The sequence below is a fragment of the Pelophylax lessonae genome (genome assembly GCF_965119305.1).
Source record: "Pelophylax lessonae genome assembly, chromosome: 5".
NCBI classification, from domain to species: domain Eukaryota; kingdom Metazoa; phylum Chordata; class Amphibia; order Anura; family Ranidae; genus Pelophylax; species Pelophylax lessonae.
In genome coordinates, this window is record NC_138772.1 from 202,383,447 (window position 1) to 202,527,625 (window position 144,179).

The 144,179-nt window shown below is 44.2% G+C and overlaps 1 protein-coding gene across 1 annotated transcript; it reads left to right on the forward strand.

Annotated features, from left to right (window-relative positions):
- Window positions 1–37,093: 37,093 nt before the first annotated feature.
- Window positions 37,094–117,779, forward strand: CDK13 (cyclin dependent kinase 13). Its single transcript, XM_082259510.1, has 14 exons — window positions 37,094–38,575; window positions 56,408–56,986; window positions 67,405–67,569; window positions 77,024–77,163; window positions 89,379–89,549; window positions 97,950–98,139; window positions 103,541–103,597; window positions 104,625–104,726; window positions 106,043–106,120; window positions 106,381–106,497; window positions 109,155–109,286; window positions 113,043–113,248; window positions 113,356–113,808; window positions 116,327–117,779. The coding sequence occupies exons 1-14, from the start codon at window positions 37,641–37,643 to the stop codon at window positions 117,142–117,144; spliced, it is 4,143 nt and encodes a 1,380-aa protein (XP_082115636.1). The 5' UTR covers window positions 37,094–37,640; the 3' UTR covers window positions 117,145–117,779.
- The last annotated feature ends 26,400 nt before the right edge of the window (window positions 117,780–144,179 follow it).

A 144,179-nucleotide genomic window follows, 5' to 3' on the forward strand; every position in this document is an offset into this window, starting at 1 on the left:
TACCTCTTTTATGTGCCTTTTTCAATAACAATTTAACTTTGCTTCTATACTTATTTGTAGGGTTATTCTTTAATTTCTCATAAGTAGATATGTCCTGCACCAGTCTGTTTAATTCCTGCTTATACATTTCTTTACTTAGTATAACTATCCCCCATCCCTTGTCCGCAGGGCGGATGACTATGTTTTTCCTTTTTTTCTATTAGTTTGATGCCTTCCCATATATCTTTCTTTTGTCTTCCTTTGTTTGTGGTCACGTCCTTTAAATCTTGGGCTACCATATTTTTGAATGTATCCGTATAGTGATTATTTAGGGGTTTAGGGTTAAAGGTCGATTTATTTTTAAAATTACTATGTTTAAAATCATTAGAGGTGGCTGACGTTAGGTTTTTATCTAAAATTGCATCATTTTCTTTTTGGTGGTAGTGTTTTTTTATATTTATTTTTCTTATAAACTTTTGCAATTCTATAAAAGTTTGGAATTCATTAAATTTGTTGTCTGGGGCGAACTTAAGTCCTTGGTCCAGGACTATAAGTTCTTCCTCTGTAAAGGTTTCACTGGTCAGGTTATAAATCCCCTGGCCTAGTGATCTCTTTTTCTTTTTGAGGCGGTCCCCTCTACACCCTCTCCTTCTCTGTCCCCCCTTCCCTTCCATATTCTGGTTGTGGGGGTGGTGGAGGTGGTGGTGGGTGCTGGTAGGGGTATGGTTGGTACCAGGGTTTCCCCCTTCCCCCCTTCCCCTTCCACGGTTGTAAGGGTTCCATCCTCTGTTCCCCTGTAATATTGTGGGGGGTCCTGGTAGGTTGCCATATCCCCTGTGTTGAAAATCCCGTGGGTAGGATTGATTGGGGTAATTAGGTTGGTGGTGGTTCCCCTGTCCATTATCCCTATACTGAGAGCTATTGTAATAGGTGGTAGGTGGGTGTTTGAGTGTTCCTGCCGGGTGGGGACCTCCAGGTGTGTTGTTTTTCTTCTGAATACCTGGCTGTGTAGGCCTCAGCGGGGTATTAATTATTCCTTCGTGTTGGTCCTGCTGTTCTCTAGCTGGGGATGAATCCCTGGAGGTAACCTCTGGTGCCTCCTGTAATTCCTGCCACTTGTAAACCAATTTGTTTTCATAGTCCTTAATATCTCTTTGGTATTTTTTTCCCTTTTTGTTTTGTGTGTCCCTGTCCAGTTTGTCTAAAAATCCTTTAAGGTGTTTGTATCTCTCTTTGTATTCCATGGATTGCGCATAAGGTTCTAGTTTACTTTTTATGGTTTTTATTTTTTCTTTAATGCCTCCTAATTTTTTCTTTCGTCTGGTTACTATTAGTTCTAGAAGTTTGGTCTCGCTATCTTTAAAGAAGTTATACCATTCTTCTTCTAATTTTTTATCCTCTATACCATCGTTAGGGGCTAAATCCCACCTCAGTCTCCTGGGTGTGATATATTCCTTGATATACTTTTCTAAGGTGGTGATGTCCCACCAAGTGCGGATCTGTTTGTCCATATTGTTTTTCAATACTTTGAACAATTGTTCCAAGTTAGGTGTTTTGGTTTCTGTATGTCCTCCTGAAAATAGTAAGTCTACATCTATCTTTTTATTGTCAGCGTATTCGAATATATCATATAAATCCATGGCTGCGTGTAACAAATATCCACCGAAGTGGGCTATATGGCAATGATGAAACTGGTGAGTACTCGTGCCTAAGGTGCAATAGTGTATCCGGGAAGCAGCAAGTAGTCAAGTGCACTATATACAGTATATAGTGATCTATGCATGTGAAATAAGAAAAAAATACTGCGCTACCCTTGTGCAATATATGAAACAATATTCTGATGTGCGATGATTTGTGACATATATCAAATATGAATCCATAAGAATCCACAACTTCTGGTAAGTCAGCTACCTTACCTTGGGGCACAGAGCGGTGGAACGGAGGGTCACTGAAGTTTATCACCCATTGTATACCTCACTGAAGAGACTTTATTCAGCACTTTTGCACCTTTTCTTCATTAATTTATGGACAGTCACCCATTATAATTATATTTATTATTATTTATTCATTTATATATACGATATATAGCAATATACATTGTCGCATGTATACACGTTTGCATGTGCACCTTTTGCATTTTGTATATTGAATATGGTTTCTAGCATTTGATATATGTCACAAATCATCGCACATCAGAATATTGTTTCATATATTGCACAAGGGTAGCGCAGTATTTTTTTCTTATTTCACATCCTTTATTAATATTTAGGTATTATTTAGTTATTAAGTTTAAGGCCTCATTCACACTGCATTTTGCAAACTGTTATTTTATAGGCATTTAGTGTTTTTTCCTAAAGCCCCTGAACGCCCCCCTATATTACCCTATGTGTCCATGTATACACAGGTTTTTAGAGGCAGAAATCTGAATGCACCAAAACCGCGTTCAGAGGAGAAACTCTTGGGCATAAGAAAACATAAAACGCAGCTGTACAAATACACCGCCAAGTTTGAGACCAGTCTCATTCTAGATATGTGGACCACATAGCTAAAATGTATCTGGGACGAAATTGGACAGAGCCTGACTGAGGATTGGGATGGTCTTAAAGTGTTACTAAACCCACATCAGTAAAATCTGTCTGTATATGCAGTAAAGAATGCTTGTTATACTCACTATAGAACCTAAGGGGTAATCCTCCGCATGGTGTAATAAGGCTGTTTGAGTCTGTCCCTCTGATCATCTGCTGATAGCACAGAGCCCTAGGAGGCACTCTGCACATGTTCAGTTAGCTGTGTATTGCTAGAAAGTTTTTATTTTTTTTTATTTGGGAGGGTGCGTGTGATCAGCACAGGGCCAATCAGCACTGTCCAGGCAGAGGTCATGCAGCCTCATAGGACAGCCAAAGCAGAATGAAAGCTCCTCCTACAAGATTTAATCAGACACTTATAGAAGTCACAAGACTGCTATATACTGCTGATGAGAAAGGGTATTTAGGAGTTTATGTTTGCTAAAACAACTGCATTTCCTTGTTCTTTGTACTGTGGGAAACCAAATATAGTGAATGCAGGGTCCTGGGTTTAGTAACACTTTAAGAGCAGGCAGAAGAAGGATCTACGTAAGCGCATTTGTCGGCATGATTCTATGTTTATGTAAATTTTTTATAGTATGAATGCTTATGTACTCTTTTTTGTGTTTTTTTTTTCTGTTGACATCTTCCAGAATCAGCGGAAGTCCCTGCGTGACGGCATTCGTAGAGATTTAAATAAAGAAATGGAAGCACAGTGGGGTGGAGCCCCAAGCATACAAAGGCAACACCCTATGGCTGCGGAGCTTAGTTTCCTGAGGGAATGTTTTTTTGGTTTTTTTTACATTTTAATTCTTTGATTACCTTTTGATAAGAACAATTTATTTTTTTTCAAGAAATGTTTTTAATTTTACATTTTTGTTAAAAACCAATTAAAAAAACATTTACACTTTTTTTAAATTTTTTCTTTTTATCTATTTTTTGTAAATGTTTTTTTTTTTTCTTTTTATTTGTAATGTAATTTACTCTTTTTAGTACAACATCCAACTTGCCAGTACATCAGCCAAAGGCAGAGGAGAAAAATATGGAAGAGGAGGCTAGTGCCTTAAACCCAGCCACAACCACAACCACACCAATGTGGTTCATTGATGTACCGTAATAGCATCTATATTAATACACCAATGTGAATGATATTACACCGATGAACCACATATGTTGTACCATTGTTATTGTATATGAAAGTCACAGAGCCTGATCATGGGTTTGAATTTATCACTACTATCTATGATCATAGGATTGCACTTACACGTTGTGTTTTGGACTTTATTATTATTTTTTTCACATACTGTTAGGTTTTGAAAATTGTTTAATCTTTTTATTAAGTGTAAAGCACTGTGCCCCTTTGTTCTATCGGGGGCTTTATGATATTCAACATCTTTCAGAGGTTGTGGATGTGCTCATTGTTAGCATGAGCAAGGAAGGCATTACCACACAAGCAGAGGAGAGAATAATTGAGCTACTTAGGGCTATCAGGCAAGAGAGAAAATGATGTTTTCCTCGACCTGAATAATCCCTAAGTGACATTCTGCTGTAGCTTATATATGCTTCTTGGGGAGCTTGATGTGGGTCGGGAGAAGCAAAGCATAGAAAACATATATGCCTTTGTGCTGGCCTTCGGGGCAGCACAAGGGAGTGGTCTGCCACCACTACTGTATCCAGTTTCTCCTGTTGGAAACTGTGACAGACCCAACCAGGACAGGGGCTTTTGGAGGAGACTGCAGGGTAGCTTCTTGTCTACAGACTTTGGGCCCTGGCTTTTGAGGGGGCTCTATTCTTTGGGAGGTGTGTACCTAGGGAATATTTTGGGTGGTTTTTCTTCAGATTCGGGTTCATGTCTCCTCGAAAACATACAGACTCTGGGAACCTAGGACCTGGATACAGATTTGGGGCTTCTGTGCCCAAACCAGCATTACATGCTTCAACACCCCCTAGACCCAGAGCATCTAAGCAAAAGATTATAATCAGCTTCAAATAACCTGATGCTAGTGTCTCCTGCTGTTATGTGTAATCTGTTATTGAGATGTCTTTCTCTCATTTTATTATTCTCCATTGTGCCTCCTAGGAGGGAATCCCCATTGAATCACCTATTGTTTTTTCTATCTGCTAGTATTGTGTCCACTTCACCTCGTTACCAAACTATTGTTGGATGTTTATGTGTTTATGGTAGCTGTTCATTAGATGTACTGATGATATTACTGTTTAAAAGAGAAGTATGGGATTGTTTTTTCTTCCAGAATCATACTTACCTAGGTGGATGCAGCATCGGACAGATGCTGCATTGGTCCCCTGCCAGCTCTAAGATTGAGAACTGAGCGATCACACATCACCAGCACTCAGTTCTCAAAACTCCCTGAGCAGAGAGATGGTGACTGTCAGTCACTGCCTCTCTGTTCTGCCCCCTGGCACTCACTGAAGTCTATCGCTGTGAGCAGATCCCGACCATATGGTCGCAATCTTTCCTGAGCCTGGACCGGCTCTGTGACAAGCTTTGGCTGTACTTCTCCTTTGCTATGTTTAAGATAATGTGATCAAGCCAATCTGATTTTGTATGGTATATACTCCGTGTGAGTTTACAGTAAAGTCAGTTCCAGTTTGTACCTAAGCTAGTGTCATCTAGTTCTTTGGTGCAATATTCAGCTATATTACCTAGTTCCTGGTTCCAGAGTGGAGGAAGCTGTATCTTGACGTGGGTGCCAGGCGTCCGTCACAGAAGCTTTCTAGGCACTGCTCCTCCTAGTCCACACATGCACTAGTCTGCATCAGGCACTGCTCCTCCCTGTCCCTCCTTCCACCAACTTGCACCTCCTCCACGCCTGACCTCACCTTTATACCATCCCTATCCCACCATGGATCCCTCCCAATCCACATCTTCCTACCTTACTTACCACCAACTTTAATTTTATTTGTTATTTTTTTATGAAACCTTATTTTTTGTAAAAGGGTTTTTTTTTTTACTTGTTGGTTATTTGTTATGGCCTTTTCTTGTGGCCACAGTTTATATAAATGCATTTTTAAATTAAAAAAATCTTTTGCATTTTTTTTAAATTGAATAAAAGAAAAGGTTTTCAAAGGCATAGTGTTGTTGTCGATTTTTTTTAAGTTGCACATTACATCACACATGTTAATGTGTGGGGGGGTAATGTGTCCATTCTTTAATGGGGAATGGCTGCTTTACCTCACACAGATGGAAAACCACATCACACATTTTCATGCGTGTGGAGTATTGTGGATGCTTTACCTCACACAGCTGAAAAAGACACAACCTTGCTGTGAGAGACGAAAACCACAAAAAAGATAATTTAAATAACTTTATTCAAAAGGAAAAAAAATATTTATAGAAACACCCAGACCTTCAAGAACATTCAAATGTAACCAGTATCAGGAGAAATCCAACTAGACATATTAGCCTTACCAGGTCACATGACCATCTGGGGAAACTAAAAAATTAACAAGCTGATTTCTAATATTCATAACACTGACGTGGAGCGCAAGTCCATGAACTGAATATTTTGTGTAGGGGTTGGGGGGTGCAGGTTCAGTTGAGACTCTCTCCTTGTCCATTAGAATGTTATGTAGCATGCAGCAGGCCAGCACTACTTTTATAGCATTTTCCACATCCACTTGAATAGCAGAGAGGAGTACAGGCCACTATAGGTCCACATTAGGTTTTCTGCAAGCTCAAAAGCTTTGTTGGCTAGTGGAAGACTAGGCTCCATTGTGCAACAAAAGAGGCCTCCTTGTGGTTATTCTAAAATGTCCTTCATATAGCCGAATTCCAAACAGAATACTCTCAGAAGATTCTTGCATCCCCCGACTCCCTTAGGCTTCCCGTCTACATATAAAAAATAGCAATTGAAATAAAAAAGTGGAAAAAATATTAAAAAATAATTACAAAATTGAAATACTGCAACATTCAGAAAATTTATGAAAAAAAATTGTAAAAAATATTTTTTTTTTAAATGGACTCCTAGTCCAAACCCAGTTCTCACTTTTATCAAAGGGCTTGGGCCACAAAATCCACCAAGTCTTAGAACAAGCCTTCTTCACAATGAGGGGGCACCCCCATTTGTAAGAGCCAGCCAGATAAGTCATTGCTTACCTTCAACATAGGATGTCCTGGATTTCAAGAATGCCTGCTTACATATTTCCAGTATCCCACTTCATCAACACTACCTGCATTTTGCTCTGAATATGCACATTTATCAGTTTGTTGCCTTTCCCTTTAGCCTGTCCACGTTAGTTTGGATCATCACCAAGGTGCTCACCCCAGTCCCAGCTCTGATTCATCCTTAGGGAATCCACATAGTGGGCTATCTGGAAGCTCTCCTTTTAAAAGATCAGTCAGCCCATGTTCTGTCAGTAGATGTTCAGTGGACTGCAGAGATTTTAATGGATCATCCATCTTCAGGATTCATCACTGGATCCAAATTATCGCTTGGAGTATCTAGACATTCCTGTCTCTGCTCACATGTTCGGACTCCTTAATCCATAAGCTCCCCTCATTCATACCACACATGGACCTTTTGCCATCCATATACAACAACCTGGACAGTGTTGTTGCAAGGTTCAGGGGCCCTTGGGCTTTTGCAGTGGATGCTCTGGTGACTCAGTTGGATTAATTCAGCCTAAACTACACCTTTCCCCTCCAAAGCTTTACTCTCTCGCTTCAGATGATCAAGGATCAAGATAGAGGGTGTCCCAGGAGGACATGGTACTCGGACATACTCTCACTCTGAGCAGACTTTCCATTGGTCCTTCCGGATGGTCTAGATCTTCTGTCCCAAGGGCCTGTAAAGTATTCCGCTTTAACAGCCTGGCTGTTGAAGCCCAGGTCCCAAGGGGCAGGGGCCTATTTGACTCATCTAACTATGCTTCTGAAAACTAGTCTACCATCACCTTTAAACTCTTATCCAATCTCACTCACAAGATGGCCTTCCACATTGCTATCAGATCTGGGTCTCTGAAATAATTACATTATCCTATAAAGAACCTTTCCTAGTGTTATAGGATTAAAGCCTAGTACACAAGGGCCAAATGTCAGACGGCATCAGCGGGTTCAATAGAGATTGGCCGGCATTTGGCCCGTCTGTACTGCACCCGGTCTGACAGAAGCCGACCAAACAGGTCTGCTGATCAGCTCCCAATCAGTGCTCTCAGTGTGTTCTGGCGGGGGGGGGGGGGGGGGGTGCCCACTGCCCACCGCCAACCGCCAACCTGTCAAAATGCAATGGAACAGCAGGGGAGATCACTGTACTAACACTGCATAGTTAGTACAGCGGCTCCGACCTGAGCTGTCAGTTTTTTTCACTCAGCCTGTTAGGTTGAGCGAAGAAAAATAAAAAATAGTGGTGTGTACGAGGCTTTAGGTTGTCCTGAGGCCTAAGGCTGCCTTTCCCCCCAAGGTGGTTTCCTACTCCACCTTAATCAGAACTTTATTATTCTCTCTTTACGTCCTGCTCCAAAACATGGTAACCTGGTTCCCATACAGGGCTTCCTGCCTCTCACTCCACAACTGCAAGGTGGATTAGACATGTTATCATTCAAGCCTATAGTTTGAAGAATAGTATTCCCCCCTTCCCAATTAAGGCTCCATCTGTGAGTCCTTCATTGCAGACATCCCAAATCTCTCCGTGCTGTGCAATCTCCCGGCTGCCGCGACAGACTTAGGATGTCTGCAGTCAGTGACAGAGCCGCTGCTTCTTGTATAGTTCTGGCTCTGTCACAGGCAGGGTAATATGAAATGCACTCCGTCTGTGACAGCAGCCATACAGGAAGCAGCTACTCTGCTCTCTACTGCAGCTGCTGCTTCCTCCAGCAGTACCCGCATGACAAGAATTACCTGCCAGCATAACCCACCAGCATTACCCGCCAACAGTAACCACCAGCAGTAACCACCAGCATTACCCACCAGCATTACCAGCCAGCAGTAACCGCCAGAAGTACCCGCCAGCAGTACCCACCAGCAGTAACGGCCAGCATTACCCACCAGCATTACCTGCCAGCAGTAATCGCCAGCAGTAATCGCCATTATTACTCACCAGCAGTAACCGCCAGCAGTACCCGGCAGCACTACCTGCCAGCAGTAACCGCCAGCATTACGCACCAGCAGTACCCACCAGCAGTAACCGCCAGCATTACCCACCAGCAGTAACCGCCAGCAGTACCCGCCAGCAGTAACCGCACCCGCAGTAACCGCTAGCAGTCTGCAAAATAAGTAGAAAAGGTATGTGCATTAGCTTGTGTAAATTGTTGCAATATGTTTTTTAATAACTAGTTGTGTTTTGTCATAATATGTCATGTCCTTGTTCATACATGTATGAATAAGGACATAACATTTTCTGGCTGCCTAAGTCATATGTGCTAGGGGTGCAACTAGCCCCCAGCACATAACTGTAAATATCCCAGCACGTGCAGTTTTTCTGACTCCTACCACCAAGACCACTTCAAATCACTGAAGTGGTCATGGTGGTTAGAGAGTTCCTTTAATATCTTTTAGAAGAAGTAAACCTCTGTATACTGATTCCATTTCATTTTATCCTCCTCTAGTTGTGTTAAATTAGTGCGGGGAGTGGGGATGGGGGGGGGGGGGGGTAATGCGGCGCAGAGTGCCACCTCCCTGAAATGAGTTTTTGCAGGTTGGGATGCCTGTCATTGGCTTTTCAGCACCAGACATTTGTTTCTCGGATTTGCAAAAAGCATGTAAGCATGTAAAAGCTTTAGACACTGCATAACTCCTGTTACATCCATGTAACACTACAACACTGCAGAAATGTTGTACATATGTACAGAACACTCCCCAAAATGCAACTTTCTGCGCATGTGAATTTTTTTCAGCAGATTTTCTGTTAATAACAGTAAAGGGAGCAGAAAACAGCTGGCAGCAAATGCCCATGAGAGACTGTCTCAATAAAGTATTTAGAGATGGAGGATCTGTCAGGATTGTTTTAGGAGATTCTCTACCTCTACAGATCAGCTTATTGATTGTCAAAATGGAAAACTCAAAAAAAAACAAAAAAACTCCTCTGTCCAATCTATAGATTAAGTGACTCTTAGGCCTGGTTCACACCTATGCAAGTTTCAGCTGACAAACATCCCAACCTGCAAAAACTTATTTCAGGGAGGTGGCAAACTCATTTCAGGGAGGTGGCACTCCAAGCCCCCCCCCCTCCCCCCACCAATTTAACACAACTAGAGGATGATCAAATGACATGGAATCAGTATGCAGAGGTTTACTTCCTCTGAGAGATAATAAAGGAACACTCTAACCACCATGACCACTTCAGTGATTTGAAGTGGTAGGAGTCAGAAACACTGCACATGCTGGGATACTTACAATTATGTGCTGGGGACTAGTTGCACCCCTAGCACATGTGACGTAGGCAGCCAGAAAATGTCATGTCCTTGTTCATACATGTATGAACAAGGACATGACATTTTATTATGACAGAACACAACTAGTTATTAAAAAATATTGCAACACTTTACTCACACTAATGCACATACCTTTTCTACTTCTACAGGTACAACTAGTGGGTACTGCTGGTGGGTACTGCTGGCTGGTACTGCTGGTGGGTACTGCTGGCTGGTACTGCTGGTGGGTACTGCATGTGGTTAATGCTGGCTGGTACTGCTGGTGGGTACTGCTGGCTGGTACTGCTGGTTGGTACTGCTGGTGGGTATAGCTGGCTGGTTCTGCTGGTGGGTAATGCTAGCTGGTACTGTTGGTGGGTATAGCTGGCTGGTACTGCTGGTGTGAACTGCTGGCTGGCACTGTTGGTGGGTACTGCTGGCTGGTACTGTTGGCGGGTACTGTTGGTGGGTACTGCTGGCTGGTATGCTGGTGGGTACTGCTGGCTGGTACAGCTGGCTGGTACTGTTGGCAAGTACTGCTGGTTGGTACTGCTAGTGGGTACTACTGGCTGGTACTGTTGGTGGGTACTGCTGGCTGGTATTGCTGGTGGGTAAAGCTGGCTGGTACTGCTGGTGGGTACTGATGGCTAGTACGGTTGGTGGGTACAGCTGGTGGGTACTGTTGGTTAGGACTGCTGGCTGGTACTGCTGGCTGGTACTGCTGGCGGGAAATGCTGGCTCCTCTGAGACACATCAACGCCGTAGTGTGACAGAAGTGGTGCTGGAGGAAGCAAGCAGAGCCGATGCTTCCTGTATCTCTCCTCTCACAGGCGGAGTGCATTTAATATCACTCCGCCTGTGACACAACAGAGGCGGAACTATACAGGAAGCATCAGCTCCATTCTTCACACAGACTGATGCTCGGGGATATGCTGACAGGCACAGCTGACAGCCGGGATATCACAGGGCACTTGTGGGTGTCAGGGAGCCGCAGCCCAAATGCAGGAGACTACCGCACCTCGCGGGTGACTTGGGATGTCTAAGTTGATGCATATTCCAGGTGCATTTTGCGTTTTTAAATACATATTTTTTTGCTCCATTAAAGTCTATGGAACCAAAAACACAACCTACTGGTCCCTGGCCCTTTCCATAAAATGTTAATGTGAACCCGTAGGAAACCATTTTAAATGGACGGTAATGTGTTTCTGAATAAACTTAAAATGCACTAAAAAATGCATAGGTGTGAACCAGGCCTCAGAGTAGTTTACTTAACCATAATTAACACACAACATGACCCAGTCTGAACCAGTCTTCTCAAGCAATTTGTTCTTGCTAGGACCAGTGGCGTAGCGTGGGTTGTCAGCGCCCGGGGCAAGGTAAGTAATTTGCGCCCCCTACACAAAGACCACTACACTGACACCTACACTGACCTAGCTGACCACTACACAGACCTACCTTATACCTACACTGACCCCCCTTACACTGACAACTTCACTGACACCTACACTGACCCCCCATACACTGACCTAGCTGACCACTACAGAGACCTACCTTATACCTACACTGACACACCCCATACACGGACACCTACACTGACACCCCTTACACTACCAACTTCACGGACACGTACATTGACCCCCCTACACTGACCCCACACACTGACACCACACACTTACCCCTCTACACTGACCCCACACACTGACACCACACACTGACTCCCCTACACTGACCCCTACCCATACACTGACACCTACGCTGACCCCTACACTGACCCCCCCCCATACACTGACACCCCCTACACTGACCCCCACACTGACCCCCCATACACTGACACCCCCTACACTGACCCCCCATACACTGACTCCTACACTGACAACTTCACTGACACCTACACTGACTCCCCCATACACTGACCCCCACACTGACCCCCCATACACTGACACCTCCTACACTGACCCCCCATACACTGACACCTACACTGACCCCCCATACACTGACCCCCACACTGACACCTACACTGACCCCCCATACACTGACTCCTACACTGACCCCCCATACACTGACACCTACACTGACCTAGCTGACCTCTACAGAGACCTACCTTATACCTACACTGACCCCCCTTACACTAACAACTTCACTGACACCTACATTGACCCCCCTACAATGACCCCATACACTGACCCCCCTACACTGACCCCCCCCTACACTGACACCACACACTGACTCCCCTACACTGAGACCTACACTGACCCCCACCCATACACTGACACCTAAACTGACCCCCCCATACACTGACACCTACACTGACCCCCCATACACTGACACCCCCTACACTGACCCCCACCCATACACTGACACCTACACTGACCCCACACACTGACCCCCCCTACACTGACACCTACACTTACCCCACACACTGACACCTACACTGACCCCCCATACACTGACACCTACACTGACCCCCCCCCCATACACTGACACCTCCTACACTGACACCTACACTGACCCCCCCCATACACTGACCCCGCATACACTGACACCTACACTGACCCCCCCCCCCCCGATACACTGACCCCCCATACACTGACACCTACACTGACCCCCCCCATACACTGACCCCCCATACACTGACACCTACACTGACCCCCCCATACACTGACCCCCCATACACTGACACCTACACTGACCCCCCCATACATTGACCCCCCCTACACTGACACCTACAATGACAACCCCCTACACTGACCTATCCCCCTCCCATGTCCACTTCCCTGGGCTCCCGGAGCAGCACATCACTCACCTCTTTCTGTGTCCAGACACTGGGGACTTGAGGAGGCGATCTGGAGGGGAGGACAGACACAGCGTGCCAGCGTGGAGGCAGCCAGTGTGGACAGACAGGAGAGGCTCCAAAAGCGGTGCTGCCATCTTCACCTACGACCAGCCCCGCCCCCTGGCCGCACGTGACACCTTCAGTGTCCACCGCTCGTCCTGCACAAAGAGACAGAGCCAAATGCAGGAAACAGCGGGCGGGCCGCCGGACGGGGCATTGTCACAATAAAGAGAAGGGGGACACTATTATCCCGCAGATGGCGGGCGTAAGATGCGCCCCCCTAAATGTTGCGCCCGGTGCCAGTGGCCCCCTCTGCACCCCCCACGCTACGCCACTGCCTAGGACAAACATCAGGGATCAGGAATCAGGGAACCACAAGATCAGGAAGATTAGCAGCAAATAAAATTCAGCCAGCATCATTGTTTGACGTAGGTGCTATTGAAATTTTAATCTGAGCTATGTTAAAAGCCCTAGCAATGGATAAAAAGCCCCTAGCTGTGTCAGGGATAGACAGGCACCTCTTTTCTTTTACCGTAACTTTCTTCAGTCCAAAAGGGCAGAGAAGGTGATTAAGGACAAAACGTTTCAGCCAGTACAGAAATACTGCTTCAAAAAGAAAATAAGACCCGGTAAACACTGCAAGATTTTTTTTGTTCAACCCAGCGGGTTAATCGAAAAAGAAAAAAAAAAAAAAAAAAAACGGACAGATCGCCGTATCAACACAAATGATGTTGGTGTGGAGGTCTCCCAAGCTGTGCTATTGCTATTGTATTCTGATAGGAAGCCACCCCGCAACCCCCCCCCCCCCCCCCGGCAGAATACACTGATCAGTGATTAAAGCCATTGGCCGATTTTCAGACTACTGTATATACACTGACCAAAAGTAGGTCGGTTCCTGCTGAAGTGGCTTCTACCCAGCTTTAGGTTAGCTATAGATGCCTCCTTTTTTTTTCAATTAGCCATAGAGCTGATCAAAAAAAATGAACAGATTCCCCCATCCACACATTCAAGGGGGATGGAGGAGTCCTCTCCAGTGTGTCATTGTATTCTGACAGCAGAACTCCGCTGTCAGAATACACTAATCATCAGCTGTAGTCAGCTGATCAAGAAAAGTTGTCAAACTGTCCTGTTCAATAGCAGTTGATCATTGGATTAACTACTGTTGAGTGGGAACAGCCATAGATTGAACACAATTGTCCGTTCCCTGAAGAACCAGCTGACTTTCGATCCATCCATTGGCAGCTAAAGCTTTTTGTATCTGATTGATGATGCACTAGTCAAAAATATTTACTAAAGGTCTATACAGCCATTACCAGAGCAGTTACTAAGGCTATCTATAGGTTGTCTATCTGTGCTCCAGGCAAGACCAGAATGATAAATTGTGTCTCTCTAGGCCAGCCATCCTCAACCAGGGCAATGTGGAACCTTAGGGTTCCTCTGGAGATTGCTAGGGGTTTCTTGAGCTGTGGCTGATTGACTTCCTATCTGATGGTGCTTTGCATAGTTCCAAGGCCAACACCACTTGGCAGAGTCAGCGGTGCATTTTTCCTACTAACCCCTGATTAATTGATATTAGTGAGGATTCCCTGAGGCCTGAAAATCATTTCAAGGATTTCTCTGGGACACCTGAACTCAATATTTTGGAGGCTTGTCCATATACTTTTGCCATATAGTAGGTGTGATGGTCATGTGTAAATATAATATATACATGCACCTCTAGTTGACTGGTTTAGGTTGTTTGAACAGAATGCAGGGTCTGGAAGAGTTCTTGGTGAAACATTACCACTTATTTAGGGGTTTTCACCAAAACACGTACTGTATCAGTAAATACCCTTTTGAGCATCAGAGACAGTTTTTTTTATAAAGTATAAAAGGAACTCCTCCAGCAAAACACATATAGTATAAGAGCATTGCTTCAACTGCAAGGTTGGACAACCAATCTGCAAAAGGTGCAGTGGCAGCCTGCTTAAAAGTTTCCAATTTCCACCTTCATCCTTCTATTACAAGATAAACAGAGGGAGACTAGGTAGATGGCATTCTAAAACAACCCTAGGTGTTTATAGCCAGTTGTTATCAGGTGCTTATTCACAGCATCTGCGGTAGGGCTGGGCGATATGGCTGAAAACTGTATCACGATATCAGTGTTTCATATCGGTCGATATCGATAATTATTGATATTTTTTATTACCCATTTAAAATAAGGACTCTAGAGTGAGAATGCAGGGCGGCGGGCATGGTACAGGAGAATGCAGGGTGACTGGCATGGTGCAGGAGAATGCAGGGTACTGGCATGATGCAGGAGAATGCAGGGTACTGGCATGGTGCAGGAGAATGCAGGGCACTGGCATGGTGCAGGAGAATGCAGGGCACTGGCATGGTGCAGGAGAATGCAGGGTACTGGCATGGTGCAGGAGAATGCAGGGTACTGGCATGGTGCAGGAGAATGCAGGGTACTGGCATGGTGCAGGAGAATGCAGGGTACTGGCATGGTGCAGGAGAATGCAGGGCACTGGCATGGTGCAGGAGAATGCAGGGCACTGGCATGCTGCAGGAGAATGCAGGGTACTGGCATGCTGCAGGAGAATGCAGGGTACTGGCATGGTGCAGGAGAATGCAGGGCACTGGCATGGTGCAGGAGAATGCAGGATACTGGCATGGTGCAGGAGAATGCAGGGTACTGGCATGGTGCAGGAGAATGCAGGGTACTGGCATGGTACAGGAGAATGCAGGGTACTGGCATGGTACAGGAGAATGCAGGGTACTGGCATGGTACAAGAGGATCCGGGGTTGTGGGCATACTACAGGAGATGCAGTGCTGTGGGCATGGTACAGGTAGACCATGCCCGCAGCACTGCATCCCTTGTAGTGTGCCCGCAGCCCTGCATAATGGCAGGTAGTGAAGCTGTTTCACTTACCTGTTCCAGAGGCGCCTTCATTTTAAAAATGGCGCCGCCCGGCGCCGCCACGTCATTGCGCACGCGCCACCACCGCTCGTGTAATTTCGGCTATTCCCGGCCTCTCCCGAGCGGCGGCGGCGCGTGCGCGGTGACATGTATGCGACGGGCGGCGCCATTTTTAAAGCTTAAACCTGTCGGAGCGGACTTTTCGTTTTATCGTTCAAAGTCTTTTATTGCTATCGAAAATGTCACTATCGCGATACATATCGGTATCGTTTTATCGCCCAGCCCTAATCTGCGGTAGTTTGTCCATGTCAGATGCTATGTCAGGTTTTCCACCTAAATCAAGCTTTTTTCCAGGACTCAGATCAATAGATTGTGTCAGATTAGAGAATTTAGTTAAAAAAAATTATGACAAATGCCCTTCCATTGAAGATAGGCATTTATCAAGGACTATGACTTTCTTGGATACAAGTCAGGTCTTCCAACATTAGAGCCTTGATCACAGTCAATCATGCATTGTTGTATTGAAGTTGCAATGCTGGGGTGAAACTACTTTACATTTCTTTAGGGGTGATTGTAACCTTAATGGTCTTGTTCCTATTTGTAATTTCTGTCCTGCTACATTGGTAACTCATCATTCATTTTGAAATGTTTGAACAATTTTGATGTGAACAGAAGTTAAGAAATATCTTCTGCAACAAAGTTTGGTAAAAACCATTGAAGTGTATATAGTTAATCTACTACTTTATTTTTTAACAAAACTAAATTTTCCAGGCAGTTCAGCTATATTGTCTGCTACCTGCTTCAATTATTCATTACCATTACATATTTGGTTTTTGCTATAAAATGGTACACATCATTGTATATTCTGCTATATTATTATCGTACCTATAGGCTTTTGTAGTGCAGCTTTGAGCTTTTGATCACTCCTACAATTATAGTGCTCCATTCACACAGTGGTATGTTTCCCTTAAAAAAAAGCGATAAAATACCGCTCAGCATTTTTCAAAAAGTTTGTTGGCATTTACAAAAAACTGTACTAAAATACCACATGAGTTATTTTATGAAGTCTTGCGGTATTTTAGTAGTGAAAACATGCAGTAATTTAATGCCTGGCACTAGCCGGCATACTTATTTACATAATAATCGGGCGGACGGCTGCATCCTTAGCAACCAAAAATGTCCCCAGTGTAGATATGTCAACCACGATGCCCCCTGCCACCGCCGACCTGAAAAACGAATGGAAAAAAAAAAGGTCCGCTCGCACCAAAGGCTTTCGCCATCTGCCAGCTCATCCGTCTAACAGTTCTTAAATAACTAAGGGGCGGAGTCACCCGGTGACTCTGATGACTGAATTGTTTTTTTAAGGACAGCGGCAGCCGTTTGCTCCTTAACAATCAGTACACATTCCACAAATACCGCATGCCTGGACAACTACTTCATTTTCGCCATGCATTTAATTATCTATTTCCTTCTGTGAATAGATATTAATGCCTTTTCATGTGGTATTTACCGAGCGTTTTCAGCATTTCTCCGTAAATACTGCAAAATGGTCTATTGAATTGACAATTTCAGGATTGCATGTGATATTTATGCAAAATGTTTCCTGAACCTTAATATCTCATGCGAGTTCATTCTGTGAATGGAGCCCACAGTCAGTTATTCAGAATGTCCACCAAAGAGACAAATAGATCTCTCAGGTGGATGTAGGATTTAATGCCAATATTTGTCTATGGTTAAATCCACCGCAGTTGCTGTTCAGGCTGCCCTGTGTGCTGATAGCAAATGCCTAGTCAGGCAAAGCATAGTCAGGATAGAAGTCGTGGTCATACATGGAGAGGCACGCAAGACAGGGCTGAAGCATGGTCAGGATCACCAGCCAAGGTCAGACATGGGAATCAGGTGGAGCAGGCAGAAGAGTGGTCAGGTAACAGGCCAGTGTCACACACGGTAAGACAGGAGAGTAGTTATGGCAGAGTCATACATGGTAAGGCGGGAGAAGTAGAGTCCTTTAGAGCAAGCCGGAGTCAAAACCAGGAGTCAAGCAGCAGGAAAGTCCTGAGACAAGTCTGGTCGGTAACAGGAAGTCCAAGGAATACATGCGTGCATTTCTGTGAAAACAAGCATGGCCAGGTCTTTTCTTCAGCACATGCACTTTTTTGCTCTGCTCTTTTTCTCAGCAAATGCTAACTATTGTTCTGAATAGATCCCTGGCAATACCACTGGTGTAGTGCTCTTTCTCTTCTTAACCCCTTAGATTTCACCTGCATTACAGGCTTCTGCATATATGAGAGCTGCCTTACATGGGTTGCTGCACTATATTTAGTTTATACCTCACTGTGCACTGTGAGATCGAACGAAACTTCCAAGTCCATCACCTCCAGATATAGTATTATATTGCATGTGAGTGTTGCATTTGTTTTCTTCTTACAGGCTTTTTACATTTCTTTCGAATAACATGCTTCCTGTTCCTTTGTGGCTACAGCTACACTCATTTCTCCACTGTATTATTGGAAGGAACCATGGTTTTCACATGAGCTGGACTTCAACCATGTTTGCTTTTACTGATTTCTATTACCTGATGGATGGATTGATTGGGACTATTACTTTACACAAGAAAGATAAAGATGTTTGTCCTAGTTCTGTTCCCGCTACACGTTTTCCCTTTGTTTAGCTCAACATGCAGCTCCTATTCTGCAATAAGCCAGACTGGGTGTCATTTTGAAGCTTTATTAACAAAACAGGGTCGGGTGAAACTATTGAGAAAAAACAAATACAGATACATATAATCAGTATACGTAATGTACAGAAATACAATGAATAAGCTAGGTTGTAGATGGCAATAAGTAATTTTCACCAGCGATGCTGCGTTTAGGGAATGCAAGCGGATGCAAGTTTTAGTCCAACATGTGCTCTGATAGCTGATTCCTTCTTTCAGTCTCCAAAACAGAGTTTGAGTTCCCAAGATGCACCTGTTTCTTTTCCTTAGACTGAAGAATGATGGGAAAGGTAAACAGTTTCTAGTTTCTGCAAAAACAGTAAATTTACCAATAGCTCCATCTTGTGGTCAAATCTGATATTGCAGGCAAAACAACTTAATACTATCTTGCTGGCAGCAGAACAGTTCTTATTTTTTAACTCAGCGACAAGGATTTTGCATTTCTGGCAAGATCAACAGCTTTTTTCTCTACCTGCTGAAATGCTCTTAGTCTTAGAAAGAAAATGAATGAAGTCACCACATCTAGGGACTGGTAATCTGCAATACAATAGATCACATTTTTGTTTTTGATATGCTTTACCATATAGTGATGAATTCAAGGGATTTTACATGTGCCTGGAGTTCTTATATACAGTAAATTGTCATTGGGATGTGGGAATTTGTAATGCAAGAAAATAAAATGGTTTTGATCAGTAGTACAGATTCTCTTTGATGATTCAGAATCAAACATACATTTGAAAAGGAAAAAGAAATGAATTTAACTAAGCTTTTAAACCATGCCATTTTGTATTACATAATATACAATACTATATATAACACATAATATGGATTATATTATGAACAGTAAATATGCAATTTTCTTTTGACAGCTTGCAATTGTTCTTCTTTGGCTCGTTGAAGTGTCTCACATTTAAACTGATCATTTGGTTTATCCTTACATAATTTAAAGTGTAAGTTAACATTTCATATTTCTGATGTGTCTGTGTTATCAAGTAACTTGTATTAAAAAGTGTCCTGTTCTCTTGGCATCGCTTCTTTTGTGTGAATAACCTGGTGATCCCGCCATTCCCCCTCCTTTCCTACGGCATATTGACCATGCCAGGGCAAGTAAGCACAACCATCCCAGCATGGTTAGTTTGCTTCTTTGCAGCCTCCTATGGAGCACAGACTGCCTTTACTCGAGTGGTCAACCTTCTAATGACGTGCTCAAAGCATCACGACAGCTATTCACGGGGACGATTAGTGTACTGCCCCCTTGCCAAATAATTTATCAATAATTGATTATCTCTTCTAATATCAAGGTCCAGAGGCAACTGGTAGGGGCACCCCTTTCTCCTATTCTTTTTACCTCGCACTGGATCCTCTTCTTCGCCTGCTAGAATCCCAACACACATTTAAGGGCATAATTAAAGGCCACAAAACCATTAAATTACCATTTTTGCAGATGACTTTCTTCTATATATTTCCCACCCAGAATCTTCCCTGTCTAAAATGCTGTTCCTTTTAAAAATCCTTTAGTTCAATCTCAGGCTACTCCATTAATTTCTACAAATTAAAATCATCCTTGGAACAATCATTATCCCACATTTGGTGTAAGGAACAAATTTCATACATTGCAGTATACCTAAACCACCCCATATCTTATACAAGGTTAACATTCCTCCTTTGCTGTGCTCTATAAAAGTGTTTCTCGCTGCTTGGAAGCACTTTAACATTCCTTACATGGGCAGAATAACTTGGTTAAATTGGTATCCTTTCCTATGCTTTTTTTTTTTTTTTTTCTTTCGTAATTTTTTATTTAGTAAAAGGTCACATAACATGGTAGACTTTCCTATGCTTGTTTTTGTAATTCTTTATTTAGTAAAAGGTCACATAACATGGTAGACTTTCCTATGCTTTTTTACACCATTTAAGTTCTTCTCTTACGCCTTAAATACGCTGATCCCAAGCGTGTCTATAAAATGTTTTGGGGCCGCAGGACAGCAACCATAGGCCTACGCATCAGCAACAACCCTCCAGAAACGGGGGCCTCAATTTTCCTAACCTAAAAACGTATACCCTGGCATCTGTAAGGAACTGGATTTATGGCACCTAGTTGTGTACTGATACAGAACTTGATCAAAACAAAAACACAATACAAAAAATGGTCACTTCCCCCACCTATAACTGGTCTTAACAGCAAGTAGCACTGGAAGGGCAAACGCATGACAAAAAAGCCGAGGAGTTTCCAGTCACAACTTACTAAACCAGCCAGCGACCCGGTTGGTAAGTTGTGACTAGAAACTCCTTGGCTTTTTTTAACTTGATCAAAACACGGCCCCTTGAAAAAACTTGCTATATGTTCTTCACATACATAAAGAACACCTACCTGTCGAGGTGTCTTCGAACCCTCTCCTATACTCCACATGCTTAGTGTGGCATAAAATACACACGCACTGCATGCTAAATTGCCCCACATCTCTTTTATACCTTATGGAACAATGCAGACCTTCAGGAGGTCTCCAGTCATCCCATCTTTAAACAGTTGCATTATGGAAGCCTTTGCTACATTTACATTTTTAATAGATGTTGATAACAAGCATCTAGTTTCTTCTAGTGTAGTGCTAGAGAAATGTCCATACTTATCCAACAATCTGTTACTTCTTCTAAAAATCCTACATTACATTAATCATCAAAAAATTCTCTGAGAGAGACTGGAAGAATTAATAAGATATGCTTTTAGGATATCCTAACCCAAGTAAAAAAAGCAGTGTCCACTCTATATAATTTTTTTGGCCATTTTCTGGACTACACCGCCACAACGACTAGTCCTAATAAATGGGATTCCCCACATCTTTCTACTGACACTCTTAAGTGTCCAGTGGCGTCGGGAGGGGGGTCAGTAGAAAGACACTCTTAAGTTCACTAAGTTACCAAAAAAGAATTACTAAAAAAAAAGCATAGGAAAGGATACCATTTTAACCAAGTTATTCTGCCCATGTAAGGAATGTTAAAGTGCTTCCAAGCAGCGAGAAACACTTTTATAGAGCTCAGCAAAGGAGGAATGTTAACCTTGTATAAGATATGGGGTGGTTTAGGTATACTGCAAGGTATGAAATGTGTTCCTTACACCAAATGAGGGATAAGAGTTGTTCCACTCGTCAGAGATGTATAGTAACTAAGTAGAACTACTTCCCTACTGTACTTAAGTACCGAAAGGCGGTATCTGTAGTTTCCCGGAGTAGAATTTTTTTCTCCTACTTCCACTTTTACTTCACTACATTTTTTCGATGATTTCAATACTTCTACTCCGATATTTTTTTTTTGTGCTGCATAGTTACTCGTTACAATTATAAAAATTACCACTGCCAGAACAGTAGATGGCAGGTTTCATGAAGCTCAAAACATGTGTATTATCAGCGCATATGAAAATAAAAGCTACTGTATGTATAAATAAAAGCTGCATTTGAAATAATAAAAAACAATATGATGTTCAAACTTTTGACTTCTTTCTTTAATAACTACATAACACAGTACTTGTACTTTTACTTTCAGTACTTGAGTAGCATTTTTTTTTCAAAACTACTGGTACTTTTACTTTCAGTATGTAGCAAAATTTAAAAAAAAACTACTTGCAATACTTAAGTACAAAAAATGTTGAATACTTTAGTACTTCTACTCAAGTCACTTTTTGATTGAGCACTTCCACTTCTACTCTACTTGTACTTTTACTCAAGTATGGGTTTCGAGTACTTTATACAACTCTGCCACTCGTGGACATCACTGGACAAAGAGGGACCTCAGGTAAGTACTAGGGGGGCTGCTGCACACAGAAGGCTAAACCTTCTCCCTTTACAACTCCTTTAAATATATATAATAGTATTCTATTCAACTGTGTATTCTTAACTAAAAAAGCACATTCTAATGCTCTCAGTCTTCTCCAAAATCCCTTTTTTTTTTTTTTTTGCTGCTTTAGAGGGTGCCTACATTTGTTTTCCATGCTCCCACCAGTAAGAGGGTAGCCAACCTCTCTTTCTCACTCCTGAGATGAGCTAAGGACTATGGAATTTGTAGTGTGCATACAGCACTGAACATGACAACAACTAATGTGCATTGCTTGTTACAAATAAATGTATGTGAGGGGGGAAATTAGAGTTTGGGAAGCTCATGGAGTACATTACAAGAAAGCAGAAAAACACAGCAAGAAACAATTTAATGAAAAATAGATTACAGGGCCATTTAAGACTAAATAAACCCCACATTTTATAATCCTGATATGTGCCTGCTGTACCATGTACTTGTATGAGAAAGTATCCTGTTCTCTTTGTATTGCCTCCTTTGTGTGAAATACCCGGTGTTCCTGCCAGATCCTCTGCTTTGCTATTAAAGTGGTAGTAAACTCCGCATGTTTGATTTTTACCTACAGGTAAGCTCATAATTTAGAAGATATTCCAGACCAACAGCTGGTGACGTCACCAGCGCATTCGCTCTGAAGGTACAGCATAACCATGCCGTTTCTTCAGAGCTGTGTGCCATGGCCAAGACTCCCGCGTGTATGCGGGGGAGTGACGTCTTTGCAGTTTGGCCATTCAATGGGCTGCAGCCCGCGAACCGGGAAGGAAGACCGGATGAAGATGGAAGCCTCTGCAGCAGTGACAGTGCGCTGTTAGAGGGCTTAGTTTCAAGGTAAATCTTTCATAATGTGCTAGTATGCAATGCAAACTAACACATTGTGATATTGCCTTGCAAGAGGAAACTTTTTTTTTATTTCTATTTTACAAAATGTACTACCTCTTTAAAATTGACCTCACCAAGCAGGAGAACACATGGTCAGTTCTCTAAATATGCTTGGAACTCGGTGTGCTCTCCTTCAATGATCAGACTTGTCCTAATGGCTAGTATCTGGAGGCATCACTGTGTGCTTATACTCCTCATGTGGAATGGCTTAATTGCATTCACACACTACCTGGCTACTATGGACAAGGTGTTGGCTTCCCTCCAGCGTAACTGGAAATGAGTGAGTAGTGGTGCACAGTATTGTTGCAAGTGCACACCCAGGGTGTGAATTACCTGAAGATTTTGGTGTCTCATGGACTCCGCTTAGGATCATTCACATTTTTGGTCCTGCACTCCTCATTTATTACAGTCTGTGTATGCAATTGTCCTTGAATGATTGATCCTGTAACGACCAGCAAGTCGGTAAGCCTTGGACACTTTTGTATCATCTGATCACTTCAGACAGAGGAGGAGGGTTCACCTTATATCAGGTAGTGTGGGGAACTCTGATCATAGCACGGCCGGGTACTACTATGGCAGACAGACTCCGTCAAAACTTACCATCCTTTATGAACCTTTGATGGACGGTCTTGGTCGAGCCACATATCTGGAGTATATAATTTGGGGTGCTTGTCCTTTGAAGACTATACACGCAATCATCCTAGAACAGGCCCGGATTGGCTAATCGGGAGCACCGAGAGAATTCCAAGTGGGCTAGTTAGTTTTTTTGGCCGCGAGGGCCGTTGTCATGGCACTGGGTTGAAATATGGATGCTGTCACTAGGCTGCCTGCACTCACAGCCAGTGGCGTAGCGTGGGGGGTGCTGGGGGGGCCAGCCGCACCGGGCACAAAATCTGGGGGGGCGCATCCTGCGGCCGCGCCAGTGTCACTGTCACTTAAGCTTTAGTACAAGTCTTAAAAAAATATAATGTCCTCGGCTGGCCAAACGTGCTCCTGTGGTGCCTTAGGTTTAGAAATGGCACCGCCCGGCGCCCACATGTCACCGCGCTTGCGCCTCCGCTGCTTGGGAAAGGCCGTACGCATTCAGCTATTTCCGGGAATAGCCGAACTTATACAAGCTTTCCCGAGTGGAGGCTGGGCATGCGCAGTGACTTGTTGGCGCCAGGCGGCGCCATTTTTAAATCTGAGGCGCCTCAGGAACAGGTGAGACTCCTACACAGTAGGACAGAGGATGATGTCAGTAGAGCAGTTTAGGTGTCAGTGTAGGGGGGTCAGTGTAGGTGCCAGTGCCCAGTAGAGGTTTTAATTACATTATTTTAATATAGTCAGTCGTGAACTAAAGTGGGCCAGTCTAAGGCATGAAACTCCAGGGTTGAAAATAAGTCCCACTCCGGCCCTGTCCTAGACTGTCAGCCGGGCTAAGCTGTATAATATGTTACGGTGCCGCTTCAGAATAATATCACACTAGGTCCTTCATTTCATGATTACCTGGCACTTTTTGTAATCTTTTGGACATATTGCTCCCCATTCAGGGGTGTAGAGAGCCTTGATTGCAGTGCAACCGCATCCATTTCTTTGGGACATACCGCTGGGGTTTATCCCATGAGGATCACATACAGTATATATTGCCACTCAGAACTGTTAGTGTATGAGACTATGTGTATGAGTGTGTAGAGTGTATGTTAAAGCTATTCTAACAATACTAAGACAGATTATCTTTACTTTAGAAGCTATTCACATTCTATGATATATTTGGATTGTTTGACTGCTAATACCTATGTATGATTCATTATACTGCTTTCACTGCACATTGCCTACCCCCTTGGTTTAGGGTTAGCTGTGTGTTTTAATAGCTTGAGAATCTTATTCATTCATTTCCTGGGATTTTTTCCCGAGTGCCCTGGGATATATTTAGTTCTTCCAGAACAGTGGCAGAGCTAGACTTTTAAAACAGGGGTGGCAAAGGGGTGGCTAGGTATTATTTTGGGGGGTCAATATACAAAGTGTAATTTAGTGTCAGATTCGTCCACCGCAATGTCACAGTCCCTCTAATAATCGATGATCGCTGCCATTACTAGTAAAGACAGGATACAGGTGGTGGTGATCAGAGGATACAGACAGGATACAGGTGGTGATCAGAGGATACAGACAGGATACAGGTTTGCCCCCAATGATTATTGCAGAGTGCCACAGCAATGCCCCCAATGATTATTGCAGAGTGCCACAGCCTTGCCCCCAATGATTATTGCAGAGTGCCACAGCAATGCCCCCAATGATTATTGCAGAGTGCCACAGCAATGCCCCCAATGATTATTGCAGAGTGCCACAGCAATGCCCCCAATGATTATTGCAGAGTGCCACAGTCTTGCCCCCAATGATTATTGCAGAGTGCCACAGCCTTGCCCCCAATGATTATTGCAGAGTGCCACAGCCTTGCCCCCAATGATTATTGCAGAGTGCCACAGCCTTGCCCCCAATGATTATTGCAGAGTGCCACAGCCTTGCCCCCAATGATTATTGCAGAGTGCCACAGCAATGCCCCCAATGATTATTGCAGAGTGCCACAGCCTTGCCCCCAATGATTATTGCAGAGTGCCACAGCAATGCCCCCAATGATTATTGCAGAGTGCCACAGCCTTGCCCCCAATGATTATTGCAGAATGCCACAGCAATGCCCCCAATGATTGTTGCTGAGTGCCACAGTAATGCCCCCAATTATTATTGCAGAGTGCCACAGCCTTGTCCCCAATGATTATTGCAGAGTGAGACAGCCTTGCCCCCAATGATTATTGCAGAGTGCCACAGTAATGCCCCCAATGATTATTGCAGAGTGCCACAGTAATGCCCCCAATTATTATTGCAGAGTGCCACTGCCTTGCCCCCAATGATTATTGCAGAGTGCCACAGCCTTGCCCCCAATGATTATTGCAGAGTGCCACAGCCACAGCATTTGCCCGCAATCATTGCAGAGTGCCAGCGTCCGTCCCCCCCCCGTGAGACCGGCTTACTTACCTCACGGACGGACGGTCATCACAGCAGCTTCTCATCGGTCCGCGGCTCTTTGCATCTTCTCAGTCCTCCCGCCGGCGCCTCCTCGACCAATGGCACGGCGTTTGCCATTCGGCCAATCAGGAAGCGAGAGGACCCGCTCCCTGATTGGCCGGAGGAAGATCCATGTGACAATAGCGAATTTTCATTCGCTATTGTCACAGAATGGGCGGGCTCGGCCTCGGGACGCACTGCTCTGCTGCTCCCTGACCCTGGCCACCAGCTTAGAGGGATCAGCAGAACACCACTGCCTGTGATTCCTCCGCTGCCAGCCATGCACCTGTCCAGGATCGGGGTGGCAACAGGGGTGGCAGGGACTTTTTCTGGGGTGTCAATTGCCACCCCAGCTAACCCTCTGGCTCCGCCACTGTTCCAGAACGGTCTCCACTATAGTGGTGTGTACACACAGCGGTACTGCATTAGCCTACCACACGGGCCATGGAGGTTTAGATTTGGTCCTTTCATGCTCATTTTGTCGGTCCATGTGTGGAGGCTTATCCGATATCGTTATTCAGCCCTTTATTCTAGTCTGGGAGTCCTTCCTGCGTAATAGGCGTTCATTTGTCTGCCGGTTCCTGGATGTGTTCAGTCATAGACTTAGCACTGTGAGTCTCCGCTATGATCAGTATTCATTGATACAGTGTAACTGGTGATTACTTCATTTCTCCATAGTGTTTAAACTTTCCAGAATGCTTTGAGATCTATTGATTTCCTTGCAGTGTGTTTCAACCAGTGGTGGCTAGTGATTTGCATACACACCGGTATCGCATTGGCTTACCACACGGGCCCTGCGGCTTTTCGTGCTACTTCTGAGGGTTAACATTGAAGTTCATGGCCCCTAAGTTGCATGAAAGTTGAACCAAAGTAGTACATGAACTACTTTGAAGTTGCTGCAACTTTAAGTCACACATATATGAATGGTTATCATTGAAAAACATGGGGAATGACTTGTCATGCAACTTTGGTGTACAGTTAACAGCTCTCATTAAAAATCAATTTGAGAAACATTGTGAGATTTGGATGCCCCCTTAATGAGTAGGCCTCAAAAGCTGGGAAGTATGTCATCGTTGGAGGGAAGAGCTGGACCCTCCCTGCCCTTCCCTGCTCCCAGTTCGTCCCTTTCTTTCCCCTACATTCCTTCTTCTACACCCCCCATCCCCCTGTTCCCTAAATCACACTGCAATAGTGGCAAAACACACCACACGTGTCATTCATGACAACTAAACATGGGGCATTTTTGCCGCGATTGTCGTGTGATAAATTGCATGGCAAACCGCATCACATGAAGCTTGTTGCCAAGCATAGGTGTGCGCAGCCTATTGCATTAGGGTGTGCACCCCAAAGTTTAAATACACATGCATGTGTTTGCCTACATGTATATGGCCCCAGTACATTACTCTCCCTGCTGGCAAAGTGAAATAGAAGTGTGTGGCACTTCTCTTATGGCAGAGCAGGTCAGAGGGAGATCTTTCCCATCTCCTCACTGGCAAACAGAGCGATAATGCTAATGTGCCCTAGGTGATTAGGGTGTGCCCAGGCACACCCGTCTCACCCTGTGCGCACGCCTATGTTGCCAAGTATGAAGCAGGAGCTTCTTTTGGGCAAACAAGCTTTGTGTGATGCGGTTTGCCACTATTGCAGTGCCATTTGAAGTCACGAGCAGAATCCCATCAATTCTGCCAGAGATCATGAAACATGGGGCCTCAAGGGGGTGGATTTATTAAAGGCAAATAGACTGTGCACTTTGCAAGTGCAGTTGTGCTCATTTTCCCCAGAGCTTAGTAAATACAGTAAGGGCCAGTTCACACCATAGAAACGCAGTCCAGATGCGTTCCAGATGCTTTTCTACATGCGCGTTTTTGATGCGTTCCAGTGCGTATTTGGTGCATTTTTTGATGCAGTCCAGTGCATTTTCCCTACTTTTTTCTTAACCTTAAACACTTCCATACCACAGTACATCATATGATATCCTAGGCTTTGAGTGGGGATATCTGATTGATAGCTGCAGGCATCATTCAGATATAATTTTTTTCAGCCAGCGATTCCCTGCACAGTAAGAACAATCATGGCGGCCCTCCGGTGCTTCTATCAACTCGCCCGTGTGATCGTTGAGCCAGGGAAGGAATCTGGCGGCGGAAGTTCACTATAGAGAAAACCAAGGACCAGATGGTCCCCGGCAGTCTCTTTGACTCTCGTTATGATGTCACGACCGGCCTGGCAGTTGTAAATACTGCTGTGGTTTCGGCTGGAAAGTCAAGATCGTTTTTTTTTTATCTCAGGCTTTTCAGCCTGGAGGAGAGATGTGGGGTCTTATTGACCCCAGATCTCTCCATAAAGTAGATCTGTCATACCCTATTCCTATTACAAAGGATGTTTGAAATCCTTGTAATAAAAAAAAAAGGGATCAAAAAAAAAATTTAAAGGGAAAGTGTAAAAATAAAAGTAACAATTAAAAAAAAAAGTGCCCCTGTCCCCGCGTGCTCGCACGCAGAAGCAAACGCATAAGTACTTCGCTCCCACATATGTAAACGGCGTTCAATCCACACATGTGAGGTATTGCCACGAACGTTACAGTGAGAGCAATAATTCGGATCCAATAGCTCCTCTGTAACTTCAAACAGGAAACCTGTAACAATTTTTAAAATGTTTGCATTTGGAGATTTTTAAGTACCAAAGTTTGTCGCCATTCCACGAGTGTGGGCAATTTTAAAGTGTGACATGTTAGGTATCTATTTACTCAGTCTAACATCATCTTTCACATTATACAAACAAATTGAGCTAACTTTACTGTTTTTTTTTGTTTAATTCATGAAACTGTTTTTTTTTTCCAAAAAAAGTGTTTCAAAAATTGCTGCGCAAATACAGTGTGACATAAAAAGTTTCAAATGACTACCATTTTATTCCTTAGGGCAGGGGTGTCAAACTCCAATTTTATTGTGGGCCGCATCATCATTATGATTGCCCTCAAAAGGGCCAGTTGTATCTCTAATACTAGATGTCCAGAGCATCCCCTATACTTACATAAGACGTCAAGAGCCTCTCCACCATCAGAAGTTGAGTCCCCCACCCTTCCTTACATCACAGTGTACCCCCCTTACCTTGTGCTGCTGTAAGAATAAAGCTGGAGGCATTGCTGGAAAGCAGAAAGTACAGGAGGACCAGAGGAGGACTGGAGCTCTCCTGCAGCTACAGGAGAGGTGTGAGGGCCACAAAAAATGTCCGGGAGGGCCAGATTCGGCCTTGTGTTTGACACCTGTGCCTTAGGGTCTTTGCTAAAAAAAACATACAGTGGGTACGGAAAGTATTCAGACCCCCTTAAATTTTTCACTCTGTTATATTGCAGCCATTTGCTAAAATCATTTAAGTTCATTCTTCTTCCTCATAAATGTACACATAGTACCCCATACTGACAGAAAAACACAGAATTGTTGACATTGTTGCAGATTTATTAAAAAAGAAAAACTGAAATATCACATGGTCCTAAGTATTCAGACCCTTTGCTGTGACACTCATATATTTAACTCAGGTGCTTTCCATTTCTTCTGATCATCCTTGAGATGGTTCTACACCTTCATTTGAGTCCAGCTGTGTTTGATTATACTGATTGGACTTGATTAGGAAAGCCACACACCTGTCTATATAAGACCTTCCAGATCACAATGCATGTCAGAGCAAATGAGAATACTGAGGTCAAAGGAACTGCCTGAAGAGCTCAGAGACAGAATTGTGGCAAGGCACAGATCTGGCCAAGGTTACAAAAAGATTTCTGCTGCACTTAAGGTTCCTAAAAGCACAGTGGCCTCCGTAATCCTCAAATGGAAGACGTTTGGGACGACCAGAACCCTTCCTAGAGCTGGCCGTCCGGCCAAACTGAGCTTTCGGGGGAGAAGAGCCTTGGTGAGAGAGGTAAAGAAGAACCCAAAGATCACTGTGGCTGATCTCCAGAGATGCAGTCAGGAGATGGGAGAAAGTTGTAAAAGTCAACCATCACTGCCGCCCTCCACCAGTCGGGGCTTTATGGCAGAGTGGCCCGACGGAAGCCTCTCCTCAGTGTAAGACACATGAAAGCCCGCATGGAGTTTGCTAAAAAACACCTGAAGGACTCCAAGATGGTGAGAAATAAGATTCTCTGGTCTGATGAGACCAAAATAGAACTTTTTGGCCTTAATTCTAAGCGGTATGTGTGGAGAAAACCAGGCACTGCTCATCACCTGTCCAATACAGTCCCAACAGTGAAGCATGGTGGTGGCAGCATCATGCTGTGGGGGTGTTTTTCAGCTGCAGGGACAGGACGACTGGTTGCAATCGAGGGAAAGATGAATGCGGCCAAGTACAGGGATATCCTGGACAAAAACCTTCTCCAGAGTGCTCTGGACCTCAGACTGGGCCGAAGGTTTACCTTCCAACAAGACAATGACCCTAAGCACACAGCTAAAATAATGAAGGAGTGGCTTCACAACAACTCCGTGACTGTTCTTGAATGGCCCAGCCAGAGCCCTGACTTAAACCCAATTGAGCATCTCTGGAGGGACCTAAAAATGGCTGTCCACCAACGTTTACCATACAACCTGACAGAACTGGAGAGGATCTGCAAGGAGGAATGGCAGAGGATCCCCAAATCCAGGTGTGAAAGACTTGTTGCATCTTTCCCAAAAAGACTCCTGGCTGTATTAGATCAAAAGGGGGCTTCTACTAAATACTGAGCAAAGGGTCTGAATACTTAGGACCATGTGATATTTCAGTTTTTCTTTTTTTAATAAATCTGCAACAATGTCAACAATTCTTTGTTTTTCTGTCAGTATGGGGTGCTATGTGTACATTCATGAGGAAGAAGAATGAACTTAAATGATTTTAGCAAATGGCTGCAATATAACAAAGAGTGAAAAATGTAAGGGGGTCTGAATACTTTCTGTACCCACTGTATATAATGTTTGGGGGTTCTGAGTAATTTTCTAGCAAAAAAATTATGATTTTTACATTTAGGAGCAGACTGCCAGAATTGGCCCGGTATGGAAGTGGTTTCAGGACACGTGTGCACCAGTGTGTTTTTGGTGCGTTTTTGATGCGTTTTACCACGTTCCAGTACAGTCCAGTGCAGAAAAAAATGCAGCGTGTTCTACTTTTTTTCTGGAACTGAAACGCACTGGAACTGACCACACTGGTGTGAACTATGCCATTGAAAACCATATAACGTACTATTCATGCGTTTTTGATGCAGAAGAAAATGCACTGGACTGCATGTGGTGTGAACTGGTCCTAAACCTCTGCTGATTTCCATCATTCAATCAAATGCAGTTTTTATTTTCTTTGCACCTCATTGGGTAATCTTTACAAAGTGAAGCTTCACCATAAATATTGGGACATTGACACAATTCTAATCTTTTTGGCTCTATACACCACCACAATGGATTTGAAATGAAACAAACAAGATGTGCTTTAACTGCAGACTTTCCACTTTAATTTGAGGGTATTTACATCCAAATCAGGTGATTGGTGTAGGAATTACAACAGTTTGTATATGTGCCTCCCACTTTTTAAGGGACCAAAAGTAATGGGACAATTGGCTGCTCAGCTGTTCCATGGCCAGGTGTGTGTTATTCCCTCATTATCCCATTTACAAGGAGCAGATAAAAGGTCCAGCGTTCATTTCAAGTGTGCTATTTGCATTTGGAACCTGTTGCTGTCAGCTCTCAATATGAGATCCAAAGAGCTGTCACTATCAGTGAAGCAAGCCATCATTAGTCTGAAAAAACAAAACAAACCAATCAGAGAGATAGCAAAAACTTTAGGTGTGGCCAAATCAACTGTTTGGAACATCCTTAAAAAGAGAGAACGCACCGGTGAGCTCAGCAACACTAAAAGACCCGGAAGACCACGGAAAACAACTGTGGTGGATGACCGAAGAATTCTTTCCCTGGTGAAGAAAACACCCTTCACAACAGTTGGCCAGATCAAGAACACTCTCCAGGAGGTAGGTGTGTGTGTGTCAAAGTCAACAATCAAGAGAAGACTTCACCAGAGTGAATACAGAGGGTTCACCACAAGATGTAAACCATTGGTGAGCCTCAAAAACAGGAAGGTCAGATTAGAGTTTGCCAAACAACATCTAAAAAAGCCTTTACAGTTCTGGAACAATATCCTATGGACAGAGGAGACCAAGATCAACTTGTACCGGAGTGATGGGAAGAGAAGAGCATGGAGAAGGAAAGGAACTGCTCATGATCCAAAGCATACCACCTCATCAGTGAAGCATGGTGGTGGTAGTGTCATGGCTTGGGCATGTATGGCTGGCAATGGAACTGGTTCTCTTGTATTTATTGATGATGTGACTGCTGACAAAAGCAGCAGGATGAATTCTGAAGTGTTTTGGGCAATATTATCTGCTCATATTCAGCCAAATGCTTCAGAATTCATTGGACGGCGCTTAACAGTGGAGATGGACAATGACCAGAAGCATACTGCGAAAGCAACCAATGAGTTTTTTAAGGGAAAGGAGTGGAAAGTTATGCAATGGCCAAGTCAATCACCTGACCTGAATCCGATTGAGCATGTATTTCACTTGCTGAAGACAAAACTGAAGGGAAAATGCCCCAAGAAAAAGCAGGAACTGAAGACAGTTGCAGTAGAGGCCTGGCAGAGCATCACCAGGGATGAAACCCAGCGTCTGGTGATGTCTATGCTTTCCAGACTTCAGGCTGTAATTGACTGCAAAGGATTTGCAACCAAGTATTAAAAAGTTAAAGTTTGATTTATGATTGTTAATCTGTCCCATTACTTTTGGTCCCTTAAAAAGTTGGAGGCACATATACAAACTGTTGTAATTCCTACACCGTTCACCTGATTTGGGTGTAAATACCCTCAAATTAAAGCTGAAAGTCTGCAGTTAAAGCACATCTTGATTGTTTCATTTCAAATCCATTGTGGTGGTGTATAGAGCCAAAAAGAATGGAATTGTGTTGATGTCCCAATATTTCTGGACCTGACTGTATATTTACTAAGGAAAATGAGTGCAACTACACTTGCAAAGTAAACAGTCTATTTGCCTTCAGAACTACTTCACACTGGTGCCATCAATTTCTGATTTTACTTAAGTCACAGAGAATCGCATGACAAGGGAAATCATGTTGTGTTCAGTAGCGCCCATTCACATCAATGCAACTCTGTGCATGGGGCAATTATGGAAAAGGTTCCTGTGCTAATTTGGTGCGATTTAGCTCCATAGAATATGCTAACCACATCCAAAGTCGCATTGAAAATGACATTGCAGTAGCCTAATATGCATGGACAATTTTGGACACTTTATTATTTATTTTGTATGAATTGATAGACATTAATTTCTGTAAAAAAAATGATTGATATTTATTTACTTTTTAAGAATTTGTGGAGTTTTTTTATTTATTTATGTGACCCATTATTTTTACTAGATAGCATACTTAATATGCATGAATTTATTTTTGCGCTTGTTGTTTGTAATAAGGCATTAGGTATTATTGATTATTTTCAGCATGGTTGCACCTATTTATTCACTGTTTTACACACCTGGGAGGTTATGTGGGACTGCAGCTTGGTGATTATTGTGCAGACCATCTTGATTTTGTTTTTTTAAGTCTTCGTTCCTACTAAGCCCTCCTGCTCTATAGCTCTCATGCTTGCCTCCAGGACTTTTCCAGAGCCTCTGCCATCCTATGGAACTCCCTACCCCAATCTGTCACACTATCTCCTACTCTGTCTTACTTTAGCTGATCCCTGAAAACCCTTCTCTTCAGAGAAGCCTATTCTGTCCCCACCTAACAACTGTATTTCCACTATTTCCATCAGCTCATCCCCCACAGACATAACCTTTTGTATCACTTGACCCTCCTATTTAGATTGTAAGCTCTAACGAGCAGGGCCCTCTGATTCCTCCTGTATTAAATTGTATTGTAGTTGTACTGCCTGCCCTCACGTTGTAAAACGCTGGGCAATCTGTTGGCTCTATATAAATCCTGTATAATAATAATAATATTAATAATAATATTAATAATAATAAGCAAATCCACTCCAAGGATTCTCTCACTCTGGAGGGATTTTCTCTCACTTCTAGTGGTGCACCGAAATGAAAATTCTGGACCGAAACTGAAAATTCTGGATGCACTTAGCAACAAACCAAAATGGACAGTTTTAAAAATAAATATTTTATATATAATTGTATTACATTCTGCTTTTTAATTAATATAATGAATTTTAAATTAACATGAATTCATTTTCGGCCATTATCAACACCTTTTTTTCTATCAGCAAAACACAGATAACCCTATTTTTGGCCAAAAATTTTCACCGGCCAATATTCGCACTTTTTTTTCTATCAGCAAGACGCCGATAACTTTATATTTGGCTGACAATTTTCAGCAGTCAATATCAGCACCTTTTTTCCCCCATCAGTAAAACACTGATAACCCTTTATTTAGTGGCCAATATCAGCACCTTTTTTTTCTATCGGCAAACCGCCAATAGCCCTATTTTTAGATGATCATTTTCAGCAGCCAATATCGGCACTTTTTTCTATTGGCAAAATGTTGATAATTTTCAGAGGCCGATACTGTATATTGGTGAATCCCTACTCACTTACTGCTTTGGCTACAGGACGGGAAGCAAAGGGAAATCTCCTCAGTGGGAGACCTATGGGAAAAAAATAACCTTTCCTATGAAAAATAATAAAAATAAAGTGTTGCCTTTAGTTCAGGGGTCCTCAAACGTTCTAATCAAAGGGCCAGTTTAATGTTTTTCAGACTTTAGGGGGGCCAGACTAGGGTCAGTGGGAGCAGAAAATGTCCTGGCGTCCAGTGGGACTAAACAATGCTCTATCTTTGGTGTCAGTGGGAGGACTAGTGCTCTTTCCCTGGTGTCAGTAGAATGAATAGTGCACCATTGTTGGTGTCAGCTGAAGGAATAGTCCCCCATCCTTGGTGTCAACTGAAGAAATTCTGCCCCATTGTTGGTGTCAGTGGGAGAAATTCTGCCCCATGGTTGGTAACAAGGGGAGGATATGTGCCCTTTTGTTGGTGTCAGTGGGAGGATTGGTGCCCCATTTTTGGTGTCAGTGAGAAAAGTAGTGCCCCATTGTTGGTATCAATGGAAGGAATTCTGCCCTATCGTTGGTGTCAATGGAAGGAATTGTGCCCATTCGTTGGTGTCAGTGGCAGCAGTGCCAATTGTTAGTGTCAGTAGGAGGAATTGTGGCCCATTGTTGGTATCAATGAAAGGAATTATGCCCTATCGTTGGTGTCAATAGAAGGAGTTGTGCCCATTCGTTGGTGTCAGTGGGAGCAGTGCCAATTGTTAGTGTCAGTAGGAGGAATTGTGGCCCATTGTTGGTATCAATGAAAGGAATTATGCCCCATTGTTGGTGTCAATAGAAGGAATTGTGCCCTATTGTTAGTGTCAGTGGGAAGAATAGTGGCCCATTGTTGGTATCAATGAAAGCAAATATGCCCCATTGTCTGTGTCAATGGAAGAAATTGTGCCCTTTCATTTGTGTCAGTGGGAGTAGTGCCCAATTGTTGGTGTTAGTGGGAGGAGTAGTGGCCCATTGATGGTATCAATAAAAGGAATTATTCCCCAACTTCGTAGACAAAAGAAGGAATTGTGCCCTTTCGTTGGTGTCAGTGGGAGGAGTAGTGCCCAAATGTTGGTGTCAGTGGGAGGAGTAGTAGCCAATTGTTGGTATCGATAAAAGGAATTATGCCCAGTGTCAATGATAATGGAAGTAATTGTGCCCTTTCGTTGGTGTTAGTGGGAAGAGTAGTGCCCAATTGTTGGTGTTAGTGGGAGGAGTAGTAGCCAATTGTTGGTATCGATAAAAGGAATTATGCCCAGTGTCAATGATAATGGAAGTAATTGTGCCCTTTCGTTGGTGTTAGTGGGAAGAGTAGTGCCCAATTGTTGGTGTTAGTGGGAGGAGTAGTAGCCAATTGTTGGTATCGATAAAAGGAATTATGCCCAGTGTCAATGATAATGGAAGTAATTGTGCCCTTTCGTTGGTGTTAGTGGGAAGAGTAGTGCCCAATTGTTGGTGTTAGTGGGAGGAGTAGTGGCCCATTGTTGGTATCAATAAAAGGAATTATGACCCAGCGTCGGTGACAATGGAAGGAATTATGCCCCACCGTCGGTGACAATGGAAGGAATTGTGCCCTTTCCTTGGTGTCAGTGGGAGGAGTAGTGCCCAATTGTTGATGTCAGTGTAAGGAGTAGTGGACCATTGTTGGTAACAATAAAAGGAATTATGCCCCATCGTCGGTGACAATGGAAGGAATTGTGCCCTTTCTTTGGTGTCAGTGGGAGAAATAGTGCCCAATTGTTGGTGTCCGTAGGAGGAGTAGCGGCCCGTTGTTGGTATCAATGAAAAGAATTATGCCCCATCACCAGTGACAGTGGAAGGAAATGTGCCCCACAGTTGGTGTCGGTGGGAGAAATAATGCCCCATTGTTGGTGTCAGTGGATAGAATAGTACCCCAAGGGCCAGATAAAAGAAAGCAAGGAACCGCAGCGGGGTGGGGTACACAATATTAGAAAATCATTAACGCAATTTTTCCGATTCTCCTCAATGTTTCACAGCAAGTCGGAACCAAGGAAGAAAAAAATGTACGAAAATTCTTCGTACGACAAAGGCTTTTTGTTGTTATTTATTGTTTCTGATCATCTTTTATTACTTTTTTTTTTCTTGTACGAAAATGGTACGCATTAAATAAAAATAGTTAATTATGTTCCAATACGAGAAAACTTTTTCAGCTTGTTCCTTCAGAAAGTTTGGTTGGGAAGGTCGTAATCGGCTTTGGAAAGTTATTTACAAACGATCTGAAAATCGTATGTTGGCTCCTCGGATGCAAGGGTTCGTATAGTATGTACGAGCCTTTAGAAATAGAGGGCTGTCTCCGAAATTGGAAGGGGTGAGGTAAACAGAAAGTTCTGTCAAAGTGAATGAAAGTGAAAGCAGACATATATAATAGAGGAGGGGGGGTGGAGATGTGTGAGCCCCCACCTTGCAGTGGCCCCTCTCTGTCCTGTGTATGAGGTGACACCTCAGTAGCCCTGTCCTGCCATGCCAGTGACTTTCCTCCAGTGAGCGGCTCTCCCCTCCCTGCCATGTGCCGGAGTGGGAGGTGTGTGTGCAGATGATGGAGCCGGCTGGACTTCCTTGTTTAGCTTTGCCCAGTAGCAGGCCTGGTTCCTCACCATGAAGACTGTGGGCCCGGCCCGGCTGACATAGGAAGCGGTGGTGGTGTGTGTAAAGCGGGGTGCATACAGTGTTGGGATCTGCTGACTGACTGAGGGACCATGGGCTGAGTGCGGAGCGGACACGAGTGAGTCCCGGATGAAGAAGTTTCAGTCATGGCTGTGCTGAGCTCTGTCAGTGCGGATCGTTCTTAAGCATTGTGTACGGACATGAGCGGGCTCGGTGTGGAGTGAGGGGAGCCGTACAGCCGCAGAGAAGTGATTGGTCACTGTGAGGGGACTCCGGGGGACAAAGGCTCGGCATGTTCTCTCCTCTTTGCCCCCCTATACCCGGGGGCTCTTCTCTCAGCCAGCCCCCCGCCCCAGCCTTGTCCACCTCGTCTTCAGCCGCCTCCTCCGTGTCCGGACACCGTCACAGGCCCCGGGAGTCCTCCGGGAAGCGGAGGAAAGAGCGGCACGGGAAAAGGAGACGGAGGCCCGAAGAGGCCAACATGGGCCTGATGGAGGAGGGAGAAGTGCCAGCTGTCCCTCGGGGAGCCCGGCACCATAGAGACAGAAAGAAAAGGCAGAGGGAACGCAGGAACCTCCTCAGGAAGGTCGGCACTCTGCACAGCGCCCCGGTGGAATACGACGACGTCAGCTCGCTTTCCGAAGTCGAACAAGGCCAGGAGGCTTCCTTCACCCCGGCGCTAGGCCTCATCCCATCCCCGGCCTCCGATAGGTGCCCCTCGCCGCCTATGCTGCACCAAGCGCCGCTGCCGCTTCTACGCCAGGCCGGGGAGTCGGACAGGAGCGGCCGGAGGAAGAGGCGAAGGCAGGAGTCGGCTCAAAGGAACGATGGCCGGGGAGGGCGGACCGAGGACAGGAGAAATAGGCAGACCACGGGGAACCTGTTGCTCCCTGCCGAGTCTCTGCAGCACGCTCAGCCCTGGAGGCCTCAGGAGGAGTCCGCCAAGAGGACAGAAGTCAGGGCCGCGGCCTCACACAGGCCGAAGAGAGAGGAGGCCGCCGCCGCGGCCTCGTACAGTAAACAGACGCCTAAGGCCTACAGAGGGGACCGGAGCTCGTCCAGGGCCTCGCCCCAGGGGAACCATCGCAAGAAATCGGCCAGCCCGGCCCGATCACCCAGTCCTGGCTACAGCGGACATCGGCTAGGCCGCCGATCTCCCAACTATGAGAGGACGGACACTTCTCCGGGCCGCCGGAGATCTCGGAGCCCTTACAGCCCGGTCACTAGGTGAGCCCCGCTCCCTCCATTATTACAGGCCATGGCAGGTACTGGGGTCTGTCACGTTTGTCATGCTGTCACCTGCCCAGCTAGTAGCGCTGTCACTTGCTGGGAGTTTACACCAGGATCGGTGATACGTTGTATGTTAGGGCTCATTCACACAATGACATGGTGATTTCTTCTTATGCTCTATGTATTCAGTTCTCTAATAAGAAGTTGGGCATTTTTGCACAGTACAGGTCATTTGGATGCATGTTAAGCAAGCCATAGATTTGATTTTGTTTCCTTCCACTATGGGTTGAAGGAAAGAAAATAGCTAGATTCCCCCATCAACACAAACAGACTCCGTTCACACTGGTGCAACTTTGATCCGACTTTACACTCTCTGAATCAAAGTTGCATCAAAGGTCACATCAAAACAGTACAGGCAGCTTTTGAAAGTCACACCAATTTGAACAGATGCCATTGAAAGGAATGGGCTGTGACTTGTCATGTGACTTTGATGGCGTATGATAAGTCACACAAGTGTAAAGGGAGCCCCGTACACACGTAGCGATTGTCGGCCGTAAATATTTGGCCGCCGAACGATCGGTCTATTGTCGGCTTGTTAGTATGATGCTTCCGACAACCGACTCCGAGTTTTCAGCCGAACAGAATCGGGTGTGCAGGCATTAAAATTTTTGTTGGCCAACAAAGAACGGCCGATTGTTCGCCAGTCAGTACAGAATTCGGCCGACAAACAGCAGATTTGCAAGACTGGGCATGCTCAGAAAAGAAAAAAGACAGGGAAAGTTAACCATCACATGACATCACTTCTGCAGTCGGCTGTTGTTGGCCGACAAAATTCGTGTGCAGTCTTTAGCAGTTTTCAACAGACACGACAGCCCTGGACAAAAGACGGCCGATCAGTACGTGTGTATGGGGCTTAAGTCTTAATGGGGTTATCCCCCCCCCCCCCCCTGCAGCACTATTATGTCCTGCCGAAGGGGAGCCTTCCCAGCCGGCAGAACAAAATGAGAACTTAAGCCTCGTACACATGCAACGATTATCAGCCGACCGATCGGCCGTCTTTTGTCCAGAGCGGTGTTTTGTTGGTTGGAATGTGCCTAGACTGCACACAAATTTTCTCGGCCAACAAAAATCTACTTCAGAAGTGATGTCATGTGTTGGTTTACTTTCAGTGTGTTTTTTCTTCTCTGAGCATGCCCAGTCTTGCTCATCAGATTTTTGTCTGCCGAAATCTGTACTGACTGACGGAAATCAGCCGTTGTGTTGACGGCCAACAAAAATTTTATAGCATGCACACCAGATTTTTTTTCGACTGAAAAGTCGGAGTCGGTTGTCGGTAGCATCATACTAACAAGCCGAAAATTGGCAGATCGGACGTTGGCCGAAAATTCCGGCCAATAATCAATGCGTGTGTACGGGGCTTTAGTCTTAATGGGGTTATCCCCCCCCCCCCCCCCCCCCCGCAGCACTATTGTGTCCTGCCGAAGGGGAGCCTTCCCAGCCGGCAGAACAAAATGACAACTTGAAGTAGCTATAGCCACCAGCATCGTTCACATGTTAAAAAATCTAACAGGCTGGTTGTACTGAAGTCAATCGATGGGACAGACTTGGGTACAACCAGTCTGCCCAAAGATGGATCAAATCCCAGCCGGTTTCTGCTGAACCATCCAAGATTCGATCCATCTATAGCTGGATACACACTATCCAACTTTTGTGATTAGATTTCCTTCAGATTTACCTTTTCTATGTAGTGCAAGGGCCTGCCAGATTGCATACAAATTGAAAGTGTTTAGGTTTGACCTCAGATTATATGGTTTTGGTAAGTCCGAAGGAAAAAGTCTTCAGAAAATCTTATAGTGTGTATGGCCCATATGGCCGACTTTAGGGCTGATCCACACCAGCTGACGATCTTAGCGCATCACACTGTTCACTTTCTTTTTTTTAAACAGACTTTATTGAAATCTCACACAGACGTTTCATAAAGTTCAGTTGGCCGCCGCACAGTGCAAGGTGCTGGATTGCTTCGTGCTCTGCACGTTACCCCAATGCAGTGATGTAAACTGGGCATACATTTTGTCTTGTCATGCGATGGGACTGCGCTGAAGTAGCCACGCAATGCAGTCCCATCGCATTTGGTTTGAATATACCCTAATATACCACAATGCACTGTGGCACATAATGGCATATCGCTGTTAAAAAAAAAACAAAAAAACTTCAAAACCTTATCTTGCTGGTGTGAATATGCCCTCATTTCAAATGTTATTCTTAAAGGATAAATACATTTTAACACATTTGAGCTCCTCCTGGCCATCCTTTAAAGCCTAAGGCCTGTTTCACATGGGTTTTTGCTTGTAAAACAGACATTTGCAGAGCTTTCAGTTAGCTTTGTTGAAACTTTTAAAGTACCATTTAGCTCCAGTTTGTAAATGTTGAATGCAGATCCTAATGGGAGCGTTGATTGCTGCTTTAGGCAAGCTGCTAGCAGGCTTCAGCACTTCTTGAAGCTTGTTGAAAGCCTGCTGGCAGCTTGCCTAAAGTGTGAATGGCAATCAACACTCCTATTAGGATCTGTTGAACATTTAAAAACTGGAGCTGAATGGTAATTTGCTGTTTACGATGCTCTTATACAAGCTGAACTAACTCCAGCTTTGCTATCCTTTTAAATAGTTCATTTGGGCTAAGCTTGTCCAGTTGAACTATAAACTTTACTAATTGCTGCGGCTGCTGTCAGCGCTGTTTAAACTATATGCAGTGCCGTATTCCAGTAGCAATGGGGACTTGCCACCTTCTGTTGGAACAAAAGTGAGTTGGGTTGAGCCCTGCTCAGACATTCTCAGAAGCTTTGTATTTTATCCATAATTACAATGCTTTCTCTGAAGGGCTGAGGTGGACAGATGAAATCACGATCTCTACCTCAGCCAATCAGAGGAAGCCTTGTATTCATCACTTAAAGCGGAGTTCCAGCATTTTCTGTGTTTATTAAAAGTCAGCAGCTACAAAAAGTGTAGCTGCTGACTTTTTTAATAAACACACACTCCCCTCTCCCACGGTCCAGCGATGCGGCCGCCCGAAGCCTCGATCCTCTCCTTCTGGTCTCGGCGGCGCCGGCATCACTGGTGTGGGCACCCAGCTGTGACAGCTTACGGCTTCACAGCCGGGTACACACTGCGCATGCGCGAGTTGCGCTGCACGTCTTGATTGGCTGGCAATCTTCTGGGACCTCTGACATGTCCCAGAAGATTGCAGGGAGAGAGGAGAACTTCCGCTCAGGGCGCCGTGGCAATCCGAGCGGAAGTGGGAGCGGGTACCTGTCAAAACTAGGTAACCGCCCCCCCCCCCCCCCCCCAAAAAAAATGACATACCAAATGTGGCATGTCAGGGGGTTAGGACCACCTAAAGCGGAAGTTCCACTTTTGGGTGCAACTCCGCTTTAAATACAAGGCTACCTGTGAATGATAAAGCAGCACCCAGCTCAGTTTTGTTCTAATATTGAGAAGCCTCCATACCACTTCTGGAACACTGCACTGCAAACTGTATGTAGCTAATGCTCCATACAATTTAATAGTGCTGATAGGAGCCACAGCATTTATTTAAAGTCATAAAGCTGGAGTTGTGCTTTAAGTGGATTATTTTGCCAGGAGGTGGAACAGAGTTGTTGATCACATAATCACTGGGATTGGCGATCACATGATCGGAAGCCTGTCTTTGACAACTCTGTCACTGTGCGGCAGAGAAACCTCATTCCTCAGGGATGCATGTGTGGGCGTTAAAGCCCCCCTCCAGCTGCCACATATATGTATTTCATAGGCAGCAAGAGGTTAAGAAGGAACTTCACTCCCATTGCTTTTTTTTCCCCCTTTCCTTGTCTGCTGGTTGGTATGAAATCTTTACTCATACACCCAGGGAATCCAGCATTGTCTGGTATAATCCTCTGTCACACGCTGGGTCCTGCACTGTCTTTTTTTCCTCATGTAATTGGGGTGGACTGGCAGCTGTCTCTTTCTGGAACTTGTAGCCCCCTAATGACATGGTGCGCATGCATGTGCAGTGTGGTGGAGATTGCCCCAAAGTTCCCTGGGATACGTGACATGGTATATTACGAGGCAGCTGGCTAATGTCATTCCCACCTAGGTGAGAAAGCGGGAAGTGCAGGATTAGGTCTTGTAAAGAAAAATTATTTCAAAATAATAAAAAAAAGTCCAGCTGTGTAACAGGAAGGGAAAGGGGGAATTGATTTACAGTTGTTGAAGAGGGTGATGGTTTGCTTTAAAACAAGGTTCACTAAGCCTTGTTGTCCCTTTGTCCTGACCTAACCGACCCTAACCTCCCCTCTTCACAAATGTATATTTCTCGAGATCCAAAGGTTGCAGCCTCCTATGATTGTTTACATCCGATGCCGCAAGTCCTTGCGGTGCCTGTGCAGTACAGCCTCACGAAATTCAATGGGGCTCTTTCATTCGCCTCCACCTTCAGGAGACAACGGTAAACAACCCCCATAGAGGTTTGTGGGAACAGTGAGGACTTGTGATGCTCAATGTAAACACCCTGCAGGTTGCATCCAAAGGATCTCAGTACATCTGTGAGGGCTAAGGTGGGACTGGTTAGGTTGGGGCATGAAGGGTAAGGGCATTCGTTTTAATGGGCACATATCCTTTAAACTTCAGATAGAGTAAGGAATGGCTAGAAACCTCATGAGGCTCTCATTTTCTATTGCGTAAACACAATAGGAAGTGAAAGGAAATCTGCAAAATTGGGGTAAACCTCTACTTGTTCCCATTGGAAGACTCCTTTCACCTTCTATTCTGTGACAAGTTTTACATTTTGTATTTCCCATTTCTATCTGTACTGAAGACTGTTCACAAGGTCAGATAGAAAGGTGATACTCCCCAGCTGGGACACAGACAGCAATAATAACCTAGCAGCTCTGGGTTTCTAACCTTTTGCTACTCTATCCAAAATGCAAACCTAATTTTTGGCTAATGCATGCACTTTAAAGGGATTGTAAAGGCAGAAGATTTTTATTTTAATGCATTCTATGCAGTAAGATAAAAAGTCATTCTGTGTACAGCAGCCCCCCCCCCTTAATACTTACCTGAGCCCATCACTATCCAGCGATGTTGCAGGAGTGTCTCAGCTGCCCAGGACTCCCCTCCTCATTGGCTGAGACAGCAGTACATCATGATTGGCTTCTGCTACTGTCATTCAAAGTCAGTCAGGAAAGAGCGGGGCCGGGTTGTGGCTCTGTGTCTGAATGGACCGTGACTCGGCTTGGGGTCCCCCGCAGCAAGCTGCTTGCTGTGGGGGCACTCAACAGGAGGGAGGGGCCAGGCGCACAGAAGAGGGGCCAGGGGCACAGAGAGGGACCCCAGAAGAGGAGGATTTGGGCCACTCTGCAAAACTAACTGCACAGAGGAGGTAAGTATAACATTTAGTAATAAAAAAACTTCACAATGCCTTTAATGTCATTTTATTATCTAATAGCTCTTGATGACATCATGTTTGTTCAACTGTCACCTGATTTGCAGTAGTGATGTCATGTTTTGTAAATTAACCCCATTTCTAACAGCAGATATTGCTGTCCAAATTGTCTGAATAAAATTCAGTGAATAAATGCAGCTTTATTTGAAGCAGGCTTCATGCAAGAATAAACATTTTCACCATTCCAACCCTCCCTAATCTGAAAAGGCCAACTTTTTTTTTTTTTTTTTTCCTGGGTTTAGCCATTTTTTTCTTATTCTCATGGTGGATTTGCGCCTGTCCTCCATTTTTGGCTAGGCGAGAATGACATTAACCTTGCCCTGCAGCCTCCTGGAATATCTATGTCGCATATTCCAGGAGTCATCGTCTGAGGCACCACAAAGCACTGTAAGAGGGACCTTGTGGCACGTCTTGGGGGGGGAAGGCTACAAGCACCCAGAAGGAACAGCTGGCTCCCAGTGAAATGAGAAAGGAAGATGACGCCGCAGGACCTGGTGTGCAGCAATGGAGCTTTAATCGGAACAAACCTGGATTCGCTGGGTGTGTGTGTTTATGGGGGAGAATCCAGCAAAAAAGGTAAGTGGGGACTGAAAAATGCACAGTGCATCATAGGATCTGTTACTGGAGGAGATGATGGTTACATGACTTTGATAGGCAAGGTACCCGGGCTCTCCTAACTTTTTTTTTTTTTCAAAATCCTCGTGTATTGTTCCCTGCTGGTTTCAGGTTACTGCCAAGCGCATTGTAATCCATAACTTGACGACATTTAGCTCTGTGCATAAAAACTTGGCATTTTTTTTATAAAATACTGTTTTCAGCATTGCCACTTAGTTTATACTGCAGCGTTGCTTGTATTTTCCAGCAAGTGTAACATGGTGACAGATTAGCACAAGTGGCAGACAGTTTTTACTTGATAACAGAAAATGCCTTAACCAGGTTTTTAATAGCAAGATCAAAAGATATGAATTATAAATGGCACGTCAGCAATATTTGCTTGCCACTTTCTTGCACATCATGTTTTCAAGTTTCATTTAAACAACGGTTGTTGGTACTAATGTCGATGGCATTGGTTAGACGCTTCTGAGATGATTAGGAATTCACTGGCAGGTGCATTTAACGTAGTTCAGGTGGGTTTTGCATTCCTACAGACTTGGGTGGGAAAATAAAACCCCTTTTTAAGCAAGCAAAAGCTGTGGATACAAGATGGTAAAGTCTAATTAAACCTTGCTATACTTTACATCCAAATAACCTGCCATCTTAGCCTCGGTTCGATTTGCAACTGCCATGGTGCTTTGCATGTGATCCGTTATGAATTTAGCCATTTCATGGCTCGACCGTTCCATTGAGAGCACTGTTAACTGTGACAGTTATCATTCATAACGTGCTTTGAATGAATTGTTTTGTGAAACCGTTAAATTGATGGGTTTAGTTCAGCTTTCATTTGTCTCCCCTTAACCATCACTCTCCAGGACTGTTTGTTTGATGGTGAGAAAAAAAAATCCTGGTACTGAGACTTTGATTCAGCAGAATGGTGTTCCTGTTATGATGGGTCATTGGAAGCCCCTTAAGGCACATAATTGTGAAGTTTCCTAGTGCAAATACAACCATTGCTCCCTCCATACATCTGTCAATAATAGGTTTAAAGGGTAAGTTCACCACAGAAAATTTGTAAGGTGAACTTACATTGTACCCCCTTCCTCACCCCCCCCCCCCCCCCTGCTCCCCCAAGCCCTGCTGACCTGAAGTTTGTGATCACCCGCTCTGAGACATCGGATCGCTGCTTTACCAGCCCGGGGATTTGAAATCCCGCAGCTTAATTTCCTAAACGTACCTCTCTGCGTGTACGGATAGGAGGCATTCTAATTGGTTTGCGCCGTCACATGGATGGCGATGACAAATCTGCCTAGCCCATCCTGTCAGCGCTGGAGAAGAGGAGAGAGAGCCACTGGGATTTAAAATCTCCAGGCCTGTAAATCAGTGACCCGATGTCTTACAGCAGGTGATCGCAGGACTCCAGGTCAGCTGGACCAAGGGGGATGTGGAAGGGGTCCAGTGTAAGTTCATCTTACAGATTTTCTGTCAAGGTGAACTTACACTTTAAGTATTTGCCAGATGTTTATTTTAACTTTCTTTGCAAGGTTAAGGCATCATGCACACTGGGTTTTTAAAAAAACGCCAGTAGCACTAGCTGTAGAATGCTGTGTTAAATAGATGAGTTTTGCAGAGTTTTTGCATAGTGTTTTGCTGGGTTTGAGTTTTTTTTAGCAAAACTATATTCCCATAAATTCTTGAGCCTCAAAAACGCTCAAAACGCCGGATAGTCGCGTTTTTCAGAGTTGGAGCGTTTTTACAGCTGAAAAACTCCTCTTCAATCGCAGTGGTTCTGAGGTGCTTGGATGTCCTCCGGTGCTTCTCCTGGCTCACCCGTGTGATCAGGGGAGCCGGAGAATGAAACCGCTGGTGCTGGCAGTTTACAATAGAGCCGACCCCGGCCATCTCTATGACCTTTGGAAGCCAAAAGCGACGTCATGACATCACTTCTGGTGCCTGCAGATGTAAACACTGACGTTTTTTTTTATTTTTTTTATATTTATTTATTTTTTATCAAGCTTTCTAGCATAGAGGTGAAATCTGGGGACATATAGACCCCAGATCTCTCTGTAAAGAGGACCTGTCATGCCCAATTCCTATTACATGGAATGTTTACATTCCTTTTAATAGGAATGAAATTGATGAAAAAAAATCAAAGAAAAAGTGTAAAAATTAAACTAAACAAAAAAATAATAATTTTAAAGCACCTCCGTCCCCTCGTGCTTGTACGCAGAAGCGAATGCGTACATTGGTCGTGCCCGCATATGTAAACCGGTATTGCCGCGAGTGTTAGAGCGAGAGCAATAATTCTAGTGCAAGACCTCCTCTGTAGCTCAAAACTGGTACCCTGTAAAATATTTTAAAGCTTTGCCTATGGAGATTTTAAAGTATCAAAGTTTGGCGCCATTCCACGAGTGTGCGCAATTTTAAATTGTGACATGTTTGATATCTTATATAAACTTATAACTTATATAAACTTGGCATAACATCATCTTTCACGTTGTACAAAAAACAATTGGGTTAACTTTTTAGTGTTTATTTTTAATTTTTAATTTTTTTTTTGTCTGAAAAATTCCTGCGCAAATACTGTGTTGCATAAAAAAATTGCAATGACTGCCATTTTATTCTGTAGGGTCTCTGCTAAAACAATGTATAATGTTTGGGGGTTCTGAGTAATATTCTAGCAACAAAATGATGATTTTTACATGTAGGAAAAGAATGCCAGAATTGGCCAGTTAAGGAAGTGGTTAAAAGTGTATCTAAAGGCAAAACTTTTTTTTTTTTTTAAGTTTTGGATCGAGTACAGAGGGATTAGAATACCATTCATGTTTCTTTTTTATTGCTGTCTGTGTCCCTGTTAGGGAAAATCACCCTCTCTGTTTGTCAAATTTACCATTATCACTGAAAGTGAAAGAAATTCCCACATTTTGGGTTGTCCCCAGAACGGTAATGGAGGGGATATCTTCCAATAGGGACGCGGTGACCCAGATGATAACCATGGATACCCTTACTTTGGAGGGATTTCCTCTCACTTTCTGCTTTGGTTATGGGACAGGAGGGAAAGCGAAATATCCCCAGTGGGACACGATGACAAAAACTAGCATAGGCTGCAACCATTCCGTACTCCATCCAAAATGAATAAAAAAGAAATAGCACTTAGTTTTGTTTATATTGCAAATCTAGTGAAAACAAAGTTAGTATATCACTGTAATCTCAATGTTTGGGTAATTCAGTGGGTCTCCTAAGACGATCTGCTGTGGACAGCTTTTGAAAAAGTATGGTTGTGCTGGGGATAATGCTGGTGTAACATATTGGCCATTGTGACAGACAGACAAGTATGTCTTCATGGTACTGTTGCTCACGTGAGCACGGAAAAATGTTAAACTGGGGGTTTAAAGTGTGTGGGGTTCCTGATTTGTCTGCTTCCCATTGCTGTGGTACTTAACCACTTAAGCCCCGGAGGATTTGGCTGCTAAACGACCAGGGGGTATTTTGCGATTCGGCACTGCGTGACTTTAACGGACAATTGCGCGGTCGTGCGACGCTGTACCTAAACGAATTTGGCGTCCTTTTTTTCCCACAAACAGAGCTTTCTTTTGGCGGTATTTGATCACCTGTGCGATTTTTTGATCACGCGCTATAAACAAAAAAAGAGCGTAAATTTTGCAAAAATAGCAATATTTTTCCCTTTTTTTTATATGAAATTCCCCCCCAAAAAAAAATGTAAAAATCAAAATTTTTTAAAATTTTCGGCCAATTTGTTTTATGCTACCTATGTTTGGTAAAAAAAATCACAAAAAGCGTATTTTGATTGGTTTGCGCAAAAGTTATCGCGTTTACTAACTAAGGGAAAGATTTTTGTCATTTTTGTTGTTTTTTTTTTTAACGCGTAATGGCGGCGATCTGCGATTTTTTTTTTTTTTTTTTTGCGGTACTGCGACATTGCGGCGGACAGATCGGACCCTTGACTGACATTTTTGATACTTTTGGGGTTACCAGTGACATTTCTACAATAATCAGTGCTATATATATGCACTGTTACTGTAAAAATACACTGGTAGTGAAGGGGTTAACTTTATTTGAGAGGGAGGGGCTGTGTGTGTCCCTAGGGGCGTGATTCTAACTGTGATTGGCTGTGGCTTCAGCTGTATGCAGAGTGATCAACTGATCTACATAGTAGATCCATATGATCAGCTCTCATACAGCGAGGAGAATGACAGGCAGCTTGTTTACACAAGCTGCCTGACTTTCTCCCTCTCCCCCGCCGATCGCAGAGTGGCCGGCGGACATCGGGTCCGCCGGTCACACGCGCGGGGGGGTCCGTGACCACGCGGGAGCGCGCCTCCGGCGGCGCGCGCTCGCTCCCTAGACCCTCACAAGCTAGTGACGTAGACCTACGTCACTTTGCCTGTGAGGGGCTGACCGCCGCCGTAGATAGTCGTGCGGCGGTCGGCAAGTGGTTAAATAATCTTTTTTTTTTTTTTTGTATATTCGTGTTTTATTCATTTTTCAGTAAGCATATAAAAATTAAATTGTTACAAATTGTTTAAGTCAGAACAGGAACATTTTATTTATCTCCAGCCAAAATAATAATTTTTAAGTTTTTGGATAGCATAGGGAAGGGATAACACTCCTGTACCATTTTGTTTTCCTGTCTGTACTCCTGTTCAGAAGATTTCACCTCACTTTCTGTCCCTATGACGACTGCATTTTGAAAATTGTGGGTTGTTGTGGCAACAAGGATAAGTGATAAAGCTTCAGTTGAGACACCTTTTTTCCTTGAGAACTTTTGCAGGAGTCAGTTTCTCTTTCGAAGGCTAGATTTCTCCTCACTCCCTGTTGTCTCTCTCCGTTTGTAAGTAGGAGTCCTTTGTAAGTCGGATGTTTGTAATCCGGGGACAGCGTGTACTGAGGAATAACAAGTATAATCTCGTAGTTTTGGGTGTCTGACCCTTCAAGCTTCAACCAGCTGACATTCCCCCAGTAAACTTCTAATTTCATTCTGCCATTGTAGTGGGAGACAAAAAAGCCCCCTTGATGAATCCACATGTGGGTCCAACCCCATGTTTAAGTCTCCCACAACTATAAATCTCTATTCTTTACATATCATCAACCTTTTCAAAACTTTTCTCAGAATCCTATTCGGCTCTCTGTTGGGGGAATAAATGTTTGCAAAAAAACATTCCATATCAAATAGTTTTGCCTTAATAAACAGAAATCTCCCCTCAGGATCTGCCAGCTGCTCCTTTAGCGTGAATATGGTGATTCTATCGAATCCAGTCGCCCCTCCTCGTGAGTGACTCAAAACCGAGTCACCATAAAACCACATAGGAAAAAGGCGGGATGACAGTTAAATTTTTGAGGCATATGTAATATGTGTTTCTTGTAAGCAGGCCACTCCTGCCCCATAATGATGCAGTTCTTCAGTTACCTTATGCCTTTTACTAGGTGTATTCAAGCCCCTAGCATTATATGATACTAGATTAACCAAAGCCATGGGCAGCCACATAAGCAACTAACACATGCTTTTCCAGAGAGGTCCTGTATGGAGCGGATGAGAGAGAAAGGAAGAAAGAGAAACAGAATTCTTCCCCCCCCCCCCCCCCAAATACCCTTCCCAAGAGGTTATCCCCTCGAAGGGCTGGACAAATGTCCAGATCTTATTCCTTGTATGGACCTGGTGACACACAGCCATGTGCCACCTACCGTCCATACCTTCCCAGGGGGCAACCACTTCGGCGCTCTGACCCAACCCTACCCGCTGGAGCAACAAGCCCTCCATTCCCCCCCCCCCCACACCACCCCAAGAGGAAGAAATGGATGGGAGAAGAGATGAGGGGGAAGGGAGGGAGGACAAGAGAGAACCTCATGTCCCCCCCCCCCCCATATTACTACTCTCCCCTTCACTCCACTTGAGACCACCACTCCTCCCTCGACATCATTGGCATGTCTGGGATATCCTCCCAACCCGGCAGGGCCGGGAGTGGTAGATTCAGTTTGTTGCAAAATTCTTCCAGTGCCTCTGGGAATCTCAAAACCGCTGTGTGGTTGGTCATCTTTTTTCAATTTGAGGCAGGCCGAAATCCCCACTGATAGGTGATATTAGAAGCCCGCAAGCAGATCTATCAGCGGTTTAACAAGTCTTTTTCTGGCCAGAGTCTCGGTCGACAGATTGGCGTTCAGCTGTAGATTCCCTCCTTCAAGAGTAATCCCAGAAGAATTCCAGGCATTTTCCATAACTTCTGTCTTTTCTTCTACATAGTGAAACCTCGCAATCGCATCTCTTGGGGCGCCCCCACCCTAGCTTCGGTATCCACCCACCTTGTGCACTCTGTAAATTTTTAAGGTCTCTGGGGGGCTTCTTTCCCAGCATAGGGTTAAAGAGACTCCGCACTACTGTTATCAGGTCTTCCCCCCCCCCCCCTTGTTTCTCTGGTAAGCCCTAATTCGCACATTTTACCTTTGACTTCTATTCTCCTGGTCTTCTAATTTGTATAGTAGGGAACGATTAGCTCTCTGAAGTAGCTTCATCTGTTTGCTCAGATCATCCAGTAATCTGTCATGTACTTTTATTCCCCCCTCCACACTGCCAAGTACCTGACCAATATCTGTCTGGACTCCTGCTACATCTGATTTCAAGGATGTTTCCACTAGGGATTGACCGATTATCGGCAAAGCCAATATATCAGGGGCCGATATGCACTTTCCCTGATATATCAGAATCGGCCCCTGAGGTTACCGATATTGCTGATATTTCGGAAAAGTGCTTGTCCCGGAGTGATGCCTGCAGCTAGAGGCATCACCCCGGTACCGGCGTCCATAGCCGACGGTCGGCTGTCTTGTAATGACAACCGATGCGGCTGAGAAACAGCTCTGCTGTCATTACATGGAGCGGGAGGGGACGTTCCCCCTCCCGCCACCTTCTGTGGCTCGCCTGCGTCTCCCGTCCCACCGGGAGACCCAGGCAACCAGCCTGCACGGCTGCTGAAGGTCCGATCAAAGCCGCATTCGGCTCTGATCGGTTCTCCATGTAAAAACCCGAAAGTGATGTCATGACATCACTTCCGGCTACTCTGTGCCAGATTTAAAAAAATGACAGCATTCAAAACAGCCAAAATTTTTGAATGCTTCTAAGTGCAGAGGAGGTGTTTGGAGTCTTGTATACCCCCAGATCCCTCCAAAACAGTACCTGTCAAGTGCTTATAATAAAAAAATGTACGAAAATATCAGCCGATACCGATATTCAGTGGCCAAAATATCGGTATCGGCAATGAAAAACCAATATCGGTCGATCACTAGTTTCCACTTTAACCAGTAGTCCTGCTAATGCTTCCTTAGAAAGAGGTAGGCTTGCTTGGGAATCCTCCAGGCCGCCATCTCCTTCTACTAAGACTGAACTCTCCCTTTTAGGGCCTCCACTATGCATCTTAGGTTTCCCTTGAGGGGCCCCTCCACTACTTCTTGGTCTAGTTGCCCCTAGGCTACTGATCCTCCCTGCTGAAAGCTCTTCCGTTATAGGTCTTGGCTTTCCTGTTCCAATCTGCCCTGGGGCCTCTTGTCTAGGGCTATCAAGCCCCTCTTCCACCATACTGGTCTCTGCTGACATATAGCGCTGGATGCCTCCTTGGCTAGAGGCGGGTTGGACTACTTTGCTGGCTTTTGATTTGCCTTTTATCCTTGGTCTCAGATGGTATCGACTGTAAAATGAAGAGGGGGGAACACAAAAAAAAAGGATGCCTAGGCAGCAAAAAAAATATTTACCACCAGAAAAAAGTGGTAAAGTGGGGATAATGGACAGTCAAATATCCAAGACAAATATAGCACAACCTGCAGAGGAGCTTTCCGCTAAGCAAATAGGGGAAACAGAGTATAAAGCAGCAGGGGGTCCTCTGCTAATTGGTATAATTGTAGGAGGACATCTCTCTCAGGAACAGTCCTTTTCCCTCAGCTGGTTAAGGGGTCTTCGCCCTGGCACCCCCCCCCCCCTCAAAAAGTTTTCTCATATAGCTTTGCACATATCCCCCTAAAAGCAGGCTAACCACTCCCAATGCTGCATTATAAGGCAATTAGGTCTCCACTTAATCCATATCTTCCAGCAGTGGGGGAGGGGGGGGGGGGAGTCCGGTAACCCATGAGTCAGTGAGGGAGTCAGGCAGGCCAGGTCCCTTCAACAACAACAGCAGTGGCAGAGAAGGACCATAGGCTCGGGATTAATCAACGATCCCGTTGCTGTCTCACTCCGGTGTGGACAGCGAAGTGCATTGGGCGGCGGGGTTTAGGAAGCAGCTCGCTTACTCCGTGGCAGGCGAGAGCATTATTAACGCCAGAGCTCCTCCCCCTATTGGTCCGAACTTAAAGCGGAGTTCCACCTTCTTTTGTGTTTATTAATAGTCAGCAGCTACAAAAAGTGTAGCTGCTGACTTTTAATAAACACACACTCACCTGTCCCACGATCCAGCGATGTGGCTGGGGGGAGTCTCGTCTCTCTCCGTCTTCTCCCTGTGGTTCCGGCATCTCTAGTGTGGGCACCCGGCTGTGACAGCTTGCGGCTTCACAGCAGGGTGCGCAGTGTGCTTGCGTGAGTTGTGCGGCGCGTCCTAAAAGGACGGGCAATCTTCTGGGACCTGTGAGGTGTCCCAGAAGATTGGAGGGACTAAGGGGGAGAGGAAAACTTCTGCCCGAGCCGCCTAGACGGCCCGAGCAGAAGTGGGAGCGGGTACCTGTCAAAACTAGGTACCTGCTTCCCCCCAAAAAAAGACATGCCAAATGTGATAAAAGGAAGAAAGTAAATCCGCGGATAAAAATGGAGTGCTGGCTGCTGCCCACCTCCTCAAAGGTAGTATAAGAAAATGGTGAGGTAGATGGTGCTGCCAATAATTAATATAAGTGTATATTCCTAGTCATATGAGGAGCAAAGAGATAAGTGCAAGAAGTGCTGAATAGATGTCAATAAAGATTTAAATAATTAACATATAACCAAGATGCATATGACCATGAGATGCAGAATGGTAGAAGAAAATAAATATAAGTCAGATGGCAAGTTAAAAGGCAGATATGTAAACTGATGACAGTTAATAAATTCTTAAAATTCAAATCACACAATTCTAAATAAAATAAATATGATCATAAAGGTGCAGAAATTGATAAGGTGCAGCAATATATATAGTGCAAAAGTGAAAATCGGATGAATATTGGCAAAGAAATACCGATAGCAAAATATACTAAAAAGTGTGGCCCCGGCCATCTGGTCCTCTTTCTTCTCTATGGTGTTACTTCTGCCCCGGCAGATTCCTTCTCCGGCTCGCCGATTGCACGGGCGAGCCGGTAGAAGCACCAGAGTGTGGCTGGGGGGGGGGGGGGTGGGAACGTCCCGTCCCCCCCCTCCTGTAAGAACGATCAAGCAGCCGAACAGCCACTATGATTGTTCATACTGTGCAGGGAATCGCTTCCTAAAAAAAATATCTGAATGAAGACTCAAAAGCCCCAGGGGGACAATAAAAGATTTGCATTTAAAATAGGATGCATAGTACATGTACATTGAAATTCAGTTCTATGCAATAATCCCATGATATGGCCATACTCGTTTTTGCTTGCAGCAGTTTATAGTGCATTCTGATTGGTTGCTAACACAGTTGCCGTTTTGCACTTGTAACCATAACCAAAACTAAAATGAATCAAATGATTGTCAAGCTAAGAAAAAACCTCCTTACCTGTCCTGAATTGTTAGCAAATATGTGTAATTTGTGTTACCAGAGTAACAAACTTGACTTGAAATGATTTGTGGGTTGTCGTCAAGAAAGTTTTAGTTCAGGGTTAATTTTACGAATCCGGTAGTAAAGTGAAGAAACATCATACCACAAACAAAACCTTAATGGTCAAATTTTAATAGACTAAATTTTATTTGTTTGCTAAATTTACTGCTCTTTGCACATAGACTTACCTGGCTGTCATGCTGGTCCAATAACTTTGAGTCACTGATCTGGAATAAGTATGCATAGTGGGAGTTCTGACACTTTTCCAATTGTGCCTGCTGCTTATTTGTTTCTAAGTACGGTAAATACAAAAAACACAATGTGCATTGGACTTAGCCTGCTCCAATTATATTACAATATTTTACAATACTTTTAATTTATAGGGGAGCATATTCATAGCCTACAATTATAAAACACAAAATATGTGGATTTTTTTTTTTTTAATAGTATAATACAAGCCAGGTATCATAAACAGTGTATTAAAGTGGAGTTCCGGCCTCAAAAACAACTTCCCATCATCAGCTTGCTTTAATGTACCTGAAAAATAATTGGATAATTTACATTTTTATTTTTGATTTACTTACCTTGTTTTTAAAGAAAATATACTTACCTTCCTTCCTCTTCCTCCCTCTGTGGCTGCGCCCACGCCGTCTCTTCCCGCTTGCATTGACTCCTGGGAGCCGAGCGTCATTGCTTCCAGGAGTCAATGCGCCTGCACCGACCCTGCTCGTCACTTCCAGTGCAGGCGCGTCATTCCCTGCTAAATAGCTTCTGGGCATGCCCAGAAGCTGTGCAGGGATAACGCGTCTGCACCTGAAGTGACGAGCTGGGCATTCTGGGACTCTGATGTCACCGAAGGGGACGCTCCGGCTTCAGCTGCCCATACTTGATGGCAGTGCTGGACAAGACATTTTTAAGGTAAGTATTTCTTCTAAAAGGTAAGTGGGGGGTATTTTTATCTAAAAAAATGTTTTTCAGGGTTGAACTCCACTTTAAGTAAGCCCTAAATCTAAATTTCTGTAGGTGTGGCAGCTTTTTTTTTTAATTTTTAGTGAATCTGTTGGAAGGTTTCTTACCTAGAGATTCTGCCATTATCAGCATTTCTGTTGCCTGTTGACAACAACTGCCTCACAATGGCAGCAGTAAATATGCAGATCAACCACAGTGGCTAAGTGGTTAGCACCTTTGCCTAGCAGCACTGGGTTCATTGATTCAAATCTCAACCACGGCGCTACCTACCTGGAGTTTGCATGTTCTCCCGGTGCCTACATGGGTTTCCTCCAACACTCCAAAGACATGCTGTTAGGTTAATTGGCTCCTGTCTAAATTGGCTTTAGAGAGTGTGTGTGTGTGTGTGTGTATGGCCATGAGTTGGGGAGCTTTGATTGTAAGCTCCTTGTGGGCAGGGGCTGATGTGAATGTACAACATATATGTGTAAAGCTCTGCGTAATTTGACGGCGCTATATAAGTAACTGAAATAAATAAAATAAATCAACCGCCTGCTTTTACCTGCTGGTAGCAAGATCCTGTGCAAAAATTATGCGTGGAACATTTGAGCAATGTTTCCAAGCATAAAGGGTAAATGGCCTCCAATTGGCTGCCACTGATATTCAACTAGTTGCAGAAATGCAGACAAAGGATGCCAATCCATTTACTGACTTAGAACGCCTCCTCGCCCTCCTGAAAAGCTCTTCAGAGGGTGAATCTAGTGTAAAGGAACCCGCATGGTTCAAGGACAGTAAGTTTGGTATAGAAGATATTAACACTGTGGCCTTTCAATTAAGGAACAAAATAAACAGCTGTGGCATCTAAGTATAGTTTCTGTGGCTTGTAGATTTAAAGGTGTTGTTTAACCACAGTGTTTTAAGCCATGCATGTATTTTAGACAACACCACATGTCGCTTCTTTTTGCTTTGCAAGGGGAATTAAACTTTAAGAAAAAAAAAACACATTTATCACATTAGCAACTTTATTTACTATTTAATATTTTTTTTTTTTTTTTTACAGTAGGAGGTCTGCAAGGTCAAGGAGCAGAAGTCCTTATAAATCTCGACGCTCTCGTTCACGAAGTAGACATAGGGTGTCAAGATCGAGAAGCAGACAGTCTAGCATCTCCCCAAGCACCTTGACGCTGAAGAGCAGCCTAGCTGCAGAGATGAACAAAAACAAGAAAGCTAGGGAAGCGGAGGCTGCTAGAGCTCTAGCAAAAGCTTCCAGCACCTCCACTCCTACTAAAGGACAGTCTGAGGCTGCCAGCAACTCCCAACAAGCAAATCATGCCAAGGAGCAAAAGAAAACAAAAGTGGACAATGCCCCTAGCCCTCCTGGCAAAAGTGACAAACCTAAGGTGAAAACCGTGACTCAGGCACTAACTGTGGATAATAGTGTACAAGCTGAGAAATCAGCCAAGTCAAGTGGAAAGGTGAATAAGATGGACACTGTGAAAGAGGAACCATCTATTCCGAAAGAGAAAAGCAAAGCACATAAAAGTGTATCAACTGTCTCTGAGAAGACTAAAATTTCAGTAATGTCGCCAACAGCACCTTTATCTCTACCTCTTCCGATCGCCCTCTCTAGCGATGCAAATAGGTAAGCAATGAATATCACCTTTTTCTAATACATTTCATTTTTTGTCTTATTTATGTACTTGTTTCTTCTTGATTCAATACTGACGTGTAGTTTGAGGACCCAGTAAAGGATTGTACCTTATTAGCATTTTTTTTCCTTCCTCAAAAGGGGACAAATTTAAAGTGGTCCTAAAGTCAAAACATTTTTTACCTTAATGCACTTAACACTTACCTGGCTCCTCTCATCAATCCAGCGCTGTCCCAGCTGCAGCACCGTTCCTGCAATTTTTTGTCTCCCAGGAGACAGAAGCAGCAGCAGAGGCGATAGGCTCCTGCTGCTGTCAGTCAAACTTCTGTGAGGAGGGAGCAAGGGGGTGGCTTACCAGTGCTATGTGTGTCTATGGATTCATACAGACTGGGTCGGGAGTGTGCCCAAACGAGTACTCCCTTAGCATATAGTTTGCTGAGGGCACACCGAGAGGAAGAATGAGTGGGGAGCAGCAGTGTCTTTTATTTAAAAAAAAAAAAAAACGTATCCTTTAGTATCACTTTATCAGATTAGACCATTGAGGCCTTTACTAATTGGAACATCCAGAAACACATTTTTTATTTAGGATAGAGTAGAAAAGAGCTTGATCCTTCTGTCTGTCTTCCTGGTATGGCACTGATTCTTACTGCTTTCAGTGTATCTTTTAAGATTATTTTTTCCTCACTTCTCCCAGTGATAAGTCTTTTCCCAACTTTGAAAAAAAAATGGTGGTAATTGTAATTTTAAAAGATTTATATAGCATAAATGTTTTTCGCAGTGCTTTACAATATACGGTGTGTTCATAAAGTATTCAGACCTTTTACTTTTTTTCAAATTTGTTATGTTAAAGCCAGATACTATAGTTGTCTAAATTAATTTTTTTTTCACTACACTTGGTACCCCATAATGACAAAGTGAAAACAGAATTTTAGAAATGTTTGTGAATTTATTAAAAAGAAAAAACTGAGATATGACATGTACTGAAGTATTCCAACCCATTACTTAGTTCTTTGTTGAAGCACCTTTGGCAGCCTTTACAGCCCTAGAGTCTTTTTGGGTATCGCACAACAAACTCTGCACCCAACGATTGGGAGATTGTCTGCCATTCATCTATGCAAATCCTCACAAGCTCAGTCAGGTTGGATGAGGATTGTCAGTGAACAGCTGACAGATCTCACTTCAGATCTCTCCAGAGATGTTCAATCGGGTTCAAGTTAGGGCTCTGGCTGGGCCACTCTAGGACATTAAAGCGGTTGTATCCTCAAAAACAAACCTTGCAGGACAAAGGCATAATGAGCTAGTATGCATTGCATACAAGCTCATTATAAAATACTTACCTTAGAACGAAGCCCTGACACGGTCGCCCGGGCACTGCTGCGTCACTCCTGCACATGTGCGCGTGAGTTCATTTTCAGGCAAGGAGCTCTGATGTCATCGGCTGCATGCAGGGCGAATATCTCCTAAACCATGCAGGTTTAGGAGATATTAATTTTACCTACAGGTAAGCCTTATTATAGGCTTACCTGTAGGTAAACGTTAAAAAGAGGAGTATACTACCACTTTAATAGTGTTGTCCCTAGGCCACTTCTGTGGTGTTGGATTGTTGTCATGTTGGAAGGTGAACCTTTGGCCCAGTCTGAGGTTATGAGTGCTGTGGAACAGGTTTTCCTTGAGGATATCTCTGTACTTTGCTCCATTCAGCTTTCCCTCAACCCTGACAGGTCTCCTAGTCCCTGCTGCTGAAAAACAGCTCTACAACATGATGGTGACTGGTTTCCTTCAGACATCACGTTTAGAATTGAGGCCTAACCGTTCAATCTTGGTTTCATTAGACCAGAGAATCTTCCTCAGTCTTGAGAGTCTTTCATGTGCTTTTTTGCAAACTCCATGCTGGCTTTCATGTGTTTTTGCACCTACCTGCTTCCGTCTAGCCACTCTGCCATAAAGCACAGATCAGTGGAGGGCTGCAGTGATGGTGGTCCTGGAACTTTGTCCCATCTCCACACAGGATCTCTGGATCTCAGGATATAAATCCTGTATAATAAAAATAAGGTTCTTTTTTCACCTCTTACTAAAGCTGGATACACACTATCCAACTTTTGTGGTTAGATTTCCTTCAGATTTACCTTTTCTATGTAGTGCAAGGGCCTGCCAGATTGCATACAGATTGAAAGTGTTTAGGTTTGACCTCATATTATATGGTTTTGGTAAGTCTAAAGGAAAAAGTCTTCAGAAAATCTTAGTGTGTATGGCCCATAAGACCTTTGTCCCTCAATTTCTCAGTTTGACCGGGCGACCAGTTGGTTGTGGCCTGGTTGTACCAAACTTTTTTTCCATTTGAGAATTATGGAGGCCACTGTGCTTTTGGGAATCTTGAGTGCTGCAGACATTTTTTTTTTTTTGTAGCCTTCCTCAGATCTGTGCCCTGCAATAATCTTTGTCTCTGGGCTCTGCAGGCAATATATAATATACAATATGTATTGCCAGCTATGAGGCCTTTTATAGAGTGGTGTGTGCCTTTCCAAAGCATGTCCAAACAATTAAATTTACCACAGGTGGACTCCAATGAAGATGTAGAAATATAAATAGAAATATCTCAGCAATGGGAGGCACCTGAAATTTGAAGCGTTGAAAACGGTCTGAATACTAATGCCAATGCGATATTTCAGTTTTTCTATTTTCATACATTTGCAAATATTTAGAAAATTCTGCTTTCACTTTGTCATTATGAAAGTACTTATGGTTTGTTTTTATACCTGCCTGAACTTCTTTTTTTAAAAAAAAACTTAACTCCAGGCAGGTATAAAAACAAAATGAATGAGTTTTCTATTTTTTTATTTAACCACTTCCCGCGAACCTGTACATGGGCTCGGAGAAGTGGTTGTACTAGGAGGATGCTCAGGAGCCGCTCGGCCTTTATCCCAGCGAGCGGGAGGGGATGTCCCTCCCCCTTTGATCGGGTTTCAGATGTAGTAACCCGGAAGTGGTGCATGACGCCACTTCCGTTTTACTCGGCGGCTAACGGCGCTGAATTTAAAAAACTATCCGTATTCAAAAATTTCGATTTTGGTATTTTGAATACTTTGAAGTGCAGTGGAGGGGTCTGGGGTCTTTTAGATCCCCGATCCCTCCATAAAGAGTACCTGTCACTGCCTATTACTGTCACAAATGGAGGTTTACATTCCTTGTAACAGCACTGAAAGTGATCATATTTTTTTTTTAAAACCGTGATAAAAACAAAAATGTAATAAAATAAATGGGGAAAAAAAAAAATTTTTAAAGTGCCCCCGTCGCCGTGAGCTCGCGCACGAAAGAAAACCCATACGTAAGTCGTGCCCGCATATTAAAACGGTATTTAAACCACACATGTGAGGGATGGCCAGAGCAATGATTCTAAAAAAAGACCTCCTCTGTAACTCTAAACTGGTAACTGTTACAAATTTTTAAGCGTCGCCTATGGAGATTTTTAAGTACCGTAGTTTGTCGCCATTTCACGAGTGTGCGCAACTTCAAACCGTACAACAAGTTGGGTATCTATTTACTCAGCATAACATCTTTCACAATATTCAAAAAAAATGGACTAACTTTACTGTTTAGTTTTTTAAATGCAGTGAAATATATTTTTTAATATTTTTTTTTTTTTAATAAATCTGCAACAATGTCAACAATTCTGTGTTTTTCTGTCAGTATGGGGTGCTATGTGTACATTCATGAGGAAGAAGAATGAACTTAAATGATTTTAGCAAATGGCTGCAATATAACAAAGAGTGAAAAATTTAAGGGGGTCTGAATACTTTCCGTACCCACTGTATATATGTGTGTGTGTGTGTGTGTGTATATGTATGTATATATATATATGTTTGGGGGTTCTAAGTAATTTTCTAGCAAAAAATACTTATTTTAACTTGTCAGAAATAGGCTTGGGCCTTAGGTGGTAGACAAATATGTATACAGCGCTATATAAAATCAAATAAAGTGACAATGTGCATAATGCAAATCAATGACTCTCCTTTAAGTGCAATATATAATGTCCATAAAGTGCATTCAAAGTAAAGTGCATAAAAGTCCAATAAGACATAAATATAACCGTGGATTAAAATTCAATCAAGGTGCTTGATAGATGTTTCCATATATAAAGTGCAAGTGACACCACCACCGTTTAGCCACAAGATGGCCTCTCGCCTCACTGAAGCATAAAACCAACAATGAATCCTCAGTAAGACCAGCGTAAGGGATGCCACTTCCTGGATCGATCTCTCACCATCCCATGGATATAATATGTGAATAAAGATAATGAAGCATCTAAGTGTACACTGCTATTATCCTTTAATTCAGTCACATTCAAGATGGAATTACACTCGCATGTATCGGCACAATGGGCTTGTGCGGACCGTACACGCCAAACAGTAGCTGTCGGGAGCCGTACTGGTGGGTCGCCGCTCGTCCGTCCTAGTCTCCGCCCCCTTGGGCCTTAGGTGGTTAAGGACATAATTTATTTTTAAATAAAATCAATAATTTGCCTTTCAGTCTCTTGCCATTTTCTGAAAAGTAGCTCAGCATTAGAAGCTGAACTGCTGCAGTGATGATAGGAGAAACAGGGAGCAGAGATATTTGATATATAGAGATAGAGCAGGGAGCAGAGATATAGCAGCTTCATCATTGTGCTGCTACTTCATTGTTTAAAGTGATACTAAAGTTTTTTGTTTATTTTTTGCTTAAAATATAAAAAAAACATGTTATACTTACCTGTTTTGTGCAGTGGTTTTGCACAGAAAAGCCCAGACCCTCCTCTTCTCGGGTCCCTCTTCGGGGCTCCTGGCCCCTCCCTCCTGATTGGTGCCCCCACAGCAAGCAGCTTGCTATAAGGGCATCTGAGCCAAGCCTCTGCTCCGTGTGTCTATTCAGACATGGAGCTGCGGCCTTGCCCCCTCTCTGTCCTTATAGCTCACTGAGTTTCATAGCAGCGGGAGGCAATGGCTCTGTGTCAGCCAATGAGGAGAGTCCCGGGCAGCCGAGTCTCTCCTGCCACATCGCTGCATAGAGATGGGCTTAGTTAAGTTTTGGGGGGGCGCTGCTGCACACAGAAGGTTTTTTTGTCCTATTGCATAGAATGCATAAAAAACCTTTCTGCCTTTGCAATCATTTTAAGCAGCTGAAAGAATACTTTCAGCTGTAGCAAGTTTTTCAGCTTCTGCACCTACAGCAGACATTGGCAAATCTGTCACTAAGACATCCTTCCGGTTACCTTTATTCACATTTGTTGTAATGCTTTCCAGAATTTTGTTCTTTTATTAGTAGAATTTTTGAACTATGTATTTTGTTCTAAAACTCTGCATCATACATGAAGAACAATATGGTGTAAAACTACACACATCCCTGCTAGCCCGCCAACCCGGCCCATCTTTTTGTGATACACAAGGTTCAATTCACTAAGCTGTAGTGGTCATTACTTACTCTATAGATCATTGTCCTCAGCATTCAAAGCTGAAAACAAGGTTTATGGCAAAAAACACTTACTTCACAGTTTAGCGCACCTGCATCATTTTAGAAATGGCAGACAGCACTGGAAGTGCAAGTGCAGTGCGATTTCCAGTGCACGTGACCTTAGGCTTATTGGCACCCGCACACATCTCCTGCGGGGAGGTGCGGTCCCGCAGTGGCAAACGCCTACACAGATGTGTACCTAGAATAAAGAGACTCCAGCACAGAGAACCCCCTAAAGATGCATAACTTGGTGAAAGATCTCTAGTACCTTGGGATTTGTGTTTTTCACTTAATTTCCTGAAATCTAGTGGTCTTTATTCTGCAATGTGTCATGATGTGACAAAGGAGAGTCAGTTGACATCACTCAAGCACTGTTGTTCTTAAGTTAATATTTGAAACCAAAGATCTCCCCACCCATAAAAAGTGACTAATTTAAAAAAAAAAAAAAAAAAAAAAAAGAGTTGTATATCAGCATAAGGCAATCCCTATGATGTGGAGAAAAAACATGGGCTGGTTGATCTTAGGTCAGTAACAGTATCTCACAAAAGTGAGTACAACTCCCCACATTTTTGTATATATTTTAATTATATCTTTTCATGTGATAACACTGAAGAAATGACACTTTGCTACAATGTAAAGTAGTGAGTGTAAAGCTTGTATAACAGTGTAAATTTGCTGTCCCCTCAAAATAACTCAACACACAGCCATTAATGTCTAAACCTCTGGCAACAAAAGCGAGTACACCCCGAAGTAAAATTTTTAAAATTGGGCCCAAAGTACCAATGTTTTGTTTGGCCACTATTATTTTCCAGAACTGCCTTAACCCTCTTGGGCATGGAGTTCACCAGAGCTTCACAGGTTGCCACTGGAGTTCTCTTCCACTCCTCCATGACGACATCACGGTGCTGGTGGATGTTAGAGACCTTGCACTCCTCCACCTCCATTTGAGGATGCCCCACAGATGTTTAATAGGGTTTAGGTCTGGACACCTGCTTGGCAAGTCCATCACCTTAGGCAACGTGGGGGGTTCTTTACTGTTAGGGCTACAAGATTGTGGAATTCTCTACCACAAGAGGTGGTTTCTGCGGGTAGTATGGTGGCTTTCAAAAGACTCTTAGACATACATCTCAAGGATCAGAACATTCAGGGGTATGTGAGATGATTACAGCCACACACACCTACACAGGTTGAACTGGATGGACTATTGTCTTTATTCAACTTCACCTACTATGTAACTATGTAACCTTTACCCTCAGCTTCTTTAGCAAGGCAGCGGTCGTCTTGGAGGTGTGTTTGGGGTCGTTATCATGTTGGAGTACTGCTCTGCGGCCCAGTCTCCAAAGGGAGGTGATCATGCTCTGCTTCAGTATGGCACAGTACATGTTGGCATTCATGGTTCCCCCAGTGAACTGTAGCTCCCCAGCGCCGGCAGCACTCATGCAGCCCCAGACTATGACACTCCCAGCACCATGCTTGACTGTAGGCAAGACACACTTGTACTCCTCCCACCTGGTTGCCGCCACATGCTTGACACCATCTGAACCAAATATGTTTACCTTGGTCTCATTAGGCCACAGGACATGGTTCCAGTAATCCATGCCTTTCGTCTGCTTGTCTTCAGCAAACTGTTTGCGGGTTTTCTTGTGCATCATTGTAGGAAAAACTCAGATCCGGTGATTTTGGAAAACAAGAGGAATTCGTTTATTTACATGCGCATGGAGATATATACAGAGTTCAGTCAGCAGCCTGTCTCGTGCATCAAAATCTACCAAGACAATGGAACATGAACTTTTTATAGTAATGAATATGTATGAAGCATAGGTGTGTTCTGGGCTGGTCCGAGGTGTAATAGTATAATTCATCCAATCAATGTCCACTTCTTCCTCTGTTAAATTAAGAGTTAATGGCTCATATGTGGGGCTGTTTGCAATCTCACTGGTAAGAACCGGTTTGGTCATTGCCCGCTGTAGTCTCCATATGGAAGTCTTGTCCTGTTATCTCTCAAGGTCTTCTCTCTGCGAAGTAAGAAAGTGAACTTCCCTCCCCTTCATACAGGCAAAGCAAGGAATGTGTGCCTCAAAACAAGCTAATCATAAAGCATCACTCTAACTGTAATTTACATAAAGTATAACTTCTATCTACATTTATAGGTTCATATATACATTACTTCAGCTACATTTATGAAAGATTCCTGACTCAGCCAATTCTTCCAACATCTATCTTTAGAAGAGGCTTCCTTCTGGGACAACAGCCATACAGACCAATTTGATGCAGTGTGTGGCGTATGGTTCTAGCACTGACAGGCTGACTCCCCCTCTTCAACCTCTGCAGTAATGCTGGCAGCACTCATACTTCTATTTCCCGAAGACAACCACTTATTTGGTCGACCATAGCGAGGCCTGCTCTGAGTGGAACCTGTCCTGTTAAACTGCTGTATGGTCTTGGCCACTGTGCTGCAGCTCAGTTTCAGGGTCTTGGCAATCTTTTTATAGCCTAGGCCTTCTTCATGTAGAGCAACAATTTTTTTTTTTTCAGATCCTCAGAGAGTTCTTTGCCATAAGGTGCCATGTTGAACTTCCAGTGACCAGCATGAGAGAGTGAGAGCGATTAACTCCAAATTTATCACACCTGCTCCCCATTCACACCTAAGACCTTGTAACACTAACGGGTCACATGACACCGCAGGGAAAATGGCTAATTGGGCCCAATTTGGACATTATGACTTGGGGATGTACTCACCTTTGTTGCCAGCGGTTTAGACATTAATGGCTGTGTTGAGTTATTTTGAGGGGACAGCAAATTTACACTGTTATACAAGCTGTACACTCACTACTTTACATTGTAGCAAAGTGTAATTTCTTCAGTGTTGTCACATGAAAAGATATAATAAAATATTTACAAAAATGTGAGGGGTGTACTAACTTTTGTGAGATACTGTATGTGGAGTTGTGGTACAGTAAAATGATTCTACTTCAACTGGGGTTAACTTTCTACTTCTTTTACTGCAGAATATGCAGGGAAGTATCTTGTTTTCCTGTTTTGTTGCCTGCCTGCATTGTCGCAACACTAAGCCCAGGAACCTTTAAGTGGACATAAACCCTCCTATCGTTTGCTGTCATCTTGGCCTCTGTTTAATTTTTAACTGCCATGGTGCGGAACATGTGATCAGTTATGGCACTAGCCATTGGATGGTTTGACAGTTTGGTTGATAGCACAAGCAAATGTGACAGTTAGCAATCCTGACATGCCCGGAATGTAACGGTTTTCTGAAACTGTTAAATCAGTGGGTTTACTTTTGCTTTAAGGTTTGGTCAAGTAACAGTAGAAGTAAACCTGTGGTATGGAAACCAACTAACATAACATGAAGCGCCTGGTACAAAGCCTAAACATTCTGTAAATAAACCAGTACTTTTCTTTGCATACCTCCAGCATGCTATCTCAACTTTGAGCTGAGAATGAAAGTGATTCTAAAGTCTCGTTTTTTTTTTGTTAAAAATAACAAACATGTTGTTATATACTTACCTGCTTTGTGCAGTGGATTTGCACAGAGCAGCCCAGATCCTCCTCTTCTCCGGTTCCTTTTCAGTGCTCCTGGCCCCTCCCTCCTGTTGATTGCCCCCACCTCCCTGAGTCCATTAATTCATGGAGTGCTTCGGTCCTGCCCCCTTTTGTCTCCTCATTGGCTCCCTGACCAATGGCGTGGCGCTGCTGTCTCCGCCAATGAAGAGGAGAGTCCTAGACAGTTGAGTCTCTTATGCAACATCTCTGGATCTAGATAGACCTCAGGTAAAGTATTAGGAGGGCTGAGAGGGGCTGCTGCACACAGAGGGTTTTTTATCTTAATGCATAGAATGCATTATGATAAAAAAACGTTCTGCCTTTACAACCACTTTAGGGTTACTTTGACTCTGGTAGAAAATAAAGGCTATTAATATTTAAAAACCTTTTAACATCTCTTTTAAATTACACCCAGCATTACTCTCACTATATAGCAACAGAAAGGCCTTGTTCACATCCTGTTCGGTGACCTCCATTGATCTGCACAGGTCGACGCAGGATCACTGAATGGACACATTTACAGAAAACAATTGTTTTCAATGTGCCTTGTTCACATTAATGAGTTGAGTTGGGTTGCTGTGTGAATGTGCAGACGTGCTACTTTTTTTATTTTTTTGCATTGCACCTCAACTCCTGTCAGCACATTCCACTAAACATCCCATCCATAGAGATGAAAAAATTTAATTTTTTGTGACGTTTCATAAAAAAAATAGAAAAAGGGTAAACCGTGTAATTTGTTGCAACAATGCAAGGCACTGCCTCTTAGTGCTGCTACAAAACAGGCACCTGACGACATGCTAAAATGGCCCACTTTAACAAATGGGCTGGTGTGAATGAGTCCTAAAAAGTGGATTAAAGCTGGGTTCATATAGGCAATTAGCACAGGCTGTGTGAACTGTGGATTCCTGCAGGTAGAATACAGGTTTATGAAAAATTTTGCAGCTACCCAGCCCATACAAAGCAATAACGGGCTGGCAGCAACTGCAGGTATACGTGACGGTACTTCCAGTGATTGATTACCTATGCTGCAAACTGGAACAGGTAGCTATAGCCATCATGAGGCTGTCATTGCTTTGTATAGCTGAGCATCCGCAGCTCTTCACACACACCAGTCATTTCAGCCCTAGGAATTGGCAGATTCTTGCCACTAATATTCACCATGTGTGTGGTGATCACCCATGTGAGCGCTTCTGTAGGTTTGAATTGTAGATACAAAATCTTTGAGTCAGATTACAGGGAAATGCAGGTCATGTGTTTTAGATGTAGGTCCAGGTACAGACGTAGACCCACGCAAGTCTATATTCTTTTGCTGATATAAACAAACGTGCAATATATTTCTGTATTGTGAATAATATTTGTCTTTGATCCAGTTTCCGAGGCTGTATCCCTGGAAAATCGGTCAAGAAGGAAATGGAGCGAAAACTTCGGCACTTGTTGTCTGATTTGCCCCTCCCACCCGTCTATTCTGGAAGTGGGGACACATCATGTAGTCCAGAGGGGAAGAAATCTGCATTAAAGAACAAACGAAGACCTAAGTATGACTTTACTTTAAAAGCAGTCATTTATATGTTTGTTTATAATCACTAAAATACTTTTTTTTTTTTTTTTTTTTAAACTGTCTGTAAGTGCCGGGTCACACTTGTGCGATGCGGGAAGGCTGCGAATTCGCAGCCTGTTCCCGCATCGCAAACGCACATCTGGCAGTTCACACTGCCATATGCGATACGCTGGAGGTGTCAATGAAATGTTAACGACACCCCCAGTTTGATCGCGTATTGCAGTGCGATCTGACAGTTCGCACAGGATCGGATCGCACAAGTGTGAACCACTGTGCGATCCGATCCTGATACGCTGAAAAAATGCCTCATGTGCGGGTGCAGTGCGAATTTAGCCATACAAAGTGTATGGCTGAATTCGCACCGCACAGCCGATCACATGTAATGAAGGAGCAGTGCGCTCCGATATTACATGCAATCGCCGCACGTGTGGAAGTGTGAACCGGCACTAAAAAACACATTTTTTGAGGATGTTAAACTCCAAAAACAAACTTTTCTTCTTGATCTATTACAACCTTAAAAGTTTTGGTATATTTTTTTCGATAAGTGCAAATATATCCCCGTTGATCCTGCCATAAATCAAATGCTTTACTGTGCACTCTAGAAGGGTAACGTGAACAATGGTATCAGGAAATGTGGTAGAAATTGCAGCTCATCTCCATAACAAAGGGGAAGTGGGGGGGAGATACAGCACAGTGAGTTTGTGCTTTCACCCTAGGATAGAATGTGTTACTGGCAGGATCACCAGCTAAGAATAGAGTGAAGAAAAAGATAGAAAAAAAAAAAAGGTAAGGCAAACACATAAAAAAACTGTTAAGCTGTGAGATATTATATTTTTGTTTTTGGGTTTAGATGCACTTTATTTAAAACTGGGTGTAGATGTCTCCATGATTACTACGTGCCTCTTGTATGTATGTATGTATGTATAGCCGCACTTATTTGTAATGTGTACCCCTTTTTTATATGTGTGATTTTTAACTTGTGTATATTTGCCACTATCCTCTGAATTTGTATTTGTGTTTTAAAGGTAATTATTTTTATGTAATTATAAGTTTGCTTTTTTTTTTTTTTTTTACACCTAACATTTGGCTGTGTAAGTTCTTGGCTTAGAGCCAGTTCACACTGAGGAGATCCGACTTCGAGGGGCGACCTGTGAAGTCGCGGTGCACATCGTGCACCGCTACTTCGGCGCAACTTGCAGGGACTTCACATAATGGAAGTCTATGCAAGTCGCTCCCAGGTCGCCCCAAAGTAGTACAGGACCCTTTTTCTAAGTCGGAGCGACTTGTGTCGCTCCTATTAGAACGGGTCCTGTACTACTCAATGGCGAGCGACCCACCGCGGCTTGTCAGGCTGACAAGTCGCCTGACAAGTCGCGTTAATCTGAATGGGGTCTTAATGTACTTAATCTCCTATGTTTTATGTGTATACATGGGGCACGTTATTTTACTTAATACTGCTTTTATGTTCTGCAAAATAGTTGCTCCTTACTGGTGATATCTTAAGCCCCCGTTCACACTGGTGCGCTAATTTAGCATGATTCAAAGCCGTACATTAGTGCGATTTCCACTATCAATGTCATTGCGGCTTGAGACCAAATGAAATTGGTAAAAAATAGTGCAGGATCCTTTTTCATAATCGCTTCGACATAAACGGTTCCATTGCTGACAATGGGGTGCGAGTTGTCATGCTATTTGAAACTCTTAAATCGCATTACAAGTCGCAGCGGTTTGAACGGGGGCTTAACCACTTAAGGACCGGAAGGTTTTACCCCCTTAATGATCAGGCCATTTTTTGCGATATGGCACTGCGTTATTTTAACTGACAATTTCACGGCCTTGTGACATTGTACCCAAATAAAATTGATGTCCTTTTTTTTCCTCTATCGCTCATTGACGGACGCAGTCTCTGATCCATATCAGTAGGGTTATGCTGCCCTCTACAGGAGTAGGACACTAGACTGCGCCTGTCAATGAACTTAAGAAAAAAGGATTTTACCGTAAGTCAAAAATCCAGTTTTTACACTTTTACACGAAATGACGTACATGTACTTTGTTTCACGTAACCAAGTCGACCTGCCGCAGTATAACTATGGCAGCTGGTCCCCAAGTGGTTAATATAAGTTTGCAGCAGGTCAGGTTCAGATGTTTGAAATCAGAGCACACTGTATGTGGCTGGGATATTCTCTTACCAGTTAATGCATAGACTAAATGATTGCAGTCAACCAGAGATATCCATTGGTGGAAAAATTTACTAATGTCTGTATGTAAAGCCTGGTTTACACCAATGCGTTTTTTTTTTTTCAGTTTTGCAGAAACGCAGTACAGTCCATTTACTATGGTTTCCTATGGTTTACCGTCACATCTCTGCGTTTTGCCACCAGTGCAGATCCTTTTTTTGTTGGAAAGGGTCAGGGACTTTTTTCCTGCAGCAGGTTGCGTTTTTGGTTCTATAGACTTTAATTGAAACGCAGTGGAAATGCATCACAAAACCAGAGCTTGCATTTGTGATGCATTTCTGCTTTGTTTTTGCTAGCTTCTGCAAGACAACAGACACCTCTCCAAAACACATCAAGAATGTACTGAAAACAGACCAAAAACATGTGAAAAAACATCCTGGGAAAATGCATCAACCACAACCTGCATAGGTGTGAGCCAGGCCTAATACAATAATGGAAGCATGATATGCAAGTGGTTGTAAAAAATAACTTTGTGGTTACTATGAGCAGCAGATAATTTGAAGCAGCTTTGAATAATAACCATCCCGCTTCTTACTTCCGCTCGTTTTGGTTATGCTGTGAAAATGAAAGCTAGAAACTGATTGGTTGCCATGCACATCTGCTCCAGTCTTAGTAAAGCCCCCTCAGTGTACAATATTTTATATAGATTTCCTTTATTATGGTCAGACTTAAAAACGAAGATGCATTTTTCATCTTTAGTCAGTTTAATATCATATTGCAAATTTTATATTTCTATTTCCAGGTGGCTCTTTATGCACACATTCTTTATACCAGACTAAAGCTGGGCCATACAGTATATAAAATTATTATTCAATATCCTTTAACTTTACCTGAACTATGAAGTGCAAAGGCCTGCCTGATTGCATACAAATTGAAAGTGTTTAGGTTTGACCTCATATTATATGGTTTTGGTAAATCTAAAGGAACATTGTACAATGTACGGCCAGCCTTAACGTTAAAATCATGCCTGGAACCCTTATCCTCCTCTAGCTAATGGCTGCAACAATAAACCTAATCTAAATGACCCAAATCTGTGGGCCCGTGGTTTTCTCTCTTGATTGCAGTGTCCTCCTTCTCTACATCATTTTACTGTCACTCCCCGCTGTCAGACTACAAAACTCTGCAGGAGGTCATTTTTTTTTTCTTTTAATCATGTATGGTCTGGTTCATGCTGAAAATTGTACATTGTGCTCTCCCTATCCTTTCCTGGCCTGTATCCCTGATCCTTTGTAATGTAATGATAAAACGTTACATAACGAAAGCATAAAAACTAGATTTTATTTAAATAACTAAAAGATTTTACCATCAGTTTAGAAATGTAGAGTTTAAAAAATAAACCTGAACTAATTTTCCTCCTTGTTCATTTGTTTGTATTCACCTTAGCTTATCTTTTTGGTTGCTTGGAATCAGGATCTTGTAATTGTTTTAATAAGATGATGTTAAACCTGTATATTAGAGAGAGATGGGTACTTGCTACTAAAAATTCACTTTCTTGTTTTAAATATGGAGTTTTGTAGATTGGCCTCTAGAAGTAGCTTTATATTTTACTTCTGTCTTTTACTATTGAGATAAGCTATCTTCCACATAGGAAGTGCATTGTTTTTACCTTTACTTTGTTGCACTGCAAAACAAAAACCAGAGCTTTTGTCTGTAATCCGCAAATATGCAAAAAATGGGGTTCCCCTTGGAGCGGGACTTTAAAGGCAATCACCCATCAAACAAGTAAATTCAAAATATAGAAATTTAATGAAAAACAGTCATGACAAAAATAACAAGAAATACTTGGTGTAAATTATAGTTAAAAGCAAAAACAATTGCAAATGATATACATGTAGCTATAAAGTTACATCATTTGAAGGAGCGAAAGGGGGGTACAGAGGACCCATACAATGACTTGACGCGTTCTGGGCATAGCCTTTCTCAAAGGTCAGTAGGATTTCATTTCTGAGTATAAATAGGAAAGATCCGGAAGACAAAAAAAAAAAAAATATATATATATACACAGTGGGTACGGAAAGTATTCAGACCCCCTTAAATTTTTCACTCTTTGTTATATTGCAGCCATTTGCTAAAATCATTTAAGTTCATTCTTCTTCCTCATGAATGTACACCTAGCACCCCATACTGACAGAAAAACACAGAATTGTTGACATTGTTGCAGATTTATTAAAAAAGAAAAACTGAAATATCACATGGTCCTAAGTATTCAGACCCTTTGCTCAGTATTTAGTAGAAGCCCCCTTTTGATCTAATACAGCCAGGAGTCTTTTTGGGAAAGATGCAACAAGTCTTTCACACCTGGATTTGGGGATCCTCTGCCATTCCTCCTTGCAGATCCTCTCCAGTTCTGTCAGGTTGGATGGTAAACGTTGGTGGACAGCCATTTTTAGGTCTCTCCAGAGATGCTCAATTGGGTTTAAGTCAGGGCTCTGGCTGGGCCATTCAAGAACAGTCACGGAGTTGTTGTGAAGCCACTCCTTCGTTATTTTAGCTGTGTGCTTAGGGTCATTGTCTTGTTGGAAGGTAAACCTTCAGCCCAGTCTGAGGTCCAGAGCACTCTGGATAAGGTTTTTGTCCAGGATATCCCTGTACTTGGCCGCATTCATCTTTCCCTTGATTGCAACCAGTCGTCCTGTCCCTGCAGCTGAAAAACACCCCCACAGCATGATGCTGCCACCACCATGCTTCACTGTTGGGACTGTATTGGACAGGTGATGAGCAGTGCCTGGTTTTCTCCACACATACCGCTTAGAATTAAGGCCAAAAAGTTCTATTTTGGTCTCATCAGACCAGAGAATCTTATTTCTCACCATCTTGGAGTCCTTCAGGTGTTTTTTAGCAAACTCCATGCGGGCTTTCATGTGTCTTACACTGAGGAGAGGCTTCCGTCGGGCCACTCTGCCATAAAGCCCGACTGGTGGAGGGCTGCAGTGATGGTTGACTTTCTACAACTTTCTCCCATCTCCTGACTGCATCTCTGGAGCTCAGCCACAGTGATCTTTGGGTTCTTCTTTACCTCTCTCACCAAGGCTCTTCTCCCCCGATAGCTCAGTTTGGCCGGACGGCCAGCTCTAGGAAGGGTTCTGGTCGTCCCAAACGTCTTCCATTTGAGGATTATGGAGGCCACTGTGCTCTTAGGAACCTTAAGTGCAGCAGAAATCTTTTTGTAACCTTGGCCAGATCTGTGCCTTGCCACAATTCTGTCTCTGAGCTCTTCAGGCAGTTCCTTTGACCTCATGATTCTCATTTGCTCTGACATGCATTGTGATCTGGAAGGTCTTATATAGACAGGTGTGTGGCTTTCCTAATCAAGTCCAATCAGTATAATCAAACACAGCTGGACTCAAATGAAGGTGTAGAACCATCTCAAGGATGATCAGAAGAAATGGAAAGCACCTGAGTTAAATATATGAGTGTCACAGCAAAGGGTCTGAATACTTAGGACCATGTGATATTTCAGTTTTTTTCTTTTTTAATAAATCTGCAACAATGTCAACAATTCTGTGTTTTTCTGTCAGTATGGGGTGCTATGTGTACATTCATGAGGAAGAAGAATGAACTTAAATGATTTTAGCAAATGACTGCAATATAACAAAGAGTGAAAAATTTAAGGGGGTCTGAATACTTTCCGTACCCACTGTGATATATATATATATATATATATATATATATATATATATATATATATACACATACATACATACATACATACATACATACATACATACATACATATACACACACACACGTCATCACAGTGCATTAATATACATGGCATCTGCTGTATGCAAATCAGACCAATAAGTGTCATTGGTCTGATTTGCATACAGCAGATGCCATGTATATTAATGTACTGTGATGACTTGTGTGTGTATATATGTATATGTATATATATATATATACGTGTGTGTGTGTGTGTGTGTGTGTGTGTGTGTGTATATACACATATTATTATTTTTTTTTTTTGCCTTACGGATATTTTTCCTATTTATACTCAGAAATTAACTCCTACTGACCTTTGAGAAAGGCTATGCCCGAAACGCGTCAGATCATTGTATGGGTCCTCTGTACCCCCCTTTCGCTCCTTCAAGTGATGTAACTTTATAGCCACATTTATATCATTTGCAATTGTTTTTGCTTTTAACTATAATTTACACCAAGTATTTCTTGTTGTTTTTGTCATGATTGTTTTTCAATAAATTTCTATATTTTGAATTTACCTGTTTGATGGGTGATTGCCTTTTAAAGTCCCGCTCCTAGGGGAACCCCATTTTTTTGCATATTATTAGGGATGTTGGCAACACCCATGTAGACACCAATATCCGAACAAACAATTCTTAATCCGCAAATATGGCTGCCCTGTGTAAATCACAAACTACCCATGGAAGCATATTTTTAAAAGCATTAGGACTGGGTTTACATTATTGCGATGGTAGACATTGCGTGTGTTTTGCACCACACTGCTGTGCAAATCACATGCGATGTCTGTGCAATGCAAATTCAGCCATACAGATTGTATGGCTGAGTTTGCATCGCATTCGCACCAAAATTGTGCAGGACCCTTTTTTTGGTCCGCACTGGAACTGAATCACATTGGTGTTCACACCCATGCGATCCGATTTCTGCACCATTTGGCAGTTCACATTGCAATCTGCAAACTGATCTGGGGGTGTCATCAACTTGGTATTGACACCCACAGCAGTTTGCATAGGGCAGTGTGAACTGCCTGCGAGAGACATGCAATGTGGGAACCCGCACTGGAACCACGCCGGTTCCTGCATCGCAATAGCGTGAATCCATCTTAAAAAATAGGAATAAGCTTTCCATCAAACTGATTTTCTTAACATGTACATTTAAAAATACATTGAAAAGTATTTGTTCCTTTTAACCACTTCAATACCGGCACTTTACCTCCTTCCTACCAAGGCCAGCTTTCAGCTTGCAGTGCTATTGCACTTTGAATGACAATTGCAGGGTCATGCAACACTGTAACCAAACTACATTATTTGTGTTTATTTTTTTCACACAGAGCTTTCTTTTGGTGGTATTTAATCACCTCTGGGGTTTTTATTCTTTTGCTAAATGAAAAAAAAACACTGAACATTTTGAAATAAAAAAGGACCTCTTTTTGTTTTTAAAATTTGGCAAAAAAAATCTTTCTTCATAAATTAAAACCAAAATTCTGCTACATTTCTTTGGTGAAAATAACCCAAAACAGTTTATAATATTTAGTCTGTAAGAAAAGTTATACAGTCCACAAACTATGGTATATATCTGAAAAATGATCAATCCTGATGAACGGATGGCCTTTCTCATTGAGGTCCAAAATGTCAGAACAGTATAAATAACCCCCAAATTACCCCTCTTTGTAATGTAGACAGTCCAAGGTATTTAGTAAGAGGCATGGCAAGTTTTTTTAAATTTAAAAAAATCATATTGTCACCAGTGCAGTACAGTGCCAACGTGTAACTGGTGTAGCAATGATCAGGAACACTGATTGGTGACCGTCCGAAAAAAAAAAAAAATTAATAATTTTCTATTTTCTTTACTTTTTTTTTCACACGTTTTGACCAGAGTAATATAATGTTACTATTAACATTGTACTATGGGGAAGTAATTAGTATTTTTTTTATTTAGCTTGAGATATATATATATATGTGTGTGTATGTGTATATATATGTGTATGTGTATATATATGTATGTGTGTATATATATATATATATATGTGTGTATATATATATATATATATATGTGTGTGTATATATATATATATATATATATATATATATATATATATATATATATATTATGTGTATATATATGTGTATGTGTGTGTATATATATATGTATGTATGTGTGTGTATATATATATATATATATATATATATATATATATATATATATATATATATATATATATACACATATGTGTGTGTGTTACATAGTTACATAGTTAGTGAGGTTGAAAAAAGACACCAGTCCATCCAGTTCAACCGATGTGTGTATGTATGTATGTGTATGTGTGTGTGTGTATATATATATATATATATATATATATATATATATATATATATATATATATATATATATATATATATATATATATATAGTTTTTCAAATACCAATGAATTTCATTGCTAAATGCAAGCATTTTACTGAATGAAATCAATTAAATCAGTTTGTTATTTTTGTGATTAGCTGTAATTTGCCGCAGCTAATCACATGGTACAGATGGGCCGTGATTGGTCACAGTAATCACATGGTACAGACTGGGCCAATCACAGCTAGCAACACAATAATATACAATGGATGGCTTGAAAGGAAGCCATCCATTGTTTAACAGGTCACATGACAACTGTAATCGGTTACAGCGGTTACATGGTACCAGCAGCAAACTGGTACAGTGAAAAGTCATTGGCTGCGTTCAGTGGACGCAACCAGTGACAGATCGCGCTGCTGTGCGTCCTGTTCCGGGAGGAAGTCATATGACGTCCACCCAGATCGAGAGGTCGACCCCAGCGTTATCCATCCAAAGGAGTCCTCTTCATTCCTGCAGTATTAAAAGGTTTTTAAGGCTAAATTCACCTTCTCCACCATGTTACATGTTAGGCCAGCCATAGATGGAAAGAAAAGCGCTTTAGTCAAACATAGGCAGTGTTGATAGGGGGATTACCTCCGGCGGGAGCCATTGTGTTCTCCCTGTGGGGACGGCTTCCCTAGCCTGGAGAACACAGTGATTATTGCTAGCAGCTATAACAGCCGCTAGCAATAATCACAGGTAAAATCCGACAGGCTGATTGTACCCAGGTTGACCAATTGATCAACTTGGGTGCATTCAGCCTGCCCATGCCCATACATGGTTTGAATCACAGCCGATCCCTGCAGCACCAAACGAAATTGGAACAGTCTGTGGCCGGCTTTACACCTGTATTTAGGATTTACCATGTAATATGACGTAAATGCCCCCAACTGCCCCTCACACATGACAGTGTGCAGGGTTTCTTCTCCCCCGCAGTTGCTGTCACTTTGAAATTTTTATGGCTGTGCTCAAAGTGAGGCTTTTAGAAGTAACTGCCATGCACAAAATATGTAAAATGCATGTATAAACTTTTATGTAAAGATTTTTGTTGAAATATATGGTTTGTACGGTCTTATTAATGTAAATAGCAACTTGCTTTCTGTTCATAATTAAAGGATCTGCGGGCCACGCTGTGGTGAAATACATGAGAAAGACATCGACTGGGGAAAGCGATGTGTAGACAAGTTTGACATCATTGGAATAATTGGAGAAGGCACATATGGACAAGTGTACAAAGCCAGAGATAAAGACACTGGTATGACTGCCTACTGTTCTATATCTGCTGTACTTTGGACTATTCCTGAGACTTGTGTATATTAAAATAATCATTTTAAATGATTTGCAAACAACATAATTGAAGTGCGGGATGGATTTGATCTAGCATTAGCACGATATTCTTTTGTACACGTTGTAGCTGGTAGGCAAGCAATATAACGTGGGTATAGATTTTAGCAGAGGTTCATTTTTTTTAAAAAAATGTGTACCTTTTTCAGTTGCCATGATAGTGACGATATTTAAAAACTAAAAAAACTCCCATAACTTTTAGGCCAAAATACTAATATACATGTAACGTTTTTATCCCTCACACTGCTAAGCCCATTTTCTGGTTTGTTTTTTTTACCTCAGGTGGCCAGAACATTTTTGCAATTTTTTAGTTTTTTGTTATAATACACTTACAGCTTTCAGAGTGTGTAAAAGACCCCCCAGCCCCAAACCATATCTTTTCTGAAAGCACATGGCCAATAGAATAATTTGTTTGTGCTGCTGATTCTATAGGGCCCATGGATAGTTGCTCAAATATTTTTCATAAAAATACACCTAAATTGAGCATACAAAGCAAACCCAACATAAATTACAGACTTCTTACCAAATCTCAACAATAAAACTTAAAGGGTAACGCCACTTTTCTGGGGGGAAAAAAGGCAAATAAAAAAAAAATAATAATTTATTGTAATTGAATGTTATTAAAAATTACCTTTCCTTTTCAATCTTCAGCCGCCGTAATTTTTTGAAAATTCAATGCAATATGGCTACCTGGAGGTGTTCTGTACACAGAATGTATATAGAACACACCCTAGAAACATAATTTCCTGCTGTGTGATTGGCTTACCAGTTTTCCCAGAAGTCTGCACTAAGATACAAGTCAGATTTTTGGCATCCCCTGCGGTAAAAATGTCATTTTTGGTCAGGTACTTCTAATAGGAACACATCTAAAGTGATGCAGGCCTAGCAGCTTTCCTCAGTGCGCTGCAACCGCCACAGCTGATTGATAGTTATGAAACCACTCCCATTAGGCTCACTCAGTACGGAGGCACAAAGGAATAAACAATGATTTCTTCAGAATAACGAATAAACAATGATTTCTTCAGAATAACAAAAGGTAGGAATCTGCAACAAAGGTTGTTATAATCCTTATAATGTACATAGATCACCCAGAGGGGAATGTTTTTTTTTTTTTTTTCTCAGCAAAAGTGGAGTTACGCTTTAAAGCAGGATGGCATTATTAAATTTATAAATCTTAAGGTCAATATAAAGGCAAGTTTTTTTTTTTTTTTTTCCTAAAATAAAAAAGATGTTTTAATTACCTGGTAGTGCACAGAGCAGCCCCTTACCTCCTCTTCTAGAAATTCCCCCCTTGCAAGACGGCTGCTGTGGGGGCACTCGTACAGGCACATTCTCGAGCCAGGATGTGTGCGTCAATAGACACACACAGCCATGCTTAGCCTTGCCCCCTGCTCCCTCCTCACAGAACTTTGACAGCAGCAGAAGTCAATGGCTCCGGCTGCTGCTTCTGTGTCCTGTGAGACCAGGAGGAGGGGGTGAGCACTGCTACAGACAGGAATCGGGTAAGTGTGTGTGGGGGGGGGGGGGGCTACAGTTACTAGGACATTTTTTACCTTAATGCAAAGAATGCATTATGGTAAAAAAAAGTCTAGATATAAGCACGTTATATTTTTTGCCTTTTTCTGAAACTGTGAAAATTAAATGATGCAAAACTGTAAATAAGCAACAGCAAAAATCTGGAATGCATTATAGTAATATTCAAACCGCAGTGCTGTTGCATTGTGATAAAATGTCAGATTTTGACCTTCATGTCAGTGGCAGCGAAAGTGTTAAGGCAGACCTAGACTCGGACAACCTTTATTCTTCAAACGACTTGAGACTTGTGAGACTGTGAGTTGTGAATGAAATAACACTTGCAGAAGACATTGTGCAGCTGCCGTTTTCCTTAGGCTTACATTTTCATCTGTTTCTATCACTAAGCAGCTTTTCCTGCTGCCAGACCTAGGTACCATGATGACACCGAGAGCGTAATCCACTAATTAGAAGTAGGAGTGGGTGAGAGATACTGTGATGATGTCAGAGTCATGATAGGCATTTGTGGTGGTAGAAGAAAAAGCTCTGCTGCATCTAATGGTCAATTTTTTGCTTTGTCAGATTAAATGATTATGAATACACCCTCTTAGCCAGCTCTAGATGTTTAAGTGCACTTAAACTAAAAAAGCAAAGGTTTGATCTGTAATATGGAAGTTTTAGAAATGTTAAGTGTCTAAGCAGTAACGTGAAAAAATCTACCTTTTTAGTCTGTATGATCCATTGAAAATATCAGTGCACGGATATGTGAGGGTCCCTAAGCAATTCTTTGCTGACAGCCTCATAGCTGTGTATGTGTAGGTTAACCTCTTGCCCACTGGGCACTTATACCCCCTTCCTATCCAGAACAATTTTCAGCTTGAAGTGCTCTTTGAATGACAATTACTCAGTCATGCAACACTGAACCCATATGAAAATGTTTGTCCTTTTTTTCACACAAAAAGAGCTTTCTTTTGGTGGTGTTAATCATCACTGGGTTTTTTATTTTTTGCGCTATAAATGAAAAAAAGACCAAAAATTTTTTTTTTTTAAAAATTCATTTTTCTTTGTTTCGGTTTTAAAATTTTGCAATCTTAGTAATTTTCCTTCATAAATTTTGGCCAAAAGGTTTACTGCTATATATCTTTGGTAAAAATAACCCAAATAATTGAATCCTTTTTGGTCTCTGTGAAGGTTATAGAGTCTATACGCTATGGGGCCAATCATTGAAAATTGCTCACACCTGATGTACTGCCGGCCTATCTCATTTCTTGAAACTCTAAGGCTCCTTTCACACACTCCGTCCGTTGGACGGAGTCTGTTTTTCTCAGCGGGGGATCGAGCTGCTGAGCAGCAGGAGGACAGCTGTGTCTCCGCGCTGTGTGCGGAGACACAGCTGACAGTTCCCCATGCATCTCTATGGGGGAAATCGGATGTCAACGGACCGTCAGTCCGTTCTCACCCGATCCCATCCGATCCGATCTGCTGGACGGATGGAAAATAGGGTTTCCATCCGTCCAGATTTGACGGATCGGATCGGGTCGGATGTCAGCGGACATGTCTCCGCTGACATCCGATGCCCCATAGGAATGCATGGGGGGACCGTTCAGATCCGCCTGTCCGTTTTTTTGGCGGATCTGAACGGTGTGAAAGGGGCCTATCAAGGCAGGAAAGTCCAAATACCCCCCAAAATTACCCCTTTTTGCAAAGTAAACATTCCAAGGTATTTAGTAGAAGGCATGGTGAGTTTTTTTGAAGTTAAAATTTTTTTCAATTCTTTGCAAAATAAAGTTGTTTTTTTTTTTTTTTTTACAAAATTGTCATATTAACTACTTGCCTACCGTGCACTTTCACCCCCTTCCCATCCAGGCCAATTTTCAGCTTTCAGCGCGCTCACACTTTGAATGACAATTGCGCGGTCATGCTACACTATACCCATATGACATTTTTATCATTTTTTTCACACAAATAGAGCTTTCTTTTGGTGGTATTTAATCACCTCTGGGTTTTTTTATTTCTTACAAAGAAAAAAGACAGAAAATTTTGAAAAAAAAAAGTTTTTCTTATTTTCTGCGAGTAAATTTTGAAAATAAATACATTTTTCTCCTTCACTGATGTGCGCTGATGAGGCTGCACTGATGGGCGCTGATAGGCTGCACTGATGGGCGCTGATAGGCTGCACTGATGGGCACTGATGGGCGCTGATAGGCTGCACTGATGGGCGCTGATAGGCTGCACTGATGGGCGCTGATAGGCTGCACTGATGGGCGCTGATAGGCTGCACTGATGGTCGCTGATAGGCTGCACTGATGGGCGCTGATGCGGTGGCACTTATGGGCACTGATGAGGTGGCACTGATGAGGAGGTACTAATTTGCCGCACTGAGAGGCGGCACTGCTGGGCACTGAGAGGCGGCACTGCTGGGCACTGAGAGGCGGCACTGCTGGGCACTGAGAGGCGGCACTGCTGGGCACTGAGAGGCGGCACTGCTGGGCACTGAGGGGCGGCACTGCTGGGCACTGAGGGGCGGCACTGCTGGGCACTGAGGGGCGGCACTGCTGGGCACTGTCGGGCGGCACTGCTGGGCACTGTCGGGTGGCACTGATGGACACTGACGGGTGGCACTGATGGACACTGACGGGTGGCACTGATGAGCAGCACCATCAGTGCCCACAGTGCTGCCAGTCAGTGCTCATCAGTGCCTAGATGAGCAGGCACTGATGGGCACTGACTGGCAGCACTATGGGCACTGATTGTGGGCACTGATGGGGGGCACTGTGGGCACTGATGGTGGGCACACTTTATTTATTGGCGTAGCCTCGTGTCTCCAGCATGGGGGCGGCCATGTTTGAGGTGACCAAACACCTCGAGGAGCTATGGGGAGGTGCCGGAAGGCGTGTAAAGGGGCGGAGCCGCCTCCTTTTACCCACCGTAGCCTCGTGTCTCCAGCATGGGGGTGGCCATGTTTGAGGTGACCAAACACCTCGAGGAGCTAGGGGGAGGCACCGGAAGGCGTGCAAAGGGGCGGAGCCGCCTCCTTTTACCCGGGAAAGCCAGCCAAAGACTTCGTGTCTGTAATAGACAGTGCTGGAACAGGTTGTATTGAAACTTCTGAGCATCAAGTGGTGAGCCTTGGGGTCTCTCTCTCTCTCTCTCGCTCTGTAGGGGTCCCTAAGCAGGGAACACTGAGGGGCGCTTTGGCTCTGGGGGTCTAAAGAAAAAAAAAAAGTTTTATTTTTTTTTGGCAAATTTTTTCCGGCAAGTGTCTGGAATAATCATGGACCCTGCCACACAGGTACCCCCACCTGATCCCCTCGAGGTGGCCGCAGGACCCTCCAGTTTACAGAGTATTGATGCATTCACAGCAGTTTTGGAGTCTTTGGTGTCTCGGGTGGAGATGGCCTGTCAGGGACGGGGGTCAAGAAAGCGACCCCCGCCTACCCCTATTTCATCTGATACTTCAGATTCAGATTCTGAGATGGTCATTGCAGCTGCAGGTCCCTCTGCAGGGGCTGTTGTCTCAGGTAAAGTTCCCTCAGACAGTGAGGAGAACGTTCCTGCCTCTGCCATAGCACAAGAAGAAGCATTGGTGGAAGCAACAGTTGTGGCGGTCCGGGAAACCTTAAGACTTGAGGTTTTACCGGCAGAGGCAACCGAGATGGAAATTCCCTTTGGTACTAGTAAACCTACCAAGACGGCGAAGGTTTTTCCCTTACCCAAATGTTTTGGTAATAAAATTAAAGAGGAATGGGATCATTCAAAACGTACCTTTACTGTTTCCAAGCGCATTGCTAGACGCTATCCGTTTGAGGAATCCCTCATTAAGAAATGGACGGTACCACCAGTGGTGGATCCACCTATTTCCAGACTGAATAAAGCCACTGTTATCCCGTTGGAGGACGCTCCATCCTTTAAGGATCCGGTGGATCGGAAGATGGAAGAAGAGTCCCGCACTATTTTTTCCCTGATAGGGTCAGCCTTTAGACCAGTGATTGTCATTGGTTTAGTTTCACAGACCTTAACGGAATGGGCAAGATTGGTACGCCATGACCTAAAGGGGAAAGGTATCCCCCAGGCAGCATCTGATTTGATGGAACAAATTATACAAGGACTGCAGTTCGTCTGTGACGCAGCCCTGGATGCCACCCCCTTGTTAGGGCATGCATCAATGTCAGCGGTAATCCTCAGACGTGTGCTGTGGTTAAAATGCTGGTCGGCGGATCTAGGTTCCAAAAAAGCCTTGGGGAATCGCCTATTTGGGGCCACCCTAGATGAGATCATTAAGGATGTCACTGGGGGCAAGAGCACTTTTTTGCCGCAGGCTGCTAAAGCTAAAGGACCTCGTAACAAGCGTGGACCTTTCTTTGCCGCTCATAAAGGGTTCGTTCGCTCCGCTGGGGCGAGCGGGAAAGGCAAAGCCCCTCTAGGAGGGTTCAAGAGGCGCTGGTCGGGCAAACAAAAGGCCGACTCAGCCAAACCTGAAGTTAAGGCTAATACAGCCTGAAGGTGCGCCCCCACCCGGCTTGAGGGTGGGGGGACGTCTTCACCAGCATTCAGAGCAGAGCCTTCCTGAATCTTGGACTAAGGGGTTCAGGAGATCATACGATCAGGACACAAGATCGAGTATCTGCTACCGGTGCGATTCTTCCCTTCCAACATTTAGGTGCTACAGGGAGCAGTAGTTCCCGTTCCCTGAACAGATCATTTTCTTTACCTTTTCCAAAGATTAGTCTCAGTTCCCTACAAGAATCGGATCCGGTTGAGCAAACAGACCAAGGAGCCTCTAGTCAGGTGACTTCGGTCTCTAATGCTCAACCAGGACAAATCATCACTCCTGATAAGAATCAAGTTTCTGATAAATGTGTGGGAACAGAGAGCAATCAGACTTTGTCGGATTGCCTGGACCAAGCAGCTCTAGGGCAGCCTGGTTCGGATCCAGTCAGACAATATCAGGACTGCGGATCCGTGCCTGCACCTGGGTTGGATGTGTTTGGAACTATCCCCTCACTTGAGCGGTTCTTTTCCCTCTTGACCGTTTAATATCAGGGTGATGACTTAGGTCGATCACCAAGGATTTCACCATCTGTTTCTTCATCAGAGTATCCCGGAGGTGGATCTGTTGGCATATCGGCTCAACAGGAAGGCGCGGAGGTTGGTAACGCGCGCCCGCGATCCTCTAGTGGACGCAGCAGACGCGCTGAACGGCCTATAAAGGCAGTATCAGCTACTATACGTCTTCCCCACTCTCAAGTTGCTGCTGAGATTTCTCTGCAGGATAGAGATGGAGGGAACTCCAGTTATCCTGGAAATTCTAGGCTAGCCTCGTCAGGCCGACTTGGACATGCTAGTCGCGAACGCTCCTTGGAGACCTCCTCTCAGGGAGGATCTGCGGTCTCAAGGACCGATCTTCCATCGTGCTTTACAGTCGCTGGTTTTAATGGCCTGGCCATTGAGACCCAGGTACTGAAGGGCAGAGGGTTGTCCGCTTCAGTTATTCCTACTCTAATTAAAGCAAGGAAAGCGACTTCCAGCAAAGTCTATTATCGCACATGGAAGACTTATATTGCGTGGTGTGAATCTTTGGGATTTCCCCCACGTACCTATTCGGTGACCCGAATCTTGGCTTTTCTGCAAAAGGGGGTTGAGCAGAAACTATCCTTGAGCACCATCAAGGGTCAGGTTTCAGCATTAGCAATCTTCTTTCAGAAGCCTTTGGCTACTCATTCCTTGGTGCGGAATTTCATCCAGGGGGTGCGGCACTTGGCTCCGCCAGTCCGCGCGCCCTTACCACCTTGGGATCTTAATTTGGTTTTGTCGGTTCTGCAGAAACCTCCCTTTGAAAATATCAGGGAGATTCCCTTGCTTACATTATCCCAGAAGGTGGCCTTCTTGGTGGCTATCACTTCTGCACGCAGGGTGTCAGAACTGGCTGCATTATCATGCCATTCCCCATATCTAGTGGTTCATAGGGATAAGGTAGTTCTTCATCCGAAGCCATCCTTTCTTCCTAAGGTGGTTTCAGACTTTCATCTGAATGAAGATATTGTGCTACCTTCCTTGTGTCCTCAGCCCAATCATCCTCGGGAATATGCATTGCATTCCTTGGATGTGGTTCGGGCAATCAGGGTATACCTGAAGGCTACGGAAACGTTCCGTAAGACGGATTCACTTTTTGTGATCACGGATGGCCCCAGAAAGGAGTTGCCTGCATCTGCCGCGACTATCTCCAAATGGATTAGACAGACGGTGGTACGGGCTTATTCTATTAAGGGTCGGAATCCTCCGTTCCCTGTTAAGGCGCACTCCACTCGAGCGCTCAGTACTTCCTGGGCCTACCGCCATCAGGCGTCAGTGGTCCAGGTGTGCAAGGCGGCCACCTGGTCGTCGGTACATACCTTTACGAAATTTTATAAAGTTGATGTGACGGCAATGGCGGATGCCTCATTTGGCCGCAAGGTTTTGCAGGCCGCAATTTGAGGAGACCGGTGGTCTACCTCGAGGGTTTTTTCCGTTGGAATTTCAGTTGAGTCTCATTGTGTGATTGATGAGCCTTTAAAACTTCTAGTTGGCACCGGTTGGGCCTTCTAGATTGGATTTTGATTTCCATTTTCCCACCCCTCATTTGTGGTACTGCTTTGGGACGTCCCGAGTTGTTATTAATCAACGAGGACTACGTCTGTCAATGAGCGACAGAGAAAAATTGATTTTTGTAAAATCTTACCGTAAAATCCTTTTCTCTTAAGCTCATTGACAGACGTAGTACCCGCCCCTCTGTTTTTGAGTTGGGTTGGGTTAAATTCTCTAAACACTGCTTTGTGACATAACTGATTTGCTGTAGCAGAGAGAGAGAGGATATACCCTCTGGGACTGCCCCTAAGGTGTGGCCAGAATGTTTTCTTTCCTGTCTAGTCCTACTCCTGTAGAGGGCAGTATAACCCGAGTTGTTATTAATCAACGAGGACTACGTCTGTCAATGAGCTTAAGAGAAAAGGATTTTACGGTAAGATTTTACAAAAATCCATTTTTTCCATCCGTCCAGCAGATCGGATGGGATCGGGTGAGAACGGACTGACGGTCCGTTGACATCCGATTTCCCCCATAGAGATGCATGGGGAACTGCCAGCCGTGTCTCCGCACACAGCGCGGAGACACAGCTGTCCTCCTGCTGCTCAGGCCCCCGCTGAGAAAAACGGACTCCGTTCAGCGGACGGAATGTGTGTGAAAGAGCCCTTAAAGTGGAGTTCCACCCTATTTTTATACTTACCTCCATCTTCTCGCTCCGGGTCACCTGAAAAAGAAATGGATAATCGCATTTTTTTTTTTTTTTTACTTACCTCGTAGTGAAGAAAATATACTTACCTTACTTCCTTCTTCCTCCTTCCTCGGCCGCGGCCCGTCGTCACTTCCTGGCTCTGCAATGATTCCTGGGAGCTGGACGTCATAGCTCCCAGGAATCATTGCGCCTGCACCGGCCCCGACGTCAGTTTCGGGTCGCGCGCGTCATCCCCTTCTTAACAGCTTCTGGGCATGCCCAGAAGCTGTGGAGGGATGACGCGCGCGACCCGGAAGTGACGTCGGGGCCGGCGCAGAGCATCGTGGGAACAAAGAAGGCGGAAGAAGACGCCGAAGAGGACGCGCTGGCTTCAAGCTGCCCACATCTGAGATGGCAGCGCTGGACAAGACGTTTGCAAGGTAAGTATTTGTCCTAACAGGTAAGTGCAACCCGGGACAGATCAGAGGCTAGCCATTGTGGAATGCACTAGCCCTGACTGTCCCGGGGGTATTAAAAAAAAAAAAAAAAAAATCCAGGGTGGAACTCCGCTTTAAAGAGGTTGTAAACCCTCTTGTATAACTTTTACCTATAGGTAAGCCTATATTAAGGCTTACCTATAGGTGCTATAAATATCTCCCAAACTTGCACCGTTTAGGAGATATTTACAGCGCAAACTGCCGATGACGTCATCGGCGCAGGTGCTCTGAGGGAACGGCCACCCGTGCCGTTCCTTCAGAGCTCAGTGCCGTGAACGGCGGCTCCCGCGCGCATGCGCGGGAGTGATGTAATCGCGCCTCCGGCCAATCAGATGGCCGGAGGACGCGAACCCGGAAGCGGGACGGCAGGACGTGTCGCCGTCCTGTCGCTGAGGTGGCGGCACGGCGGGGGCTTCGTTTTAAGGTAAGTACTACATAATGAGCTAGTATGCGATGCATACTAGCTCATTATGCCTTTCTCTTTACAGGGCTTTTTTTTTCTCGGTTTTTTTTTTTTTTGACTTTACTTCCTCTTTAAGAGAGTGCTCCTAATCTCTGCTCTTTACCTGTATAGAAGACACCTGGGAGCCAGAAATCTTGCTGATTGATAGGGGATCAAATACTTATTTCACTCATTGAAATGCAAATCTATGTATAACTTTTTTGAAATGTGTTTTTCTGGATATTTTTGTTGTTCTGTCTCACTGTTAAAATAAGGCTAAAATTATAGACTGATCATTTTTGTCAGTGGGCAAATGTACAAAATCAGCAGCAGTTCAGATATTTTTTCCCTCAATGTATTTGCCAGAACCTCTGAGCTATATAATTACTCCAGGTCAGTGATTTAACCACTTGGCCTCTGGAAGTCTTTACCCCCTTCATGTCCAGGCCATTTTTTGCTATTTAGCACTGCGCTACTTTAACTGGCAATTGCACGGTCATGCAATGCAGTACCCAAAATAAATTTATATTGTTTTTTTCACACAAATAGAACTTTCTTTTTGTGGTATTTGATCACCACTGTTTTTTTTTTTTTTTTTTTCTTTTTGCGCTATAAATGAAAAAAGACCGAACATTTTTGGAAAAGAAACATTTTTTTTACTTTCTGCTACAAAACCTAGCCAGAAAAAAAAAATCAAATGTCTTTATAAACTTTGGCCAAAATGGATTCTGCTATATCTCTTTGTTAAAAAAAAACAATAAGGGCTCTTTCACACGACTTTTTTTTCTTTTTTTTCACGGAGCGGATGACATTTGTGTCATCCGCTCCGTGTGTTCGCATATCATCCCATCCGTTTGCGGATGATATGCGGACATAATGTAAGTCTATGGGGATTGCGGATGTCAGCGGATGACACCGCTGACATCCGATTTTTCCTTCCTTTCCGTTTTTTGAACGGAGGAAAAATAGGATTTGTTCCGTTCCAAAAAACGGAACAGAACTGAAAGGAGGAAAATCGGATGTCAGCGGATGGTATTCCGCTGACATCCGCAATGCCATAGACTTACATTATGCCCGCAAATCATAAAAAAATAGGATGATTTGCGGACACACGGAGCGGCCGTGTGAAAGAGCCCTAAGTGTGGATATTGATTGGTTTGTGTGAAAGTTAAAGCATCTGCACATTATGGTGTAAATATACTAGAATTTATTATTATTTTTTTTTAATTTACTAGTAATGGCGGTGATCAACCTATAATACGAATGCAATGGTCTGACGGGAAATCTAAAAATAGGTGACGCTGGGGGGAACTGACTAACTGCCACTGATATTACCAGTGACACTAATACAGTGATCAGTGCTGATGTTATACACTGTTACTGTACTAATGAAACTAAGCGGGGAATAAGTCAACATTTAGGGGGATCAAGGGATTAAATGTGTAATGTGTGATGCATTTTTTTTTTCTACAGATCTTTGTTTCCCTGCTTTTTGATTGTCAACGCAGGTCTCTGGGCTGTGATTACACGCAGTCAATCAGCAGGCCCCAGCTATGAATCATTGGTCAAGACTTGCAGACAGACTTCCGCTGCGTACAATCACAGCAGAAGTCAGCAGGTGGGTGTGCGCACACCCTAAACCTGGAAGAAGGCAGCGATGTACAGGTACATCGCTGTGCCTGTGCGGGATGCCTATCTGCAGTACATTGTGGGCGGTTCACAAGTACTTAAATCAGGATTTTTCTTCATTTGGTGTTGGTAAACATTAGTTTCCTCCCCTGAGGTATATCCTATGGTCGGTTCACTGATCTGTCTTATTATATCTTTGTTTATATACGCCAGTTACCAAGCTGTTGCTGAATTGCAGCCACTGTGTGTATGAAAGCTGTGGCTCTCATGCATGTGAGGGATAGTGTTATTTGCATGTCCGTCTCTCCCCTTGACACCACAGCGACCAGAAGTACCGCTGTGCGACACATTTGAAAATAAAGACAGATTGATGATCTGGCTGTAGGATATCCCTCAGATGAGGAAAGTATTGCTTATAAACAGAAAAGAAAATATGCCTTGAGTTTTTCTTTAAAAAATAACCCCCCCCCAGAACACTCTAGTCAGCCCTCTCACCCATTGGCTAAGAGTGCTGTTCAGATACCGATCAGCAGACCTTTTTTGGTCATGCCCCTTCGATAGAAGCCGAATGTTTGGCCGGCTTCCAGTGAACCGGCTGCTGTACACACAGGCCAAATGGCTGGTTTCTAATGAACCGGCCTGTGCCTCCTAATATTGGGCCCGTGTGTTTTGGGCTTTAGAGCAAAGGCAAATGGTTGTTTAGGTATGGCTGAAAAGGACTGAAGTAATGCAATCTGCTTATTGTAATAACGTATTGTAACGGTTTCCTCCTGCTTTGTCAACAAAAAAAAAAAAAGGAGAAATGGTGGCTTTGAAGAAAGTGCGCTTGGACAATGAGAAGGAAGGTTTCCCCATCACAGCTATCAGAGAAATTAAGATCCTTCGTCAGCTCAACCACCAGAGCATTATTAACATGAAGGAAATCGTCACAGACAAAGAAGATGCAGTAGACTTTAAGAAAGATAAAGGTAATGATGTTCGTTTATATTTGTATATGCTGTTTATTTTATATGCAATTCATGGATATTTTATTTTATTTTATTTGGATCTCTTTTGACACATTTGACAGAGAAACGCCACTGAAAAATTAGTCAATGCAACCTGAATAGTTTGCAGTGATTCATTTTTCAGAAGGTGTTGCTTGTTTCACAAATTATTAATGGTCAGTTACTGGGCAAGCAAATTTTATTTGATTTTATTGCATGTTACTACTTAAGATAAAACACATTTAAAGCTCAGTTCTGGACAACAGAATTAGCAAATCTAAAGCTTTATTTCTGTCCTCATTTGAGAAAATGTAAAATATAAAAAAATGAAAGGTTCCAACATGAGACTGGCTATTAATGAGGTTGTAAACCCATAATTTTTTTTTGCAACCTGAAAGAGAAACACATAATGAGCTAGTATGCATACTAGCTCATTCTGAAATACTTACCTTAGAACGAGCCCCCGCCGTGCCGCCTGCTTACCTGTATGACGGGCGACATGACGTCACTGGCTGCATGTAAGGTAAATATCTCCTAAACGGTGCATGTTTAGGAGATATTTACAGTACCTATAGGTAAGCCTATGATAAGGCTTACCTATAGGTAAAAGTTGCAGAGGAGGGTTTACTTCCTCTTTAATTGCCTTGACGGTGCTCTAAAAGGCACAAAACGTTGCTACTCCCTGTTAACCTTCTCCTGTATGGCAGGCACAATGAGCAGCCAGGCACAAAACTATTTTTGTAAAGATTGAAGGTATAGAGGGCAGAAGATTGAGAGAGATAGAAGTAGGTGAGGTGAGAAGACAGTCATAACACAACTGTTCTGCTGCCTTGTTCTTTACTGGCGGGTTCCAGTTTATTTGATTCTGGGAGTGTAAACAAGTCCAAAGAACTGCAGTGTTTTTGTGTGGCACAAATTTGTGCAAATGGTTAGAACGGTACAACGTCACTTAGCAGGGGGGGAGTACCGCGCTTTAAAGGTGCTAGATGTAAAGTTATATAAATCGTGTGAAAATTACTGTATAAAGGTACCTAAGTGCTTCTATATATGATGTGTCACTTATATCCATATGTGCATCACAACATCATTGATAAAAAAAAATTATTACTTAAAAATGCTGTTCAATACACAAATACTCTCTAGTAGGTGATAAACTAATAAAATACTGATTAATAAATTAAAGTGCTCTTAAATTCACAATAAATACACAGTTGGGTGATATAAATATTAAAGTGCCAAAGTGTTAATGATCTCTAGTAGGTGATAAACTAATAAAATTCTGAATAACAAATTATAGTGCTCTTGAATCCACAATAAATATATAATTGGGTGGTATAAATATTAAAGTGCCAGAGTGTCCTTAAGGTAAATAAACTGTGATCAAACAAATCTTCTTTCCAAATTGCATGCAGGTGCTCTTCCGTGTAGTGACCACTAGGTGTCCTAAGCGCTCACCTCCATTCCCTTTGTAATACACCTTATGATATATGCCTCGGAGTTGTGCTCCTTCCTCCTCTATGGCGTATGGATACAGCTATTGGTAACCGAATTTCCTCCTTTTTATGGATCGGTACGCATCGTAAAGCGTAGGATAGCCAACCGGAAGTGACGTATCGGCAACCTATTGACCCATGTCGGTGTTTGTTATGCTATGAAAAAGACGGAAACAATGTGAGTGTGATTCTATATATATTTTAATAAAGTACTGGCTGTATCCATACGCCATAGAGGAGGAAGGAGCACAACTGCGAGGCATATATCATAAGGTGTATTACAAAGGGAATGGAGGTGAGCGCTTAGGACACCTAGTGGTCACTGCACGGAAGAGCACCTGCATGCAATTTGGAAAGAAGATTTGTTTGATCACAGTTTATTTACCTTAAGGACACTCTGGCACTTTAATATTTATACCACCCAATTATATATTTATTGTGGATTCAAGAGCACTATAATTTGTTATTCAGAATTTTATTAGTTTATCACCTACTAGAGATCATTAACACTTTGGCACTTTAATATTTATATCACCCAACTGTGTATTTATTGTGAATTTAAGAGCACTTTAATTTATTAATCAGTATTTTATTAGTTTATCACCTACTAGAGAGTATTTGTGTATTGAAGAGCATTTTTAAGTAATAATTATTTTTTTATCAATGATGTTGTGATGCACATATGGATATAAGTGACACATCATATATAGAAGCACTTAGGTACCTTTTATACAGTAATTTTCACACGATTTATATAACTTTACATCTAGCCCCTTTAAAGCGCGGTACTCCCCCCCCCCCCCCCCCCTCTATATGTATGTGTATTGTGTAGGTTACCAATAATAGTACCTGCAGCATTAAAGAGGTTGTACACCGAGAAAAAATTTTTTTCTCTTCTTTACATCCTGAAAGAGAAACCCATAATGAGCTAGTATGCATCGCATACTAGCTCATTATGAAATACTTACCTTAGAACGAGCCCCCGCCGTGCCGTCCGCTTACCTGTATGACGGGCGACCTGTATAGTCGCCCGTCTTCCGGGATTGCGGCATCCTGCCATCTGATTGGCCGGAGCCGCGGTGACGTCACTCCCGCGCACGTGCGGGAGCCGACGGTCACGGCACGGGGCTCTGAAGGAACGGCACGATCTGCCGTTCCTTCAGAGCGCATGCGCCAGTGACGCCACTGGCTGCATTAAAGGTAAATATCTCCTAAACGGTGCATGTTTAGGAGATATTTACAGTACCTATAGGTAAGCCTTAATATAGGCTTACCTATAGGTACAACTTCCTGAGGAGGGTTTACTTCCTCTTTTAAAGGAGATAATTAGGTATAACATAAGGACAGCGCGAGAATTTCACCAACCCCCTTTGGGTACAACGTCACTGTTTACGTCCGCATTGCAGACACAGTGGGCTGAAGAGCAGAAGACTGAGAAATGGGCAGTGAGTGGCCAGAACAATACTGCTGTTTAGCTGCCTCACTCTATTCTGTCAGGGTACAGGCAACTATAAGACACTGCGAGCTCTGAGCAGTGGTTTTGCTGCTCGCCCTGTGTACTTTTTTCTGTCCACCTTTATTCTGCTTTGCCTGCAACGTAGGCATGAATAAGGCCATAACCTCAGGAGATGGAGATATGGAGCTTTGAGAAATAGGGTGGTGTTGGGCAGGAAGAGTTAGTGCCACAATCCAAATATCGAGATTTGGAGTTCAGCTTTCAGTTTCTCATTTAAAGAGGCCCACAAATCCTGAGTTATTTAGGAGAGAAGTAAGGTTTTGTATACTTAGAATTGCATGTACACTAAAGACCTCATAGAAGTAATCCTAGTACTGTGCAATTAAAGGCAACGCATCAGCTGAGGTCTGCTTAAAGGAAACTGTACTCAGAAAGTATGGAGGCTTCTATTGTAACTCGATTTTTGAAAATGCTACCTGCATGGCTGTCATGCTTACGCAGACGCTTTACTGCAGATAGCAGTTTCTAAATCATTGACACAGGACATGCAATGCAACTTGTGAAGTTAAAGTACTGAGATCATGTGTACTTGTGTTACCGTGCTTGGGTGTGTAGCTGTCCTTACTGTAATGGGAATGCGCTTTCTTGAAGATGTCATGTATTTGTTATTTGTTTGCCTGTACTCTCTTTGCAAGGGAGCTTGTTGAATTGAAGCCTGTGAATTTTCAATTGTGTTCAATAAACTTTGTTTCTGATTTAAAAAAAAAAAAAAAAAAAAAAGTACTGAGATCAGATGAAGCAAAATAATAATAAAATTTAATTTCTTTCGTTGACAGACACAGCTCCTGGTATTCATAACCATACTGCCCCCTACAGGAGTAGGACACTAGGCAGAAAAAAATTCTGCCTACACCCATGGGCAGTCCCAGAGGGTATACTCCCTCTCTCTGCTATAGCCACTCAATTGTTTTCTGCCTAGTCAGGAGTAAGGACCTAGATCCAGCTATCCCCCCCCCCCGACTCTTGCCCTGGAGGGTTTTGGGGTGAGCGTGGGCCCCTCCTTGGGACAGTCTGACCCCTGGGTTCTCCTCCTTCCCGCAGGTACCCCCCTTGCCGAGTCCCTCATCCTGCTACCCCCCCCCCCCTCCTTCCACATACACTGGGGCTGTTTGGGTGGTCTTGCCACTTTCCTGGGGTGGGGGAAGGGCGCTGACTGGCGATGGGGGGCCCAGGAGGGGGGGTGTGCGCCTCCGGCGACCAGACGATCGACTGTGTGTGTGGGGGGGGGGGGGTTGTACATGGTGGGGCTCCTACCAGGGCACCCCATCCTGCCTAGATCTGTCCTTGAGGCCTGGTCTTCCAGTCCTGGGCCCCTGTATGCCTCGTGGTGCCACCGTTTTGTTTTAGCCTTTGATTTATATGCACGGCAGCCATATTTGTGTAGTCTGGCGGCCATTTTGCTGTGGTTTGCCATTGAAAATAGCAGTGGCCATGACAGTGAAGCCCTGTGGGTGACGATTTCTGCAGTGGGAGTCCCTCCTCACCCCCTGGTGCGGACGACTGGATCATTTTACTTCTTGATCTCCACACATGTAGTGCAGCTTATCCTGGAGGCTAAAGGTGCTGGTGTCTGCGGGTGGTGAGTCTGGTGGGGTCCTCTCTGCTAGGGATCACTTGGCGCTTTGTGCCTGGCAATCGGGTGGTGGGGCTCCCAGAGCGTGGGGGTTGTCCCTTAGCAGTTTTGCACTTTTTTTTTTGTGGGGGTCCCCCTGGTAACTCATGGAGTCTTTGGAGCACATTTCCCCACCTGACCCCCTCTGTGAGGCTGCAGGGCTCTCCGGGTCCCAACCATCCATCCATGCACTGACGGCGGTCTTGGACTCCCTTGTGTCCCATGTGGAGATGTCTTGCAGGTGATGGGCTAGCAAAAAGCTACCTTTTGAGGCGGTTCCGTTTGCACAGTTCCATACGAGGTTCCTGCAAATGGAAATTCTGACCAAAGGGGACAAAACTCCCCATTCTCTGGAATATCAGACCTGGCTAAGTTGGGGAACGAGGGAGTCCTTGATATGGTGGCTTCGTTCTTCGGCTGGGAAAATCCTTCCTCCCCCTTGTATTGGACAGTGGTCACCACGGATGCCAGCCTGTCTGGCTGGGGAGGTGTCCTCGGCAAGCATTCTACTCAGGGTATCTGGACGCTGGAAGAGACTACCAATCAATGTCTTGGAACTCTGAGCGATCAGACTGTGTCTGGATCATTGAACGGATCGTCTTCAGGGTTGTCCAGTGCGCATGCAATCGGACAATGCCACGGCCGTGGCTTTTGTCAATCATTTAGGGGGCACAAGAAGTGTCCTGGCGGCTCTGGAGGTAGCAGGCATTCTAAGGTGGGCAGAACGGTTCGTTCAAGCCCTCTCTGCCGTACACATTCCCAGGGGTGGAAAATTGGCAGGCGATTTTATCTCAGTCAGCAGGCATTGGACCATGAAGTGATCGCTTCATCCTGGGGTGTGTCATCAGCTGTGTCTCCGGTGGGGCACTCCTGAGGTGGATCTGTTGGTGTCTCGACTCAACAGAAAGGTGCATAGGTTTGTGGCTCGGTTAAGGGATCCTCTGGCGGAAGCCACAGACGCGCTGATGGGCCCGTGGGATCAGTATCAGCTGATTTACGCCTTGCCTCTCTCAAGCTTCTGCCCAGACTTCTACGCAGGATTGAGCAGAAGGGATTCCAGTCATTTTAGTGGCACCAGACTGGCCTTGTCGGGCTTGGTACACCTATCTGGTGCAGCGGGTCACCAACATTGCTTGGAAGCTTCCTCTCAAGGAGAATCTTCTGTCCCAAGGACTGATCTTCCATTCTGCTTTACAGTCGCTGGCTTTGACGGCTTGGCTGTTGAACGGCAGGTGCTGAAGGATAGGGGTTTATCTGAGTTTGTGATTCCTACCCTGTTGAAAGCTAGGAAATCTACTTCTAGGAAGATCTACCATTGTACATGGAAGACGTACATTGCGTGGTATGAGACTCTTGGGGCTCCTACTCCTTCTTGGTGGCTCCGATCTTAACCTTCCTTCAACGGGGTGGGTGGAACAGGAATCGGCCTTGAGTACCATCAAGGGCCAGGTTTCGGCTTTGGCGATCTTCTTACAATGTCCTTTTGGCCACACACTCGCTGGTGCGTAACTTTCTTCAGGATGTCCGAGATTTGGTTCCTCCAGTGTGGGCTCCGTTGCTGCCTTGGGTTCTTAATTTGGTGCTTTCATCTCTGCAGAAGCCTCCTTTTGAAAATATTCGGGAGATTCCCCTGTTTACATTGTCTCAGAAGGTGGCCTTTTAAGTGGCTATCACTTCTGCGCACAGGGTGTCGGAACTGGCAGCGTTATCCTGTCGTTTACCTTACCCGGTGATTCACAGGGATAAGGTGGTTCTTTGCCCCTGTCCATCGTTCTTTCCAAAGGTTGTCTGATTTTCATTTGAATGAAGACATTGTGTTGCTTTCCCTGTGTCCCAGGCCTAAACGTCCAAAGGAAATTGCCTTGCATGCCTTGGATGTGGTACGGTAATTAGGGTGTACCTGGCAGGTACGGAGTCTTTCAGGAAGTCAGACTCTCTATTTGTGCTCACGGATGGACCTTGAAAAGGGTTGTCCGCTTTCTCTGCGACCGTTTCCAGATGCATCCGACAGACGGTGGTTCAGGCCTCGGGTCCCTCTTTTTTCCCTGTCAAGGCGCATTCTACTAGGGCACTTAGTGCCTCCTGGGCCTTCCGTCATCAGGCTTCAGTGACGCAGGTTTGCAAGGCGGCCACCTGGTCATCTGTGCACACTTTTACGAAGTGGATGTGTTGGCATCTGCAGATGCTTCCTTTGGCCGTAAGGTTTTGCAGGCTGCTGTTTAGAGGACTTGACCCTCTTTGAGGGTGTATTGTTTTTTTCAGGTGAGCTCTAGTTGTTTTGGTTAAGCTCCTGTTTACCTGGTTGGCTATAGTTAACACTGCTTTGGGACGTAATGGTTAAGATCAGGAGCTGTGTCAGTTAATGAACGAAAGAGAAATGGAGATTTTTGACTTACTGTAAAATCCATTTCTCTGATGTTAATTGACGGACACAGCACCCACCCCTCTGCAGAGTTATTTTTCTCCTGACACTGCTTGTTACAAAACTAAGCGGCTATAGCAGAGAGGGGGAGTATACCCCCTGGGACTGCCCATGGGTGTAGCCAGAATTTTTTTTCTGCCTAGTGTCCTACTCCTGTAGGGAGCAGTATAACCCAATGCTTATGAATACCAGGAGCTGTGTCCGTCAATGAACATCAGAGAAATGGATTTTACGGTAAGTCAAAAATCCCATTATTTCCTCCTTTCCCACTGGTTTCCACCAAGGAAGGGGTTAATGTTGTGGGACTGAGCACTGACTTCATCTGCTGGTTGGAGTGTTGCGTGCACTCTGCACTGTTTCACCCCATAGAATGTTAAGGAAGCATCTCACTGCTGCCTCTTCTGCATTGCTAAGAGCCACAATGTGTCTGGGCGATTTCATACCATAAGCCTTACATTGCCTTACCTCCATGCAGTCTCTTTATCAGATGGGCTTACCACTGAGTAGTCGCAGTCTTCTGCCCTTCTGCTGTTACTTCCAAATTGTTGCAGTATGCACCACTCTGAAACTAGAGGTTCATCCCGATGCTTCCATCAATGCTATTCCCAATCTAGGATCTTTAAAAGCTGCTAAGACCACCTGCGGGTTGGGTGCAGGAACCACCCACAATAGTGTGAACCTAGCCTTACACTTTCTCGAAGTTCTACCAGGTGGGTATTGGGATTTCATCTGATGCCAACTTCAGGTATAAGGTCCTTCAGCCATCCTTGAGCTGCAGGCAGTGCTGCGTTTTTGTTTCCTTAGGCCAGTTGGCATTTGTTTGCTGTGTGCTTACCCCTCAGCAGGACTGTTTTGAAATTCCTGAGGTGAAACACTTGTTGTGTCCTTCAATGGACAAGAAGAAAAAATTATTTATGTATTCACCGTAAAATCCTGCTTTTGGATTTCATTGAGTCCATTTGCTTCAGAACTTGAAGCATGCTGGTAAAAGGAGGGGTTATCCTGTGATGGCCTACAGCTTTTTTTTTTTTTCCCAGTGTCCAATCCTTCTGTAAGCAGCAGACTAACATTAAATATTTTCTGTGCCCCCTCAGTGGAATCCCAAGAAAAGGAATTTACGGTCAGTATATAACTTCTATTTTTCAGAGAAGATGAGCAAAAGCAGCCTTGGTATTTATCTCAGTACACGTTTCCTTCAGGTGCTCTCCTTCTGGTAAAACCCTCAACTAGAATCATTTGTTGAGTCATGGCAAAAAGTAAATCCCAGGTTTCACTAGAGCGTTATAAATGGCCTTCTTAGTGTAATAAGAATGATTTTCATACAGTTTTATGCTTATAGGAGCTTTTTATTTGGTGTTTGAATATATGGATCACGACTTGATGGGTCTGCTGGAATCAGGATTAGTGCACTTCAATGAACTTCACATAAAGTCTTTCATGAAGCAGCTTATGGAAGGTTTGGACTACTGTCATAAGAAGAACTTTTTGCACAGGGATATTAAATGCTCAAATATTCTACTAAATAACAGGTGTGTATTGTTTGTGAATATGTTTGTATTACTTTAAGGTAGGATTTTGTTTTATGTATAGTCTGCAAGGGACAGTAAATATCTGAGAAGAGAAAAAAGGTTTTGCCAACAAGAATTGTAAATGAGAAACCTAAATCTGTTCCATTAAAGTAACATATGAGATAAGGTTCTAATAAGAACAGTAGTAAACATTACAATGAGAGGTTGTATAATATCAACAAAGCTTCAATCATAGACCTCATATCAGTTTCCATGTACAACAGATTGTCGCAGTTGTCTAAGATAAATCTAGAGTTGCCATAGCGATCTCCTGTAACCTGAAAAATAATGTGAATATCACTTCATCCCAAGTTAAATTAGTGTCGATACACCTTACTGTGAAAATTACAAAAAGGTAGGAAGAGAAACCAATGAAATAGCAGATAGACTATAAGGGGGAGAGAGAAGTAAGGGAGTTGGAAGAATTTGCAGGGGACTCGTGGAGGTAAACATTGCTACAGAGGACATATGCAGCGGCAAGTACCACTTACGAGCTGGTATATATAATGATGGGCACCGTGGGAGATATATATTTATTACATACCCAAGCTTTATACCCAGAATGTGCAGTTTAATGGTCTTGAACAGTCTGCATTGCAAAAAAAATGGGAGTCATGGCAGTGCTTCCTAAACTCTGGTATTGCCTAGGCAGTAAAATGCATTTTGGGAGCTGTGGCTGCCTGCTTTGATCTGTGTCTTCCCTTCTGGGGACCCAGGTGTCAGACCATGTATAGGTTTCAAGCAGAATCCCTCATGGTTTTAGTGGCCAGCAGCCCTTATCAGCCCACCACAGTATCTGTTAGGCAGAGCCTAGGCCGGCAAGGGGGATTACCACTGTGATACAAAGATCAGGTAAATCCTCAAACTGGTAACTCTAGGGCAACAGCTAAGGATCTGTAGGCACCTCTTACACTTAAAGTGATCGTAAAGTCTCCTTTTAAAAAAAAATAACATGTTATACTTGCCTCCTCTGTGCAGTTTGTTTTGCACAGAGCAGCCTGGATCTTACTCTTCTCGGGTCTCTTGTTCCTGCTCCTTCCCTTCCCTCCAATCGTGTGCACCCACAGCAAGCAGCTTGCTATGAGGACACCGAGCTGCCGGTCAGCCCCGCTCCCTCTCTCTTCTGATTGGCTCACTGACTTGACAGCCGCGGGAGCCAATGGCGCTGCGGCTTTATGTCAGCCATTCGGGAGGTAGAGTCCCAGACGGCCGAGGGACTCGTGGACATCACTGGACAGAGAGGGGGCACAGGTAAGTATTAGGGGTGCTGGGGAGGCTGCTACACACAGAAGGCTTTTCATCTTAAAGCATAGAATGCATTAAGAAAAAAAAAAACCTCCCTGCCTTTAAAACTCCTTTAAAGCAGACCTCCGGGCACATAACTTTCATTTAATATATTCTTTAATGACTTTTCACCAAATGCCTTTGAGAACCGTGATATTACTGTTTCAAAAAATCAGTGGCATCATCACTGTGCTTCACATAGTCTGTGCAGAGAGCAGATGTGGGAGGGACCCAGCAGGTCCTTACACTACATGCTGCCTGCAGAAAATTACAGGAGGGTGGTGGAGACGAGACACCAGTCACCCTTGACAAGGAGCAGAGCAGTGGCTGGTCCTGTTTGCAGAATGTTCATGCAGGAAGCAAAATCTTCTATATTGGATTACTCAACCAGTCTGGAAGAAATGCACAAAGCACACCCAGAGATTCAAGTATAAATACAATATTTTTTTTTTAATCGTTATTATCATCCAACAGTTTCCAGTTGCCTCTTTTGTTCAGACAATAGTTGTTTAGACTGGAGTTCAGCCTAAAGGATGAGTTCACCTTTAAAAAAATAAATAAATGCATATCCTTTTGCCGGTAGAAAAATGTGCATTTAAAAAAAAAAATAAATTCTACCTGGAGCCTGTAAAGCATTGCAACTGCAATCAGCAGATTGTGGGTGCCATTCAGGACTCCTGCAGACTCCGTATGGCCAGGGAGATACACACTGATAGGAAGAGTGCTCAACAGTGCTGTGGTAGTTCATTGAAACTATAAGCCGACAGCCACAAAGGCTATCGGGACTTGTGGTTTCCCCATTCAGAGCCCTGTAAATGAATGAATGACATGGCTAGGCGGAGTCCCGCATGGCTACGTTTTTTTTCAAAAAGAAACAGTTCGTGCCTGGAGAAGATGCCCACCTGCTGTCACTAGGGAGAGGGGCAATGGCTGCAGCTGTTAGAATGTGTTCCATTCTCCACCCTAAATACGGGGGGAACAGGTAACATGTTCCAAAAGCTAAACCTTTCCATTTAAATAACATTATGGGTTTATGAGTGTACCACATGAAAATGCAAAAAGAAATGCAATGCAATCTGTAACTAAAAAAGTGGGATCATGGCATATGACAGTGGTTTAAGGCTTCTTATTAAGAATATAGTAGCGATAATAGCATTGTATTCTCCACAGAAAGCCATATTCGGTATGTGTAGTACTAGCAATTAATTGGTAAGGCTTAGAATTGGGTTATCACTCTTTCTGTCGTCTTTCCTCTTCATATATCAGATTTGCAGCTATAGCCTCCCCTGCAAACCACGCTCCTTGAGGTTTGCTCTGTCCTCGTGCAGGGGAGGCACAGAGGTCATGACACTAAACCAAGGATAGGCAAAGACAGTCTGCAGTACTTTGGGTGGCTCTGGGCACAATTCTTGCATTGAGGTGACAAGTATAATAATGAGAGATTCTCCCTGGTCTGCTAAAAAGTGTATGTCAGCACACAGAGTCCAAAAGAGAGACCTGGGACTGGGCTATTTATTGCATATAGAACAGGAGATAACTGTTCACCTAGAGGGGAGACCTTGGGGTGTTACATTCAGGGTTCTACATGTTGCTTAAATAACACACTCATCTCTGTCAGGGTCCTGATGGTAGTTGAGACTCCCCTGTTTTTATCTCCTATTGTGCTTTCTCTTGGAGGTATGGGGAAATTGGAACCCCCTAAGTATTTCACAATTTGTCAATTTGCCTTTTTCATGTAGAGGGTCATCTGACTTGAGAAACGTGTCAAACTTAAGGCCCGTACACATATACCGATTGTCGACCGTAAATATTCGGCCGATTGTAGGCTTGTTAGTATGATGCTTCCGACAGCCAACAGCGCATTTTCGGCCGAACAGAATCTGTTGTGCAGGCATTAACCACTTAAGCCCCGGAGGATTTTCCTGCTAAACGACCAGGGGGTATTTTGCGGTTCGGCACTGCGTGACTTTAACGGACTATTGCGCGGTCGTGCGACGCTGTACCTAAACGAATTTGACGTCCTTTTTTTCCCACAAACAGAGCTTTCTTTTGGTGGTATTTGATCACCTGTGCGCCTTTTACTTTTTGCGCTATAAACAAAAAAAGAGCGTACATTTTGCAAAAATAACAATATTTTTCACATTTTTTTATATGAAATTCCCCTCAAAAAAAATGTAAAAATCAAAATTTTTTAACATTTTCGGCCAATTTGTTTTATGCTACATATGTTTGGTAAAAAAAAATCGCAAAAAGCGTATTTTTATTGGTTTGCGCAAAAGTTATCGCGTTTACGAACAAAGGGAAAGATTTTTGTCATTTTTGTTGTTTTTTTTTAACGCGTAATGGCGGCGATCTGCGATTTTTTTTTTTTTTTTTTTTTGCGGTACTGCGACATTGGGGCGGACAGATCGGACCCTTGACTGACATTTTTGACACTTTTGGGGTTACCAGTGACATTTCTACAGTAATCAGTGCTATACATATGCACTGTTACTGTAAAAATACACTGGTAGTGAAGGGGTTAACTTTATTTGGGAGGGAGGGGCTGTGTGTGTCCCTAGGGGCGGGCTTTCTACTGTGATTGGCTGTGGCTTGAGCTGTAAGGACACTGATCAACGGATCTACATAGTAGATCCGTGTGATCAGTGTCTTTACACCGAGGAGAATGACAGGTGGCTTGTTTACACAAGCCGCCTGACTTTCTCCCTCTCCCCCGATGATCGCCGAGTGACCGGCGGACATCGGGTCCGCCAGTCACACGCGCGGGGGGGTCCGTGACCGCGCGGGAGCGGGAGCGCGCCCGCTCCCCAGAGCCTCACAGGCTAGCGACGTAGACCTACGTCACTCTGCCTGTGAGGGGCTGACTGCCGCAGTAAATATACTGTGAGCAGTCGGCAAGCGGTTAAAATTTTATGTATGCCGACACCAGAACGGCCGCTTGTTCGCCAGTCAGTACAGAATTCGGCCGACAATCAGCAGATTTGCAAGACTGGGCATGCTCAGAGAAGAAAAAACACAGGAAAGTTAACCATCACATGACATCACTTCTGCAGTTGGCTGTTGTTGGCCGACAAAATTCGTGGGCAGTCTTTTGGCACTTTTCAGTGGACAGGACAGCCCTGGACAAAAGACGGCCGATCGGTCGGCCGACGATCGGTACGTGTGTACGGGGCTTTGCTCCAGTCCCATCACTACAATCTGCATAGAAAATGATAAAGTGATATCTTTACTGATAAATATATTTGTTCTTTTGGATGGGTTAACTACAGCAGTCTGTTCAAAGGTGCATGGAAAGAACTGGGTATTGTGCTTTAAGGATGTACTAAGGCTGTAATAGGCCTCCTTGGCCTATTGAAAGATTTTTAGTAATATATAATGGGGTTGCTTTACTAAAGCTGGAGAGTGAAAAATCTGGCACAGCTGTGCATGGTAGCCAATCGGCTTCTAACTTCAGCTTGTTCAATTAAGCTTTGATAATAAAACCTGGAAGCTGATTGGTGTCTATGCAGAGCTGCACCAAATTTTGCACACTCCAGTTTTAGTAAATTAACCCGAATGTGTTTTGAATCCATTTGAGATTTTGAGTATATGATGTAGGGGATGTGGTGCATGGACTTGGGAAGCCAGCCACAATTATTAGTCATATAGAAAAAAAGTGCACTATTTATAGCAATTTGTTCAGTGGGACATGGTTAAGTACAGCTGTAGAATATGTTAATAGTTTCAAATTGTGGACTTGCTGAACAATTTGCAGGTTCTTCTTCTTTTTTTTTTTTTAAATGAGGGAGCCTTGAATATTTAGATAATAATAGATTACAAGCGTATTCTCGTGTGTGCGTATGCTAATTTGTTAGTATAATCATCATTAACCTGTAAATTAAGTGATTCATTCCTTTTGATACCATATAAGAATGCAGTGTAAAATGCATTGTGGCCTGACACTTATGTATTGATTTAAAAAAATAAAAAATAGATGCATCTTTATAGTCTTTAAAAATGATTTAAGTCTCTGTGGTGTGTTGTGATTGGTATACTGTTGTAGTGTATTGGTTCATTCTTTATATTTTGTTTCCACAAGGGGGCAGATCAAACTTGCAGATTTTGGACTAGCAAGATTGTACAGTTCAGAAGAAAGGTAAGATCTTGTTCATGAAATTTAACTCACTATGAGCTGTTATTTATTGTAAAAATGACACTAAAATATAAAACAATGGTACATGATATTAAAGTGCCAGCTGACACTCTGCGGTTGTGGGTACTTTACTAACTTACATAGTTAGGTTGAAAAAAGACACAATTCAATCTAGCTCAACCAATAAAAAAACAAAAAAGAAAACACAACCATACAATCCCATATACACAATCCTATACCCGCAGTTGATCCAGAGGAAGGCTAAAAACCCCAGGAAAGTATGATCCAATTTGCTACAGCAGGGGAAAGAAAATTCCTTCCTGATCCCCCGAGAGGAAATCGGATATTTCCTGGATCAACTTTACCTATAAATATTAGTACCCATTTATATTATGTACACCTAGGAAAGAATCCAGGCCTTGTTTAAAGCAATCTAGTGAGCTGGCCAGAACCACCTCTGGAGGGAGTCTATTCCACATTTTCACAGCTCTTACTGTGAAGAAACCTTTCCGTATTTGGAGACAAAATCTCTTTTTCTCTAGACATAAAGAGTGCCCCCTTGTCATCTGTGATGACCTTAAAGTGAATAACTCAACACCAAGTTCACTTGAGACATGAAACGTGAACATAACATGAAAAAAAGGATATGAGCAGTAAAAATTCTACATTTGTATACAAAGTTGGTAAAATATGTGTGTGTGTGTGTGTGTGTGTGTGTATTTGGTGTACTTTTAGTAACCTCGAAGATATAAAGTGCACTACACTATATACGGTGGGTGTATGTACATTCTATAGTTATTCTGTCACCTTGGTTCACAGTGGCATAGTGCATTACAGTTTCAGAAAAGCACAGAGTACAACTGAGTATCCAGTGGTATTTTGTAAAATGTCTCTACTGAATGACATTTATATTCTGGATGGGATAGCCGAAAGTGGATTTCCGTGTATATGAAACTGATGCTTGTTTAAACCACTTTTATATGTAACTTAGTTTAAAGTAATGTTTTTTATTATTATTTTCTTGTTTTAGTCGGCCTTACACCAATAAAGTTATTACATTATGGTATCGTCCTCCTGAGTTGCTGCTTGGGGAGGAGCGGTACACACCAGCTATTGACGTCTGGAGCTGTGGGTGAGTAATATGAATATGGACTGTAGTGCATTTAGTATATCTATAAAGGAAAGGACAACTGCGCTAATTCAAACAAAACAAAGCAGCAACTTCAAGTGCGACTGACACCCCAAAAATAATGTATATAAAACAAGCTGCGCTAAAAATTGAGACAGTCCATGTGAATGTCCATAAATATAAAGTGATGACACTTTTGCAGGTACCGCTTACCGGATTCCAAACATTAAAAAGCCAAATAGGTAAAGGCAAAAATCTTCAAGTGTGAGACGCGGTAAACTTCAAAAGGACTCCGATATGGATCTCCTCAGTGGAACATTTAATAAAAAGAAGAAAACGACACCATAGTGTAAACCAGTAACTGAATATGGAATAAATACACCAACTGAGTTGTGACCTGTGCAGGTACCGCTTACCAGAAGTAGCAGATACTGTAGCCAAAATGTTTGAGAGATGACTCTGCCGGACCTCAAGGGATAAGCAGCAAACCTGCACCGTTGTGATGCAAATCTCCAGAAATGGGTATTTGTATAAAATTTTGGGTGTTACCTGTTGTTTTTGGTTTTACGCTATAGCGTTTGCCCTTTTTTTCTTTTTTATATAAATACCCATTTCTGGAGATTTGCATCACAACGGTGCAGGTTTGCTGCTTATCCCTTGAGGTCCGGCAGAGTCATCTCTCAAACATTTTGGCTACAGTATCTGCTACTTCTGGTAAGCGGTACCTGCACAGGTCACAACTCAGTTGGTGTATTTATTCCATATTCAGTTACTGGTTTACACTATGGTGTCGTTTTCTTCTTTTCATTAATGTTCCATTGAGGAGATCCATATCTGGGTCCTTTTGAAGTTTACCGCGTCTCACACTTGAAGATTTTTGCCTTTACCTATTTGGCTCTTTAATGTTTGGAATCCGGTAAGCGGTACCTGCACAAGTGTCATCACTTTATATTTATGGACATTCACATGGACTGTCTCAATTTTTAGCGCAGCTTGTTTTATATACATTTAGTATATCTGCATACTAGATTCTTATTATAAACTCCCTTTTTGATTCTGTAACCTTTATATACCGTTTAGGTATTTCCAGTAAATGATTAATCATATATTGTGATTTTTGATAACAGGATATATAGTTTTCCCCAGCAGTAAAAAAACTCTTCTTGTATGTTCTGTGACACTTTTTAATAATTTTAAAACTGTTATTTACTGTTTCCGTGAAATGTGACCCCTGTGTAAGACAGTGGTTTCTAATCGTGCAAATAAAAAAATGCCATATAATAAATATGATTCTTTGACTCATTGTTTTAATGTCTTAGGTGTATTCTTGGCGAGTTGTTTACAAAGAAACCGATCTTCCAAGCTAATCAAGAACTTTTACAACTTGAATTAATAAGGTGAGTTCTGTTTTTGCCTATTTTTATTTGCATGTCATTGTGCCAAAGCAACCATATGGGAAGTGGCCTTTTGTAGGCTGAGCCATTTGGACCACTTATCCCAATAGTATCATTAGTACCTATTAGACTGATAAGTTGTATTGTCTGTAATCATGGCATACAAAGTGGCTGCCTTTGTTTTAATAAACTGTACTTCCTTTAATTGCAGTCTTTTTTACAATCTATTTATATCATTTTTTTTTTTTAATCTTCATTTTAAGCCGCATGTGTGGAAGTCCATGTCCTGCTGTTTGGCCTGATGTAATAAAGTTACCATATTTCAACACCATGAAACCAAAGAAGCAATATCGACGAAAAATCCGAGAGGAGTTTGCTTTGTAAGAATCCTTTCTTTACCATAGGTTTTAAAACAAGCAAATGAATAAGTAGCTTGTGTCACAACTCTTAACCCCTTAGCACTGAAGCCTCCCGTCCCTTTAAGAGGTTTTTGACGCTGGGAGGCGGGGCGCGGCTTAAGATCACGTGGTTCAAAAATCTTTGGTTAGGCAACAGTAACTGTGCTGGGAGCGTGCCCTCAGCACAGGAGTATACACAGCAGTTCACACAAATAATGCTGTCCCTCGGCGCTAAGGACCAAGAGCTGAGAGGCTGCATATTTGCGTACAGCCAGCACCAAGGGGTAAGATCTATTAAAAGTAGTGATCGACCGATCTAAGTTTTTCGTTGCCGATACCGATATTTTGGCCATTGCACATCTGTGTTGGCCGATATTTTCGTACATTAAATTTTTTTTTTTTTTATCACTTGACAGGTACTCTTGTGGAGGGATCTGGGGGTCTAAAAGACCCCAAACCCCCTCCACTGCACTTAAAAGCATTCAAAACGTCAAGTTTGGCTGTTTTGAATGTTGTCATTTTTTTTTTTAATCTGGCGCAAGTACCCGTAAGTGATGTCATGACATCACTTCCGGGTTTTCTCATGGAGACCCGATCACAGCCGAATGCAGCTTTGATCGGGTCTTCGGCGGCCGTGCAGGCTGGTTGCTCGGGTCTCCCGGTGGGACAGGAGACCCAGGTGAGCCGCGGGAGGGGCGTCCCCTCCTGCTCCTTCTAATGACAGCCGAGGTAGATATTCAATGTCTACCAGCCATCAGACCTGAGAATATGTTGAAGTGAGTTGAAAAACTGTTGACTCACTTCAACATACTGTTGACTGTGAAATTGCTTCATTTTCCACCAAACAGGCTGGTGCCTGCTAAGCAATATTGTCATATTAAAGTGTAAGTTAACCTTTAGTAACTTTTTATAAAAACGAATTTATGCAATTCTAGCACTGCACGATTAATTGTTAAAAAATCTCTGTTCTCTGCTCACTCACAGCTGTCAAAAAAAAAGCCTCCAGCAAATGTTTATCAACATTGCCAAGGCTAGGAGGTAACTGTTAGTGCCGGTTCACATTTGTGCGATGCGGGAACGCTTCGAATATACAGCGTGTTCCCGCATCCGCACCCCTGGCAGTTCACACTGCCATATGCGATACGCTGGGGGTGTCAATTAAAAGTTAACGATACCCCCAGATCATATCGCATATCGCAGTGCGATCTGAAAATTTGCACAGAATCGGATTGCACTAGTGTGAACCACCATGCGTTCCGATTCTGCTGAGGACCAAAAAAAGGGTCCTGTGCGTGTTTCAGTGCGATTGCGGTGCGAAATTCTGCCATACAAACCGTATGGCTGAATTTGCACCGCACAGAGATCGCATGTAATTTTAGGATCAGTGCTGTGATCGCACAAATGTGAACCGGCACTAAAACACAATGTTTTACAGTGTATCATATTTCGTTCTTTTAGATGAAAAGGAATGAAATTCTGTCTGTAAGTGAGGGCAGTTTAACTTTTAAAGACCAAGCCTTATCCTGACACTTGTTGCTTACAAGTTTCTACTTATCAGTATCTTTTGCTAGAAAATTACTTAGAACCCCCAAATATATATATATATATATATATATATATATATATATATATATATATATATATATATATTTTTTTTTTTTAGCAGAGACTCTAGAGAAAAAAATGGCGATTTTATGTCGCACTGTATTTGCGCAGGGGTCTTTCAAATGCAGTTTTTGGGGGAAAAATACATTTTAATGAATTTAAAAAAACTAAACCATAAAGTTAGCCCAATTTTTTTGTATAATGTGAAAGATGATGATGCTCCAAGAATCGTGATCTTTATTCTAAGCAAAGAAATCGCGATTCTCATTTAATCCAGAATCGTGCAGCTCTATGCAATTCTAGATCCCATAAATAGCACATACCAGCAATCCTCATTTAAAAGGCTGCTCCTGCTTTCCTTTACATATGCAGCTGTGGGGGCCTTCCCCCAAAACTGCTGAACCTTCGATCCGCCTCCATCTTGTCATTTGGGGGACAGGCTGGATGCTACAAGTGTGTGGCCTTTAGTGTCTGTTCTGGCCTGTACAATCTTTACACATGTGCAGTGTGTGCTCTGCTTCTCTAGCAGTAGTGTCTGAACTCAGCCGCTGCAACTAGAGAAGATGAGAGCACATTGAACTTGTGTGCAGTTTGGAGAGGCTGAGCAGCTGCTAGTGGAGTGCCCTTGTAGCATTTTGCAAACAGTAAGACAGAGAAGGATTGAGGGGCCAGCAAGTTCTTGGCACAGGCCCCAACAGCTGCATGTATAAAGCAGGAGCAGCATTTTAAAATGAGGAACACTGGTATGTACTATTTATGGGATCTGGAAAAGTTACTAAAGGTGAACTTACACTTTAAATCTGCCCCTTACAGCGGGGGTAGTATAAAATCATATTCTAATCAGCTAAGTCTAATACAGACTATCTTGAGAACATATTTGGAAACCAGGTTTCTGTCTGTATTATTTGTATGAGTATCCTACACCCTACTTTTTACCCTAGGATCTCTAATACTGAGGATGGTTATACAGGAAAGCGGAATAGTGCTAATATGCATTAGGAGTTTAATAAGTACTTGTTGTTTTCTTCCACCAGCATACCCACTCCTGCACTGGACCTGTTTGACCACATGCTAGCATTGGACCCTAGCAAACGGTGTACTGCTGAACAAGCTCTACAATGCGAATTTCTCCGGGATGTAGACCCATCTAAAATGGCCCCCCCTGAGTAAGCTGTTTCTAATATCTTTTGTACAAGACATTTTATTTATCTTGTATTTTTTACATTTTGATTAGTGTTGCTTCTTTAATACTTGTACAGAACATTCCTTATTGTCGTACTGCTGCTCCTTTACAGCCACCTGCACCCAAAACAGATACACACTCACCGGCCACTTTTAGGTACACCTTTTCAATTGCTTGGTAACACAAATTGCTAATCAGCCAATTGCATGGTAGCAGCAACTCAATGCATTTAGGCATCTAGACGTGGTAAAGACAACTTGCTGAAGTATAAACCCAGCATCAGAATGAGGAAGAAAGGCGATTTAAGTGACTTTGAAAGTGGCATGGTTGTTATTGCCAGATGGGCTGGTCTGAGAATTTCAAAAACTGATGATCTACTCGGTTTTTCACACACAACCATGTCTAGGTTTTACAGAGAATGGCCTGAAAAAGAGAAAATATCCAGTAAGCGGTAGTTGTGTGGATGATAATGCCTTGTTGATGTCAGAGGGGAATCGGCAGACTGGCTTGAAATGATCAAAAGGCAACAGTAACTCAAATAACCACTCGTTTACAACCAAGGTATGCAGAATACCATCTCTGTATGCACAACACATCGAACCTTGAAGCAGCTGGATAACAGCAGCAGAAGACCGCACCGGGTGCCACTCCTGTCAGCTAAGAACAGGAAACTGAGGCTACAATTCGCATAGGCTCACTAAATTGGAAAAAAAAAATATTGGAAAAACCTTGCCTGGTCTGATGTGTCTCTATTTCCGCTGTGACATTCAGATGGTAAGGTTAGAATTTTGTGTAAACAACATGAAAGCATGGATCCATCCTGTGTTGTATCAACAGTTCAGGCTGGTGGTGGTATAATGGTGTGGGGAATATTTTCTTGGCACTCTTTGAGCTCCTTAGTACCAATTGAGCATTGTTTAAACTCCACGGTCTACCTGAGTAGTGTTGCTGACCATGTCCATCCCTTTGGGGACTACAGTGTACCCATCTTCTGATGGCTCCTTCCAGCAGGATAATGCACCATGTCACAAAGCTCAGATCATCTCACCACTGGTTTCTTGAACACGATAATGAGGTCACTGTACTCCAATGGCCTCCACAGTCACCAGATTTCATCCAATAGAGAGCACCTTTGGGATGTTGTGGAACGGGAGATTCACATCATGGATGTGCAGCCAACAAATCTGCAGCAACTGCGTGATGCTATCATGTCAGTATGGACAAAAATGTTTCCAACACCTTGTTGAATCTATGCCATGAAGAATTAAGGCAGTTCTGATGGCAATAGGGGGTCCAACCCGGTACTAGCAAGGAGTATTTAATGGCGCTTTTCCACTGCATGGAACCGAACGGTTCGGCTCGCTTTTGTGTTTTTCCACGGCTGGTACCGCATGGTATGGTGTAGGAACGGTTCGGTACGATACGGTACGGCTGCGCTTTTCAACTGCATGGAACCGAATAGTACGGCTCTCAAAAACAGTACCACCTCGATTGTGGTTCCAAGAGGTGTACCATACCTGGTACCATATCCCACAATCCTTTGCATGCAGTCACTACTAGCCACTGATTGGTCAGAGAATCCCACCCACTTAACTTTAGTACTACTTCAGTGGAAAAGCAAACCATACCGTACCGAACCGTTCCAACACCGTACCATGCGGTACCAGCAGTGGAAAAGCAAACCGGGCCAAGCAGGGCCGAGTAGAGCCGAGCCGGTACTTGCAGTGGAAAAGTGCCATAATAAAGTGGCTGGTGAATGTATGTTCTGGGTCAGTACCACTGGCTTTATTTAGCTGCCAAGCAAGTTTCGCTTACACAAGAGGTAAAAGAAAATGCATCTCTCTTATGGCCCAGAACAATTTTAATGTTTTCGAATCTATTGGGGGCATATGATATCATTGTCTGGTGGTTTTATAGCAGGCACAGCTGTTGTCCAGAACTGCTGGGATATATCTCACCTTGGAGTCCCTGAGAGATATAGAAAAACAGTGTTTTGGTGCATAGACACATAAGTGAATAAATATAAATTCATTCAAAACATATTTTTTGTTTTGGGTAGAGCACAGAAAGGTTAGAAGCTGTTGAGTTTTTTTTTTCCAAAGAGGAGACGTATACAATCTTAAACCTCTATTGTCAGGCCCCCCACCCAGCGCATACCGTGTACAGCAGCATATTCCAATTGCTGTCTATGGGTGGTTGTATGCGGCAGCAGGTGAAGGCCCTCTTATAGCTGTGTGCACGAATCCCCGATACAGAACTAAAGACAAAACATTGTTCTGGATTAAGCAGGAAGCTTTTGAGACTGGTAATTTTCATGAAGCTTGGCTTTATAAGATCAAATGTTCAATGATTTTTTTTTAGTAATGTATCACTTTTTGAGAAATTTTGAAATGTGGAATGTTTTGCAGTATGTCACTCTCTAGACTGAGCCCTTGGTAATATGATCTCTTATATCTATTGCCCTGCAGTGTTTACTACACCTGATACTAACCTAATTTTTGTGCATTGGGTTATATGGCCAATACCTGGAAGCAGGGATCTCAAGTTAAACATGTATTTGTGGTTTTAAAGTATAATTTTTTTTATTTTTAATTTTGGATAGAGTAGAGATGGATTAGAACATCTGTCAGTTTTTATTGCTGTCTGTGCCCCTGATAGGACAAACCCGACAGGGTGAATGCCCCTGTTTACCATTCGCACCGAAAGTGAAAGTAAAGGGAAAATGCCAAATTTTGGGTTGTCCCCAGAAAAGGGATTGCGTGGTTATCTTTTAGTGGGGACACTGGTTCTGGTGAAAACAAGGGATTCCCTCAATTTGTAGGGATTTCCTCTCTCTTCCTGTTTGGCTATGGGGCAGGAAGTGAAGGGGAATCTCCCCAATGTGACACAGTTGGCAAAAATAAACCTTACAGGGGTTATAACCCTCTCCTAAGACTTTCTCCCGAAAACAGTGCTGCATTGTATTTAAATGTAATAAACAGAAAACTAGCTTCTGTATTCAGTGGACTACTGGGAAGATATTGCTTGTAAGCGTAAGAAAACCTGACTAAAATATTCTTAACCTTAATGGAAAAGGATTGGGTGAACCAAGGAAAAGACGCCATCCGATATAGTTGGCACTGCTCCAGCCATGCCCCCGATGCATTTCTTCCCACCCACCAGGAGCTTGGTCAACGAAACCAAGCCCTGGTGGGTGGGGTGAAACGTGTCAGAGGACATGGCTGGAGCAGCGCCTGCTGAGGCCATACACCGTGACTATATTGGGTCAGTTTGAGCGGCGTGTTTTCCTCGGTTTACTCACACTTTTGAATTGGTGCATTCGGACGCCTACTCCTATGTTCTGAGTACCAGCAGGGAGATCTTGAAGCCTCCAGCTGGGGGTGGTGCTACAATCCTTTCATGACCTTAATGTAAAATGAGTTTCATTGTCTCCAGGCTTGTAAGCAGTTACTGTATTTTTAAATTATAGTTAAGAGCCGCAATTCGTTTGATGTAGTTTGTCAATCAACCCTTGGCCTCACCTAGCCCTGCCCTAGTATCTAATTTAACAACACTGCTTCTGTTACTGAAACCCTTTCACTGTGAGCTGCAGTGTCTGGGAGGGGGGAGCGTGTAGTACACGAATGGAGGATTTAGTTCAGCTAGGGACAGTGAAGGAAGTTTGAGGATTGCGCATCACATAGTAACTGGATTTGGTACTTAGAACTATGTAATGATTTGTTTCCCTCCTTTCCTGTAGCCTTCCTCTTTGGCAAGACTGCCATGAGTTATGGAGTAAGAAACGCAGAAGACAGAAACAAATGGGAATGATTGATGATGTAACAGCACCAAAAGTACCAAGGAAAGATTTATCTGCTGGAATGGATGACAGCAGAAACAGCACGCCCCAAGGGATACAGACATCTTCTCAGATGAAGCCTCAGGGATTTCCTGGTGTTGGATTAGGTAAGTGTTTGCTGGCTTTATGTACATGTCAAATTTAAAGTATTTCAAATTTTTAGGTCATATAAAAAGTTAAGTTACATTAAACATCTCTGTATACTTTTCCTAAGGTCACCCAAGTTCTGGACAGCAGCTGAATCAGAATTCAGTGGCCATTTTACTGAACTTACTACAGTCCCAGACCAGTTGTGTCAGCATGGCACAGTTGGCACAGGTTATGAATATCAAGGTGAATCCAGAGACAGCACAAAAGCTGAACAATCTAATTCTTCCAGCTGGTATTCTTGCATCTGCCGATAAATCCCTGGAGTCAAAAGAGGAGCCTCCCTCTCCAGCTGCAGTATCGGAACCCGAACAGCCCACCTTCCCATCACTGCCTATACCCAAGGCTAAGCCAGATGCAGTTCAGACAACCATGCAGAGCACTTTTTCAGCCTTACTGGCTCATTTATTAAAAGATCAAGAACAAAAACAACAAGCAGAGACAGCACAGGAGCCTCCTGAGGAGAAGTTAGGAGAAGAAACGGTGAAACCCAGACGACCTCCAAGCCCTGCACCTATTGGTATGCATTTATCTTTTATGGTCTTAGGGCTGGATCACAATAGAACATGCGCGTTTGCACATTTTTGTGTGTTTCTGTTTTTGACAGCGCGTTTGATTCAGTGGGCTGGCAAATACACAAGAATGCGCAAAAAGTACTGCAGACACAGCTTATAAAAAGTTGTGCCACACCATGATACTGTGTTACCTGTCGTTTGGTGGGCCCAAACATGCTGCGTGCGTTAAATGCCTTTTGGGTGCCGTTAACAATTATTGGCACCTGTGCACCTCTAACAAGGGCAGCGCATTCCCATGCGGTACAGGAAACACACCTTTCCTGTACCACGTCCTGGTGGGAACAGACCCTTAAAGCAAAAATTTCTAGTAGCATCAAGCACTGTTGAAGATTGCGGTTTGTGAATGAAATTTGAGCGGTTGAGATGATAATTGGGTTTTTAAAATGGTAGAGATTAGTATTAGTATTTTGGGTTTAGTTTTAAGAGTTAATATTAAAGGATTAGGTTACGTTTTCTGGCTCTTAGGGCTTGTTTACACTTGCGGTTGAGAGGTAGTAAAAACATGCAGTTGAGGCACATATCCCCACTCCCTCCCCCCTAAGTACTCTACATTAAAGTGGTTGTAAAGGCTAAAGGTTTTTATGCTTTAAAGCGGAAGTAAACCAAAAAAAAAAATAAAAAAACCTCTCCCTGCAAATGTCAAAATGTGCTAGTAGGCATTGCGTATTAGCACATTGTGAAAGACGTACTTGAAAACAAAGCCCTCCAGTGGCGCACTGTCGCCACTGGCAGGGCTTTCATCTTCACCCAGTCTTCCTTACATTTTATTGGCCATGTCGTGATGACGTCACTCCCGTGGCACAGCTTTCTATGGACATCACTCCGTCCATAGAGAGCGCAGTGCGCATGTGCTGGTGAAGTCACTAAATAATTATCTTCTAAACAGTGCATGTTTAGGAGATATTTACTGTACCCTACAGGTAAGCCTTATTATAGGCTTACCTGTAGGTATAAATTATACAAAAAAAAAAGGCTTTACTGCCATTTTAAGGCCTCATGCACACTGTTTTTTTTGTAAACGCTGTTTATCCTGACAGGTGAAAATCAATGTTATGAGCCTCACCTAAGCTTCAAACCAGTCAAGCAGAGTTTAACAGTGTTTAGAGTTTGGGTGTGTATTTATTTTGTTTGCCAAAAATTAGATTTTATTCTGGGCATTAAAATAAACGATGTTGTGCTAAATCGCCTAGGCCTTTAACTAAATGCAATTTTAGGGCGTTCAGAAAACTTGTAAACTCAAACTGCTAAAAACGTCCATGTGTGCATGGGCACATAGGATGAATATAAGGGGAGTTCAAGGGCAGAAAAAAAAAATGCCTAAACTCACAAAAACATGAGATAAACAGCAGCAGTGTGCATGAGGCCTAATGCATTGTCTGCATTAAGGTTTAAGAGAAAAAAAAAAAAACTTCCAAGATTAGTTCCCTAACAACCCCAAATTCTTTTCTGAGCTTGAACTTGATCCAGCGCTGTGTCCAAGAGCATCTCTCTCCCCTCACTGGACATGGTGGCAGCAGTAGGAGCAGTTAAGGAGGGGATGGGGGTTGATCCCCAGGCTCTTTGTGTCTATAGACACACAGCCTGGCTTGGGAGTGAGCCGACTCTTCTGTTCCCATAGCAAGTTCTTGTTATGGGGGCAGACACTGAAGAGGAGGAGGGGACAGCGCTGGTGGGGGACCCCAGAAGAGGAGTTTTGGGGCTGCTCTGTACAATACCACAGAGCAAGTAAGTAGAACATGTTTGTTATTTTGATAAAAGAAAATAAATTGCTTTAGGCTGTGAAGGCAGCGGATGGGGGTATACACATGCCACTGTGGCGATGCCTCCACATTGCAGTGTGCCAAAAAAAGTATTCCAATTATTATAAGTCCACTTATATTTGGAATACTTCTGATATGGATGAGCACAGTAGCTTACTCGCTGTTTCATATTGCTACTTTTGCATGATTAAAGGGGGTATTATTCTTTAGAGCAGGGGTCTTCAAACTATGGCCTTCCAGTTGTACAGGAACTACAATTCCCATCATGCCTAGTCATATTAGGGAATGTCAGTTTTCCAATGCCTCATGGGATGTGTAGTTCTGCAACAGCTGGAGGGCCATAGTTTGAGGATCCCTGCTTTAGAGGTTGTGGAAGCTGTCTTTTTTTTTTTTTCCCTTTTTATTACATTTTTTGCACTCTGAGCTCCATGAATAATTTCACATTGTCTGCAGACTTGTAAATATCTTCTCAAATAATAATTACATCAGTCCCCTGCCCTTTCAAGGAGCCTATCCTCTAATCTCAATCAAACGCACATGGAGGGAGCATGCAAGCTGACACCCCCTTTTTTAAACAGGCAGACACCAGAGAGAGAGAGAGACACACAGACAGAGATAGAGGGACATTGAGACTATTATTGTAATCATAATTTACACAGTTGTTAGAATAGCAGCTGTTCTTAATATATGTTTGTGCTTTTAGATGAAAATGAACTTGTTGATCACCATGATCCATCACTGAAAAGCTTATCGCCTGAACCAAATCATCCTCAAATACTGCCTCCAGATCAGCGCCCCCCTGAGCCCCCAGAACCTCCTCCTGTGGGAGGGGAAGATCTTGATTACCGGACAGAAAGGCAGCAAGTACCCAACACCAGCATGTCTGCTTGTGATCCCCATGCAGAAGTTAAAGCAGCACTATTGCAAATAATTGCCCAGCACCAGGCTCAGGAACAAGATACAGCTGGTGTAGACTACTCTGGGGGCAAACCATTTACCAAGACTTCAGACAGCACTGAGCAATGTGGACCATCTTTCCTCACAACCCCCTATAGCAGTGACAGACCTAGTAACATGCCTGCTACTGTTTTGGAAAGGCATCCTGAAAACCAGCCTGTTGACAACTACAGTACTCCTTCATCTCAGATTAGTAACCGGCTTCCTGCAAACCCTCCTTTTCCAGAGCCCTTCTGTAATTCTGCCACCACCTACAGGGACAGCTACCTCAATGCTGGTTCCATGTTATTTAGTGGTGACAAAGACCACCGATTTGAATATAGTCAAAGCCCCCCAATTATTTTGGCAAACAATAATCTCTCTGCAGGAATGGACAGTCGTACAATGCCAACAAAAATGCCTAACTTTAGCTACAGCACTAATCTACCAGAGCATCCTGGTCTACCTGCGATAATGCACAGACCTGTGTGGGGGTCCCCCCACCAGGCACATGCTTTCTCTCAAGGACATGGGGGACATATGGGTACATATGTCAGAGGTCGTGGGAGGGGCTTACCATTTTGATCTTTTTTTTTTTTTTTTTTTTTCCCTCAGGCAAAGTATTTCTATCTGGAATGACTTTTTAATTTTCGTCAAAGCTGCATTTTCCAGCAGCTGCAAAATAGACTTAAGAATGAGTCTGACAACAGCTTTATTTTTTATGTAATATAAAATGGTCTTGCAATACAACAGCAAACAGTGGAGGGGAGGGGCAAATACTGCAATTTATTATGTATTTGAGAGCTAAATAACTAATTTACACATTGACAAATATTAGTTAAAAATCTTCATTTTGTACTTTACCATTTTTGAAGTTTAATTATTTTACGGGCATCAACTTTGTTTTCCCCACTGGCACTTGCAAGAATTTTGAAGAATATGGCACATTTGTGCTTATTTTTTTGTACATTTGGACCAATGACTGGTAATTACAAGGCAGTGCTTTAATTCCTTGGTATCTGTTTCTTTGTACAAAAAACTACCTTTAGTCAAAGGTCATTGTCGGTTCTTTCACTGCTTTCAGTGTCATTGTGAAACTAGTGCTCATTTCAGACAGAATAATAAAACAACCTTTTTCTTGTGATGCAAACGTTTGATCAACTGTTTTGTTTTTTTTTTTTTCTTTTACGCATAAAGAAATAAATGTTGATTAAACCATATTATTTTGATGACTCCTTTTTATTAAGATTTTGCCACAGACAGGTAAATTCCTGCTTCCAAACCAAAGGATGGCACTCCAGGGTCAACTCCGAGCAGTAGGAGAAACGTAAGCTGCTACAGGTAATATGTTATTCTTTCAATTAAAGGTTTGGCTTGACAATCAACATTAACAATTGTTTTTTTTTTGTTTTTTTCCTTTATTGTCCTTCTTTGAGTGACACTGTTTTGTATTTATGAACTGTGGCTTATACTGTACTTGCAGGAGATTGGACACTGGGCACAAAAATGATTAAATTGAAAGTCATGCAAGCTACTACATGAACAATATTGTCCCAAAGGGTAAAATTCTACTAAGCTGCTGATATTGGCCACACTCTCATAGATGTGCTGTATGTATGAATACAATTCCAAATAGTACCATGCTAATTAAAGGTGATATAAAAAATAAAATTGAAAAATTATTTAGTAAATACTAATAAACCACAGTGCTCAATATGCAAAAATCAATATATATTATATCCACTAACAGAATAAAAAAAATGAATTTTGTTATATATATTAGGATCTGGGCAAAACAATAGTCCATGCAATAAATAAATAATAAAAAACATATCAAGTGATAGAAAAACAATTGTAAATGCAATCTCCCATTAACAACTGCTGTATCCGACTAGTTAAATAGTCAGTCAAACTCATGTTAAATAGGAGTCAGTACACATCTGCCATCATTTAAAGTGCATCTGATTTAACCCCAAATACAGTTCAGCTGTTTTAGTAGGTCTTTTCTGACATTTTCTTAGTCGCATCCTACAGCAAAAGCAGAGAGCTTCCAAAGCATCAGAGGGATCTCATTGTTTTAAATGTATCAGTAAGAAGAAGGATTCAAAAGAATTTCCAAGGCATTGGATATAACATGGAACACAGTTGAAATAGTCATCATCAAGTGGAGAAAATATAACACAACAGTGACATTACCAAGAACTGGACGTCCCTCCAAAATTGATGAAAAGACAAGAAGAAAACTGGTCAGGGAGGCTGGCAAGAGGCCTACAGCAACATTAACCACTTGCCAACCAGTCAGCTCTGTTACGCAAAATGACGTACATGTACGTCGCATCCTGTAGCAGTTAGTGTGGGCGCGCAAGAGCCAATTGGCTAGAAGGGGAGCCAATCAGCGGGTCCAGCGGCCCCGATGTAAACATGGCAGACCGTTGTTCTGTCGGTGATAATTACAGGGATCCTGTGTTCCTCCTATTTAGGAACACAGGTCTCTGTGTTAATCCAGCAAGCCCATCCCCCAGTTAGAAAGCACACATTTACCCTTTGATCACCCCTGGTGTTAACACCTTCCCTGCCATTAGTACAGTAACAGTGCATATTTTTAGCACTGATTACTATAGTAATGTCACTGATCCCTCCAAAAGTGTCAGGTGTCCGATCTGTCTGCCACAATGTCGACGTCCCACTAAAATGGCTGATCGCCGCCATTACTAGTTTAAAAAAAATAACAATGACATAAATCTTTCTCCTAATTTGTAGACAAGATAACTTTTGCGCACACCAATCAATATACACTACTTGGGGCTTTTTTTTACCAAAAATATGTAGCAGAATACATATTGGCCTAAAATGATGGAAACATTTTTTTTTATATTGGGAATGTTTTATAGCAGAAAGTAAAATCTATTTTCTCTTACGTCCTCCGACAGTCGCCGCTCACTCATACAGTCTTCACCAATGTGTATTGACTTCCTTTTCCACAGGAGTAGCTAGGCATAAGACTTGTTAAAAAAACAAAGCATTTACATAGACACACCCATGGGGGCTGTCCCACTGGTCCAATACCCCCCTGCAATAGCCATCCCAACTTCCCTGTGCTGGGGCTACAGTCTCAGCCTTCTTCCTCTATTTTATGATTTTATTTTCTGCAAATGTCATTTTTTTCTTTGCATTACTAGCTGTTTATTTTGTTAGCGTTAGTCGGATCTTCGGATGAAGACGGCGTTTGCGGAGCTGGTAATCGGACTGGTCGTCCTGGTTCTCCAGGACAGAGGGTCAGATGGAATCCCAGCCTGCTATCAAGCGTTTAGCAGGCTATGTGTTTGCCCTGGCCTCGCAAACGACCCATCCCTGTCCTCAGGGATGCAGCCTGTGAGGTGGCTACCTCACCGGACACATCCACGGTTCATCCGTGAACTACTGGTGTCCTGCGCTTTTTGGCTGACGGCACTCCCCTGCAATCTGAGGGCGGGAGTTTTCCCGTTTGATATGAGGCACCCCACGCCATCGAGTACAGGTAAGTACACTCTGTTTGGGGCCTCTGTCTGGGGCTGGCAGTCCTGTGTTGTCTGTGGTGTCCCCTTATGTCTGTGCATTTTGGGCTCCCGGTCCCTGCGGGGGTTTTTTCTCTTACAGCCAGCGCTGCGTGGATTTTTTTTTGGGGTTCCCTCTCCTGTGTCACTTTGCTTGGAGATACAGACACGTGCAGCGACCGCTGTGGGGTTAAAAACCGCCGGTCCGCCATTTTAGGTGTGGGCAAAATGTCTGGCTTCACTATGGGCGCTTATACAGAATGGTATGTAGTGTATTTTGGCGCTTTGCGGTGCCATCTTGTGGGTGGCAAACGATCGTTCCGAGCACATGTCGGCGGCCATTTTACCAAAGTCTCCCATTATTTTCTATGGGCAACCATTTTTCCTTAGCCTGCAGCCTCAGTTCAGTGTCTGGCGGTGACATCACTTCTTTCACACAGGAGCGACCGACTGCGGTGGTAACACACTTGTGGGGCTCTGTTCTGCTGTCCTTTTGTACTTCCTTGTACAATCTTCCTGGCTTTCAGTTTGTCCCTGCGGGGGGTCTGTGTTTCCACAGTCGTCGTAGCGGTGTGCTGCAGGGGTCCGCGGCGCGCTTAAAGGGCCAGTACCTTACAAAAAAAAAAACCTTCTCTTACGTCCTCTGACAGTCGCCGCCCATTCACACAGTCTTCTTAAAAGAACAATAAATCTACATAGTCACACCCATGGGGGCTGTCCTTCTAGTCCAATACCCCCCTGCAATAGCCATCCCAATTCAGTTTGTCTTCTGCCTAGCTTCAGGAGGGGATAGGCTTCCCTGTGCCGAGGCTACAGTCTCAGCCTTTCTCTTTTTCTTTATGATTTATTTTCAAAAGATGTAATTTTTTCTTTACATTGCTAGCTGTTTATTTTATCAGCGCTAGTTAGTGGATCTTCATATGAAGACGGCGTTTGCGGAGCTGGGAATCGGACTGACCGTCCCACCATCAAGCGTTTCGCAGGCTATGTGTTCGCCCTGGCCTCGCAAACGACCCATCCCTGTCCATCAGGGATGCAGTCTTGTGAGGTGGCTACCTCACTGGACACAGCATAGGTTCGTCCGTGCACTACTAGTGTCCTGCGTTTTGGCTGGCGGCACTCCCCTGCCATCTGGAGGTGGGCGGTTTCCCGCTTGATATGAGGCACCCCACGCCATCGGGTACAGGTAAGTACATTCTGTGTGGGGCCTCTGTCTGGGGTCGGCAGTCCTGTGTGTCTGTGGTGTCCCCTGTGTCTGTGCGTTTTGGGCTCCCTGGTCCCGGTCCCTGCGGGGGTTTTTTATTCTCTCACAGCAGCGCTGTGTGGGGGTTTGGGGATCCCTCTCCTAATGTCACTTTGTGGTGCTTGGGGATGCAGACGGATGTGGCGACCGCTGCGTGGTTAAAATCCGCCGGTCCGCCATTTTTGGTGTGGGCAGCATGTCTGGCTTCACTGTGGGCGCTCATACAGCATGCTATGTAGTGTATTTTCGCGCCTTACGGCGCCATCTTGTGTATGGCAAACAATCGTTCAGAGCACATGTCGGCGGCCATCTTGCCGAAGCCTCCCATTAGTTTCTATAGGCATCCATTTTCCCTTGGCCTGCAGCCTAGTTCAGCCTCCAGCGGTGACATCACTTCCTTCTTTCTCACAGAGCCGACCGAAGGACTCTTCCACCCCCCCCCCCCCCGGGTCGCCCGAGGAACACGTAGCTATGGATGAGTTGATCCTAGCAGTGAAGGAAACACTACATTTGGAGGATGAGCCCACTCCGGGCGTTGTGTCCTCTTTTGGTACACACAGGACCCACAAGACGGCGCAGGTTTTCCCTTGCCCTGCAGAGTTTCACCATAAGGTGAATGAGCTATGGCGTAATTTAAAACACATCTTCGTGGTGCCTAAGAAGTTTCAACTTCTCTACCCTTTTGTGGCTACTACGGCTGCGCGCTGGTGTGTGCCTCCTCAAGTGGATCACACGGTGGCCAGGTTGAACAAAGCTACCCTGCTCCCCGCCGAGGACTCCACGGTGTTTAGGGATCCTACTGATAGGAGACTGGAGTCTCTTGCCCGACAGTCCTACATGGTGGCGGGTTCCATGCTCAAACCTATTTTTGCCTCTGTAATGGTGGCTCAGGCTGTGGCGGATTGGACCAAGGTGCTCAAATGCACCCTCGTGGCTGACTCTGCCCCTCCCACTACAGTGGAGATGGTGGATCAGATTTATCGCGGGGTCATGTATTTGTGCGATGTGGCTCTTAATGAGGCCCCTTTGGCGATCCGCCTGTCCTGTGTCGCTGAGGTTAACCGTCGCTTAATCTGGTTGAAATGCTGGTCGGCTGACCAAAAATCCAGGAAGACGGTGGCTGACATCCCCTATGCGGGGTCTCGCCTTTTTGGAGAATCCTTGGAGGAATTGGTTAAAGGAGTCACTGGGGGTAAGAGCACTTTGCTGCCCCAGAATCTAAGGTCAAGTTTTTCCGCGGTAAGCGGGGCCCATCCTTTAAAGCTGCTTAAGGGTCCTTTCGTGCCTTTAAGGCGCAGAACAAGGGTAAACCTTTCAAGGGCCAAGGTAGTCAGAAGAAGCCCTGGTTTGGCAAGCAAAATTCCGGCGAGGCCGGTGCGGCGGCTCAGTCCGCCTCTGCCTGAAGGAGCGCCCTCACCTGCTACAGGAATGGGGGGACGTTTGTGCGGTTTCCTACAACCTTGGCTGCTCCGAATCACGGACAGGTGGGTTCAGGAAATCATTCGGTCAGGGTACAAGATCGAATTTCTTTCACGGCCGGCAGACAGATTCTTTCCCTCAAATCTTCACTTGACCCCAGGGCGGTTACAGGACCTACATCAGGTGGTGCAGGATCTTCTCGCTCAGGGGGTGATTGTCCCGGTGCCTCATCTTGACAGGTTTCGGGGTTTTTATTCGAATCTGTTCACTGTGCCCAGAAAGGAGGGCAAAGTGTGTCCGATTCTGGACTTAAAAGCGATGAACCGCTTCGTGCGCGTTCGAAAGTTCCGCATGGAATCACTCCGCTCTGTGGTGGCCTCCCTGAATCAGGGTGAGTTCCTGGCCTCTATAGACCTGAAGGATGCGTATCTACACATCCCCATTTTCGAGGGTCATCAGAGGTACCTCCGATTTGCTATCGCGGAGGAACATTACCAGTTTGTGGCGTTACCTTTCAGTCTCGCTTCGGCTCCAAGGGTCCTTACCAAAGTTTTGGCGCCTGTTCTGGGCCTGTTGCGGGCACAGGGCATTGCGGTCTTGGGATATCTGGACAATCTCCTGTTAAGATCGAGTGCCAGTCAGAGCCTGCTGCGCGATCTGTCCACTACGGTCCAGACGCTTCAGGAGTTCGGTTGGACAATCAACATTCAGAAGTCGACCTTGTCTCCTTCGGTTCGTCTCCCGTATCTGGGAATGGTTCTGGACTCTGTTTTAGCAAAGGTGTTCATACTGGAGGACAAGCTCCGGACCCTACAGAACGAGGTCCGGTCCCTCAGGGACAACAAATCCTCATCGCTCAGGACCTGTATGTGGTCCCCAGAGATGTATAGTAACGAAGTAGAACTACTTAAGTACTGTACTTAAGTACCGAAATGCGGTATCTGTACTTTCCTAGAGTAGAATTTTTTTCTCCTACTTCTACTTTTACTTCACTACATTTTTTTGATAATTTCGATACTTCTACTCAAGTATTTTTTTTTTGTGCTGCATAGTTACTCGTTACTTTAAAAAAAATTACCACTGCCAGAACAGTAGATGACAGGTTTCATAAAGCTCAAAAAAATGTGTATAATGTCATTTGTAAATCAGCGCATACGAAAATAAAGGCTGTGTATAATAAAAGCTGCTATACCAAATCTTTCCAATAAAAAGAAAATATGAAACAAACAAATAAATGGTGCTACAGCGCTTAAAGTGCATCAAGAAACTACTAACAAACACAGGTTAATCATTTGAATAAATCATTTGAAATAATAAAAAACAATATGATGTTCAAACTTTTGACTTCTTTCTTTAATAACTACATAACACAGTACTTATACTTCTACTTTCAGTACTTGAGTAGAATTTTTTTTTCAAAACTACTGGTACTTTTTACTTTTAGTACTTAAGTAGCAAATTTTTTGAAAAAACTACTTGCAATACTTAAGTAAAAAAAATGATGAATACTTTAGTACTTCTACTTAAGTAACTTTTTCTGCGAGCACTTCCACTTCTACTCAAGTCACTTTTTGATCGAGCACTTGTACTTTTACTCAAGTAGAAATTTCGAGTACTTTATACAAGTCTGGTGGTCCCTGGGGTTAATGGTGTCGGCCTTCGAGGCGATACCGTTTGCACAATTTCACACGTGCTCTCTTCAAGCGGAAATCCTCGCCAGGTGGGACAGGCTACCTCAGTCTTTGGACCTGAGAGTGTCTCTGAGTCGCCAAACCAGAATGGATCTCTTGCGGTGGCTTCAGTCCCCGGCGGTGTCAGATGGAAAATCCTTCCGGCCAATTCTGTGGATGGTAATGACCACGGATGCCAGCCTGTCGGGCTGGGGTGGTGTTCTGGGCAACCTGTCTGCCCAGGGCACTTGGTCGGAGGAGGAATCCTCCCTTCGGATAAACATATTGGAATTGAGAGCGATCATGCTGTGCCTGATCCATTGGTCGGATCGTCTTCAGGGCCGCCCTGTACGGGTGCAGACGGACAATGCCACTGCGGTGGCTTACATCAACCACCAAGGGGACACCAGGCGGCCCAGGAAGTGACCAGTATTCTGTCTTGGGCAGAGACTCATGTCCCGGCGATATCGGCGGTTCACATTCAGGGTGTGGAGAATTGGCAGGCCGACTATCTGAGCCGCCAGACCCTGAACGGTCCCTACACCCGGAGGTGTTTCAGATGCTGTGTGCGAAGTGGGGATCCCCGGATGTGGATCTGTTCGCGTCTTGGCTAAACCACAAGGTGGAAAGGTTCGTGGCAAGAACGCGCAATCCTCTGGCAGACGCCTCGGATGCGCTGGTGGCGCCTTGGCGTCAGTATCGTCTGATCTATGTCTTTCCTCCGATTCAGTTGTTGTCCAGGTTCCTTCGCAGGTTGGCCTAGGAACAAACACTGGTGATTCTGGTGGCGCCGGACTGGCCACGCCGGTCCTGGTACGCGGACATCGTTCACCTGGCCGTTGAACCTCCATGGCGGCTGCCAATGCGAGAAGATCTGCTGTCTCAGGGACCGATCTTCCATCCTGCTTTACAGTCGCTGGCTTTAACGGCATGGCTGTTGAAAGCCAGGTCCTGAGAGACAGGGGTCTCTCCTCAGAGGTCATTCCTACTTTAATCAAAGCTAGAAAAGCCTCGTCTGGTAAGATTTATTACCGTACATGGAAAGCTTATTTTGCCTGGTGTGAGTCCAGGGGCTTCTCTCCTCGTTCATACTCGGTGGCGAGGCTTTCCTCCAGTCTGGTGTGGACCAGCGCCCTGCGTTGGCCACGATTAAGGGCCAGGTATCTGCACTGGCTGTCCTTTTCCAACGCCCTGTGGCGTCTAATTCTTTGATTTGCACCTTCATTCAAGGTGTGCGTCACTTGGCCCCTCCTAGAAGGGAGCCCTTACCTCCATGGGACTTGAACTTGGTTCTGTCCGTGTTACAACGCTCCCCGTTTGAAAACATCAGGGAAATCTCGTTACCTCTGCTGTCAAAAAAGGTTGCCTTTCTGGTGGCGATCACTTCTGCCCGCAGAGTGTCGGAGTTGGCGGCATTGTCTTGCCGCTCCCCTTACCTGGTGGTTCATAGGGATAAGGTGGTCTTGCGACCTAACCAGTCTTTTCTTCCAAAGGTGGTTTCGGATTTTCACCTTAATGAGGACATTGTTTTACCTTCGCTCTGTGCGAATCCTAAGCATCCTAAGGAGGTTGCCTTGCATTCTTTGGATGTTGTCAGGGCGATCAGGGTTTACCTGTCGTCGACTGAATCCTTTCGGAAATCGGATTCTCTCTTTGTCCTTCCTGAGGGACCTCGGAAGGGTATGGCTGCGTCTGCGGCGACCATTTCAAAATGGATCAGGCAGACAATTGTACAGGCCTATTCACTGAAGGAACGGGTACCGCCCTTTCCTGTTTAGGCGCACTCTACCAGAGCGGTGAGTGCGTCCTGGGCCCTCCAGCATCAGGCCTCGGTGGCCCAGGTGTGCAAGGCTGCGACTTGGTCGTCAGTGCACACCTTTTCCCAATTCTACAGAATTGATGTTCTGGCATCAGCTGATGCCTCCTTTGGCTGCAAAGTTCTCTGTGCGGCAGTACCGTTGGGGACCCTGGGTTTGTTGCGGGTCCCTGGCTGTTGGGGTTGTTTACCCCCTTGGTTATTTGCTTTCCTGGGTTGTTGCTCCTGTTGAGCCTTTTTTGTTACCCAGAAGGTTACCTTGCTGTTCATGTAAGGTTCCTTTCTCTGATGTGGGTACTGCGTTGCCTTTTCTGAAGGTTGCGTTTCCCACCCCTCATAGCTACACTGCTTTGGGACATCCCATTGGTGAAGACTGTATGAGTGGGCGGCGACTGTCGGAGGACGTAAGAGAAAACTGAATTTTTGTAAAATCTTACCGTAAAATTCCTTTCCCTGAGTCCTCCGACAGTCGCCGCCCCTGCCCCTCTTTTGGGGTTCTTATACACTTAACTGCGTGCTACCAAGCTGAGTTGGGATGGCTATTGCAGGGGAGTATTGGACCAGTGGGACAGCCCCCATGGGTGTGTCTATGTAAATGCTTTGTTTTTTAACAAGTCTTATGCCTAGCTACTCCTGTGGAGAGGAAGTCAATACCCATTGGTGAAGACTGTATGAGTGGGCGGCGACTGTCGGAGGACTCAGAGAAAGAAATTTTATGGTAAGATTTTACAAAAATTCCGTTATTTGTTTTTTTGTTTTGTTTTGAATTGTCGCTCTTTTTTTTGTTTATTGTGCAAAAAACAAAAATCGCAGAGGTGATCAAATACCACCAAAAGAAAGCTCTATTTGTGATCAAATACCACCAAAAGAAAGCTCTATTTGTGGAAAAAAAGGAGTAAAAAAAAACTCAAAAAACCCCCTGGTCAGGAAGGGGGTAAAATCTTCCGGGGCTTAAGTGGTTAAGGAGGTAAAACCTTCCGGTCCTTAAGTGGTTAAAGGAGCTGCAGGAATATCTGGCAAATACTGGCTATGTGGGACATGTGACAACAATCTCCCATATTCTTCATATGTCTGGGCTATGGGGTAGAGTGGCAAGTCAAAGCCTTTTCTTACAAAGAAAAACATCCAAGCTCAGCTAAATTTTGCAAAAACACATCTGAAGTCTCCCAAAAGTATGTGGGAAAAAGTGTTATGGTCTGATAAAACCATAGTTGAACTTTTTAACCATAATTCCAAAAGATATGTTTGGCCTCAAAAAACACTGCACATCCCCAAAAGAACATCATACCCACAGTGAAGCATGGTGGAGGCAGCATCATGATTTGGGGCTGTTTTTCCTTCAGCTGGAACAGGGGCCTTAGTCAAAGTAGAGGGAATTATGAACAGTTTCTTCAGTTGGAAAGCTGAACGTGAAGAATAACTTCATCTTTCAGCATGACAACGACCCAAAGCATACATCCAAATCAGCAAAGGAATGGCTTCACCAGCAGGTTAAAGTTTTGTAATGGCCCAACTAGAGCCCAGACCTGAATCTGATAAAAAATCTGTGGGGTGATCTGAAGAGGGCTGTGCACAGGAGATGGCCTCACAATCTGACAGATTTGGAGTGTTTATGCAAAGATGAGTGGGCAAATATTGCCAAGTCAAGATGTGCCATACTGATAGACTCATACCCAAAAAGAGTGCTGTAATTAAATCAAAAGGTGCTTCAGCAAAGTTTTAGTTTAAGGGTGTGCACACTTATGCAACCATATTATTTTAGTTTTTTATTTTTACTTCCCTCCACCCCCAAAAAAATTCAGTTAAATTGAGTTGTACAGTTTATAGGTCACATTAAAGGTGGAAAAAGTTCTAAAATTATTTCTGTCTTATTTTTTACATCACAGAAACCTGATATTTTAAGAGGTGTGTAGACTTTTTTTTATCTACTGTGTGTGTGTGATATATATCTATATCTGAAACACTTGGAAGGGGTTTCCATATACAGGTGCATCTCAAATAATGAATATATCATCAAAAAGTTAATTCATTTCAGTAATTCAATTAAAAAAATGTTGATGATTATGGCCTACAGCTAGTGAAAACCCAAAATTCAGTATCTCAGGAAATAAGAATATTACATAAAACCAATGAAATAAAATTGAATACAGATATGTTGACTTACTGAAAAGTATGTCCATGTACAATATAGTATGCACTCAATGCTTGGTCAGGGGTCCTTTTTCGTGAAATACTACATCAATGCGACATGGCATGGAGGTGTTATGGAAGCCCAGGTTGCTTTGATAGAGGTCTTTAGCTCATCTGCATTGTTGGGTCTGGTGTCTCTCATCTTCCTCTTGACAATGCCACACAGATTCTCTATGGGGTTTTAGGTCGAACAAGTCTGCTGGCCAATCAAGCACAGTGATACCATGATCATTTAACCAGGTATTGGTACTTTTGGCAGTGTGAGCAGATGCCAAGTCCTGCTGGAAAATGAAATCGGCATCTCTATAAAGCAGGTCAGCAGAGGGAATTGCTCTAGAATTTCCTGGTAAAGGGCTGCACTGACTTTGGACTTGATAAAACACAGTTGATGAACACCAGTAGATGACATGGCTCCCCAAATCATTAATGACTGTGGAAACCTCACACTGGACCTCATGCAACATAGTCTGTGCCTCTCCGCTCTTCTTCCAGACTCAGTACCTTGATTTCTGAATGAAATGCAAAATTTACTTTCATCTGAAAAGAGAACTTTTGACCACTGAGCAACAGTCCAGTCCTTTCTCTCCTTAGTTCAGATAAGACGCTTCGGATGTTGTCTCTGGTTCAGGAGTGGCTTGACACAAGGAATGCGACAGTTATAGCACGTCCTGGATACACCTGTGTGTGGTGGCTCTTGAATCACTGACACCAGCCATAGTCAACTCCTTGTGAATCTCTCCCAAATTCTTGAATGGCCTTTGCTTCACAATCCTCTCAGGGTTTTGGTTATCCCTGTTGCTTGTGCACTTTTTTTCTACCACACTTTTTCCACCCACTCAACTTTCCATTAACCACCTCCCACCCGGCCACTGTACATATACAGCCGGGTGGGAGTCTCGTCCTTCTGATCGGACGTTCCCGAACGTCCTGCAGAAGGAGCGAGATTGCGCCGCCGCGGGCATGCACAGCGGTGCGATCTCGATGTGCCTGTGTCCCTCGGACACATAGTAACAAGTTTTGGCAGGAGGGCCCTGTGATTGGCCCTTCTGATCACATTACGGCTGTGTCCAATCACAGCCATCATGTAATGTAAATACAGCCGTTATAACGGCTTTGATCTCTTCTTCTCCTCACACAGATCCTGTCAGTGAGGAGAAGGAGACGATCTGTGCTGCAGCCAGGGGATCATCAGTGAGTTTGAAGCATTTCTTTGCCAATTACTCACTGATCACAGGGGGGGTCTGTGTTGGTATTCAGAACATTGATTACCAGTGCAGACCCTGGGTGGTTGCCACTAGAGCCACCAGGGATGCCCACCCATGACCACCAGGGATGGCAATCAGGGAGCCTGCCAATGGTGCCCTCCCTATCAGTGCTGCCTGTGACGGTGGCGGGTATCAGACCCCTGGCCTTCTCATCCACCTCGTGACCAAAGACCAACCAATCTCACACCCTGCCGTCACTTGCGTAACAATGCCACTCTCAACTGCACCCAGCACACAACACAGATTGTCCAGCTTGCGGGACCCCGATCTAGATGCCAGCAGACTGAGAGCGATTGTCACGGGTTAATTAAAGGATTAACCCTTTCCTACCACCACCCTTACGTTATATACTGAGCCTAGAGGATGCTCATGGTTTGACAAATATCAATTATGACTTTAGAATAACCGTCTGTAACACACACTGTCACCTGACAAGAATGTTTCAGATAGGTTAGCCTAAACAGTACAAATATCAATTATAACTTTAAATTAACTGTCTATAACACACAATAGCGCTCTTCAGGAGGCAGATTCGTTTGGGTCAAGTTGCGTTTAAGAGCTTAGAGACAAAGTTTAACACTTTTCAAAATAAGGTTTAATTATAAGAAAGGTTAAAAAAATTGGTGCGAATAAAAATATTTACAGAAAAATGGGTTACAAAGAAATGGAGACACAATACAGCAATTTAAAGATAGGAGAATAAAAGAATGAAAATACTTGCATTAAAACGGTCCTGGTATTACCTTGGTTTCAGGTATGTTTGATTCCCCTTGGGCGGTGTTATGGCCTCTGTTAGGAAAAGAACTCAGAACTCTCTCAGTCCCTGCCTTTTTCTCTGACTCTGCAGGGGGTGTCACCAGAAGTACTCAGCCAATGCTCTGAGTCTATAAACCTCTAAATGACCGCCCGCTTTGACAGATTCATAAAAGCACTCATATCCGGAGATATGAAATGGTGACACGCTTGAAACCGATATCTTATGGTCCGGTTCGGAATGTCCTATCTTTAGACACTAAACATGGGTTATCACGGAATAACCTCTGGCCTGTACGCCATTGGATCGCTAGCTTGCCTTTCCTAGGCATGACGGTGTCCATGCTTGGACTTAATTAGATTGGTATTTTATGGGGCACCCAAATATCTACTTTTTGTTAATATGTTATGTTATGTTCGGTTAAAAAGATATGAAGTTTCATGGTCAACTGTGTCATTTTCCGAATGAGCTAGGAGCCATATGCTGAGTTCAGATTACAAATTAACTTTTAGAGCATGAGGAGACTGAATGTCTGCTTGGTCAATCTGCTTGTGTATAGTAAAGGTGTGAAAAATGTCAGCTTAGGAGGAACCTGGCATATAGTGACCCAGGGGGTCATTAAACTGCCAAAAGGCTGGAGGATGAAGCTGGTAAGAATGACCCATTTGGTTTTAACACTGCCAACTAAGCTTGTAACACAAGATGGATGCTTGTGACAGCGTTTGAACGAAATGGCGGCCTGACAAACTAGAGTGCCAATGCAACATATCATTACACCTCCCCCTCTTGTGGGTGCATAGGAGGGGAAGCACAATTCCCCTCCGGACGCACCCGTCTCCTGGAGCTCGGCTTGACGTGACAACCCATCAGCGTTGCCATGGGTGCTGAAAGGTGGCTCTGAGGAAGAGGCTAGGCCTCGAAACGCGTCAGCCGTCATCTCATCGATTATGAACGATTGTATGGACTACACCCGGACATTGGAGCAATCTAGCTTGATATGATGTATTTTCATCTACGTCTGTGAGTAGCCATTTTTTATTGTTACATAAATAAAGCCTTCTACTGAGGATAATGCGCTAGGTCGGTGCGCCCTTTTTTGTTTTCTTTGATTCTTGCCATGGGTGCTACCTTTCTTCTGCTGGGTGACAGAGGCTACTCCCCTGGGGAGCAGCTTCCGGCTCAAATAGAGGATGAGAGTTTCCTCTCCTTTAGCATCCCTCTGGCCTGGGGCTGCATCTGGCCAAATGGCATAGGGTGGTGCCGGGACTGGGCATTTAAATTCCGGGCCCCATGTCCCAGGTGCATGAGCCTGTACCTCCGTCAGGGCCAGACGGTCCTTCTGACACACTGGTGTTCTAACCAGGGTACCGGAGGGTTGGTCAGTCACAGGTTCAGCTGAGCCACTATCGTCGCACCCCAGCATCCTCCTGTGGCCAGCTGTATCCAGGAATGACGTAACCAAGGTTGGGGTTTGAGGAGTAGGCCAGGTCCTGGTATCCTCAGTTCCAGATCTCTGGGTGCCTACTCCTCCCTGCTTTTCCCAGTACAAAACCGCTGACAGGTCCATCTGACAGTTACTATGCAGAACTGTCAAACTAGGCCATGCCAGAACGTTTGGGACTGTGGACAAGAGCTCTGGGTGTTCCACCCAGACAGGGCCAAACACTACCAGGCCCCTAAAGCAGGCCATTGCACCAGGTTCGACCTCTCCCCGTGGATCACACGTGACCCTTAGGGAGGTGTCTGATGCGTTCCCAACCCCATCTAGCATTGCTGTAGACGCAGTTAAGCCACATGGGTTGGGGAAGGCTGGCTCGTCCTGAGCCTTCCAGGTTAGAAGGATTGGTCCACGCCCCCTGCTCAGGTTCAGGATGGTTAGACAGCGGGCACCAGCCAGCTGCTTTAACACCTCCTGGTTCCTGGGCACGGGGTAGGCCACAATCGCAGGGCTGACGTTCAGCCTGCTAAAGGCTCCACAAAGCCTTCTCTCGGTCGCCTGTTCCCCATCGGCCTGCACCTCCTGTGAGACAGGAGAGGTCGCAGGTATGGGGGGAGCGGACACCCAGGCTCCCATCTCGTGGACGTCAGGGTGTGTCCTCCAAGGGTCTCCGATATCTCTGACGTGGCATGCGGTAAGCACTGCCAGCGGCATAGATACCTGGAGGGAGAAGGGGGGCTTTAGCTGAAGGCCCAAACCCACGCCCTGAGTGTCAGCTACCGCTTACAGGACACCTGTCTTTCCCAGTTCAGGGGTACTAACTCTGTCCCTGGCATGTGCTGGGCTAGGATGCTGTGTGAGGTTCAGGTCAAGCCACAAACCCTGGTGCTTCACTCCAGGCCCTGCCTGCCTGATCTCACAGAGATCCTTACAAAACAGATCATGTGACACCTTCAATACATGTCTGTGAGGTTGACTGGACACAATGAACAGCTGTTTAACCCCTTCAGTCTCCAGGCCTCCTGCCTGTTGTCCTGTCACCCCTATCTGCCCATTGTCCCAGTCAAGCTGGTGTTTACTCATCACAGCTGGGGGCCTTTCAGCTCCAGTCCTAAGTGATCGGATAGCCTGGTCGATCCACAGTGCTGCCTGACAGGCAGTACTATAAGTCCCAGCCAGCTGTCCTGTGGCGAACAAAGACAGCTGCTGAGGCCTAACAGAGGTGGAGTCCACTGGGTCAGAACAAGGAGAGGACATAGAGACCTCCTCCTGCTGCTCTGCGACCAGGGCCTGCATCTCCCCTGCCTTTGCCACACTGCGATGGACCACCAACATTGACAAAACATCTTTGGCATTATCATCATTTCCATCAACATTATCAGCAACATCATTTCCAGCATTATTAGCATCAACATTATCATCATCAACATTTCCATCATTAATATCATCATCATCAACATTATTTGCATCATCATTAGCTTTACTACAGCATACCCCTGGTAACTTCACAGGCAAGAGGGCCTCCTTTCTTTCTTCAAAAGATGGAGGACCTGGTAATTCAACACCACTTCACCCCTCCCCCTCCCTCTGTCCATCCATAGGTTGCCCAGACATTAACCCAATATCTGCACACAGTACCTTGTCAAGTCCAGAGAGTTCCATGGAGGCATCCAGGGTGCCTTTAGCAGGGGTGTAGTAAGAAACAAGGGTGCCTAGGTCGGCACCCAACAAAACATCTGTGGGGATTTCCTCAGAGACTCCCACCTCCCTCATCCCACTCCCAGCACCCCAATCAAGGAAAACACGGGCACGGGGTACCGGTGAGCGGGTCCCCCCAACTCCAGTGAGGGTAAAAAACTTTCCAGGGATGATGTCCCTTCTTCTTATCACTTCTGGTTTGACCAGAGTGACTTCAGCTCCTGTGTCCCGGAAACCAGTGACAGTCCGGTTGCCCACGGTGACAGGCTGCAAGTTGGCGGCGGTCACCCAGGATTTCCTGCGGACAAACAGCACGGAGGAAGAGTTGCTGGCCGGCTGACCAGGTGATGTCATCTGCTTCTGCTCAGGGCACTGTGTCCTGAGATGTCCCGCTTTTCCACAGTTGTAGCATCTGCGGGTGTCAGTTGCAGGGAAGGTGACACCAGGAACTGCAGGGGCTGGTTGCTGGGGAGCTTGACTCCTAGGTGCAGGAGGTGTTTCCATGTGTGATTTCTCTCCTTTCGCGCCATACAGAGGAGCCTTGCGATGGTCAGATACTCGAGTGTGGATGTAGGTATCTGCCAGTTCTGCTGCTTCTTGGGCAGAGGCTGACTTTCGTTCCAGCACAAACTGTCTGACATCTGTAGGACAGATGTGCAACAATTGATCTCCAATCATGAGATCCTCCAGGGACTCAAACGTAATGGCCTTCAAGCCCTTAGTCCACTGACGGAACGTGGTGGGTAAGCGGCTTACCACATCCATATATGAGTCCCCAGGTCCCTTTTGCAGGGACCTAAATTGCTTCCGGTACACTTCCGGGGTTAACTGGTACTTTTGGGTGATTGCAGCCTTGATGGCCTCATAATCACCACCCTGTTCTGTTGGCAATTCAACGTAAGCATCCAGGGCCTTGCCTCGCAGCCCTGGCATCAGGTACCGAGCCCATTGTGCTTGGGGCAGCTGGTACTGACGGCAAGTCTTTTCAAATGACAGCAGGTACACATCAATGTCACTGTCCTTTTCCATGACTGGAAATTTGGCTGCCGGGTTCACAAGCAAAGAGGTGTCCCTGTGCTCTAGGGATCTGAGGTTCTGAGACTGGGGCTTCGGCAGGAGCTTAGCCATCTCCAGTTCATGCCGACTATTAGCCTCCCTCTCAGCAGCCTCTCTCTTAGCCGCCGCCCCTCTCTCTCAGCCGCAGCCTGGCGCTCCTTTCTCTCAGCCGCAGCCTGGCGTTCTAGAAACTGCAGGTACGCCATAGGATCCACCTCCTTAACACGTTGCAGCGTTTCCTGCATTAGAGGAGAGTCTATGCTGGCTGCAGGCAAGCTGGGGCTGGTTTGCACATGCTGTGGAGTGGCGGTGACATCCAGTGGTATTCCAGTGTCAGTCTCTGCTGGCCCATCCTGTGCGGCCGTTCCTGAATCACTGGGCTCTGAAGAAACGGAAGTCTCTTCCTCTGGTTCCAGATTTCCGCTGGCCTGGATATCATACTCCTGCAGGGCATGAATCATTACTTCACGAGTTTTGCCACTGCCGTCAAGTCCTTTTGATGTGCACTCCGTAGCAAGTTCATTTTTGTTCATTTTTTTTTATATTCCTATAAACCAGGCATGTTTGCAAGCAGAAAAGATAGAACAGAAAGCAAAGATAGGAAGGAGCTGTAGAAAGTAGAGATTGCTGTGTGTCTCTTTTTTAAAAAACAAAAAATATGCACCAGTTTGTCTCTAAGGACTGCTTTCCACAACCGTTACAATCCTTCAGTGCAGAGCTAATTCCTAACAGTGCACTGAATGCTCTTAAATGCAAGACTATCCCACGTATGCTGCCAGCCAATATGTGACGGTGGCGGGTATCAGACCCCTGGCCTTCTCATCCACCTCCTGACCAAAGACCAAGCAATCTCACACCCTGCCGTCACTTGCGTAACAATGCCACTCTCAGCTGCACCCAGCACACAGATTGTCCAGCTTGCGGGACCCCAATCTAGATGTCAGCAGACTGAGAGCGATTGTCACCGGGTTAATTAAACGATTAACCCTTTCCTGCCACCACCCCTACGTTATATACTGAGCCTAGAGGATGCTCATGGTTTGACAAATATCAATTATGACTTTAGAATAACCGTCTGTAACACACACTGTCACCTGACAAGAATGTTTCAGATAGGTTAGCCTAAACAGTACAAATATCAATTATGACTTTAAATTAACTGTCTATAACACGCAATAGCGCTCTTCAGGAGGCAGATTTGTTTGGGTCAAGTTGCGTTTAAGATCTTAGAGACAAAGTTTAACACTTTTCAAAATAAGGTTTAATTATAAGAAAGGTTAAAAAATTGGTGCGAATAAAAATATTTACAGAAAAATGGGTTACAAAGAAATGGAGACACAATACAGCAATTTAAAAATAGGAGAATAAAAGAATGAAAATACTTGCATTAAAACGGTCCTGGTATAACCTTGGTTTCAGGTATGTTTGATTCCCCTTGGGCGGTGTTATGGCCTCGATGTTAGGAAGAGAACTCAGAACTCTCTCAGTCCCTGCCTTTTTCTCTGACTCTCCAGGGGGTGTCACCAGAAGTACTCAGCCAATGCTCTGAGTCTATAAACCTCTAAATGACCGCCCGCTTTGACAGATTCATAAAAGCACTCATATCCGGAGATATGAAATGGTGACACGCTTGAAACCGATATCTTATGGTCCGGTTCGGAATGTCCTATCTTTAGACACTAAACATGGGTTATCACGGAATAACCTCTGACCTGTACGCCATTGGATCGCTAGCTTGCCTTTCCTAGGCATGACGGTGTCCGTGCTTGGACTTAATTCGATTGGTATTTTATGGGGCACCCAAATATCTACTTTTTGTTAATATGTTATGTTCGGTTAAAAAGATATGAAGTTTCATGGTCAACTGTGTCAGTTTCCGAATGAGCTAGGACTCTAGGAGCCATATGCTGAGTTCAGATTACAAATTAACTCTTAGAGCATGAGGAGACTGAATGTCTGCTTGGTCAATCTGCTTGTGTATAGTAAAGGTGTGAAAAATGTCAGCTTAGCAGGAACCTGGCATATAGTGACCCAGGGGGTCATTAAACTGCCAAAAGGCGGGGCATGGCCGGGATGTGAGACTGCACGGACGCACTCGGGCTCTAGCTCCGCTCCTGCCTTCATCCTATCTCTTCCATCGGCTTCCATCCCTTGCATTTAAACCCCCAAAAACTCACACTGGGGACCAGGAGGAAGGGCGGCACGTCGCGGATTCCTCCGTTTTCACCGGGTAAGCTGCGGTCCGCCAAGTTGTCCCGGAGCTCCTCTCGGCCTTCGGGTCCCGCGGCGGCCATCTTGGACACGAGGTCTCCTCCGGCGAAGATGTCTGCTGGTGCTCAGCCTGCTTGGGACCCCGGCGGCCCCCCGGATCCTTCCCCGGCTGACATCCTGGAGGCGATAAAGGCGTGCAAAGACACCCTTACCGCAAAAATGGACTACCTTGCTACGGACATTAGCTTAATACGCCATGACCTGGATAAGTTCCGCGTGATGGAGGCAGAGGAGAGGATATCTCAACTGGAGGACTCCACTCGGGCCGACTCTACAGAACTCCGCGCCCTTCAGATCCAGGTTAAGGCGCTGCAGGACAAAGCTGTGGACACGGAGAACCGCCTCCGTCGCAACAATGTCCGCATCTTGGGCCTCCCGGAGCGAGTGGAGGGTGCAAAACTGGCGGAATTTGCTGAAATGTTCCTGCCTTCCGGTGCTGAGGGAATACTGGGACATTAACGCTGGCACGTCCTCCTCTGCTGTTGTGTGGGATGCGTTTAAGGCATTTACTAGGGGTCATTATATTTCTTCCATCCAGGCGGTACGCAAACAGTTGGCCGCTGACACGGTGGTGCTGGAGATAGCGGCGGAGGAGGCTTCAGTCCGTTATGGGCAGGACCCCTCAGCAGTGAGCTTTGAGGGGCTTCAGGCGTCCCGTTGGGACCTCCAGCTTCACCTCTCGGAGCTCACCAGGCTGTCCCTGTACCACTCACGGCAATGTTGTTTTGAACAGGGGGACCGGAATGGTCGCATGTTAGCTCAACTCTCTCAGCAGGATAACCCATTGACACTAGTGCCCGAGCTCATCTCCTCGGCAGGGGAGGTCCTCACCTCTCCCGAGGCGATTCTGTCGGAATTCAGAGATTTTTATTCCCATTTGTACACTACCACCCTCCCGCCGGACCTCCTGCTGGAGGACCTATATCCTCTTCTGGATCCGATTGCTTTGGGTTGGTTGTCTAATCATGAACGGTCCGGTCTGGTCCAGCCGATCACGGAGGAGGAAGTGAAAGTGGTGATCCGCTCTATTCCCAGGGGGAAGGCTCCAGGCCCGGATGGGCTTCCGATCGAATTTTACCGGGCCCATCTGGATCTGCTGGCCCCGCTGCTAGCCGCCCTGTTTAATGACTGTCTGGCGGAGGGGGCTCTCCCCCCCTCCATGGCGCAGGCCCATATAATCCTGATTCACAAGTCTCCTAAAGATCCAAAATTGTGTGCCTCCTATCGGTCGATTGCTCTACTTAACAATGACCTAAAAATTCTCACGAAGATACTGGCGGCTAGGCTTCAACCCCTGCTCCCCTCCGTCGTCGACCAGGACCAGACGGGCTTCATGGCTCACAGGTCCACGGACATTTAACCTCCGCAGACTCTTTACAAATTTACAGGCCAATCACACCAACTCTGGCTCCAGAGTCGTCGCCTCTCTCGACATTGAGAAGGCGTTCGACTCAGTGGAGTGGCTTTTCCTGTGGGAGGTGCTTCGGAGAATGGGTTTCCCGCTTCTGTTTATACGCTGGCTGCAAACCATTTATGCCTCCCCCGGGGCCGCCATTCGCCTCGGGGGAAGACTGTCCTCAGTGTTTCAGTTGTCCCGGGGCACGCGGCAGGGCTGCCCTCTCTCCCCGGCCCTTTTTGCCATCGCCATGGAGCCCTTGGCGTAGGCCCTTCGGATCTCCCCACATGTTAAGGGGCTGAGGGTGGCATGGTTGGAAGAGAGGGTAGCTCTGTACGCTGACGACCTACTCTTGTTTCTTAATGACGCTGGACCATCTCTTGGAGGTGCCCTCAGGATCCTGAATGCCTTCTCCGATGTGACGGGACTTAAGGTTAATTGGTCCAAATCCCTACTGCTGGCAATCGATCCCGGGGCCAGGAGTGGATGTATGTCGGATGTTTCTCTCCAATGGGTGGATAGCTTCACTTACCTTGGGGTCCGGGTCTCGCGGGACCCTGCCGACTTTATCACCCTGAACCTGGATCCGGCTGTAGCTGCACTTAGGGCCAAGCTGAAGGCGTGGTTGAACCTCCCTCTTTCCCTGCTAGGCAAAATCAATTTGATAAAAATGAAATTCCTGCCTAAATTGACATATTTGTTTCGTCACTCTCCGCAATGGATCCCAAAATCTTTTTTTCACTGCACTGAACAAGCTGTTCTCCAGTTTCTTGTGGGGCCCCCGCCCCCCCCCCGATACAAATTTGCCACCCTTATGCGCCCCCTCTCCCAGGGGGGACTGGCTTTCCCCGATTGTCACAAATATTTCTTGGCTTCTCAGCTGGTCACGGCTGTCTGGTGGCTGGCTCCGGAGGCTTCTAATTCCGCGGTGGTGGTGGAGGCCGCGGTGCTGGGTTCGACGGAGGCGTTGTCCCTTCTCTTGTTTCGTGGGCCTCGGGCCCCCTACAAATTGACTACCTCCATGCGCACGACGCTTCGGGCGTGGCGCCAGGGGCTCCTGTTGGAGTCTTATCCGAGCACCGAGTCCTCCCCGAGCGCCCCTCTGTGGAAGAACCCCTCCCTGCCTCACCTGTACAGTCTCCCTGACCCGGTGCGATGGACTAAGTATTATATAAAGAAGGTCTCGGACCTCACGCCTGACCTGACCCTTCCGTCCTTCACATGTCTTGTTACAGACCGCAATATCCCCCCCTCGCACTTCTTCCATTATCTACAGTTGTCCCATGCCTTCAGGGCCCAGTTTCCCCCTGAGAGTTCTCAGCTGGTGCAGCCGGATCTGGAACGGGTCCTACGGTACGACTGCTCCACTCGGGCGGTCTCGGTGCTACACTGCCATCTCCTCCGGGTCTCCTCTCCGGAGCTCCTGGGCCTCCATTCTCGCTGGGCCCGGGATGTCCCGGACTTGGACTCGGTGGACTGGTTGCATATTTGGGATTCCCCATTCAAGATTCTAGTCTCCATGCATGACCGTCTGGTCCAATTTAAAATCGTGCACAGGGCTTACCTCACCCCACATCGCATGCACCGTATCTATCCTACACAGTCCCCGGAGTGCTGGCGCTGTGGGGGTGTTCCAGGGGACTTTTTTCACATTTTTTGGACCTGTCCAAAACTCTCAGCCTATTGGTCCCGTGTTTTTTCAGTGTCGTCTGCACTTATGCAGATGGACCTGGAGCCCTCCCCCCGGCTTGGCCTCCTGGGACTGTTGGATGACCTGGTGCCCAGGGTGGCAGACCGCACCCTCCTGGGTCTCCTACTTTTCTATGCCCGAAAGAACATTGCTTTAGACTCCCCCCACGCTCCAGCACTGGAGGGATCTTGTGGATGGGGTTATCCCTCTATACCGGGACACATATACTCATAGGGGCTGCCCCAAAAAACATGACCGCGTCTGGCTGCGGTGGCTGGAGGGCTCCTCGGCCGCCCTGCTGGCATGCTCGGAGTGAGTTTGGACCCTCGGGCCCGCCTCCCCGCTCTCTAAAGGTTTGCTGCTTCCACGTGAGGGTGTGTTTTTTTCCCTCTTTTTCTTCTGATATGCTAGTTGTGAACGCTGTATTTTTCTGCAATAGTAATGTGAGTGGCAGCGCTGTGTTTACTTTTTCAGTGCCATGTACTTGACTGAATGCACCACTGTTGATTTTGTTTTTTTTTTGTTTTTTTTTTTGTTTTGTGGTGTTGGTTTTCTCTGTTTTATACCAATAAAAAGATTTTTCAAAAAAAAAAAACTGCCAAAAGGCTGGAGGATGAAGCTGGTAAGAATGACCCATTTGGTTTTAACACTGCCAACTAAGCTTGTAACACAAGATGGATGCTTGTGACAGCGTTTGAACGAAATGGCGGCCTGACAAACTAGAGTGCCAACGCAACATATCATTACACTGCCCATCATTGCCATCTATCAGTGCTGCCCACCAGTGCTACCTATCCGTGCCGGTCAGTGCTGCCTATCAGTGCTGCCTTTCAGTGCCCACAAATGCTGCATATCAGTGCTGCCTTTCAGTGCCCACAAATGCTGCATATCAGTGCTGTCTATAAATTCCCATCAGTGCTGTATATCAGTGCCTGTCAGTGCGGCCTCATCAGTACAGGAAAAAACATATTTATTTACACAATTTTATAACATAAACAAAAAACTTTTTTTTTTTTTTTCAAACTTTCTTTTTTTTTTTTTTTTATTTGTGTACCAAAAAAGAAAAAACCTTGCAGTAATCAGATACCACCGAAAGAAAGCTCTATTTGTGGGGAAAAAATGACATAAATTTGGTTTAGGTACAGTGTTGCATGACCGCGCAATTGTCATTCAAAATGCAACAACGCTAAAAGCTGAACATTGGCATGGGCAGGAAGGGGGTTTAACTGTCCTGTATTGAAGTGGTTAATATGCTTGGATACAGCACTCTGTGAACAGCCATCTTCTTTAGTTCTCTTCTTTAGCAATGACCTTTTGTGACTTGCCTTCCTTGTTGAGGGTGTCAGTGACTGTCTTCTGGACCACTGTCAAGTCAGCTGTCTTCCCCATGATTGTATTACCTACTGAACCAGACTGAGACCATTCAAAGGCTCTGGAAACCTTTACAGGCGTTTTGAGTTAATTAGCTGATTAGAGTGTTCAATATTTAACTTTTTCCCAATATTCTAATTTTCTGAATGTTTACTTTAAACTAGATGTAAGCCATAATCATCAAAATTAAAACAAAGAAATGGTTGAAATACAGTATCTCACAAAAGTACATACACCCCTCACATTTTTGTAAATATTTTATTATCTCTTTTCATGTGACAACACTGAAGAAATTATAATATAGAGTAGTGAGTGTACAACTTGCATAACGGTGTAAATTTGCTGTCCCCCCAAAATAACTCAACATACAGACATTAATGTGTAAACCGCTGGCAACAAAAGCGAGTACACACCTAAGTGAAAATGTCCAAATTGGGCCCAATTAGCCATTTTCCCTCCCCGATGTCATGTGACTCATTTGTGTTACAAGATTTCAGGTGTGAGGAGCAGGTGTGTTTAAATTTGGTGTTATCGTTCACTCATACTGGTCACTGGAAGTTCAACATGGCACCTCATGGCAAAGAACTCTGAGGATCTGAAAAAAGAATTGTTGCTCTACATAAAGAGGGCATAGGCTATAAGAAGATTGCCAAGGCCCTGAAACTGAGTTGCAGCACGATGGCTAAGACCATACAGCGGTTTTATAGGACAGGTTCCACTCAGAACAGGCCTCGCCATGGCCGACCAAAGAAGTTGAGTGCACGTGCTCAGCGTCCTATCCAGAAGTTGTCTTTGGGAAAAATAGATTTTTGTAAGATCTTACCGTAAAATCCTTTTCTCTTAAGCTCATTGACAGACGTAGTCCTCCTTGATTAATATCAACTCGGGTTATACTGCCCTCTACAGGAGTAGGACTAGACAGGAAATAAAACGTTCTGGCCACACCTTAGGGGCAGTCCCAGAGGGTATATCCTCTCTCTCTCTGCTACAGCAAATCAGTTATGTCACAAAGCAGTGTTTAGAGAATTTAACCCAACCCAACTCAAAAACAGAGGGGCGGGTACTACGTCTGTCAATGAGCTTAAGAGAAAAGGATTTTACGGTAAGATCTTACAAAAATCCATTTTTCTCTGTCGCTCATTGACAGACGTAGTCCTCCTTGATTAATATCAACTCGGGACGTCCCAAAGCAGTGCCACAAATGAGGGGTGGGAAAATGGAAATCAAAATCCAATCTAGAAGGCCCAACCGCTGCCAACTAGAAGTTTTAAAGGCTCATCAATCAAAAGATGTGACTCAACTGAAATTCCAACGGAAAAAAACCCTCGAGGTAGACCACCGGTCTCCTCAAATTGTGGCCTGCAAAACCTTGCGGCCAAATGAAGCATCCGCCAATGCCATCACATCAACTTTATAAAATTTTGTAAAGGTATGCACCGACGACCAGGTAGCCGCCTTGCACACCTGGACCACTGACGCCTGATAGCGGTAGGCCCAGGAAGTACTGAGCGCTCGAGTGGAGTGCGCCTTAACAGGGAACGGAGGATTCCGACCCTTAATAGAATAAGCCTGTACCACCGTCTGCCTAATCCATTTGGAGATAGTCGCGGCAGATGCAGGCAACCCCTTTCTGGGGCCATCCGTGATCACAAAAAGTGAATCCGTTTTACGGAACGATTCCGTAATCTTCAGGTATACCCTGATTGCCCGAACTACATCCAAGGAATGCAACGCACATTCCCGAGGATGATTGGGCTTAGAACACAAGGAAGGTAGTACAATGTCTTCATTCAGATGAAAATCTGAAACCACCTTAGGGAGAAAGGATGACTTCGGATGAAGAACTACCTTATCCCTATGAACCACTAGATATGGGGAATGGCATGATAATGCAGCCAGTTCTGACACCCTGCGTGCAGAAGTAATAGCCACCAAGAAGGCCACCTTCTGGGATAATGTAAGCAAGGGAATCTCCCTGATATTTTCAAAGGGAGGTTTCTGCAGAAACGACAAAACCAAATTAAGATCCCAGGGCGGTAAGGGCGCGCGCACTGGCGGAGCCAAGTGCCGCACCCCCTGGATGAAATTCCGCACCAAGGAATGAGTAGCCAGAGGCTTCTGAAAGAAGATTGCTAATGCTGAAACCTGACCCTTGATAGTGCTCAAGGATAGTTTCTGCTCAACCCCCTTTTGCAGAAAAGCCAAAATTCGGGTCACCAAATAGGTACGTGGGGGAAATCCCAAAGATTCACACCACGCTATATAAGTCTTCCATGTGCGATAATAGACTTTGCTGGAAGTCGCTTTCCTTGCTTTAATTAGAGTAGGAATAACTGAAGCTGACAATCCTCTGTCCTTCAGTACCTGGGTCTCAATGGCCAGGCCGTTAAAACCAGCGACTGTAAAGCATGATGGAAGATCGGTCCTTGAGACCGCAGATCCTCCCTGAGAGGAAGTCTCCAAGGAGCGTCCGCGACTAGCCTGCCCAAGTCGGCGTACCTGGCTTGATGAGGCCAGCCCGGAATTTCCAGGATAACTGGAGTTCCCTCCACCTCTATCCTGCGGAGAAATCTCAGCAGCAACTTGAGAGGGGGGAAGACGTATGGTGGCTAATACTGCCCCTACGGGCCGTTCAGCGCGTCTGCTGCGTCCGCTAGAGGATCGCGGGTGCGCGTTGCCAACCTCCGCGCCTTCCTGTTGAGTCGATATGCCAACAGATCCACCTCCGGGATGCTCTAATGAAGACACAGATGGTGAAATCCTTGGTGATCGACCTAAGTCATCACCATGATATTGTCTGACTGGATCCG

Coding starts and splice junctions, on each gene's coding strand:
- CDK13 (XM_082259510.1), top strand. CDS start 37,641: ATGTTCTCTCCTCTTTGCCCCCCTATACCCGGGGGCTCTTCTCTCAGC. Junction 89,550..97,949: donor AGACTTTAAGAAAGATAAAG/GTAATGATGTTC, acceptor TTATGCTTATAG/GAGCTTTTTATTTGGTGTTT. Junction 104,727..106,042: donor ATTGACGTCTGGAGCTGTGG/GTGAGTAATATG, acceptor TTAATGTCTTAG/GTGTATTCTTGGCGAGTTGT.